The following is a 144,179-nucleotide window of genomic DNA, read 5'->3' on the forward strand; positions in this document are numbered from 1 at the left end:
TTATACTCCATTCTGAAATGTTAGCTGCTGGAACACTTGTGTGCTCAACTACACAGCAGATAGCACTTTTGTGTGCATTTTTCTGCTTACTGCATTGACTGGATTTTTTTTGATCTGACTAACTTGTTCGGCTATAAAAAAATACCATCAGCACTCCTCAGATAGAGCAAGGCATCAATACATTTCATTTGTTCTCTAAGCCAAAACCACACATGGGTGAATAACAGTGCAAGAGCAATAGGTGAACTACAAGAGGCTTCTGGTTCTGGTAGACAGCAGGATGAGAACTTATTTTTATGATTTTTCCCTGGGAAGCAGCCGCTTCACATTTACCCTTTCTGTTTCTTAAAAACAAAAGAACAATAGCTATACTGGTTAGCGGGGCTATTGTCCCTCTGTGCCAAATGCATGAAATCTTACTGCTTACATGAGCATCTGAGGTATTTCTCTGCATTCTGCTTGTGCTCCTTTGTATCGCTCTGCTGAGATTTCTTGCATTTATTCCCTTCTTTCCAGTATTTTTCACACCTGTTTCTCTCATGTTTCTTTTGCCCTCCATTCATATGCTCTTGCTGGTCTGTTTTTGAAAGGGTGTAGTTTGTGCTGAAGGTAAACCCATCATTTAAACTGTGTTGAAAACATAACTGTGTCAAGATCACATCAGAACTGTTAAAACGTTAACCATTAAAACATTCTAACAGTGATAAAATCTTGGCATGATTGGCCAGATCTTCAGGAGATCTGAAGGAGCATCAAGATATTTCTGAAGGTATTTCCACCTAGTGAAAAACCTCTGTTTGGCAACACTTGCCTGTCCTTGACTAACTGCCCAGCCACTGCACCTAAAGTGTGCATTAAAAAAGGTGTTGTTTTTTTTTTCCCCCCTTATATTTAAGTGGAAAATAGGACATAGATTGGGGCAGAAGACTGCACCTGAGTCATTCTGTAGTATCTGCTTCCAATGCTGGGATGCGCTTTCCACTGTCTGTACTTGGAAGCTTCTTTTGCTTGAAGGAAGGCATCTGCTTTCTGCCAGAAGCACTACAGGACAAACAGAACTGTGTTCCTGCCAAAAGCAATACAGCTGGAAAAGCCAGGGGTCTGGAGGTTAAAAGCTTCGTTAAATAGAACCAGGTACAGTAAATGTGGGTTTGGGGATATTTTGCTGTGATTTTAGAGGCAAACATTCACATAAAGAGCCACCTTTGTGAAATGGTCCAGCAGCCAGATACTGTTTGCCCTCCTGTGTTGAGCAGTAAGGCAGTGTGCAAGCTCAAAGCTCAGCAGGGCTTATGAGCAGGAGATGCGGAGTAGCTGGTGCAACCTACCCTGGATGTGCACAGGTAATAATAAACATGTAGGACCATACTTCTGTTGTCATTGTTGCTGTTTTCCATCTAAGGACCCAGAAAACATTTCCACAGCCAGTAACCAAAGACTGGACGTAAAAAGATAAGACTTGCTTCAAGTTCATTGCTTCAAGTTCTGCATGATATTTTCCAGGGATTATAAAGACCTAAAACTCTCCCTGTCCTGATTCACCCAAGAATCCCTTTCCTTCTTTATTTGTTAACAGAGACAAGAGACGCAATGTTGCATCCAACTTGGATTTTTGCCTCCCACACTGAAGAATTTGGTAGTAAGTCAATGAATTAAGGCAGCACTTCCAACAGGTCTATCCACAGGGAAAAGCTGCAGCAAGACCTTGATGCTGGTGAAGTCTTTGGGGATTTCACATTTGTCAGTGCCAGATAAATGAAAGAGGAACATTCTGCTGTTGATTTTTTGCTTGCTGTGAGCAACTTTTTCATTGCACTGAGAGGAATATCCATCTTGTATTTTGGCTTTCATCATGACTGTACTTCATGGACAACTGTGCCACTTAAATCCAGCCACTTTAGCCCTGATTTGTGCTTTTGTTTCTTTTTTTTCCTTTCCTCATTTTTTCCTCTTGTGAGCACAAACTTCTAAATTTGCATCAAATTCCACATTTGCCATGCCTGCTATTGCATACTGACTCTTGCTCAACTGTGTATCTGTCATTGAATCCGTTAGTAAGTACAGTAGTAAGCTCAACTTTCTGCATGTGTTACTTAGTTTCCTGTATAATATGCTGGGTCTTGAGCAGGGTGGAGGGCTGGGGAGCAAAGAAGAAGTGTTGTCCCTATGGTATAAATCATTGGGAACTGGCTTGCTCAGCATATTAATTCAAGCTCTTGACACCCCTTCATCCACCAAGCCATCTCCCCTATAGCAAGGTCACCTTGATTTTAAAGATGTCCTTGTTAGGATGGGGTGGGATCCAAAGGGGAACAGAGATAGCCTCCCCTGTACACCTGTGCAAGTGAAATCTATAGATCTTGTTGGTGTGCATCTCTACGTCTCTACACCCTTCAAGCTTTGAGAAGCAGAGATCTTGCACTCAAACAGCTGAGATAACTTTTAACCGCAGAGACATAGCCTGATTTAGGGATTAACCCTCTACTCTCCATTCCCAGATGATTCCCTACTGTTCTGCCTTACAGCACTGAACTTTGTGGGTAGCTGATGCAAAGATGTCATTTTGGATGTGCTAAAGAAAGTTTTTTTTCACTTTTATTGATAGAGTGTCACAGAGCACATTTATGGTTAAGCCTCATTCTAGATCTCCTAATACTTGGTATACACCTGAGAGGAAACTGAAGTACCTTTCTCCCACCTACATTCTGATTCGTTCCTTCTTCCTTTCAGAAATTCTGGCTGAAAATCATGCAGTTCTAACAATGTAGTGGTATTTAGCATCACAAAGACTTTCAGCACCTTTACTTCCTAAGGACTGCATCTCTAAAACCATTTTCCTTTTCCAGACTTCTCAAATCTATCTCTATTCACCATCTGTTCAATCAGATTTCTTGTTAGACTAAGTACCTATGTTCGCTTTAATCTTTGATGATGACAGCCCCCAGGATGGGCTCAGGGCCAGAAGATGCCAGTGCCTGTTCTTCTCACCCTGATGCTGTTCTAATGCTGTTACAGCTTTCAAATGTGATGCCTACCATTAAGAATGGTCTAAATCCAGGCTTTAGCCCACATTTCATTGACTGGATGTTGGACTTATGCAAGAAGTGATGCTGGAGTAGTATTAAAGGCTCTCAAACTCACCTTCAACAAAATGTCGCATCAGGTCTCTTTTCCCTTCAGGAAAGGCAGAATAGACATGTCTTGTAGACATGCTCTGCAGGTCAAGAAGTGCAAACTCTGAGCAGCTGGAGGTAGAAAGCAGATGCCAACATTATGGGCTAATAATTACAAATGTTTTGCTATTAGCCTTCCATTTCCTGACACTGCTGCTGCTGCCCCGATACCTCACTTCACATTCATCCTCTCCGCACAGTTAATTCGGCTGTAACTGAGGAGTCCACCCTACCTTCCTTCTTTGTTCACTTCCTCAAGATCCTTTTACTCAGCTGGGGGAGTTCTGTTAAGTGCAGGAGGTGGAATAGGCTAGCGCTTGAGGTAGAATGGCTTGTCAGCTGCTAACACTTCTCCACAGCTGTGTAAACTCTGGGCACAGGCAGCTGTTCCCCTCCAAATCTGTCTGCAGGAGCGGGGAAGCCTGGCACCCACAGCTATTCATTACCAGCCCCCTGCAACGGGATGTGTGAGTGTCCCCTAACAGCGTCACAATGGCTGACCTTGTAGCCTGTTCAGAGGGACACTGGAAATCTTCCATCTCTTCAGATGGTTACAAAGAGACATTATCTATGTCTTAAGGCTATCTGTGTCCAAGTGCTACCCATTCTCATCTCGTCATTCCTGGGGACCTGGACAGACCACTTTTCCCTCAGGGCCAGGCAGTGTAATTCTGTGAGCATCAGCAAACGGTGACCCTCAGAAAGCAGCATGTGCCCTCAGATGATTTTGTGTTGTGTGCAGCATTTATCCTGACCCGCATTCATGTGTTGCTCTGTCCCACAGCTGCTCTAATCAAGGCAGATCAGGTCCAGAGGTATAAATTGAATGCCGAGAGAGAAAAGTGGAGATATTTCTGCATTGTCCTTAGCAAGAAACAGGGCTTGAGCTACTCTGGATCTAAAATGTTTAGGGGTTTATGTGTGGAAACCAACACTGGTCAGAAATGCAAAGGTAATACACTCCTTTACAAGAGCAAATGAACAAGCAAGCAGCTGTACAGGGTGATAATCACAGTTTCTGCTTCATGCAAATATTTATTGTGGCTCTAATTGTGTTCCCTGTAGGGAAAGCTGTAAGATGGACTCAGAGGAAGCTTTTGCTGCCTTGCATCATGCAGTTCTTCCAGTCTGAGGTTACAGGATGACTGTTGTGCATTCATGGGACATGCAAGAGGTTGGAGTCTTGGATCCCATCCCCTCTGCAAAGTCTCTGGGGACATGAACTAACCCATGAAAAGGGCTCTCCCCTTCTCGATGCTCCTCCAGGGAACCGAGAAGGGAGAAGCTCTTGCCTGGGCAGCTCTCCCTGGCAGTGGGAGCAGGCAGCTGTCTCCTGTGTGGGAGATTGATGGCATCCCTACGGTCCTTCATAAAACTGGGCTTACAAAAGCACTTTCATCACAACCCAGAGCCCTTCTCACGTGCCATTGGAAAAAGGTGGCTGAGAGCCTTTGGGTGAGAGCCTCTTCACAGAGAATGAGCTCCAATGAGCCACATGTTTCTTGGAGGCTATTAAATGTCCCTTTGCAGCATGCCTTCTCTCCGTGTGCGAAAGGTCCCTGAGCCTGCTGGTGTAAATCCTTCCCAGGATACCTCCACCACAGGAGCTATAAATAGGCTGGGGGATAAGAAAAAGGGAAGCTTTCTTAAAATGGAGGATACCACAGGTCCTGTTTGCAGGAGTGGAGCTTTAAAGGGAAGGCAAGGATTCAGGAAACTTTTAAAGCTGTTGATCTGAATGATGCTATAGTTTTCAGAGAGAGGAATGCTGTCACTCTGAAGATCTTTTGCCTTTTTTGCTTTACTAAAGCAGGGTGTTGTCTCTCAAATAAAACCCACGTACATTTATGATGACGGATGCCTGCTGGGAAGAGAAGTCTGTATATCTTCTGTTTGCTAGCTGCAGAGCGGTGGAGTTGTGTTGAGCCTGATAGCCCCTTTTGTGAACCACTGCCTGGCAGTACAGGTGCTCATTTGTTTAAATAAAAGGAGCCAAAGGGCTTGTGTGGCATCTGCAGTGCAGACGCTACCCTTCCTCCCCATGTTTCACAGCTACCGGCCTTTGGATGCTACTGCAAGCCAGAGAAGTAAAAATACGGAAGGAGGGAGTGAGACTCAGGAAGCCAAGTCAAATGGCGGTAGCAGCATCTCAGGAAGCTTGCCCGAGGTGGTGGGGTACAGGGCAGGTGAAGAAGATCAGAAGCGTAGGAAATCAGGGAAACAGATGCGGCCATGCCAGGCTTTGGGGAAGGAGCTCCCTAGATGCAGGGCTGGCATTCCCATGCGTTCCCATCTGGTAGTGAAGGAAATTATGTAAAGTGGAGGGGCCAGGGGCCCCTTTCTTCTTTTCTTCTTCCTTTTTTTTTTTTTTTCCCTTCCAATTCTTTTCTCCCCTCACTTCCCATGATGCAATTAAACAGCCATTGCTGACATCATCATGTATGCACTCTGAATGCAGCCATTGTGTCTCGGCCGTGGTGCTGTACTATATATAGATTAGTTGCCAATCTCTGCTATGTATGAGCAGGGAAGACACCAAAGGAATTAAGTGAGCAGTTGCACTGTAGGACTCCTGGCTTTTGTCCCATAACCTCAAGACACTATGGACCACTAGAAATAATCAAAGGTAAGTGATTTGGAGGCCCAGCCAGGAAACTTTTGAAGGATTGATTTGCAGCAGTGGTAGGAAAGCAGCCTTCTAGGTTGTGATGCAGGAAGACAATTTGACCCACACATGTTCCTTTTATGTAAAAATAAATGGTTAATTGGTAATCTCCCCTTGCCAATGTCTATTCCAGGCAGCATTAGGTAGCTGCAGATCCTGCTTCCTTAGCTGTAGGTAGATGGAGGAGTAACCTCCATCTGGGAATTGTGGTTTTGGCCTTCTGGGCATTTGAGTACAGGGTGAGTGATTTCCCCTCTGCAAGGGGGTCAACATACCATGCAATCCATTGTGCAAGACCAGCAGAGAAGCCAGAGCATGTCTTCGCGTTGCTGATGGCATAAAAGTGTAAGTGCTCAGGGAGGACTGGTGCTACATCTGCAGCCACCATGTACCAGGGAATCTCTTCCACCTTGAGCCTGTCCAAGTGATCTTGCCAGAACTTCCCTAACTTCCCAAGTTAGGGAAATTTGGTCTTTTGCTTTTGCAGCAAGACAGCTCCATTGGCTCCTTCTCCCTCCCTCCCACCCAGCCCTTTGGCAGGAGGTGACAGGAGGTGGCTGAACCAGTCTAACAGCTCAACACTTCAGAAAGGGGCAAGTCCCACTTCTTCCTTCTAGCTCCTGCTCTTTGCTACTCATCTCTGGACACCCAGGGCAGTTGACAGCAGGGACTGATGAGTGCTCCAGTAGAGGAGGTGGTGGGACAGCAGAGCTGGATGAGCAGGAGAGGCTTAGTGTCTGAGGAGGTAAATGAGGCTCTCCCTGTTCAGCATCAAGCTGTTAGATTGACTCAGACAACAGACAATGTGAGGGTGTAAATTGATCCTGAAAGGAAAGCTTTGATATTAGATGCTTTTTTTCTTTTTTGTTGACTTCACCCCAGGCCAAATTCCACCTAAACTGTGGCCACTAGCAGCTTTTTCAATCATTTCATGAAGTCCCATACCAAGGTGATGAGACCAAGTGTTGCTGCAGCCCCAGGCATGCACCTTCCTGCCCTTAGCTGCCCTTGGGCCAGTCACAGCCTTTCTGTTTCTAAGAGATGTTCACATCTGCACTCAGTAAATGGCACTTTTTGTTGCTCTGGCGTCTGCTAGACATTTAAGAACAAGCTGGGTAAAAATATTTATTTCTTGTAGTCCCTGCAAGGGTGTCTGTTGCATTGGTAGCAGGCAGAGAAAATGGCTTTGAAAATCGTCAAGGATGGAGGTTCCCCAGCCTCTCTGTAGCCCTGCTCCCATGTCTGCCCCACCTCTCACAACAAAGAAGGGGTTTCCTTATGTCCAGGTAGGATTTTCCGTGCTGCAACTCATGAGTGTGTGCTCTTGTGTTTCCAGTCTTCTCAGGCTAGATAAACCCAGTTCCCTTAGCTTTTCTTCACACATCATGCTCTAGCTCCCTAACCATCTTAGTGACACTCTGCTGTACTTGCTTCAGTATATTCATGTCTTTCTTGCACTAGTAAGCCCAAACTGGACACAGTACCCCAGGTACAGTCTTGCTACTGCTGAAAACAGGGGAAGGATGACTTCCCTTGACCTGCTGATTAGGCACTTGCTGGTCCAACACAGTCTGGAGTTAGCCTTCATCCCTGTGGGACCACACAGGCTTGTGTAAAAAAGTCTCTTGTAAAGGACTTGTAAAAAGTCCCTCTCCAGATTCCTTGTAGGCTCCCTTTAGGCACTGGGAGCTGCTCTGAGGTCCCCCTGGAGCCTTCTCCTGTCTGAACAAGCCCAACTCTCTCTTATACTTGTTAGTCCTTTTAATTACATGTATATTGCAGAGTGAGCAAGAGGCACAATTCTGGATGTGAAAACCTAGTACAGTTTAAGCCCTTCTGATGTGGCAATTTTCACCAGTGAAAACAAGGGCAGCATCAGAGCACACAGAAAATATCATGGTATTTCCTGGATGCAAACAGTATTTCTACTTGGTAATAGCTATGCTGGAACTGATTGTCTTTCAGTTGTTGTCTTTTTAAATCCCAGATACAGAAACTGTATATTTTTTAAATTGATTTTGTATATTTTCTTAATATAGCACCCTAAAAGCGTTCACCTAACTTGGTTATTATATTTGGGTTTTAAGAATAAAATGTTTTAAACTTCCCATAATGTTTAACAGCTCCAAAAAATTCTCCCAGTATTGGCCCAAAGCATGGCTGGTGGATGGCTGACTATATGACTGTCAAAACAAAAGTCCCAGGGCACTGAACAAACACCCCTATGAAACCTGGCATCTCGGGAGCCCCAACAGCAAGAGCTGAGCATTGAGGCAGCATCTGCCTTGCCTTGACATGGCACCTTGCCACGCTGGCCTTAGCAGGTAGCTGCTCTGAACTGAATTCATGTATTTGTCTTTTAAGATGAAGCTCCAGATCCAGGAGCTTGGAGAAAACCTAGTAACAGCTGTAGTTCCTGAGCAGCAAAACAGCGCAACGTTTCCAGAGCCTCTGACATGGTAGACCGAGAGTGCCTCCAAAAATCCATAAATAGCTATGTGAGCCCAGCAGCAGTGATCTGCAAAGCTATGAAGACATCTCTGCTTTTCAGGTTTCTTATGCAAGTGCCTTGTGTAATACCTCAGGCTTCCAGGTATAGGAACCGTAGGCTGAATGCATATCTTACCCACCTTGAGGCCAAAATAGCCTGACCTTTAGATGATCTTCAGAAGGTGATGAATAATGTATTGCATTTCCCAGAAGGCTGATTTCTGCCCATGCAGTGACCAACAGTTTTCCTGACATCAACCAACTGTGTCACCTTGTATCCTTTCAAAAAAGGTTCTGCGTTATTGAAGGGAAAAGGCTGTATGGTGGAGGAAGGACTGCTTCAAAAAGAAGTAAAAAATATTGCAGCCATCAAATGGGAGTGACTCTTGGGACAGCCCTGTGCCAACAGTGCCTGCAATGTTGGGATTCTCCTAAGCACAATGAAATCTATCACAGAAGAAACATCAGCAGGGCTGGAGAAAGACAGCAGGAAGCAGGCTAGGAGAGCACTTCTGAGAATTAGTGTTACATTGGTGTTTGTGGCTAAGCAGACCTGTGAGCAAGGGTATATGTATTAATGAGATCATTTAGAAATTCCCAAAGAAGCTCTCTTCATTGGCAAACCGCAGCACCCAGCCAGTGCTCACACACATTCTAGCTGCTCTGAAAGATAATTTAGATGCCACTTGTTACAGAAGAGCCATTACAGGATAAAGTCCAAGTCCTTTGGTTCATATAAACCTCCAGGGCTGCTTCAGCCTGGCTGCCTGCCATCTCCAGCCATTTCTCACTGTGCTGGGGCTGTTCCCAGGAGCCCAGGGGTCCCCAGGACCAGTCTTGGCAAAAGCATCTCCATGGACCAGCACACTCCCATGCAAGGAAAGGCTTGTCTCCCTCTGCTCTCCCTTTTCACATTATAAAGGCCCAGAAAGAGTAGATTGCTGTCATGAGTCAACAAAGTGACTTTTAGGCCCAAAGGGAATTTTTGAAGTGATGTAGTGCTTAGAAGTTTACACCTGTTTAGGTCAGGTAAAGTTCCTAAGCATGGCTTTGGTGCTTTTGAAAATGCTGTGCCATGCCAATTATCTGCAGATGTATTTGCAGGGTAAGAATGGTGCTGCTTGAGTTTCCCCTGATTTCTGGGCTTAACTGTTTCTTGGGACCAAGCCCTGCAAAACCTTCCCTCATAGCATAGGAGGGACATTGTGGTGGAAGGAATAGGCTGCACTTCTTTCTGGTGAGATTTTTGGGCAGTGCAGCCCTTCGATTCTCTGTTCTGCTCCCCTCGCCATCCTTTTTGGTGCTCATCAGTGCTCCACTGGGCTGTCTGCCTGTGTGCTCTAGTTGGATGCTTGCAGCAAGGTTGGGGTCATCTTAAATGCTTTTAATAGCAGGTTGTCTGGTGTTACATGAAAATACACAGCTTAAATGAAAACACATATTTAGGCATGGCAAATGCCTTTGCTAAAGGGGCTTTTGAGTAACTGCTAAGTTTCAGAGAACCACATTTGATGCCAGCATAACCTCACTGGAATCAGGACAACACCTCCTGAAATGCCAGTGTGCAATGATCATATCTATCAGCAGGATTGGAACTACTTGTATTAAGAGCGGAGACTTCTTTTTAAACATAATAAAAATAGTGCTTCTTTATGACTTATTACATAGTCCTTATGCCTAAGCTGACACCGCTTGTGTTCCTTATGTGCTTTGCTCACAATCTTAAGCACTTGTATGACTGTAAGCACCTGGAGAGCTGGGCTGGCTTCACTGTATCCTGTTTGTGTTTCATGTGATGCCAGGGTTATGTTGTAGATACATATTACAGTCCAACCAGGTAAAATTACTGGTTTTGACTGAGGCATGTTTGGTCTTTTATTTCTGTTGGCATTTTATCTTCTAAGCTGGTTTTATAAACTAAACATTGCTCCAAGGTCTTCTCCATGCCTTTGGAAGATAACATCCATCTTGTTGGGACTTGCCCCTTAAACTGTGTGGGAATGAAGGGCCGTTTGACTCACCAGCCTGCATTAGGCCTGCTGCTGTCCTTTAGCAGCTTGGGAGATTAAGCAAGAGCTGTGGCTTCCAGGGTCTCTGCTGCTCTGCAAGGAAGCATAATGCTTAACCATAGGAAAGCAGGGACAGGAGAGGTGAGAATTCAGTGTCTTGTCACCGTGGGTAGGAGAACAGCTCCAGAAATAGGGCTCTGAGGGTACTCACTAATTACAGGAGAAGACTGTTGAATACGGGTCCCTCTGACCAGTGAATCTCACTCACCCTGCTTGAGGTGAGCTCCCATTGCTCCCCTGGCTGAGCTGAGGCTGGAGCAAAGGCTGGGGTGAGGTGGACATGAAACCTTTCTCAGCTGCTCTTCAGCCAGCATCTTTCACCGCCAGGGAAGATGACAAATTGTTTGTAAATTATTTAAGATATTACTGACTGGTTATGAATTATTAAAGTGTTTATTACTTACCATTTAAATGGCAACTTAGCACAGAAAATCACAAGTCTTTCAAGAAATCTGAGGCTGGCCATGACTCTCCAGACGTGCTGGGGACTTGGGGTGAGCCAAGGCAGTGGTTGCAGCAGCATCTGGTGTGAGAAAAGGCACAGCTGGAGCCTGGAGCATGTTGCAGCCTGTGCTGCTGCAGATGGCTTTGCCACCAGTGATGCAGTCTCACAGCCTCCTGCCACTCCTCCCGGTGCTATTTCTGTTTAATGTTTGCATGACAGCAGTACTAAGACCCCTTTGTACCATGTGCCATGTGAACTACCACTGAGACAATCTTTGTCTCAGTAGATTGTTCCCTATTATTGTGATTTCTTAGTAATTAAAGTGTCTTCAGGTAGGAGAGGATACCCTGAAAGCAAGAATATGTTAATTCTTATCAGCAAACACATTTGTTTCGTGGTTTTGCTCTGTTGAAGATATTTGATTTTTTTACCTTGGCCCTTTTTTCTCTCTTTTCTAGTCTCCCCCATGTTTGAGGTTTTTGCTTTCTGTTTTGGTTTTCCCATTCCTTGAAACTATAACCATGTGCTGATCATTAGGACTCCTGTTCCAAGCATACTTATCCTTCATGGTCAACATTCAAGAGTCGGAGATTAGTGATCAAAGAAATAGTGTACCTTATCTTTCAATGTTATTTTGAGAAAGACAAAGCAAGGAGATAAAAGTAGCCCATTTGAACAAGAAGCTCTGCTTAACAATAACTCCGCATCAGTGTTGAGACAGTTAGAATTGGGTATGTGGTTAAAATACAACTCGTTGGAGCAAAAAGTGAGCTAGTAAGCTCATGGATGCTGAAAAAATGAGAAGAGGTTCACAATTACACTTCAGTCTGAGTGAGATGAGATGAGTCTGATTTGCAGGCCTTACACACATGCACCACAGTATCCAGCATCTGCAGGGTAGTCAGTGATCACTGGAAATCTCTGAAAGTGTTTGTGAGTGCAGCCAGCTGAACATGTTTGTCCTTGAAATGCATTGTTTCTTATTTAGTATCCTGTGTTCATTTTTTTTCTGCCTTGCAAACATTTCAGTCATTCAGCCCAGGAACTGATTAAACCACCCAGTAAACACAGTACAGATGTCAAAGTGAAAAATTCACAAGCTATTCATAACAAGCCATCTGCTGAAAATAATTTGTCTAAACTATTTGGGGGAAATTTATGAAGTAATGAAAATGCTCAGAGATATTTGGGAAGATTCTAATTACCAAAAGTCAAGAGAAGGACTAATGATATGTTTTGGATACAACTGAAATCTTTACAGCTCATTGCAGGATTTGGGGTAATAAATGCTCTTTGGCCTGCTATGCTAAGTACTGGCTGCTCAGTTCTGAAGCACGTAAACCAGTTTCGTGTTCATGATTCCCCTACAAGAAGGGGCATCTTGAGGGTAGTCTGTGGTATAATTTCTATTCCCAGGGTGATAAATTGCCAAATTCCCACTCCAGCTATATCTGGACTACATTGGAAATCAAACCTTCAGAAATTCAAACCACCTAAACAATAGCATGCAGTTTTGTTCAAGAAAAGGCATATTTAGCATTTAACAACTTTTTATTTGGGTAAATAATTGCTCCTGTGGCCATTCAAACTGTTTCTCTAGTGCCGTGTCCTGGTTTTCAGAGCTCCTGCTAAGTACCAGCCGTGGCTCCAGGACCACATTTTTTCCATTCTCTGAATCTCTTCTTTTCCTCGGTTTGCATGCTGGTGGTTTGACAGACACTTGAGCTGGCTAAAGTGTTTTTTTTGTGTGTGTGAAATGCAGATTCGGGCCCCTGGGAGATGTATTTGCTGGTAGATCTGAGATCTTACATTTAAAACACAGGTAATTTCCTGAAGAAGGCTTAAAGTGAAAAAAGAAAGAAGAGAAAAAGATCAGCATCTTCAGGGGACATTTTCCAGCACATCACTTAAATCCTCCTCCCCAGCATACAGGCTGAGTAAAGGTTAATCCTACAGCATATAAAACCCCATGCAATCCACACTCCCTCAATGTACACATTTCCAGGAGGAATTCCTCTGACTGAGCATAGTTGGCAGCCACACAGGAAGGTATCTCAGAGCTTAATGGCCACAAGTCAGTGGAGATCTAGATCCATCAATCTCCAGTGGATATAAAAGTCATGTAGGGACATTGCTGCTGTGCACATGAGGTATGGAGCTTCCTTGGAGGGTGGAGGGCACCAAGAAGAAAGGCCTCTCTGAAAGTCCACATTGGGAGAGTTTTCACACTGGGATTAATGGGACTGGGGTCAAACAGATAGATATGCATGTAATGAATTTTTCAGAAGATGTTGCATCTGAAGTCTGTACTTACCAAGTCATTCCCATGTCCTGGTTTTTGTTTTCTTTGGGAACTGTCAGTGTCAATATTCTAAATAGACTGAAACATCCCTGAGTACAGCTGATTGCTGAACTTCACCAGTGATGAACACAGGAAAACTGGTTTGATGCTTGTGCTAATAACTTGCTTCTCATTTTTAAGTGACTGATACTGAAGTCCCAATTATGTACTTTTAAATAGAGATGAACCAATGCATTGTCCAGCTGCTCTTGCCACTGTCATGTGTTTGTTGATAGTTGCCCGTCTGTGCTTTGCCAGCTTAATAGCAAACATCCACAAGTAACATGAAAAGATATTAATTTAGAGCATTATCCTGATGCTACACATTTCAGTGTTTCCATTCAATTAAAAAGAAGAGAACAATGCAGTACCTACTGTTAGCAGAGGGACAAAATGAGCTCGCTTTATGAAAACTTGCTGTAAAATGTTGCTGCCAAATTAAGAGCTTCGAAGCCTGTGTTAGCCTACTTCTCTTGCTTTTTTTGCCTTTTATTAGTGTAATAAACTCAGGTCCACAAAGTTATTCAAATGTCAAACTCTCATTGAATCCAATGGGAATAAAGCACCTAAAGGCTGCTATAAAAGCTTAGTCTGAGGATCTCCAGCTGGTGCATAACCCTGCTAGGGCTTTCGGCACACGTTTTGTCTCCTACTCCTGGACAGCTTTGCCTAGTGCCACAGCCCATACTTCTGATGGGGAAGCTACGGAGAGCACCGCCGGTCTTCGGGCAGAGCCCGCTGCGCCTTCCCCTGATGGCAATGGGGCTGAGACCCCGAGGACTCCATTCGTCTCGGCGCAGCTCAGCGGCTGCGGAGCGCTCAGGCTTGTTCAGGAAGCAGGGATAGGACACACAAGTGCAGACCCCGCGGTGCTCTCTGTAGCCGGACTTTTCGCTGCGTATTGCAGGTTCGGCGGGCTCAGCCCCGCTGCAGCAGCTGCAGGCGGCCCTCTGCGCATTACCGGGCCCCGGCGGGGTTCGGCAGGACAAGAGTGGCACCCAGCGGCTGGTGACTTTATCACAGGGATGCTCCCGTCCCTCTCCACGGCCGCGGGCTGCCCTTCCCCATCCCGGGAAGTGCTTGAAGCAGCCTGGCCTAAGGAAAAGTGTCCCTGCCCATGGCAGGGGATTGGAACTAGGTGATCACAACGGCCACAAAGGTGATCAAAGGACTGGGAAGCCTGTCTTATAAGGAAAGGCTGAGAAAGCTGGGTTTGTTCAGCCAGGAGAACAGAAGGTTCAGGGGAGACCTTATCATCATATTTCATTATTTGAAGGGTGACTACAAGGAAGATGGAGGCTCCCTTTTTATAAGGAATCACATGGAAAAAATATGGGGTAATGGACACAAGTTACTCCTGGGGACATTCTGACTGGACACATGATTCGGAGAAAACAATTGATTCGGAGAAAACTCCAGGAACAAACTGGCCAACAGAGTTTCAAGTCGACAAGCAGGTATTCTTCATTGCGGCGCCGGGAGGCACGGGGGATAGCTCCTCCTAACGTGTGTCTCCGAATTGCTATACAGATCATCCTTATATGGTCACTGAGCATATTACATCATTTTCCAAAAAGTTTCAGCGTGCTTACAAAATGTGGTGGTCTTTAAGGGTCGTTTACTTTTCCCCAACAAGCTGAATTAACATTACAGACATAGCAATCATACTGGCCTTCTACTTATCAGTTAGTTTAACTGCTCTCATCCTGGACATCTGCTAGTCCGGGATACTCCCTAGTAGATGCTTACACCAGCTTAATGGGTTTATTAACACCTCAAGCATAGCAATCATCCTGTCCTTTTACTTATCAGTTAGTTTATCTGTGCCCACCCTGGACATCTGCTAGACCCAGATATTCCCCATCGGCAGGTCCTGTCCTTCTCTTCTGCTTTTCTCACACCTTTTGTACTGAGGGCCTGAGGGCCTGAAACTATGTCAACTACCTTCAAGCACCGCACTTATTTTCCATTACAAAGCCATCAAACTTAACATTATTTAGAACTGATTACATTTTGTACTTTTGTGCCTCCTTGTTTCAAACCCCCCTTTTTCTGTCCTTTTGCAAATTCGTTTGCAACATTTTATATACTACCATTACCATCTAGAGTCTTTTTGAAATAGTTTCCTGTTTCTACTTGCTTAAATTTCATTTTTTTTCAATCTTCATAATTTATCATAGTTCGTTTACAATTCCAGAAAGAAAATTTTGTTATACCACAAGTAATCAATATTGAAACAATTCATATTAATATTTCTACAACCAGTTGCTTTAACCAGGAGAGATTAGGTAACCATGAGGTTAACTTTTTCCATATTTCTTCAAACCCCCAGGAGGTATCATCCTTGAGATATCTTAGTTTGTTTCCAAATTTCCTCCAGATCTGTTTCAGGAACAGCAACTTTCATTGATTCTTGTTCCACTTGGATTATATCAATAGTTTTAGTTTCTATTTCCTCTATGGTTGCTGAGATATTTTATGATTGCCTTCTCTAATTTACTTACTCCCAAGGATGGAATTAGCCATCTCACAAAACTATGAAATTAGCAAAACTTCTAACCCAGGTTCCGAGATGGGGTATCACAGCACCCAAGGTGCATGCCCCCTTCCAGTTGGGGGTAGGGTCTTATAAGCATTTTCTCCACATAACCAAAGCCATCCTTTCCCTTCAGGAACAGGCCACCACTGAACCACAATGCCATCTATATTAGTGGTGTGATTGCAATTTGAATAGTGACTTACACCTGTGGCATTTAAACAAACCTCATACTCTGGTTCCTGGTGTAATACATCTTTGTACACAGGTATAATATTCTTTACTTCGATTAGGATTAACTATTCCAAATCTTAAATCTGTCCATGAGATACTGTTGGAAATTGAAATTCCAGTTAATGGAAAGCCCTGATCTTCTTCTGATTTAGGCAACTGTGCACACACCTAACAGTCATTACAATTAGCAGATTTAGTAACATTCTGCATCCCAAGCTGGTATGTCAGTTATTACAGAAATCCAAATTACGACTGATACAATTTCATATGTGAAGGTCCTGAAGGTTTGATCCGCCATGTCTTCTCTGGTTCTGGTGCTTTCTTCATTTTTGAAGAAAGGTTGTTCCTTTATCTTCACTGCTGTAAAGGTGGTCAATATTATCTGGTACAGTCCGCTCCACTTCTCCTGTAGAGGATCTCCTGAAAAATTCTTAACATAAACCCAGTCTCTGGATCTAAAAGGGTGAGTCGGATAACCCATGCCTCTAGCTCTTGTCCCCAGTATTCTCTTATTTCTTCTAATTGCTTTCCCAGATTGATCAGAAACTCTAGGAGATAACCTTCCCCCACTTCCAGAAGACTTTCTCCTTTAAACTGGGACTGACATGGTCTTCCATGTAGAATTTTACATGGGATAGCCTCTTCTTTCAACCGAGGTTTAGTTCAAATTCTCAAGAGCCAGTGGTAAAGCTTGGTATCAATATCTTGACATATTTTACTAATCTGTTGTTTGATCATCTTTTCTACTTGCCCACTGGCCTGAGGCCTGTAAGGAACACATAGTTGCCAATCAATTTCTAATTTTTGCTAATTTCTTGTAACTATTTTGCACTAAAGGGTGAGCCTCTGGTACTCCGAAACAAGGTATATACTGTTTAACAATGTTCCAATTACTTGTCTTGCATTATTTATTCTACAAGGGAATGCTTCTGGCCACCCTGAAATTATTCATTAACACCAACAAATACTGGTCTCAGTAATTCAGAAAAATTTATTTGCCAGTGCTGTCAGTTGTACCAATTTGATTTCTATTTTCAATTTCAGGATTATTCTTGAGACAGAGTTGACATTGTCACTAACTGAACTATGTTATATAGATTCCTTCCTTCAATTTGTTCATCTAAGTATTTATACAAAGAGTTGCTACCCCAATGAGTTTTGTCATGTTTCTCCTTGAACTAGCTTCCAGAGTTGGTTATAGGGGATTACAATTCACCCATCAGGTATCTGAACCCAATCTTCCTTGTTTTTCTCTCCTTTGAGAGCTCCAATCAATTTTCAATCTTCCTTTGAATATCTAGGTTTAGATTTCTCAATTGTTAGTTTGCCGTCAGGGATTAAGGGAATGAGTTTAGATTGTTCAGCTTCTCGTTTGGCTTCAGAATCTGCCAAATTTCACCTTGTTGATGCCCTCGACAGTACATAATAGCTACTTCCTCAGGTATCTGAATAGCTCTCAGTAGTCATAGAATTTCTGTAGCATGTTTAATCTGTTTCTCCTGTGTATTCAATGGTCCTTGTTCTTTCCAGATTGCACCATGTGCATGGACCACACCAAATGCATATTTAGAATCAATCCAAATATTTATCCTTTTGTCTTTAGCCAATTCCAGGGCACGTTCCAGAGGTTTCTTTCAAATCTGGTTGACTTGAATATGCAGTTTCATATAGTGGCCAAGCAGACGTGTGTTCTGTTGGTTGCTCCTGCAAGAGGATGCTGGATTGGCAACATTAGTGACCACAATTTCTATATCATCGTGTTGCACAAGGGTGGCTTGGTATTTTAAAAAACATGAAGGAGATAACCAGTGGGCTTCTTTCTGTTCCAGGAATGCTGATACAACATGGAACACTAGCACAGTAATCTTTTGTCCCAAGCTAAATATGCAGGCCTCTTCAATATTCATGACAACTGCTGCCACAGCCCTTAGGCATCCGGGCCATCCTTTGCTCGCTTCATTCAGCTGTTTTGAAAAAATACACCACTGCTCTCTTATAGGGTCCTAGTTTCTGAGTAAGGACCACCAAAGCTATTCCCTGTTCTTCATAGGAATATAGCCAAAAGGATTTAGTCACATCCAGAAGGCAGAGCTGCAGCTCTCATTAGCTCTGCTTTTAAATTTCTAAAGCCCTCCTCTGCTGAATCAGTCCATTCCAAAGAGAGAGGGGTTTCTTTTAACAGTTCATATAGGGGTCTTACCAGAACACCATAATCATGCATCCAAAGTCTGCATCATCCAGTCATTCCCAGGAATGTCTGGAGCTCCTTGATGGTCAACAATTGTGGAGTTTGACAAATGGCTTCCAAATAGCAGTTCCAAGTTTTCTCTCCTGTCATTTCATATCCTAGGTAGGAAACTAGGGTTTGGATTAGTTGGACCTTTTGTCTGGTTACCCAATAACCATTCAGTCCCAGAAAATTCAATAATCCCACCATTCACTGGACACATTCTTCCTTTGTTTCTGTGGCAATTAATAGGTCATCCACATATTGTAAGAGTCCCGGTCTGAGTGGGTGGTTTCCATGATTCTAATTCCAGTGCCAACTGACTTCAAAAAATCATTGGACTATTTTAAACCCCTTAGGTAATACTGTCCAAGTTCATTGGGTTTTCTTTATTGTGTCAGGATGTTCCCATTTGAAAGCAAATAAATTCTGGTTTTCTTTGGCCAATGGTAAGCAAAAGAGTTCTTTAAATCTTTAAATCCAAGACAGCAAACCATTTCTGATTCAATTAAGTCAATAAGGTATACGGATTAGCTATCATTGAATATCCTCTACAAATTTGTTGATTCCTGAGATCTTGAACCAATCTGCAACTTTTCTTTATTGGCAAGATAGGAGTACTATATTCCAATTCACATTCAATTAAGAATTTATATTTCAAAATTTATTAATGATTTTTTAATTCCCTTTCCTGCAATTTTAGGGGATATTGTTTTATTCTAATTGGGCAGCTTCCCCCCCCCCCCCCCTTTTTCTTTCTACTTTAACAGGCAAAGTATTTTTTGCCTTACCTGGAACTTCAGATGCCCATACTCCCAGATATACCTGGATTAAGGATTTCTTCTATTTCAGGGAGGTCCTCCTGTTCGCTTTTCTGTTGAATTAAAGTTAAACTCAAAACTGCAATTAATTGATTTTTAACTCTTAATTCCATTTTGCCTTCTTTAAGTGTTGCTTCTTGCCCTAATAAAGATTTCAGAGAATTTAGCATGCATAAAAATTGTATGCATTCCTACTTGTTTTCCCAATTTGTACTTCAAGAGTTTCAGAAAGAATGCCTCTTCCCCCCCCCCCCCCCTTCTTTTTTTTTCCTTTTTTCTTTTCTTCGTGGCCAGTAGCTCCCACGTCTGTAACAAATTCTTTTCCCTCCAAATTAACACCGAATAAGCTGCTCCTGTATTCACTAAAATTCCACTTTATTCCCTCTAGTCCCTAGTTTTAATTTAACCAGTGGATCTGCTAGGGTAGATTCCCCAGGTCTCTTGTCAGTCTAGTTCCAATTCAGCCACCGGAGCCACCCCATGGCACTCTCCCCCCAGGGCAGTCTCACTTCCACAGCACACACACACACCGATTCGGTCCCACAGGAGAAGAACCCACTCACACCCTTTGTTCTGAGGTCCTGAGGGCCTGAAACTATGTCAACTACCTTCAAGCACCACAGTTATTTTCCGTTGCAAAGCCATCAAACTTAACATTACTTAGAACTGATTACATTTTGTACTTTTGTGCCTCCTTGTTTCACAAAGGAAAGATTTTCACAATGACAGCAAGCCACTGGAATAATCTCCCAAGGGAAGAGCTGGACTCCCCAGCACTGGACACTGTTAAAATTCAGCTGGACAGGGTGATGGGACATCTGGTCTAGGTCATGTTTGTCTAGAAAGGTTGGACTGGATGATCCTTGAGGTCCCTTCTAACTCAGTATTTTATGATTCTGTGATCTTTAAGATGTCTTTCAACCCAAATCATTCTATGATTCTATGGGCTCCATGGGGAGGAGGACACCACCAGGGGTACCACCAGGCTGGAGATGTGGCTGTAGCCCAGGATCCCAGCCTTGGGAAGGGTTTGTAAACTGGTTTTGTTTTGGTTTTAAATAAAAAAACACACCCACAAAGGAGTGGGAGAGGACGGAGGGAGCCAGAGATAAGGTCTGGGCTTTATGCTGCTGTGTCAGGGGCAGAGGAGAAAAGGGGATTACATGCTTTGAGACCTTTCTTTTGCTATTACAAGTATAAGAGAGTAGGGTTTCTCCATCCAGTTTTGATCTGAGGTCGTCCTCCCAAGAAGGCAACAGAAGGCTCCAGGGCTGGATTGCATGAAGCAAACCTCAACTCTTTCTGCCAACAAGAGAAATGGAAGAGAATACAGAAATCTCTTGGCCTTTAACTCCAATCCCAGTCAGTAGCATTTAGGTGGAATTGCTGAGCTCGCCGGAGTGCCTGGGTTGGGAGTACTGTGCTTGGGAACAGATTTTTGGCAAAAATAACTTAATCCACTACTTTACAGTGACAAAGACCACATTAACCATGCCTAGCAAGTAAAGATTTGTCTGCATGCTTGTGTGAACCAGCCCCAGAGCCCACAGCAAGTACAGGTGGCGTCTGCTGCCAAGCAGCCATGGGAGCCATGGGCCACCAAGCCCAGCCAGGAGAGAGCAAACTGGAGAGTAGGAGCCAGCCTCATCTGTCTCCTCTGGGCGTGCACCAAAAGGCAGTTCCAACAGAGACAGTGCCATGTTCTTCTGGTTTCATGCTGACTGAACTAGGGCAAGTGAATCTTAACCCTACTCCTGTTTAGGGCAATGAAAATTGCTGTCTTTATAAGAACAGACTGTTGATAAGGATGATCTAACTGCGGTTTTGGACATGTGATCAATAAATGGTGCTCAAATGGTTGTATTTCAATAGAAGTGGAGTTTAGCAGAAAAAAAAAGTATTTTAGGAAAAAAAAACCCTGTATTTGTTATTGGTTTTAATGTTTTTAGCATGATCACAGACCCAGCAGACAATCTCCTTTTCTTGTGGTGTAAAAGAATCCTCCTAAATGAATAAAATATGGGATATGTTAGAGCTCAGCTTAAAACCTAGAAAAAAGAGAAAAGAAAAAAGCAGAGAGAACACAGGCAAGTCTCCATCTCAGCTCTCACTGCCATCTGAGAACTCGTGGTTGGGACCCTATGGAAGTATAACCCCTGGTGAGACAAGAATTAAAATTAGAAGAAGGAAGAAAAAACATAGTAAAAATACAAAGTGACCCATGAAACCTAGCCCAGAAAGCAGGAGGGTCACCAGAGGAAATGAAGTTAAGGATGTGTTTGGAGGGAGTTTGTTTTCTCAAAGCCTTCCGTTTCACTGCAGCTGATTTGAAAGGAGGGTTGTGTTTCAGCAGCTCAGTTGTTAAAGGGGAGCTGCTGCCTCGCCCCCCGCTGGCAGGCTTCACATGGAGATGTTTCTGGGACCAGACCGGAAAGACAAGCTGCCCCTTTACTCCTGCAAACCAAGTGATGCTGCACAGAGGCATGAAGGGCAGCCCTTAGCCTGGCTGCAGGGAAACACGCGGGTTTGCTGCCCAGCAGCTTTTCCCTGCTTGCAGACATGGTCAGCAGTGGTGCAGGCTGGTGGCTACCCACAACAGAGATTTGAGCAGTGCGAGAGCTGAACCAGAGTTCATGTGCTGAGGAGCTAGTGATCTGCCATTAAACCCTTTCACATGATTAACATGGAGTCTTCATTTTCCCATTAACAAAGCTTCTTCCCTCTTATATTAATGGCTTAATGAATATCATAGAATCATAGAATGGTTTGGGTCGGAAAGGAACTTAAGATCATCTAGTGCCAACCCCCTTGCAATGGGAAGGGACACCTTCCACTGGAGCATGTTACCCAAGACTCCTTCCAACCTGGGCTTGAACATTGCCAGGGATGGAGCGTTTACCACTTCTTTGGGGAACTGCCTTCATTAAAAAGACAGCAAATCACCAAACCCCCTATTTTTTTTTTTCCAGGAGAATTTAACTACTCATCTCACTTGAAAACATCTCTGGAGGACACCTGAGGAAGCCATCACAAAGATGAACCCTGAGACTTCATGCCCTAAAATTAGCCCCAAGATGGTATTCAACACAGTGAAAACACAAGAAAATTGGGGATGGGTTGGGAGCACAGAAGTGGTTCACTCTGGAGGACATGGGCTCCTGGGGCAGAAAGCCAAGCATGCTGTGCAGTGGTGGTGGTGAGACAGCTTTACTACTGGTAGTAAATTCAGTGCAGTCAAGATTTCCATGTGATAGCTAAAGTAGTTTTTTTGTCACTGTCAAGTGTTTAAACAATGTTCTGGCTGCCTGTTGCCTGCCTCTGATAGACACACAGAGCAACAGGGCAGGACATCAAACCAGGCTCATAAATCACATTTCAGCAACTTCAGTCAAAGTTTCACTCCTGCAAGTGTACCTGGCGAGGAAATGCACCCCATGCCCTCAGGCTGGCTGTTTTCTGGAACCTGGGAGCCACAGACTGATAACAGCAACACTCTTCATCTCAGAGTGCTTCTCCACATCTGGGCTGCCCTTCACCTCTGGCCATGGTCTGGAAGCCCATGGAAGCCCCAGGAAGATCTGCTCTTCTCAGGGCAACCCCACTGCTCCTCCTTTTGTCTCTTTAAGCAGAAAACATTTACCTTCTCTCCCTCCATCAAGAAACTCAGAGAAGATGTGGCAAAAATAAATGACCCCCAGAGATTTTGTAGCTCTTTGTTGGGTTAGGAGGCTTGGACTGAGAGATGTTCCTGCAGCAGCGGGTAGAGGAAGGTGTGGTGGTACCTGCTGCTGTCATTCCCAGTTGATGGCAGGAGCAACCACCTTTGTTTCCCTATGCCCCAGGCTCCAGACCTCCTCAGGGGTATGAAGGAAGTTCATGATGTCCAGTGATGTGTGTGTGAGGTTGAAGACACCATTAAGAAAACACATTTCAAAGGGTGGTTTAAATAATAGATAAATTATGAGGAAGTTTCTGCTTAGCAAGGGTCTTTACACTTGAAATACTGGTACTAACTATGTCTGAAAATAGCAGTGTGAGTGGGGAAAAGTAAATTACACTGTCAAAAGCCAAGCTGAGTAAATGCTGCAGTGGGGACTTTTGAACTTCATTAGCTCTTTACCAAGCCATACTTACACTGAATCAAATAGAAATATATTTCCATTGAAGGGGTGCAATCCTGCCATGATGGTCCAGGCACCAAAAAGCCTGGTTGTCGTTATCATGGCACAGCTGTCTGGGTGCTGAGCCACACTTTGGAGCACAATGTCTGACTGAACGTCATGGCTGAGAACACGTTATTGCTTTCTGTCAACACCATCGCACTGAGCTAGAAAGTGAAATGTGCTTCTAGTGATGTGATCCCTCAGATGACATTTTAAATCAAGCTTCTGTCTGCGGGGAGGCATGAAAGATCCCATGACACCATTTTTATTTCAAGAAGAATAAAGGCATTCATCTCTGCAACACTGGCTGGATCCACTGCCTTATCCCAATAGGGCACCTTCACATAAACTGCTGAATTAAACCCAACTCTGGAATAGCAGTCAGGAGTAGAAAACTCACGTCAGAAACTCAGGAACTAAATTTACTTATTCACTAAAACTATCTGTGTTTTATTGCTCTGAAGGAGGGTAGCCACTGGTTTGTAGTATGGCTTCCAAATAATGGTACCTTTTCCCCTTGGAGTCATTTTTATTTGAATGTGATGGCTGCTATTTATGTTTTCAAGCCCAGCTGTGGCCAGAAATGTGAGAAGAAATCAAAAGCAAGCTCCAACCCCTATTTGCAAGGAATCCAGCCAAGCTGTGGAGATCAAATTGCTGTTTGAAGCTTTAAAATGCAGTTTTAGATCTAAAACAAGAAAGATCAAGACAGCCAAAAGGCGAACGGTGATAACAGTTTTAATACCAGTGGGGATAGCTGATATGCATTAAGCCTTTTCTCTCAAGAGAAAGACAGCAGCCCTTATAAGTGCCACATCTCTGCCATGGTGGAGCTTGGCATGACCATTAATAGTAACCACCCTCCCGAGAGCCATGTCAGCTTTGAAAATATTATCCCCATTTTACAGACGTGGGGCTCTGGTCCAGGACGTCCCTGAGGGCACTGAGCAATCCTGCAGTTGAGCCAGTACTAAAACCTGTGGGAGTCACTCCCATCCCGTGCTCACCTTCCTTGCCTGTGTCCTACAAGGTGGATCTCAGCCCCTGCACCTTGGGCTGAGAGCTCCTAGACAGAAGTTCTTGCCCTGGTGAAGACTGGCCCATATGCTTTGTGCGAGGGCAGTAGAACCAGAAAACATCTCTGGCTGGGCTGATTACACTCTCCAGGCAGCAGAAAATAAGGTTTAAAAAACCCAAAACCAACAGTGTAAAGGGTAGAAAGCAAAGTCAATGAAGGATATAGGTATGTATACTCATTACAGTACTTAAATAACATAGGAAGGATTTTAGAAATACAATCTTGATCCTTTTATTTTAAAAGTGAGAATCACTTGTGAATATACATCTGGATGAGTCACTAATTTGCTATTATTTTTAATTCTTTGATTTGTTTAATTCTTTAATATCTTTGATTTGCTTATGCATTTTGAAAGTTTCTTCAGCATCAGTGGGTCTCACAACCCAAGAAGACAGGGAAATGCAAAGCACATTATTCTTGTATCTTTCCTCCTTTTTAGGTTTTGCATCAGTCTGATGTTTTTTTCAGGACAGTTTTTATTACTGCTAGTTTGGATCTGGGTGCGGGGTATCACCATGTTAGAAAGATCCAAAGCTGGAAAGCCACAATTCACAGATCATTGCTACTTCTATAAGTCTACATTTAAAAACCACTTTGATTTTTTCCATCTCACCTTTTCACAGACTGAATGATTTCTCTTGTTGTTGGCAGCAACTGGGGATAAAATCTCTAGCTGAACTGCTTACAACATGATGCCTTATTCCTGCTATGGGATAGGACTTCCCTGCCTTCTCTCTTCCTGCCTTTTCAGTACAACATCCATGTTTCTGCTGGCTTCCAGCAGATCAGACTACTGAGGTAAGGGGAGAGCTCTGCTCCATGCAACCACTTCTCCCTCCTCCCAGCAATGCTACTGGAGAGACACAGGGGTTTAGCATCTCCTAACTGGCACCAGAGATGTTTATGTGACACATCGCCTCTCCCTTTATCCATAAAGCCATATCCCTCTCTCCCCAGGTCCGGGGTGACTCCTGAGGAGCAGAAATCCAACCCTGTGTCATCCTGAAGACACAGTACCTTGCTGGAGACAAGCACGGCAGGTGGCTGCAGCTGCTCAAGCCAACTGGGACGGCAGCTGCCGGCCCCCACACACCAGCCCCGTGGCTCAGGTGTCCTCAGAAAGGAGAGAATTAGTGAGGGCTTTAATGCTGGATTAGGCTGCACCAAGTTTTCCCTTCTTCTCCTACTGCCAGCTCAGTCCATGGAAGTGGGTGGTCTCAGTGTGGGTTACAGCCTGGGAGTGCCCCTTGTGGTGGCCATGTCCTCTCCTTGACCTGCTGCCTCTCTGAGCATCACAGGGTGGCCAATGCCTTGGGGTGCACCCCAGGACTGTGCACGGGTAAAGCCCCCTGCACAGACAAAATGTTCTCCCTTGTGTTTTTAGGCATCTCTTTTCTTCACAAAACCTTTGGGATGTTCCACCAAGCTTCAGAGAAATCTGCAGCCATCCCAACAGAACTTAATGGCCCTTTAGCCCCAGAGGACTGACCAACACAATGCTGTGGCGTTGCTTTCATACCTCAGAGGAGTATGCACCGTTCCCCCTTCGGTCAGAGTCACAACCATTAATGTAACCACTAGGAATCTGGAATTGAAGTGACTTGTTGAGTGGTATTTGGTAGGCTTCCTGGCTGGATTTAGACAGCTTGGCAGGCTGCTGTTCCACCGTAGTCATGTGGGTGCAGGACAAAAATCCCATAGTCATGTATCACAGAAATAAGAATTAAAAGAGATCTCATATATGATTTTTCCCTGAGACTTACAGATCTGTTAACACCACTGCATGCCAAAAACCTGGAGAATGTGTAAGGAGATCACTTTTGCATCTACCCTGTTTCTCGTCTTCCTTTGCACATCTGCTACTTGTTGCTAGGGGAGGTTTGGGATGAGGAGACACACCAGATCTGACCCACTGTCATCATTCTTTTACTTTCTGCTATGTACTGTTCATTTTTTACCCCCAGTTGACTTTGAAGAGCTCAGCAAGGCTCATTCACCAGCCTCCTTGAGAGCCACTCAGCACTTTCTGACAACATCCAGCTGAGTTTTCCTACTGATAATCCGTCAGCATTTCCTAAAGAGAAATTAAAAAGCTTTTGTTGAAATATATCAGGTCAGTCTTGTGGGTTGAACACAGCTGAAGCACAACTGTGATGGTCTTTTGTTGAATGTGTTAGAGGCCCTGACACAGTTTTTATACTGCTGCACGCCATGGGTTGTGCTTTGTGCACCAGAACTCACTGCCATGCTGCTGTTCACCTGCCATGTACTCTGCAGCTCTGCTGCCTGTGGGTAAATATCTGAGGGTCTGACCAAGGTCAGCCAAGGCTGTGGAAAAAGGCATTGAGATAAACACCTGGAGCTTGGCTCACCAGCATGGCTCTCTGTCTGCTTGGATAGGTCATACCACACATCACAGGGCTTGGGTCCAGCCTTCTTGGGTAGGTTTGGTGCCCCTGCTCAAGCTGCTCAAGGTGCTCAGGTAAGACAGACATAAAGACAAGTTTTCCTCACACCAGCAAGTCTTACTATATTGATACATGACATTCTTCTGGGAAAAGTTTTCGTCAGCTTCCAGAAGGTGCAATCTTTTGCTCATACAAATTCATAGATTTCTTTGGGACCAGATGCAATGTAATCTGTGGCTCCATCACTGGCACAAGCCTCACATACTTAACAGTCACAGGGCTGACATGACACAGTTTAGTGGATGACTCTGGTGGGAAAAGTGAACCTTTTCTGGTTCACTACTTCTGGTTCACCCCCAGCTTGGTAAGAGCAAGGTTTTGACCCCCAAAATAGCAGTCTTCACTCACCAGTGGTGTGGGGCTGCTGTGCCAGGGGTGCACGAAACCAGCACATGCAGCGCTTGAGAACATACAACCAATCATCAAAGTCTTCCACGCACTGCTCTCCCTTGGAGCCCAGGTTGGAAGATACCCATGGCCATGAACTTTCTTGTGCTCAGCCAGAAGCACCTAGAGCTCATGCAACACCCGATGATGTCTCCAGGTACCACTTGGCACCACCAGCCAGGCTGAGACAATCTCCTAAGAAGGTTTGTCATCAGCTTGACTGGCAAATCCCACCTGGGACAGGGAAAGTTCCTGCTGTAAGGGCTCATGTTTAATGTTTTTAAAGCAGCTCTTTGATTTCTTCGCTGATCTCATTTTTTTTTACTGATACAGAAGCAAATCCTGTCTCAGATCCTGGAATTGCAAATGGAGCAAATAACCAGTAAATAACACTCACCATGTTTTCCACACATTGTTACCAAGGGATTCACGTGCCCAGAATAAATTAAAAATGTACAGAAGCAGAAAAATGCACATTTTAAAGCAGAGAACATGACTGTTTAGTAGATTTTTTTTTCTTGTTTAAAGAAAAGGGGTATTATTCTGAATATACCCTTTCAGAGTGATTTTCTAGTATTAACATTTTGGATTTTAAAAAAAGAATCAACTATATTGTTGATATATGACATATTATATTTCTGACAACATATTGATCTATTGTATCAATATGATGATAATATTTAATTGAAAAGCAGAACAAACCAATCCTGTGCTCATCAGCTGCAACTTCAGTTCTCACTTGTTTCTTCACTGTTTCTAATAAGAATTGAAGAATTAAAAATATTAAAGTTTTCTACTGCCTTTTCTTGTATAGGTGTTTAATTTACTTATTTTCATTAGAAACTTATTCAGAACTTCATTGTTGTGGTTTAAACCCAGTCAGGTAACTCATTCACTCACTCCCCCCCTTCTTTCCCTCCCCCTACTCCTGGAGGGATGGAGAGGAGAATTGAAAAGAATGCAACTCCCACGGGCTGAGATAAGAACAGTTCAGTAACTAGGGTATAACACAAATCACTACTGCTACCACCAATGATAACAATGATAAAGGAAATAACAAGGGAAGAGAATACAACACCTCAGCACCAGCTGACCGATAACTGGCCCCCCCCCCCCCCCCCCCCCCAGCCCTACCAAGCTCTGACCGATGCCTCCTCCAACCCTGCAGTCCCCCAGCCCTTCCGGGTAACTCCCAGTTACGTCCTGGGCATGACGTGCTGTGGTATGGAATACCTCTTTGGTCAGTTTGGGTCAGGTGTCCTGTCTCTGCTTCTTCCCGGCTTCCCCTCCTCCCTGGCAGAGCATGAGCCTCACAAAGTCCTTGGCCAAACCAAAACATCCTTGTTATCAGCTCTGTTCCCAGGCCGAAAGTCAAAACACTGCACTGCACCAGCTACCAAGAAGGAGAAAAATGACTGCTACTGCTGAACCCAGGACATTCATTCACTCAGCTTTAGCACAATGGTGGGAGAGGATGAGGGCAGCTGTGCAGGATGCAGAAGCAGAATCAAGGCTCTGGCAGGGGGAAAGGGGTTTGTGTGGGGCGCTGAGCCCAGGCAGGAGCAAGCAAAAGGGGAAATTCAGTAATATGTTCATACATCCTTCCAGGATATCAGCTGCTGGTAGGATGGCTTGTGCAAAGTGTGTGCACATGTACTTGCTGCTCCCAGAAAACACAGCCACCGCCTCCCTCTGTGCCACAGTTATTTTGGGTAGGGTTGGGTGGACTGGTATGTAGATGATTGGCTTTGAAATCCTCCGCTGCACTTTAAAAGGAAGGATCCCAGGTATGCAGGAAGTGGACTGAGGTGCAGGCAAGCAAGGGGGAAGCACTGGGAACACAGCGGCTGGAGCTTTTTAGGATAAAAGGAAGGCAAGGACAAAGCAGTGGGACAGAAAAACACTAAGTGCTACAGTGCTGAGTATTTCATACCAGCCACACCTCAGAAACATTGAGGTTTATTTAATATGTCACTTTTTTTCCCTCTTGCCCCTAGATCTGGAGAGGAGGGAGAAGCAGTGCTTTGATGCCCAGCAGAGAGTGAGGGGCTTTCCTCCCATGCTGATGCTTCATGGCATCCCCAGAGACGCAGACCCCCCTCCCCTCTGCAGAAGTGTGTTATCAGAGCTTTGCCTGCAGCAATCCTGCATTACCAGCTCCTGCATCAGCAGGCATCAGCAGGATGTGGTGCAGATTTTGCCCCTGGGACACAGTGAGCTGAAACCACCCAAAGACTGGTTTTGCTGCTCAGCTATGTTGTCTTGCTGCAAGAAAAGTCAAACCATTGAGTATAATGCTCCTAATAGGAAACAAGAAGTTCTGCAAATGGAACACACAGAAAAGGTTTTTGTTATCATACCAGCCCTACACACATTGCTAGATAGTGGAATATAGGGTCTTCAGCTCAACTTTCACAAATGCAGACTGCTGGGGCAGACTTGCTGATGGGTGAGATAGAAGATGGTCTAGATGTCTCTTTGGTTGGACCCAGATGGTGGGCTACGCACTCCTCACTGCAGCAGAAGGAAAGAGAAAGCAAAGCACAAATCCTGACTCATACTGCACAGAGCACATACCCACTAAAAACAATCATCCAACAGTTTCAGATGTTATTTGAGCAAGAAAAAAGCAAAGAAGGACAGCGGGATTTCTCACCAGCTGCAAAAAATGAGACTGTAATTGCAAGGACACTGTATCCTCTGCTTTCCCCGCTCTGGGTCTTGAGTTCCCAGCATGAAACACACCACATTATTATGAACAAAATCAGACAGAGCAATGTGGCCCCATGGGCCAGCCATGGAAACCCAATGCTTTTAAGGCTTGAGAAGGGAAAACATTGTGTGTCTCCCACATCCAACCTGGCATGGAGTGGGGCTCAATGTGACTCCATCAGGAGCCCCATCTGAGTGGGTTATAGCCCCATGAGGCAACTGCAGCAAGGAGCTGGGAATGGAGCCGGGAATGGAGCCAGGGGTTGGTGCTTTTCCCCAGGCAAAGAAGGAGCCGGTCACAGGCAGTAGGAGGGCAGACAGGGAGGGACAGAAAGGAAGAACATCCCAACCAGAGGTCACAGCTGATGGCAGTGCCCAGGGTGTGTGCCCCGGCTGCTCCTGGTCCGGAAATGCCAGTGGGAGGCCCATGGAAGGAGAGCCATGGGGGGAGCAAAACGGCCTCAGAGCATGTCTGAGGTCGTGACACTTGACCTCTTCGTTTCTTTTCCTCTTTGAAACCTGATTACATCTATTTTTAGGCCCGTGCTTGGGAAGAAGAGGGGGGAGGGGTGGCCTGACCCTGCCCGATAGCGCTGCCTCTCCTCCCCTGTTTGTCACAGCAATGGCCTCATGTGCCCATACATGCTCTGTGTTTCCAGGTAAACCACATTTGGTACTGGGGTGCTTTCACCATCCCAAATCACCTGCAGACCAGCATCCATTCCATCCATCCACCTAGTGTGTGTGAGAAGAATCCCATGTTACAGCTAGTGTGCACAGGGAGCAGTGCTTGGCCATGAGCAGCTTCCAAAGGGATCCACTTCGGGTGGTGGAGGGAAAGACAAGGTTTGGTGCAAAGGAGCATGGCAGTTGCCAGATGTTCTGTATTGGGATAACCCTGTGCGTACAGGTAGTGAGCAAGGGACTGCCACAAAGGTGCCGGACTGGAGGAGGAATTTGCCAGACTCTACTGGAGGCATAATACAGAAATCATTGATTTAGAGACTGCTTATTGCAAACTAGCATGGGCTGTGGAGTTTTCCTCTTTCTGATGTGCAAAATCATGCTTGCAGAAACAAGGGAAAGGCGGTGAAATAATAACGGTCTGTGATAGCAAAGCTGGCTTCCAGGACCCCCTTCACCAAGTATAATGTCTATTTTACCATTTTAACTTAGCTGAACAGTAAGAAAGTAACAACCCCCTCCCATAACCTTCGGTCAGACTGTTTTGCCAGGCTGACACTGGTTTTCTCCCACTCCAGCTACCTGACTACAAGGAGCACAAAGGGGGAAAGCTGGTACCTGAGCAGGACCTCTCAGCATGGGGGTGTCCCCAGGCGGGACTGGGCTCTCCTTTCCCTCCCAGCACTTGGTCAGTGGGTGCTACTTCACCAGGCATGTTTTGCATCCTGCCTTTCCCACAGGAGCAGCACTGGTGGGAATGAGGGCTGGGGGCTCTCCTGTGCTTTGGGCTGGTTTATACATTGGTGAAAGACACTGTGATGACTGGGAGAGGAGGAACTTGGATCCCCAGGAATTGGACCCCACGACCCATGACCAAACATGCAGCTTTTTAGGGAGGTGCAAGACCACGCCCTACAGGGACCCTTTAAAGCTCAGGAAGGTGCTGCTTGGCCTTGCTGACATGGCACAACCTCTCTCCCTTTCTACTTTATACCTCAAGGCCAAGGTTATCCTGTCTACCCAAGGCAGGACTTGTTTCACATCAGCCAAACCATCTCCAAACAGTCTGAACAAAAATAACATTGGATCTCTGTATGCTAATATGCTATTTACACGTTATTTCACACACCCCTAACACAAACAGAGCTTTCTGATCTGTTTTGTTTTTTCCTTAAAGGCCCAGGGTGTATGGTCAACGAACTCTCTCGGCTGCCTAGCAACAGGCAATTGTGCCTGCCTATCAATTCTCAGTTTATAATAAAGTGAGACAGACCTAGATTTTTGTTTTCCCTTGAGCTTTTGTCTTCCCTTCCCTCTATAATAAATACCAGAAACGTAGGGGCAGCATGTGTCAGAAATTCCCCAGTGGAATATCTTTCATTGTGCTGGCAGGGCTGCTCCCCTGGCAGGACAGAGCTCCAGGTCTCCTCCCCTTTGTTAAAACATTTGAGAGATTCATTCTGCATTAGACCACCCCTTGCAGTAAATTTACTTTTAAAAGAGACAAGCTAAAAATAGACATTTTCTATTTTGCATTAAAACCCAAAGAGTTCAGCTGGACAGACAGGGAGAATGCAACCCTCAAGATACACAAACAACCTGGATATTTCTGTCTTTGAATGCGCTATACAGAAAGATAGAAAGTAATTCATTTTACCAGCTAATGGAGCCTGAAACGGTGCATCCTGAACTGCAGCTGGAGCAGAGGAGCCTGGCCATGCTCCCTAGGGATGTTGCAGGGGCAGGGAGTGAATGTGTTGGGAGCATGGTGCATCGCAAGCATTAGGCAGCTGCTGCCCCATGTTTGAGGAGGGCAGCACGTAGTGTTGATGGAGAGGCAGGGTATTTAGCCCATGCTGAAGGGTACCTCACACAGTGAAGAAGTGTGGTGAGGTGTCTACAGCCAACTGTGCTGCTACAGCATGCGTTTGTCTTCCCTGGTGGCATCTTAGGGATGCTCATTGCTGACTATCACTGTCCTTACTCAGGGAGGAAAAGCAGCCTGTAAAGCCTGGAGATAAGGCAAACCTATGGAGATAATGTGAGCAAACAGCGGGAGACTGCTCACCTTCCTCTGCCCCATGAGCAGCCCCATCCCCAGAGCTTGGGGCAGCCTCAGGCTGGCGAGGACTCTGTGGTCTTTTCAGGTGTGGTCTCTCCATACCAGGGTTACAATTCTCACAGTTACCCCATAGCAAACCTACGTATTTCCAGTATAAGAAGCATTTCCACGAGGCTGACACTGCTTTCAGCTTCACCAGGACTGCAGCTCTCCCTCTATGCAGTCCTTGCCCCATCTGCCTGCAGCCTCCAGCTCTCCTGGCTGGAGAACTAAGAACAAGTTGTTTTCTCCCATGTGGGGAGCCTCGGCTCTGGGCAAGAGGTTTTGCACCAGCCAGCCCTTCACACCACCAGGATATACCTGCTCACTGCAGGTCCCTGTCTTCCTGTGCTCCCCAGGCACTGCTGGCTCATCACCCTCAGCAACAGATATAACATCAGATGAGGCATCCTAATTGCATATGTCTGATGTTTGAAGTGGACCTGAAAACAAACGACTGCAGGGATGACGGATGACTGAAACTCTCTCCTTTCACTGAGGTCTCCACAAATCCTGCAGACAAACTCTGATCCTTACCTTGTCTCCACTGTATGTACATCACAGGACCAAGTGCTGTTTCTCCCCAGAGCTCATGACATGAATGATGATCAGAAACCATTGACAAGGCCTTTGCTTTCTGGATCTTTCTGTGCAGATCAACAGGTCCTTCAGGTGCTGGTTCAAGCTGTTCCCAGAGATGGTGAAGATGATGGACACTGGTAAATCCAACAGTATGCATCAATCTGTCCTCACAAGAACTAGATTGAAGGATCATCTAAACTTTCCCCTTGCAGCAAGAATGGAAGTGGTGCTAAGGAAGGAAGACTGGAGGTCCACATAAGTCCTAGCACTGCCTGAGTACTCAACAGCCCCTTCTTCTGGCTTTGAACTGTTCTGAGCTACTGTATCACTTATTACCATCACTCATTTTCTGTCTGCTGGAAACTCAGCAGAGGATCCAGCTATTTAAGAATCCGAAGGTCTGGAAACAAATCATAGGCAGGGCAAACATGGGGACTGGCCTAGGTGTTCAATTAACCCAAGGGTCCTGTTGTCCCCACAGAGACTGATCAGCAGCTTTCTTCACCTCAAGTGATAGGAGCACACTGCATGCAGGCAGTGGCCCGTATATATAACTTCGTAAGGTGTGATTAGCAAATAAATACGTACTCACACATGCCTGGAATATAAGGGCACATTTGAAAAACGTGTGTGGAAAAGCAGTACTTTGGATGCTTCACTTGGTCTAGAAAATGATGCTTTTATCTCAAAATGGGTTACTTGTGAATTAGTCACAGGTAAAGCAAGTACAGGAAGAATCATTAGGAGGTGATAAAAGATAGTAAAAGCATGACTTTTACCATGCCAGGAGGTGGTAAGTGTCCCTATACAATGTGCAGCAGCTTTTCTAAAGCTGGAAGGGACAGCGTCTGGCCAGGAAGACTAAAAACTCTTTCCCAATTTACAAACATGCACATGGGAGGAGGTGGTGGTGGTTGCCTTGCATCATACCAGTGTCAAATATGAATCTAGCTTACCAAAGAAAAGAAGGGTACAGAAATCCAGAGCTTCTCCCAGCAAATCCACCTCAGCATGTTACCTAGGAACCACACAGGCATTACCAGTATGGCTCAAGGTCCCCCCTGGCTGCTGGGGGAGGCTGTACCCTGCCACTGACTCAACCCTCCCGCCTTGGCAACCGTGAAGGATAGCAGGTGACCAGCTTCCCTCAAGCCTCCAATCAGTGCAAACAGTGTCACCAGTTGCTTATACTCCAGCTCACACCCGTGAGGAAAGGAGCAGGTGCTGCCACGTACCTGCAAGGCTGCAGCTAAGCTGATTTTGGAAGTATCAGTACGCAAATACACAGAACAGACACAAAGAGCTGGGTTCAGTGTTTGGCTATGGCAAGCTCTTCTGCCACAGAAGCAGCACATCCCTGGGAGTGTGGGAGGCCAGGACCTTTCTCCAAGACCAATCCTGTAGGAAAAGCAAATCTCTGCACAATGCAAATGCAGAGTGAAGTGGATGCCACAGTTTCCAACAGCAGTGCCTACCTTTGCAGAGGGAGTTTGTGATATTTTCTGAACCTCCTTACAGCAGGAGGGAAAAGTCACATTGCTTTTTCCAAAGTTCAGTTAGAATTGTGTTAAAAGTTGTATCAATCTACCTTCTTCCTCCATACCTCTCCCTGTGTTGTGCCTTTCTGATAGGGCAGTAAAACTATGGGAGAAAGCAAGCTCTACCCTTCAAAATAAGGTATTACAGAAAAAAATATTTTTCACAAAATCTGCACATTAACATTTTCATAGTAGGAATTAAAACATCTACAGAAAGAAATCCAGGGCAGTTGGCACACTCTTATTTAAACAGCGATTTCTGGATGCAAAGTATCCAACAGAGATTACAGAAACACCAAACTCCAACACAGTCCTTTAGGAATGGCGAAATATGTTAAAACACATCAGCTGAGGTGTAAATTAGAAACAGTTTCACTGAAGCCATGCAAGAGCTTGTCATCACAAAAGCGATGGCATTATAAGTGCACATTCAACCTAGGGTAACTCTGGTGTAATTCTCTACTGGAAACTCTAACTTTTGGAAAAGTTACCATACTTTTTAAAAGCTTACTTAGTGCTAAGAGTGTATGCTTAAAGAAACACAACAATGCTGCAACATATATCCACACAGGAGGTGACTCTACTTTAACCACCCTGAATTCAACTCTGTTTCTCACGCTGGTGACATTTTTCCACCCTTGTCATAGACCCCTGTACATTAGTGCAACTGTAAAGCTGGTGGACAGAGACCCTTTCCCACAGTGAGGATGCAGCTCCATAATTAAGCACTTTCTTTCAGGAAAACAGGTTTGCTTTAGTAAAACAGAATTGGCAACAACTACAAAGTCCAAACCAGAATAACACTGAGGATAGAAGAAATGTAACCGGGAGTGCAAACTGCTGAGAGAACGGTTCTAGTATACAACCAGATTTGTCTCTTAAACTATTTACTATGCTCACAACGGTGATATATTAAAATTCTTGTTGGCAAAATGTCCAATAAAAATTAAATGATGCTTCAGCCTCACCACCAGGATTTTTCTCACACCAAATTATGTTTGTAATAAACTTTATTAAATGTAATAAAATATGACACAGTTCAAACAGAAAAACCCAGCAGGCAAATCATGTCCATTTCTGTTAAACTAAGTAGCAGAGCTTTGTTGCTGGCATTAGAACAGCTTTGAGCTTCACTAGAGATATGTTCTAGAAAATCCCAATAGTTCTTGATAAATAATTGAAGACAATATATAATTGAGACGCTTGTTTGCTGCCTCCAGAGTTGGATCCTAGAGGACCATTAAATTAATTTTTAATAATGTATGCTACGGTTAAAGTTATGGGACACAATTTCACTAAATATGCTCATTGTATAAAGAATAATCCCAAACTTACAACGCAGGTAGCAGGAGGTTTACAGTGACTAATAAAGCAGAAACACTAGGAGAGCTTACAGCTACTCCAATTTTGTTTTCACATGTCATTTGTTTATGCCTCTTACCTAAAGACATATTCCATGACTTTAACAGTGCACCATGACAGTGATGCTCAAATTCTCCTCACTTAAATGGTCACTTTTTCACCCCCTCCCAGAAGCTAGGAGCTGTGCAGGGCTTTCAAGTGTGCAGGGTGCGTGCAAGACCCTTCCATTTTAGTTTTTTATCCTATGTGGTCAGCGAAGAGGCAATTTCTGCTACTGCCTCAGGATGATGCTGAAAACATTTCACAAATCTACTGTCCAAGAGGAATTCAGTGTAATAAGTTGTCTGCAAAACAGATTTGTACAGAACAAAGCAATCATTAGGAAACCCAGCCCATTTTAAGTAATTGCTAACTGCACCTAGGCTACCATTCATTGATGCATAATATTATTAACTCTGTCTTCAAGAAAGGCTGGTTTATCTTTGGAATAAATGAACATAACAAAAGAAGGTAACAATGAAAGAATGACAAAACCAGCACAAACTTTAAACCAAAAAGGAACAGAAGGTTTACCAATTATCCCATGCCATGAATGACTTGGTATTTGTATGCAATCTCTACAGCCCACTGCTGAGATGAGTAGCATAGTAGAACATGTTCTAATGCTATGAAGGAGCATGAGGGTTTAAGACACAGAGTGATGGCCTGTACCCAGCAAAGCTTTTATTTCATCAGAAGCAGAAAGCAGTTTTGGAAACTGGTTTATAATTTCTTGACAAACTGTGTAACCATTGCAGCCAATTGGTCCATGTTCACTCAAGGTGGAGAAGCCTTTGCTCAACAAATAGAGGAGAGGAATGAAGAAGACAGAGATGAACTCAACACCCAATTCCTTCATACTCTCTTTCTTGCTGTTTTTGAACACAGACATTTAGAATAAACCAGTTTATCATTTGTACCTACCAAGAATAATTCGATGAAGGATTTGATGAAGCCAGAACAGCAGTCCTTTTCTCTGACAGAAACTTCAAGTGCCAACCAGCTCTGCAGACATACTACACTCAGTGCATAGCCTTGTACAGCTTTACTTGCATGAGAAAGTATCTTTTCACATCACAATTTATTTGAAAGCATTTTTCAAATTAATACATAGTGAAGTTTCAAGGCTTCTAAGAAAGACCTGGGAGCTGAGAAGCTCTTTTAGGACTTGTTGAAGACACCTGAAGATACCTACGAAGGCAGTGAGGTCTCCACAGCTTTCAAACGGCTGCCGCTTAGGAAGTAACATACTACTAAATTATACCTACAAATCTCAGCTGAAACCTACTCTTAAGATCTACCATTCAGTGCTGGCCATGACAAACTGCATTAGGAAGGGGGTGGGCAGATACTGCCCAAGCTGCAGCAATCCTAAATCTTGTTGGTACTTTTCCTCATTTTTAGACTAGAGCATGAATTGTAGATGAAATGCAGTTCTTACCAGAAGATTACAGTTAATGGTTTTCATACCCAGAAAAGATGGAAAGAACCATACAGTAGTGAGAAAGACATATATATATATATATATATATATATACACACACACATATATATGTATATGTAATTTTTTTCCTTAGGTGCTGATCTTGGCCAGGAGAGGTTCAGACCTGCAGGGCCTTTTATCCCACCCACTTTTCAGCATCTCAAAAGTGAGACAGGGGATACTGGAGTTCAGCACAGACTTCTGGCTAAAACTAGAATGTATATAATACATCCCCATCTTACAGGACAGCTTATTTTCCCTCTAGAGTTTGTCATATCAAGACAGCAAGGATCTGAGCAGTGAAAAAACATTTGCAATCATACAGGCTTTGAAATTCTGATTCATTAATTTGATTTTTTTTTTTTTTTTTTTTTCTGGTAGAAGAGTGCACGAGACCCAGATATTCCAGGCATCATATAAATACTGACAACATTCCCTGTTGCTAAAACCTTTGTGAACGGGTTAGTCACATTTAGATTAATGCTTTGTGACCTTTAGAGAAAGGTCTCACAAGCCCAAAGATTAAACAGAGAGGAATGTGCCTCTGATCATGCAATATACCAACAGCCCCCTGTTTAAATATCACCTGGCTAAAGGGATCGTCCATTTTGACGGCAGCAGCATCACCTTCCAGGAGCCTTTCCTTATCTGAAACATGCAAAACCGCACCAGAGAACTGGCTCGTAACACCATGAACTGTTACTTTCTCAACACTGCCACAAAACCAGGCAGCAGTTTCAGGAAGACCATTCCCCACTTTGTTTTTGGGGTATTTTATTTTGAGGTTGGTTGGTCTGGTTTTGGATTTTTATGCTATTTTGTTTTTTTTAAATGAGCAGGGCTCCGGAGTCCACCCCACCAGAGGCTGCAGTGATTGGATGACCCCCCGGGGCTGTGCAGGCAGTCCTGATGAAGACAGCATAGACTCACCCTTGGTAGCTCTCCCTCTCCAAGCCAACATAACCTTTGCAGGTTCCTGGTAGAGGGTGAACCCCAGATCATGCAGATTCTGTACAACACTGCCCTGGCTGCAACCTGGCAAGAGAAATCAAATTTAAGCTAGTGCTCCTTAGTAACTACTTTCTACTAATTTTAATGAAGTGTGAAATCGAGGGATTAGCATTGACTCTTGTTTTTTTTTGAGTTTTGTCTGATTGTGTAGTAATACCAGTTCTATCCTGATGGACTGCCTGAAATCAACACAATCTGAAAAGAGTTACCCATTCCCTTGGACTGTAACACAAGCAGAATTCAAAAAATCAGTCTACAACTATGACTCAATGAACTTGAAACACCCCGTTAAAAAAAACAACCCAGAACAATAGGTTCCCAGGAACATGACAAAGTCATGGGTAAAATAACGTGTGGGCTGGACAAAGCACTAACAAGGAAACGCCTTGATCTTGAACTGTGGCTGTGAGATCACAGAGCAGTCTTGAGGGAAGAGACAAGGTTCTCATCCTATTGCTGCTTTTAGTCAATGGTCTGAGAATATCCCATTACTGAGAGCGGGTGCATGCAGCTACCACAGGCATTAGCTGACTACTCAACTATGTCCCTGCAACATCTAAAAATCAAATGACAAAGCAGATGATTAAAGAGAAACAATCACAAAGAGATTAAAGATGACTGGTATCTTAAGCTACATCAAATTGCCTCATGTTCTCCTAAGCAGCTAGGTACGGATGCTGGAACTAAATCAAGAAAAAAATTATAACCCTGCTCTTTTATCTAACCTTCCTGTTAAACACCAGCTCATGTTGGCACTGCAGCTGTTATATTTGGTAAGAATTTTGGCTACTCTCACCCATCTGAAATCTTATTCCCTGTCAAAATCCAAGAGATTTATACAAGGAAGTTAAGCAGCTCCGTTAAGGCATGTTTGGTGGGGTGTGTAGTTAGCACAGTTCATAGCACACATGGAGCTAACTTAAACCTCTATTCTTTCAAAAAACATGTTAGGAAAAGCAAAAGGATTAAAAAACTTTCAAACTTACTAAAATATGGAGCCACACAATAGGCAAAAACTATGAAAATAGAAGAATACAGAAAAGACACCAGCAGAATATAAAAGCTGGCAACAAAATATTAAATTTCAACTTCACTAAAGAAAGTATCTTCAAAAGCTTTTTTGTTTTGAAGACATCACTGAGAACATTGTCAATCAGTCTGGCTACTTGGACACACAGCACCCCACTGGAGGACTTAGCAAAAAAGCAGCACTAAATTATTCAACATTTAAGCAATCGTGTAAGGAATATGCAGCTGAAAAGGACAAACTGCAAACCAAGATTATTTTTCTGTTACTTCAGTATATGCTGTAGTTTGAACAGGGCCTAGCAGGGAGACAGCTAAATAATTTTTCCATTCACAGAATCAAGATTCCAGCTTTTAATCTCATATATTTAAGTCAAATTATTCTAGTATTTATATGCAACAAAAAAGCATGATCTCCATCTCTGAACTTTTTAAATCAACTGTTTTAGTGTATTTACAACTATTCTCTTTCTCAGCTAGGCTCTGCTTTTACTAATTTGTATAATTTTAAGCATATAAAGAAATATTGATGTACTATACATATACAATACACACATGTTCAAGGAATCACAGGATCCCATTCAAATACTGTATACTCTCAGAAAGACAAGTTTAAATTAATAAGCTTTAAAATTTCAGTTTCCTCAGAAAGTTTTGGGATTTTTTTAGCTGTAATGTACGTGTGATTAGATTTATGTTCTCCATGAAAGTTCCGGTGAATTTTGGATGTGCTTTGATACATCAGCTCTAGCCCTGTGTAATATTTTCCCTTTTTAAGTCTTTCTCAAGATTTGTTATCAGCATTTTGAATGTCTTAAAAAACACGAAGACAAGCCTGTTAGTCCCTGAGACTGTTATCACAACAATTAACAGCCAAAAGAACAATGACAAAGGGCTTATTTCACATGATTTTATACAATTTTCATATACATATAAAAGTTACATATTGAACTGTTCAAACACTGGCAGGAAGCCTGTAACACTGGAATTCATACAGAACGGATACTGTAAAACATTACACTGGCACCTGCCACATGGAAATTGTCCTTTGCCAATGCGTGCATCTCAAGGTCACAGCATTAAACAGTATCAAAATAACTTCAGGTGATAAATTTTGTCTTAAGTCCCCATCTCTTTTATTCTAGTATTGAATCTAGCATTGAATTTCCTTCTGGCAGCTGCACTAAAATACTAAACCACTCTCAGAGGCTCAATGACATGATCTGGGCATCATGGATTATTAACCCATGACGGATGGCCAACACAGGTTTCAAGTCTTTGATCACTCGCAGATATTCATACTTATCTTTGCAATATTTGTGGCAAATTTCTAAACAGGAGGAAACCTCAAATCTAAGCCAAACAACAGCAACCTAAGACATCAGCTCCACCTAATTTAATATTAGGATTTGGGTTTTAATTTGGAGGATGATTTTGAAACTGCATAGCATGTTTTCAGTTGTTGGCCACAGAGCAAACAGGAATTCTGTACTGAATAAAACCATAGTAGATGTTAATACTTACTTATATCTGTTTACACAATGAGTGGATAGCACAGTGGGGAACAGAATTGGAGGTATTCTGCATAGTTTAAAAACATTAAAACCAAATCATTGTCTGTTTCCACCCTGCTGCCATGACAAAAGGCTTTCAGGGTTCTAAACCTTTTTTTTCTTCACCTCATTAAAATGTCAAAAGTAAAATACATTTCTGACATCTAACCCATACGCATCTACCTAAATGGGACAATTCTCTGTGACTTTTGAGACCTCCTTCAAAATAAGTAAAACTTGTCAAAGTAAGTACCTACAATGTCCACATGAAGTTTATCCTTCTGTTTTGGGGTTTCTTTTCACTGCTTTTCTAAGTATGTTAAAAAGTGCTGGGAAGTCCATGTTTGTAAAGTTGACTAGACCAATCTGCAGTAAAAATTGATTTAGAGGAAGCGCACCACAAACGCTGAGATGCAGACCTTATCATGCTGAATTACTGACCTATACACAACCTTAATTTGTGTATTCTGAGCAATTTTAGAGATTATGACATGCATCTCCTGCAGAACTCAGGAAAATAAAACTCCAAACCTAACAGAAAAGGGAAGGACCGCTCAAATGACACCAAGAGCTGATCCCCTCTCTGGTGAGATGGCAGCAGGACTGAACTACTCAGCTTATTTCACAGACCCCTGGCTTGGAGAAAACCATCAGAAAAGCAGGCTGTCATGCCACCCTTGGAGAGCCAACACGTTTTACCAGAGAATTTTGGCTACTTCCTCTTAGAAGGAACAGTGAGAATCTTCAGATCTACCCCAGACTGATAATGTTTAACAGCAACAACTTTCACTGCTTCCACATTTAAACTCAGTCCCTTTCCCTTTTGCCTGCCCTTGCTACTCTGATGCCCATTCCAGGTCAGCATCTCCACCACCCTGCTTTACTCACAGAAACATCCCATGCTCCACTTCATAAAGGCTCTTTATGGCTTGTATCTCCTTCAGCCAGTTCTAGTCTTTCCTACACCACAAAGTAAAGGTTCCTAGGTGTTAGGCACTGCTTTACTGTGACATTAGCATCAGTCCTCACAGAATCACATCAGGCTCTTGATCAAGTCTACTCACCTTCCCTCAGGCTTTTTGTGTTTTTAATCTCCTGTACAAACTGAACAGCTGTTTCTTGCCTGAAGATCTGCAAAGGGTCATTCAATTCAATTCAAGCAAGCAAGAAAATCATTACTACACGCAGCTGCCATGACAAAAGGCTTTCGGGGTTCTAAACCCTGCTTTCAAAGGGCTGTAAGAGGGAATCTTGCCAGGCTACAGCTGATGGGACTGGTTCACTTGCTTAGCACAACCGGGACATGGGCAGTATCACTGATGCTAGATGGAGCAAGGGGAAGTAATGTGAAATGGAAGTTAACTACTTGGAAGAAACTATCAACTGATCTTCAGAACCTATACAGGAATTATTAGTGATGTGGTTGAATTTAAGACCCAAGGGAATCACAGCTTCTGTCTCAATGTTTTAAAATTGACATGTTTGAGATCACATGGAGCTGGGGTGGGTTTTGTTTGAAGTCTGGCATCATAATAAGCAACTTGATGCTGAGCCTTTTAACAGGAGAACCACAACTTCCCTGCTCAATACAAATATAAATAAAAATACAAGGCAATTAAGTATTTAAATTCAGAAATGTTAAACAGTTGGTTCTCCGCAGAAGATACTTTGCAAAGCAGTAACCCAAACATGAAATGCATCTTGGCATGTATTACAATGAAAAAGTGTTGACATATATTCACAGTTCAATTTTTTCAAGGAATAAAGTATCAGTGAAGAACCATGTGTTTGCCCTACTGCAAACTCCCTGCTCTCACTGAGAGCTATTTACTCTTGCAGACAATACTACACAAATCAATGATTCCTTTCTTTAGGCGTCACATTGAACTACCCAGGTTTTAAGTGTTGTGAATAAGATTTGCAATCTGTTCTAGTGTAAGTAAAGAGGATTGTCTGTATTTATGAAGCAAATGCTGGAAAACAAAGGGAATGGCACCTCCTACAAACTGCACACAGTTACAGGCAACAATATTGCACCAGCATATGAAACTAGAGACCAAGTTAATGTACAGCTTTCTTCTGCAAAGTAGGTGCCTTTTCCCTTGTCTTTTCTTTTTTAATTCAAGAATAGGCAGCAATATGAAATGTCAGTATTGCCACCAGATAACTCACATACCCAACTTCTGCATTCAATGAAACCTTAAGGTAACATGTCATGTCTGGTTTGAGACATCTTTATCTGAGATTACCTATCTGGGATATTGAAAAACACATACACATGCACACTTTTGCAGACTTGCAATTTAATGTATTTTCATCATTCACTAAAAAAAAACCCATGGTTTCACAACTGCTACCATACACTGGGATTCCTACAGTAGTATGGAGAACGTACAAATGTCTTTCCAGAAGTATCAATACTGAGCACTGTGCATTGTCCAGGACTCCAATTCTTTTTGAGCAGCAGTTCAAAGAAAATTTGTGGGTTGAATACTGATATCAAAATACAGATTTAAATAATTTACTCTTAAAAACATTCATATTTATAGCCTCTTATGGAAAATAAGCAATTCCTCTGATTATCAGATATGTCCCTCAGTTTTTCCAGTTCCAAGGTATGCACAGGTCTCCATCCTGCAGCACAGAGTAGAAGTGAGAAATGCAAAGGTGCATGCCTTGTAGGTACGGCAGGGATTCTTCTAGCAACCGCTTACAGCAATCTATCATCTGTGCACTGGAAACACTGGGCTCCTTATACAGGCGATCCAGAGAAAATCTTTTAGTGGAAGTATCAATTAGCTCTCTCTCTGTAATCATCATCCTAGCAAATGAAGACAACATACAGTGACAAAATTAGATCTTAAAAATACACCACCTGGAAATAAGTATATTTGTGGGTTATATGCATGTAAACAAAGGTGTCACTTCATGGACAGCTACCTTACAGCTGAGATTTTTGTGCAGGCTGATACCCATGTCTACCTCAGAAGCCTGACTGAACATGCTTCCATGACCAAGGGCAAGAGCATGCTGACAGTCACATCTGAAAGCCTGCAGCAAAACATTTCTTTGCTCACCAGAAAAAAATACCGAGATAAAAATCCTATGAGAATCTATTTTTAATGTAAGGGATGAAAGGACTTAAATAACCTTCAAAGTGTAAGCTTTAAGAATAAGATCATGTTAGTAACTCTGTCTTAACTCCAGTACTCTGCATGTCATCAAAAGCAGATGACAGGTAAGGTCACCTGATGCATATTAGATGTGTTAATAACTTACTAATTGCAGAAGTGTATGCATTCAATTGGACACAATGACCTTAAAGGTCTTTTCCAACCTAAATAATTCTATGAATACTGAATTCATAACTTGCAGATGATTTTTTCCATTCACCCCAGACAAAGAGTGGCAAGACACCACATAGCAATCAGAAGCTACTCAGAAATAATGTGCAGAATCAACTCAGAGTCACTGTAACTAATCTCATGCAGAGACACTTCAGGTTGGTTAGCATATTCAGGTTAGTCAGCCAGCCTAACTAGCTCAGGCACTGTGCCCCATTCACACAGCTGTAATTCCAGAGCCAGCTTGGCTACAGAAACAGCACCATTACTGCCCTACAACGCAGACCCTGTGCGGAACAGGAGGAGCAGCATGTCTGTGGGCCACTGGGATGTGAATCAGCCCAAGCTAAACAGAGACACAGCTACTGAGACTGTTTGACTCATGCGATAACATGACTGCAGGGGCTCAAAACCACTTTCCAAAGCCTATGAATCTCGTGTACTTGCATGGCACTACACTCTGCTGAGGTCACAGTACATGAGCCCAGTTCTGGCAGGCAGGGATGAGCTGAGCCAGTGAATTAATCTGGAGCAAGCCTGCCCTCTGTACTGACTGTATCTGTGCCACCCTCCTGAACACTTCTCTAATACCTGAGCACAAAGCTTTCCTGTTCTGCAAAACCCAGGGCTCCCCTGAAAAATAAAATAAGCTGCACGTAGTGAGAACTGAGGTTTTCAGTCTCCTCTACAAGGAGGCTTACACCTTTATCACAACATAAACCTGATACTTCAACAAAAGCAAGGGAAGGAGAAGCAAATTCATACTAAATCCTGCATTACCAGAAGACTGACACTGTCCATACAGATAATACCATTTTCTAGAGCAGCAGCATTTGAACTCCCCAGTGCATCAGGTCATACAGTAAACAGCACTGCATAGGTGGAATTCTGTATGTAAAACATTCAACTGAATGTGCAAATTAAATCCAGTACATCTTAAAATGTTTTCTTTTATCTCAGGGCCCCTTAAGCAATCACAGGAGGCTAAGGAAAATCAGAAGTACAGAATGGGGTCAGTTCAAGGAAGCATTAAGTGAAAAAGGAGTTCAGCTTCAGAAAAATACAATTAAGGGGAAAGATGAAATATCCACCAAAATAAAAAAGGAGAGGTGATAAATACAGAATGACTGTTTTGTATTTCCTACAGCACAAGAACAAGATAATGACAAATCAGGTTGTGGGTCTGTAAAACCCAGAACACCTTTTGCCTCCTTCATGTATGTATGCTATATGTAATTCAACTGTGAAATTGGTGCCACAGGGTATTTTGGAGCCACAAAGCGTAAATATGCTCAAAAAGTAGATAATTAAAGATGGAAGAAAAAGAAGACAGCTGATTACTCTCTGAGAGGAGCCACACATTTGTCCTGGATTAGTGTCTATAATGTGGGGTAGTGTGAGAAGTACTGGAGAGCGAGTTACCCAGATGCAAATGCGTATGTTTGCCACAACATCCCTCCCAACCTCCATAAGACACTTTCCCAGCTGTCACATGCTTTCAGCTACATAGAGAGCTATTCAGAAGTTATATGGCAAAAATAATCTAACTTGAAAGCTGGACTAGCATTATGGAAGAATTCCACCAAATCTCCATGTTTTACCAAAGTCCATCTCCAAAATACATCCTCCCAAGTAACAAAGTCTTAAAAGAGCTAGAACCATAAAGCCTTCAGTACGACTCATGCCTAAAATAACCTTCACAAGAAACCATCTGGATCTATATGTCATGTATACACTCATGACAATGTGATATTTCAACAATTCAGTAAAAGATTTCCAAAGCAGAAAAGCTTGCAGTAACAATCTCTAAAAGGTAACACCCAGTCACCTATTACGGTATTTTACTAGAAATAAACACACAGTATCTCTACTTCATGCTTTTAACTCTCAAAGACACATACAACACCCACAATCAAGAACAAAATTTACAGTTCTGATGGATATTCCAAGTCACAGAATCACATAATCATTTAGATTTCAAAAGACCTTTAAGATCATTGAGTACAACTGTAGTCTATGGACTTTATTTATAGTCCTTTGACTCAACTATTATCAACTCCCTCATCTCACTTCCATCTGTGAAAGAGTACCAAGGAGGTGTTTCTCTCATCATTCTATCAGATTTTTTTCTTTCCCTCACTAGGTGCTACCTGACCTTTTCCCTTGTTTAACTGACAAACAGCTAGGAATAATAATTCCCTAGTTGGTCTCAGTTATGTTTTTTTTTTTTAAATTTTACTGCTTTCCCATCACAATGTAAGTAGCATTAATAGAAGTTTGCTGCTTTCTGAGTCAATAAAAACACCATGTCTCCTCTGGGGAGGTAACTGTAAACACATTCTGTAATTGTCTTGTACGCAAAGATCTTGTATTTCTGAGTAAAGTCCAACTTTCCTACAAGGTGAAGGATGAGGATTTTCCAACAACTATTTGTGTTTGCTGAACACTGAGATTTTTACTTAGTAAAGCTGCTGGGTAAAGTTCTATTTTATAAACAGAAGGGTTTTTTTCCTACCAGAACAACATGAATACATTCTTCAAAGTTATCCTCCTCCTCCAAATAAAACATATGATAGGCAAAGATTTTAATGAGCTAAATGTATCGAGTCACATAAACACTTACTCCTCCTTTCTTTTCAGATTCTCTCTTGCTTCCTGTGCTTTGGCAAAAATAAACCATTGAAGGGTTGCTGGATCACAGACTGTTGGGATCGTAAAGTGTCCAAATTCATGCAAGCTTGGTGCGTATCTGTCACTAATGACACATCATGGAAATAAAAAACAAGGTATAACCTTTAAAATGAAGTATTTACATTAATTACTTTCAGAATTAATTCTGAAGTTAAATATAAATTAATCACAGTAAGTGGTAAAAGTGATCAAGTTTGGTTCATGAAAATACAGAAGCATCATACATAAAGTTTTAAAATTACATTTCAAAAGAAGCTGTCAACAATACTCCAAAAATATAAGCAGCAACACCATCATACAGAGCCGAGTGTTAACCTGCTGGCACAAACCCTTCAATTTAACCCAGCACAACACTGTAAGATGAAATGTTACTTTGAAGAACTTTGACTCTAACTTGTATGAAATTAGCAGGATTTTCTTCAGTCTGATTCCTTCTTAACCCATAAAAAGGAACTTAAACCTTTAGAAACAAAGAAACGTTGACAAAATGAAAATCTGAGATTATATTAATTTTCTTCTTAGCAAGAGCAGTAATCAGTGTAACAAAAAAAAAAAAAAAGCGTAAAAGCTCTAAAAGGAAGAAAGCTTCCCTGCAAATACCTTACCTTTCCAGAATCATCTGCAAGCCTCGCAGACTGCGAGGATGAAAAGGTAGCCTACTGTCACGTAATTTATTATAGAAGGAGTCCAGAGTCTCGTAGTACTCTTCTAGAGTCAACAGGGGTTGCAATTCTTCAATATATATTACTTGTATGCCTCCCAGAAGCTGGCTTATCCGATCTTCCAACAACAGCAGCCTTTTTTGAAGTTTGTAATAATTTGGCAATCTCTCAAAAATCTGTGCACACACACACAAACACACACTTCCTATGTTACAAAGTATAACACTTAAAATTAAGAAATGAAAATTTTAAAACAAGAAACTATAAAGAAAGAGACACTTAACAATGGGAACAGGGAACCCAAGGGGAAGAAAAAAATACAAACAAAAGGATAAAAAAAAAAATAAATCAGAAATATAAAGCATATACACTTTGAGTCAGGTATAGTGGAATAAGCTCCTAAGTATTTTGGTATTTATACTGTAAAGGCACCAAAAGGCCATAACAAGATCGATGGATGTGCTCTTTCACTATTAAAGAAACCCAAGAAATAATAATTTGAGGCCTACACAAAATGTTTATCACCACAGTTATAGTGGTACAGCTACACCATATACAGTCAAAAGTAGTTTTGCCAGTCTAATTTATACAAATTCTCAAAAAAAGAGAAGTCTGTTGCTGCAACTAGTTCTTTCCAACAGTCTGGATAACTTATCTCGAGTCTGAAAGGAGGGGAGAAAGAAGGAAGGCACCAGATCTCTAATCTTAAAAAGGTATACCACAAAAAGTTAAGAAGTGATCAGACTTGTGAGTGAAGATATAGGTGGTGTGACAGGGAGAAGGCTGGAACAGTGAAAAGGGAAAGTGCAGTAGTAATCACTACTTACCATCTACCCAGTTGTTAATATAACATAGTTTTCCATACAAAAAATTACTGCTGCTGGAGCAAGTCAATAATCTCTTTAGAAGCCCAAGAGAGTAGTTAAATCAGGACAGCTTGGCACAATAAAATCCACTGGCTCAGCATTAGCATTTATTATAGAGAAAAACTGCAAAATTCTTCTAAATATTTTACCTCTGAAGCAGCATTCTACAGACTGACTTGGACACCATTCAACTGTTGCTTTTTTCTTATGATTAGTAACAACAGTACTAATACTTAAGACTGCTGCCTAAAATGGTTTAGAATTAGACAAAAGATTCTGCTCTCTAAAAATCAAGCAGCTAACAAAGCTCACAAAGATTTTCACTGACTTTTACTATGTATCATTTAACATGATAGTCGGTGCATTTTAAAATAAAAAGCCTTTGATTTCAGGTTGTCTTCTAAAGCAAATACCATCACCACAACTACACACATTGTCCCATCTGCAAAATACTTCATGTGGAGATACGATCCCTTCAGAAAACCTGTTGGCAAAGGTCAGAAAGGGGAAGAATTTCTCTTTTCAAGGAAGATAGCATTTCTGAATACAGAAACAGAATATTCTGATATTCTAACTGGCTGAAATTCCCAACTATGAGGTTCCAATTATGCCCCTTGCAAAGAATTTTTTTTTTTTATAGAACTGTCAATATTTCAGCAACCAAAATTCAAGAAAATTTCCTTAAGTGATATGCTGGTATCATATTTTATTTGTGCTCCTTCGCATACAATACTTTTATCATTTAGAATGCCAGAAAGCCTGTCAAACATCCACATTATCTGCCTAAAACAACAAAGCAGACTGACAGGATTGGTTAGCAGCTACTGACTGAAATGATCACTTCACAGATCTGAATAAAATTCCTAAATTCTTCATAGGAATGAGCTCTTTATAGATCAGGAAATATTCTGCTAGTGCTCACAGCATAGACTGGAACACTGCAACAAATTTTCTTTATATTTAATCAGTGTTACGACTGTTTTGTTAGCAAAAGAAGCAGTGAAGATCTGAAGATTGTTCTTAGCATATCACAGGATTAAATTTAGAACACAATGTAGACAGTTATGCTAAACACAGTAGCTATGTGTTTGCTTTATATTACTCACCTGTAGGATTTAATATTTTGGTTATAGTTTAAAAAAGGATGTCATAAAAAGAGGCATTATCATTTACTACAAAATCCCCTTACTTTGGTCCAGTGATGGTGAACATCCATGGTCCCCAGCATTATGTGGCCTGCTGCACTCATACCTGAACGGTCTGTAAATACCATTGTGTGCCCTGAGGATTGAACAAACCTCTTTATTAATCTGGCTATTATAATTATTACTATTTAAATATTGTCATTATTTAAGGTTTAACTATGCTACTAACATGTCACAAGCAACACATTTCTGCAGCACAAACATGTACAAGTAGGTGCTTTCCTTATTGTCAAAATTTGATTCTTGAAAACTCCAAGATTTTTTTTTTCAGACAAACCTTACCTAGCATTTGCCTTCTTCCGGCTTAAACTTGACAGATTTTTAGTTAACTGGACTTTTCTTCTTACAAAGACTCTTTTTAAAACAGAATCTCGGCAGACAGCATATTCAAAGAATATGTACAAATTGTGTATACAGTAGGAAATACATGCCGTATGCTTAAAGAATATGCAAGGTAAAAGTTGGCCAAAGCAGTATTAACAGAGCCATTTAACACTACTTTCACAGAACAACCTGCAATATGCAAGCCGTAAGAAACACTTTCGCATCAGGTTTTTGCTCTTTTCTTAAAAAGAAAGAAGCAACATAAAAGGATAATACTAGGTTGACTTTTGGGGTGATAAATCAGTTTTGAGTCTATGTTTTTTTTAAGTGAAGTACACAGATCCTCAAGAATTCTTTAGGATAAAAGCAGAGGCAACTATTTATCAAAGTAAGCTTCCATAAAAGTTTTCAGTGTGATGTATTTATCTACAAGACAAGACTTAAACAGAAAGTCCTGCTCTCAGAAATCAGTTTTCAAAAATCCTTAAGAGCAACACTGACTTTAAGGAATCAAGTCCACACTTGCAGCCCAAGGCAAGACCAACTGTACATGTTTAATTACTGACAGGTATTTGTCCAGTATGTTATTAAAGATCTTCAAAGATGGAGACTACAACAGCTTCACAAGATAGACTTCTTTACCTGAGCAAAGCTAGAGAAACGAAGTTGAAACATGACACAATTTAGAACAACTATTTATTGTCACTCTGTCTTTTGACAAAGGATTACGTGAACCCTCAGATGAAAGCCACTCAAAACTTACTATCTGCAGACATGCATAAAACACGGAGTTATAATTACATGAAATAGCTACTGCTACAGGTCAAACAGCTGTACAAGAAGAATGGTACATCAGGTTTAGAGAATACATATATTACGTATTATGTGTATATTTTATATACATATACACATAAAATACAGGTATTTTATCAAAAATGCATAGTAAGACAGTATGATTCTAAAGGTATTCTAGTAAGTCCTCCTTATACTGACTCCTTAGAGAGATACTCATGTTTTTGTCTTGAATCCACCATGGCTAATAATCTCTTGCTGCCTCCATCCTCTCAAAAGGTTCAGTCTAGATCTTTATTTTCATGTTTAGTACTAAGTCTAGTGCCTTCAACTTGCTCAGTTTGCACTTAAGTAGTAAAATAGAAGCTGAGTGCAGCAAATACACTATAAGATGTTGTGGTTTAAACTGAGTCACTTGAAAAAATACCCAGTAGCTTAAAATGAAAGCTCTCACCAGCTTTTCAGCAAGCCGGTCAGATTTGTTTTTACAGTTATCAAAAGCATTTGTGAATAGAACTAGAGCTCCCTTGTCACAGAAGACTCATGAGCACCTTTGAGTCAACAATATATTAGAATATATGAAACAAACAACAGAAAATACCTTTAACATTTTTTAATACTTCAGGTCTCTGCTGGACTAAGCGACCTAGACTGTGTAGCTGGCTACAGCGATGAGCAACACCCCAGCTTCTCTGCCACCTGAATAAAAATATAATTGAAAGCATTTAATTTTCAATATTATTAAAATAAAACTCATATGTTGAGATATAGCTGAAAGCCTTCTAACACAAACAACTCAAAATAGCACTCCAATAGTAATAAAAGCAAGGGCAAATAAAAGGTAAAAACTGTTTCATATGCTATTTGAACAGATAAAAGCTAAATAAAACTTCAGTCTTTCTGAAAGTAACAAAAAAAAACCACCAAAAAACAACCCCCCCCAAAAAAAAATGATAGACAGAACATAACTTGTAAATCTCGCCACCAATAAGAAGTGGGTTAGTAAGTAAATAGCTTACTGACAACTCAGTATTTGGTTCAGTCATGTGGCATGCAGTTTCTGTTTGTACACTGTGTAATGCTCACCTGGAAGAACAAGTACTTTATATAAGGATATTTTCCTTCAGCTCCTAGAACAAAACATTGCTAGGATTCCAGTGGTAAGTTGCTACATACATACATATTCATGTTTTACAATGCAGTAATTTTTGTTAAAGTATACAGGAGCCAGGTGTTACGTTGGCAACTTCAATACACATAGCTTTGACATCTCATCCATCACAGACAGATTAAACTCCTAACTTTCAAAAAGCATTTAAATCATAAAGTTGTCCCAGTTTATTGAAAAATTGCATCCTTTTACAAACTTCTAGTTCATACAAAAGTCTAGACTGGCTAGAGTTAATTTTTTTTACAGCACCCCCATGTTTTGTATTTTTTACAAAACCAGTGTTGATAACATACCACTGTTTTGGCTACTGTGCAGTGCTGGCGCAGTGACCAGATTTTGCTTTTTCTTCCCGCTCTGCCCACTCTCCATCAGCAAGTAAGCTGACGTGACTGAGTAAGCTGGGAGGGGACACAGCCAAGACAGGTGACATCAACTGACAAGAGATATTCTGTATGTTGTGCTCAGCAATAAATGCTCAGAGAAAGAAGAAGGAAGGGGAGACCTCTGCGGTTACAGCATTCATCTTTCCAAGCAAGCATTATACGTGCAGAGGCTCTGCTTTCCAGAAGTGGCTGAACATTTGCCTGCTGATGGGGAGTAGTGAATGAATTCTTCCTTTTGCTTTGCTTCACTTCACCTAAACTCCTATCTTGATCCATGAGTTTTCCTGCTTTTGCTTTTCCTATTCTCTTCCTCCCATCCAGAGCAAGCAGCTGTGTGGGCGCTTAGCTGCTGACTGGAGTCAACCCACATCATCTAATTTATGAAAATCTAACAAATACTGCTTGGGATACAGAGAATGGTGCTATGCCAAAGGACCTCTGAGGCAATTTAATCTATTATAATGAAAGCCATTCTAGTAACTATTTACTGTTACCTAGCACTATTACTCTGCTTTCAGTAGCACCAAACATCAATGTGATCCTGCAAGATCACAAGTAGTAGCTTCCTATTAAGACACTTGTTTGTCAAGTTTCTAACACTCACATTCTTTTCTGAATTGTGACAATGTAACTCTTGGAAGGTTAATAACTCTTCATGGAACAATAGTTTTACTGTACTTTAAGAGCACAAACTATAAGAAAATTAAATATAAGCCATGAATAAACCCAAACCTACACATTTAGTAAAGACTATTTCAGAAACTTGAAAACCCTGATGATAACACAGTTACAGAGGATTAGAAATCATGATAAATAAAAAAAAATTAAACTGGCTTCAACTTAGAGGAAGCCACGGTCTTCTACTGGGTAAAAGAACAAAAGCATGATTTCAGAAGCATCAACTCTCTCTTCCCTGGTTAAAAGAACAAACTAGCCCTTGAAATAATCCCCCAAGTTTATTTTTCCATTGTTAAATACCCTCATTGCCATCCTCCCATCCTGAATACCTCACTTCAGAACATCCTTATTTGAAGGCACAAAATTTAAAAAAGGCAAACTGTTTTCTGAAAAATATTCTAAAGAATTAAGATCACTACTACAACTTTCAGCCCTTTCAAGCAAATAAATACCCTCCTCCTCTAGAGCATGGGAAACAAGACACTAGAAAGAACAACATTTGTAATAAGCCTTCATAGGATGTCAGGATGTACCATCCAATCTCATTACTATTGCTAATCTAGCTACCTTTGTAGATACTGAAATCAGGAAAAGCAATTGTATCCAACAAAATACCCAGACTAATGAATATGCACAGGTCCTGTTTCAAGTGCTTCTGCATTTGCGGCACCTAGAGCCTATGTTATTAGTTACAAATAATAGGTCTTTTTGAGCAGATTGTAATGGGAACTTTTGTCCCAACAGAATTCTTCTAGAAGAACACTACTGAGTACAGTAACACTTTTCCATATATGAAATATAGCTGTTTTGCTGAAATAAGCCTTTAAAGCTCATGTTGTATTATTACACAACACTTCCTTGCTCTGACTGTATTAATATAAGTCCAACTGATCTAATTTATTACCTGATATCTGAGAGCTGGAGTTGATGAGAGAGTTCAAATTTTAAACGCTCTAGTTCTTTTCTAAGTGGCAAACTCTTTTTCAGCTTATTTACTGCACTTGCTTCATTATCATCTAGCCAGGATCTGAAACAAGAGGAGGAAAAAACCCCAGCGGTATGCTGTATTAGCTTTCTTGCAAACAGTACAACTAACCGAATTCTTACTGTTAATATTAATGTTTTATTTCAAGTCACTAGGTAAGAGGATTGTTCAAAAGTGGAAAACAGAAGCCGAAACTGCTAAATGCTTCATTCTTAAGATATCTACAAACAAAAACCTAGTGCATAATGTCTTTGGGAGGGGGATTAGAGAACCAAACTGAGCCAAGAGACACTGACAGTGTTACAACTGTCTGTAAGACCTAAAAGTGTGAAGGGCGCAGAGCAGCAGATTACAGTGATTTAGTGGGGCAGCTTCAGAGCTTACTGCCTTAGTAACAGAAGTTCCCACACATCTGTCTTTTTAAAAGAAAACAACAAAATGAAGTGATTTAAATAGACTATCAAATAAGGGAGATAGTACTAAAGAGCTAAGTTAGGTAACTCTCACAGAGCTGGGATGAACAGAGATGAAGCAGGTCAAAATTTTATAGTTTTTTTGTCAATAATCACAACCAGGCAAACATGACTCATGGAATACATCTAAAACTTTCAGTAAATAAATCATCCTATTTCTAGGAAAAGAGCTACTATTTTAAGAGATTCATGCCTTTCTTCACAGCCTAAGCTTATTTTCATACTCTTATTTTTACAAATACTTCCATTCTCATACTATATTCTAAGCAAAAACAAAAATCAAATCAAACTCAAAAGCAAACAGAGAAAGCTCAGTGCCAAATGGTTAGGTATTAATCAGACTGTAAATATGTAACTGCTCAGGGAATTTCTCGTAAATGTGTAAAAGTAAAAATATTCTCTAGTACATTAAATTTCATAATCTGATAATGATATACTAACAACAAAGTTAATAGCTGTATAGTTTTGTGTTAGAGGAGTCCTGTAAGAGGTAAGGAACTATCTGGAGCAACTGGAACCTCTGCCTCCGTCTGAACTGCCACCAATATTCCATAAAACTGGAAAACTAGATTAACCAAAACTAGATTAACCAAACATGAATGTTGGGCAAAGAGACAAGAATACCTCAGCTTTGCTGGTACTGCAGTTATCACAGCAGCTCATTTGAACTCTCTTTAATTCAAATTAAATTGTAAAAAGCATGACACGATTATATGTTCGACAAGGTTCTGTATTGTTCAGAATGTTTACTGACTGCCTCTAAAAAACTAAGCATTAGAGTCTGGCTATATATTTATATAGCCATATATATATATTTATAACCAATTTGGCTATAAATTATCAGTTAAATGGAAGTCTTACGTACATTAAAGTTGTTTCCACTCTCTGGGCTTGTTCCAGTTCCTCCTCAGGATCCTTGAATCCAGTAAATGAATAGTAAGTCTTATCCCATTTGACAGGTCTGTTCACTGTGCTTTCTGCTTCCTTGAGGGGCTGAGAGTTCACATTCAAACTCTGAACATGCTCTGTAGATAAACTGCAGGAGTTGAGAATATCTAATACAGTGCTCAGGAGATCCCTAGTATGTAATGTGAAACTCACTGCTCGAAACCCTATAAAACACAAGTCCCACAAAATTAGTAATATTAAAATTATTTAAAATGCATTCACATTTCTCTCATCTTACAATAACCCAAATAAGGCGTGCACAGTTGGAAATTATTATAGTTATTTCAATACTCAGTGCAAAATTCATATGCCGTTTCATCTTTAAAACTGTTACATGTTCAAAAACATAGAGCTGTTGTAACTATCTGAATCATTGGACAAACTGGAAACCTACCTACAGATGCAGCTTAACCCAAAAAATTATTCTTTTGCTTTAGCAGTGGCAGTTTTGTCCAACAGCTCTACATAATTCATGTTATTATTGATAAACACTTTTGATATAATTTATTGTAGAAATGCAGCATTACATCAGCTCTTCCCAGGCTACGAACAGGAGCTTCAGAACAAAACACCACACTTGCCCACTCGATTAAAACTAAGTCACATCACTTAACTATTAGGCCTAACTGCCCCATTAGAATGCAAGCAAGTATTAAGACTCAAAAGCAGAACACAGCTGCCAGTCTGACTGTTACTTTAAGTAGACTGGATATAACACTACTATTTTCTTGAAAAACAGTATGATTTTATTTTCTAGCACTAAGGTCCTTCACAATTTGCTGAAGTGTTTTGACTAACAGGGTACTAAGGATAAAGCTCATCTGTTAGATAAGGCATATCGGTACAACAAATACAAATACACAGAATAAAATTAATCAAAACCAGTATTCCAAACTTTGCAATATTTTCTGTAGTCTCAAAGTAAGAGACTGTGGTAAATTGAAGCTTTAGATATTTATACAACCTCTGCTTACAAAATAAGCTCCTACTGATCCTACAAGCACTCTGACATTATGTACTACACATCATATGCAATTAAAACAAGGACCCAACTGTTAAACATGACAATGGCATTAAAAGCAGAAAAATTATCATTTATATCAACCTATGTTTTTACATTCTCATACCATAACATGAGATCAACTTTGTAATTTCTCATTCTGTCAATGCCTCTTAAAGCTTAAGATGTTTAACCACTTGGGATAGTCCTGCCTGTAAGACATTTTTATGGTTTGACAGGATTTTATTCACTTGAAAAGACTGCACAAGGCTTAGTAATGGTCTGAAAGAATGAAAGAATTCAAATACAGGAAAATATATTCTACACAATATAAAAGCACCTGAAGCACTGAAGGATTCTTGAACATTAGAAGAGTTTGGTTCTCTTTCTCTTACATAAAAAGTAAGTGGAGTTGGCTTAAAGGAGTGAAATCCTGGTTTCTGTAGGTTCTCCAAGTAACCATTTAATCTCTTCAGAGAGTTTTCATTTACTTCCTGTTAAAAAAAAAAAAAGCCAAGGAAAAAACAAATTACAGATTAAGAATTTGGCCATTTTTCATCTAAACCTTTTTAATCTTACATGCAGAATTTTTACAAACTGACAGCTGCTCTTAACAAGTAGTGTTCATTTTCTCAGCATGAGTAATTATCTTGCATGAATAAATTGTATGATGTATATATTCACATTCTTGTCCATTCCAAAACACCACTTCTAAGGCTTTCAAGCTTAAAGAAACACATTGATTCAAGTATAATGCACAGCATTTTGAAGTTATAAAGCAAGTAATACGTATTAGAGATTTGTCAGGGAAGATTCAGTACTTTCTTTATAACAATTAAGCAGAAAATATGACTAACAAATAATGGATATTTAAGGGAGCTATTCTTGTTAAAAATAAAGTACATCTTTTTGTTCTCTGGTAACAACCATAATCCATTCTAATACTAATTTTGTTTCTCTGACAGCAGGAAAACTAGAAAATCTCCATCCTTGACACATGACACATTTACAAAGAAAGCATACTGAGAGATTTTTACCCTCTCTTTGGGATGCTGGCCAAAGAAATCTGGATGTACAGCAAAATAGAAAGGTCTGAGAGCACTGATGGCATCAGCTCCTGACAAACTTCTTGACTGAATGCCCCATAGCAGTATCTTCTCCAGACATAACCTAATAAAGTAATAAAATCTTTATGTATGATGCAACCAATCAAGTGACAAACTGACATAAATTATGTCAGAATGTGACAGAATCGAGCAAACATTCATAGTTGCAAGTATAATAATTTAAAACAGGTATCAGAAGTCCGAGTTCTGGACTTTTCCCCTTAGGACTCATAAAGCTGTATTTATATAGAGCAAACCCAACAGGTTTGAGGGATGGTGGATGCTAATGGCTGATTAAAGACAAGTAAATAAGTACAATAACTTTTCCCTCTACTTTCTCAAAGCAGGCTCAAGTTAAAATTCCTCAGTCAAGTAGTTCAAATGATGAAGACTGGCTTTAGTGGTATTTTTCTGTAGCTACCGCTGAAGCTGCTCTTAAAAGCCACCCCTTACTTTTGAACCTTCAAATTAAAAAGCCAAACCCAGTATTTTTTAAGCAGTGCCACAAGAATAATAAGTTTTACCCAGGAATAATAATCACAATTCAATCAAAATGAGTTCTGCATTAGACTGAGGTCTACATACTTGTGCCCATTTGAAAAAAGTCTGCTTTCCCAAACATACTCTTTTATAGAAGACATCAAACAAAAAAAGACAGCGCTCTTTTTGCCCTTTGATCTTCACCAAAATAGAAAAAAAACAAGAAATTTCAGGTGAAACAATATTATTTTCCTACCACTAAGGGCAGAAGGAAGTTAAGCTGAAGAAGTTACAGAACTTCAGAAAGTAAAAAAGACTGAATACTTCCAATGATGCATAAATTAAACAAGAGTTCTGCAATGAACATGCTTGTGTAACAGAAGATTGAAATGGAGGGAAAACCAAGTTCTGAATCAAAGCAATACAATGCTGTTTCACTCCTTGCAGTATCAAGTCGAACTGCAAGCCCCAAACAATATATGGCAGGTTGGAGGTAAAGCTGCTTCCAATTCACATAAAATTAGTAACTTCATTAATAATAGTAAATAAGATCGTTCAACAAAGAGTTATTTGTTCAGCATTCCAGACCTAATAATCATTGTTGACAAACAAACATGTGAGACAGCTTCCCTACTGCTTTCACTAATTCAAAAAACCCAAACAACTAATCCAGAAAGTCCCGAAATTTGTGCTGAGACAATAAGCAGTATTTTTCATGTTGGCAAACGGTAGAGTAAATGACAACAGTTGAGCTGTCAAGCAGATGCAGTGACCCTTACTCTACCTTTTTCCTGTCAACCTTTCCAGCTTTTCAATTAAAAAACATGAAAGCAGTTAAAGCTAATGTTTCCTGCCTAAGAGGTGGGCAAATATTGGATCAGTAGGTCTTAAAAGTCAGCTTGCTGAAAACAGATGTTTTCATAGAAAACTGCGATGGAAAACCTGTAATGTGAGACGACTCATGGAATTTCAAACCATTAGGACTAAAACTGATTTTCATGCATGTGAATTAAATGCAAGATTAAAAAAAAGATAGACTGTACTACTGGCAAGAGTTTCTACCTTCTTGCTGGCTGCATCTCTAAGACTAATCATCACTATAGCCCTTGGTCCTGCTTCAAATAGCAGGAGATGATTAAGTACCACAGTAATATCAGGTTTTTATGGAGAGCAAAAGCTCTTGGTGGCAAGAACATGCCAGAGTTGCTCAGTGACACAGGAAAAGACCCGCTTCACCATTTTGCATCTGGAAACACCAAAATAAATTGTCTTGCTGAGAAAGAAATAGCAGATTATTTTTTTTTGTGTGTGTGTGAACATGAAGTGGTAAAAAGGAAAAAAATTAATCTTTCCAACAAAGGGGAAAAAAAGTAAACCAACCTGCTATTCCTCTGATAGCAGTTTTGACTAAGTTGCCATGCCCATGCAAAAAACCCCCATTTACCTAGACTCAGCTGCTATGAAGAAGTAAGGAGCTCAGTTCTCCCTTCACCTTATTTGTACACTATTTCCCACACCCACTCTCAAGCTACGCTGTGTGCCATTGCCAGTAATCAGGAAAAATGTTCCAACATACCTGGAAACTATTAATCATACTTCCAAATTTATTAATCATAAACTTCCATCTGGTATTCTACAAGGAAAATGGCCAAGTATGGTTAACTTCAGCTGCCGTGTTTTGTATCTAAACAACACTGTCATGCTAGTAGGAAGGCTCAGGATTCCAGCTAGAAGTCTATTTTGAACTTGCTTAAAAGAGAAATGCTCAAAGGCCAAAATTAGTCTGCGTGACAGAAGGAAGAATCCATTCACTGAAGGTGAAAGACAGAACTTGGAGGCATCCTTCAAGTGAAGTGACAAAATAAGTGAATTAAATGGAACTTAGAGAAAGAAAATGCAAGAAAGATGCTTATGGCTTCACTTGCAAGGAACAAGGATTCTTCCAAGAGCTTCATTTAGATCTGATGAGCAGAGAAAGTATTTGCATTAAAATAAAGGTCATAACCACTTTGAGGACAGCTGTCCCCACTTCATGAAAGATAAGAAACACAATCTCCACTAGAACACATTATGCAATCATACTCTAGGACTGATCTAATTTATTGGTTAAATAATTCTCTTCAGATTTCTTTCTACCTTTTTTTCCATATGTCTCTGAAGTTTAACTTTTTGGCTTATAGCTTTGGCACTGAAAAGCTTTGTTAGATAAAGCTCATTATTACAGATACATTCATTCATTTTTAAACGCTGAGCTTTAATAACTCAATAATGCAGTAATATATTGGGTATCATAGTCATATTTAGACTACCACTTTCTCATAACTAAGCTATTTTAAACCCTTGTTTTTTGAGAGCCTTTCTAACGCCCCCCCCCCAGGACAGGCATATGGCTTTTGGGGATTTTCAACTCTGTTGAAAGCTTCAAGCTGTAAAGATGAGAAAGCCAAATAAATAAGCCAAACTGAACAAAAGTACCAAACCGGTTTTACATACATACAAGTCACAAGTCAACACTTAAGTATATGGTAAAGGTAAATTAAGTCAGCAACATCCCATACCTTCTCCTCACGGCTCTCAAGCAGCAAAACATTGCAGCAACTCAATGGTCAAGCCAACTTTCAGCCATCCACTAACCCACTTGGGAAAAAAAAAAAAAAAAAGAAAAAACCCCAGCTGTTTAGTAACGGACATTATGAGTATTCCCCCTGTTACTTACCAGTGCATTCGTCTTGAAGTATAGAAACAAACAAACAAAAAAAAAGAAGCTTTCTTTAATCACTAACACATACCAGCCTGTGGAATTCAATGTACCTTTTTACTGTGCTAAGTTCAAATTTTTCAAACAAATTATAATACTTTAAAATTTATATACCATATTTATATGATTTTATGGGGGCACAATAGAAAACCAACAGGAAATGCACTGTCATGCAACAATGCCTGGAAATCTTTATTAGAAGTTTGCTGCCTTTCATAAATATGAATTAGCAATTTTTACCAGCAAATTCTGTAAATTCAACTGTAATTGAGAGCTTTCCAATAGGAGATAAACCACTTTGTGTATCAGAGTGTTAACACATACCTAGTTATTAGGGACTATGAAGGCGGCTCCCTATTGCCATTGTTTTCTCATGTATCTTTGTGCACTTTTAATGTGTTCCCACTAACTGTGCCATTTTAAAGCACCTGGAATGAGCAGTTATCAGAGAAATACCCTCCCTCTTCCAATTCTACATGGTAGTTCCTATGACTATTTTGCAAAGCACTTGAAGTTTTGGAAGTGCATCTTACTAACACAAATATACTTAACTAATAGCACAAATTGTTTACCAAATAGCTTACTAGAGGTGAGTAGAGCAAGAAAAAGATATGCTGAGTCAAAACATCCCCAAAACACTTTGTAATTGTTGTCTTCTGATTTTCAGCTAGGTGGGAGGACAGTAATGATTTCATATTTAGTGTCCTTAACAGCAGTGCTAATCATAAACTAATACATTAAGAAGCTCTCTGGTAATAAAACAGATCTCTATAATTTTAGCTTCAGGGATTTGCACAGAGGATGGAAAAAATCCAACAATCTCACTAACCTGTGATGACACTTTGTATTATCACACAAAAAGTACCGTTGTTTCTTGTTTAAAATGCTCTGTTAAGCGCTCAGAAATTGTTACATCCCTTAGTTAACAAACAGACCCTCCTAGTTTTGAGCCGGCTTCACCTGCACCCCACCTCATACGAAGCAAGACATTGATTATGCTGTACTCATTTTGCAAAAGCCTTTGAAAACACGACCCTGGCACGCTACTACCTCCTTATTCCAACCGAGATTACCTAGTTCAGGTGTTTGCGTACGCCTGACCCTTAAAGGCAACATGAAGGAAACAGTATGAAACTAATATCAAAAGATAAAAGCGTTCAGAAAACAAGCTCGGGTGAAACGGATTCACCCGCTGCTTGAAGGAAAGCAAGCTGAAACGACCCAAACTCCCCAGTTTTAACTATTTAAACAGCACTAGCTTTAAAACGCGCCGAAGGAGGGGGGTTTCCTACAGCCTCTTAACGGCACACTGGTCAGCGACGTCTGGCGCGGCAACCCCCACCCCTAGCTATATTAAAAGGCTCGAAAGGAGCAGCCTCACCCGCTCGCCGCAGTTCTCGGTCTGGGCCCTACGCCAAGCACCGCGGGCCGCACGCGGCGCCCCGGCAGGTGCCTCGGGACCCGGCTACCTGACAACGAAGCGCGGCCGCAGCGAGGCCCCGACATCGGAGCAGCCACGCCAGGCCCTGGCCGACCACCTGCAGGGCTCGCGCCGACAGCTGCCGGCAGTGCGTGCCACCGCGCACGTACCGCTACGTACGTTCCGCAGGGGGCAGGCTCCGCCGGGGCGGCAGCGGGCGCAGCCCCTCGCCAGGTCCCCCGCACCCACCCCGCGGGAGCGGTTGGAGAGAACTGATAGAGCTCGGCCTGGTTTTAGCACAGCCCCTGCACCCCTCTCCAACCACCCCGGCTCGGCCTCGTATCGTCCTCCGGCCACCGAAGTTGGCGACGGATGAGACAGTCCCCCGAGAAAAAGAGCAGTGGGTCACATTGCCTCCCCTCACGGCGGAGCCCAAGGACCGCCAGCCCCTCTTACCGCCACGGCCGGACAGCACCCACCAGCGCTCGACCCCCATTGCCTGGCGCGGCCACCCCCACCGACGCTAGGCGGTGGGAGGGGTCGGGGAGGGCGGGAGCAGTAATTCCCGCCAGGGGGCAGCTCCTCCGCCGCTGTCCACCCCGCCCCCGGCGTTCACGTAGCCTCCGTGCGCCCCTCTCACCGCGCAGGCGCAGCTTCAGGGTCGCCGTGCTGTGCTTGTTGCTGGAATCCGTTTGGCTCCGCGGGGGGATAATGGTGTTGTGGGCAGCGGTGGGGCTGGCCGCCCGTGCGAGTAGTGCTAGGTGTGGGGGGTTGCTTCTAGTAGTTGAGTGTGTCCACAGGGACTATGGAGGCACAATAAGTCGCCGCTCTTTTTTTGTGCGGGTTCTCCGAATAGCGCAGGAGGAAAATACTAGAAGGCCTAAGAACCAGCCGTGAGCAGCCCCGAGGGGAAAAGCAAGAACGATTGCTCGGCGATTAGTAATGCTCGATGCATAAATCTGTTTATTTCTCCAAGGTAGCTGGTATCAAGAAGCAGCTAACGGAGATATGCAGCCTCAGAGTGAAAACGTTTACTGATCTGGCGAGTTTTAGAACAAAGGGGGTTTTAACTCCAAGGGACTGGAGTTAACCTGCATACAGTCCATTGCACTTCCATGCAGAGAAGGTTAAAAAGCAAACTGTCAAGGCTTAGGAACTACCTGTAGTTCAGTGAGACTTTTAATTCAGGTTGATGCTTCACAAGCCGTGTGGTATTTGTGTGATTTCCATGATGTGAAGCATGGGTTTTATTTGATAGAAGCCATCAGTTAGCAAGTACAGTGGCTGCATAATTATAAAGATGGAAAAATAAATTTAATTGATTAAACAGAAAGTATGATGTTCATTTCACCTGGGATTTAACTATGTGACGAATAAAGTAAATAGAGCTCAGCAGTAGACGCCACCACCAAACAGAGCCAGAGCACCATTCCTGGCCCCCAGTTCAATGTGTTTTGAATACCCGTGTCCCCCAACAGAAGAATTTTAAGCATCACAAGTTGCTGCAAGTAGGCAACAGCCATTTCCTCTTTGCTCCTTTGTTTCTGTTCTGTACTGTGGTCTGCAGATGGGGAGTTCCTCCAGTGCCATCACACGCAATAGCACAGAGACTCTGAAGCCAACAATGTCAGCACTAATTTTTGGTACTACTCATCATACTAGTAATTTTAGAAAACGGTTTTGCAGAAGGGGTTAAGACTCAAAAATGCAGACCTGGGATGTGCAAAAATAAAAAGCCCTGTGAAGATGCATCTGAAGACTGAGGACGGACAAAAATGCAAACTACTAGTTGTTAATGTGCCTGCACTTCACCAAACTGAGGAGTATGGCACTAAGATTTTGGTCATTAAAAGTTTGATTACTACACCAGGGACATACAAGTCTACTATTCTCCTCCTGTGAGACTCTCATTGACATCCATTAGAATTCTCCCATGAATGGAGCCCAGCCCACAGGCCTCACTGTCACCTTGGCTCAGGTCTGTAGTTCAAACTGGAAGCTGGCCATGTCCACAGCTGAGAATTTCTGCCCAATTCATTCATGAGCATTTGCCAAATTATGCTATGGCGTGTGAAAAACTGCATAGTCTGACTGATCTCACACGTTCTTAACCTCTTCACGCAGCATATCATAGTCTAGATTCCTGCAGGAGTTACAAGATGTTAAACTCTCCATGTCTGCTTTGCCATTTGCCTGTCCTCCTGCATACCCAAGTGTATTAATTACAGGGATCTGAACGGAATTAAATAACTGAGTGACAATACTCACAGATAATTGTGGATACTTCAGAGAAAGAATAAAAAAAAATTTATTAACATCTTAACAACGACTGAAAAGTGACCCCCACAATTGCACTTTATAAAACACTGTGAAACTATCAAGCTGTTATTTCCAGCTTCTTACCTCTGTCCCTGATGAGGCTTAATAAACGCTCAAAACTATCAAATGCTTTGAAATAAAACTGTGGTAAGTCTTCCAAACAAAATCACTTTGTTTTAGTTACAAGAACTTGTCCATTCCTAACAGAAGTTAATCTTTCCAAGAGCATACCTTGTAATCAGTGAAAACTGAAGAAAGATTTTCACAAAGGGAACTTTCATGCATCTAACAACATACTGAAGAAGCACAGTGTTGTCTAGACCTAGCTACTGAGAGCAGTACAGGAAAGTTTTCTGCACTTTTTCTCTCTCTACGAACAGGTAAACATTTTATCTCCTACATGAAAAACTAAACATATCATATCTTCTGAATGGCAGGGTCTGCAAAATTGCACTGTCTCTTGTTGTACTTTATTTTTCAGAACGGATTTTTTCATCTTTCCAGGCTTATTTCCGTTCCATATTGGAGTTTTGTCCTATTTATCACATGGAATTGCTGTCACCAAAACAGTACTGAGAAGGTTGCTTTCTGGCATTATGATACACATCAACATGACAAGATTTGTATGGTATTTCAAATGGGCTCAGCACAAAAATGCAAAATACGGGACTTAACAGTACAGTTGTTTAAATTTCCTGCTGTTTTATCATGGTGATAGGGAGAACCACTATGTTGACAGAAACAGCAGATGCACCAGTTCTAACAAAACATCTCAGCAACATCGTGGGGAGCTTGCTTTCCTTGTTAATGTAACACAGGGCTGAGACTGCATTCTATCAGCTGAAGATGATATTTGGGAGATGGAGACAAAACACTGCACAAATTTTGGCAAGTCCAAGTTAAGCTAGAAGGTCAATGATTAACCTCTGTCTGAAAAATAAAGCAATACTTGGTTTTTTTTTTTTTTTCTGGGGATGATCTAAATGAAAATTCAAGGTGGCTTATATTGAGAAAATAAAGCTGTCTCTAGAACATCCCAAACTTTGAAGCCATACAGATGACTAAGAGAATTTTGCTCTTCTGAATTTCTCAAACACAGTGTTAGCTACATCTGGTACTGCTTACAGAACTGTGGGATTTAGCTGAAGTTAGAAAGGCTGTAATTCCAAGGGAGATTAAGCTACAAAGGATTTTACAGAAAGTAATTAGCAAAAATGACTTACTTTCTCACTGCCAGTTTTAGTTTGTCAAAATCTCCCAAAATTGCACTTGCCACTAATACTGGAGTGGCTGGAGGAACACTGGCTTAGATCCCTCCTCTGAAACCTCATCACTTCTTATCCAGTATTTCAGCTACTGGGAAACAGAAGCAGCAAAATGCTGCTGAATTTTCCCAGGTGGATAGCCTTGCAAATGGCAGGGCCATGCTGGCGAATACCATGTGGTGGAACCAAACGTCTGCTTGAACTAGTGCCAGCTGTTCTTCAAGAGAAATGTTGAGCTAAGGAGCTTTTAGTAGATAAATGCTATCCAATTGTCAGTATTGAATCTTCCATTTTTTTTTAGAAGGAAAGCAGGTGAGATCCCTACAGAAGAATGATAGCCTGTGAAAACACAAGAACATTTTTCTGTACAAGTATCACAGCAGGAAGGCAGTGATCGTGGCAGTCATCATATTCAGTCCTCTCTCTCCCAGCAGCGACTTCCAGACAGGGTGAGCAGTGGTATCAAAAAGTGTCTGGATCTGACCATGAAGCCAACTGCTGATAATATTAATCAGATTAATGGCATGAACCTCAGGACTAGAGTGGCAACCCCCCCCAAACAAAAACCCAAAACACTAACAACCCCATCCATGAAAACCCTCCACAAACATCCCAGTGCTAAGATCATAATGGCTTTCATGATTCAGAGGTGCAAACGACACTTGCAATAAATAATGCTGCTGGAACTGGGAAGAGACTCAGGCTGCCCCAAAAAAGCAAAAGATTTTTCACAGACTGTGAGCTTACGCCACCATCTTGATCTCTCTTATGGTGGAACAGTTGTAAAAACCCCAAGAACTTCTATACCCAAGAGAGTAGAAATTTTTAGCACAAAAATCTCCAAAGAAGATGGAGAGCAGGACCAAAAGAGCTGTGTTATTGGCATGCTTGTGAAGGTTGGTACAGGAGATCTAAACTAACACTACAGAAGTGGGGAGCTCAGACAAGTATGAAATTTGACAGAGGTCCCACTGATTTGCCACAAAAGTTTTCTGATAAGAAACATTTGCTCCTTTTTACACAGGCTGTAGATTAATAGCTGAAGCGTGACTTAAGCAATTAATGCTCCCAATCTCATTCAGGATTTGCAGGTGGGGGGGGGAAGAATCCCTTAAAAACAAGCTTGATTAAAGCCTCCATCTCATCATGCAGTTGTCAGAAACTAAACAAGTGGGCAAAAGCACAGCAAAAGTACTTCCCTCTAAGAGAACAATCAGAAGAGAATGCAAGTTTTCCTTTTTAGTGGAAGAATGCATATATACAAATGGGAAGCCATATACAAGTTATTATAAAGACACAACTAAATCTTCAGGTGTGAGCAACTTACGTAGACTCAGTTCTGTGAAGGAAGTATCCTAAGTCAGGCATGTCTCAAGTGATTTTGAAGTTACTTCATTCTCAAGTGCTTTTTACTGGGTTTTTGGAGTAAGGAAAATAACCTCTAAGGGACACAGAGATGGGACAGTATACTTTGAAGAAGGCAAAAAAGAAACTCATACTGCTTTTACTGAACATGAAGCGATGGGAAAAACATCTCAGTCAAGAATAGTAGATACACTCAATCAATGCACTTACATACGCTATCACCTCATGGGAGGAGTGGATTCTCTGTAAAAGGACAGAGTGTAGGTTTTGAGGCTGCAGTTTCCTCATTATCTAATGATGCCATTACAAAACATCTGTGTAAGTCAGTGTGACAATCTGTATAGTCAGGGGAAAAAAATAACTGCTTCTGTGCTACTATCTGCATTATCATCAATGTAAGTATTTAAAAACATGACTTGGTTTCAAGCCTTGCTGAGAATCAGTAAGGCACAGACTGAACACAGGGGAAACTGCCTTTATTAATATGTGTTATTTTCAACAATGATTGATTTAACCATTAAACCCCAAAAGTCTTGACTATTTAATAATTACTGAAACAGCCAGACCTTCCCAGCCCATTTCATATTCTCCTGAAGCCACTTTAGAGCAGATGTAAGCTCCAAGCTGTAAACTTCTTCCATATTAACATTCATTGTCATATGCTTAAGAAAAAGCTTTGGATCAGACACACGAGCAGCCTGGATCAGTCTCTCCACTGCTGCCTGGTAGTCACTGCTATTCTGAACTGCCTGATGTGCGCATCTGTAAGTGAATTTTCACAAACACAAAGTTAGGTACCATACAGGCCTTGTGTCACTTGCCTGATGCTTTATACTGGCAACAAGATTACAAAAACATTAAAATAATGTCTAAGGTTCACTTCACTTAGAACAGACTATGTCCATTTCTAGACAAATTTTAGCTGATTATTCTAAATAATTAAAAAGTTAGGAAAGGTGTATTTTAAACATATTCTACAATAATGAAAAGTACTGGGATTTAATGCTAGTGCAAAGTAGGTCTACAATAGTCACAGCATGTGTCATTAAGAAATGTTTTGACTCGGCTGGAAAATTCAGTGAAGGAATGTGAACCATTTTATAAACTGGATATAGCAAGAATTCATGCACATGCTTGAATCCAAAAGGATTACTTATTTTTGGTGTGTAATCATGTTTGGAATAAGGATGTGCCCAAATCACATGCCTACATTTTTGCAAAAGCAGAACTTACCCTTTAAACAAACAAGCAGAGGTACAATAGCATACACATGAAACTGAAGTAAAAAATTTCTCAAAAAAACAAAATAAAAAGAGATGTATTCTCTGGGAACGAAGACAGGGTTCTTAAGTTTGAGATGCCCCTGCTCATATTTCTTAACAAATGTTGCTTTTCTATACAGTATCATATTTTGATGATGAGCCAGTCAACTCAGAGAAAAAGGGCTCTTGAGAAAAACAAAGTCTGGGTATAATCTAGTGACATTGGTTGGTGGTTTATGGACAAAAGGAAAAAGCAACAAAACATATTTTTACCTGAAGGTATGAAGTCTCACAGAAAGGGGAAAAACTAAAAAAAATCAAGATATCCACTATAAAGAGAATCAAGTAAAATGGCTTCACCCACTTTCCAAAAAAAAAAGCCAAGAAATTTCAAGAGTTGCTATGTGAAAGGAGTAATATTTTGACAGTGTCCCTGTGCTACACTGCTTAACCACAACACAAGGATCTATATATCAAGATACCAAGCTATCTTGGTTTTGAAAATACAGTACACTCTCAGTGGGACAGACATACTCAAGGAACACAGGCCAGTATCACTCTGGAACAATTACCTTTCTGCTACACATATGTAAAAACTAATGACAATAATATAACAACACCTCCCCATACCATTTACTGTTCTACAACCAGTTTAGAAACAAGGATTAAAACCAAGTTTAAACCCGAACATTGCCTTTCCCAGACAATGGAAAATAAGCTCTATCCTTAAGTACATGATCATATGGATAAATACCATCAAAATTACATATATCTGGCAACAAACCTTTTTAGTATTATTTGAAGAGTCTGACTAGTAGCCATTGGACTTTGAATATCACTGGCATTTGAAACAAGAAATATTTCAATGGCCAACAGCATCTCCACCTCTGATAAGTAAGACGGAATCGTTAGAAGTTTGTGATACAGATGTCCCTGCAGTGGTGGTGGGTAGCAACCCAGTGATAAAGCACCTGAGAGTAAATGCAAAAATGCATGGAATTACGATTACCAATACTGAACACAGATCTGTTTTCTTCAGTATGTGGCTAAGAATGTGGACACCCCCACCCCCAACCTCATAATGCATTTTACTGTTTCACCTGTGAAACGGCCTGATTGAGAAGACAGCAAGTAGTATTCACTTATAATAGTCACTGTGATAAAATGTTATTTTTATCAATTATCAGTGATGATTAAAAACCTCTGTCAGAAATCTGGAGACTCCAAGTGCATAATAATGCAAGTACAATTTAGGACAGGTCAGACAGAAGCTGTATTAACTATGATCACAGTGAGAAAACATTTGAAGAGCATCTCCCCCTTTACTCCCGTCTTCTGCCAAGTGACTCCAGAGACCTAACCGATATAACACTTCAGGAAAAAAAACAAACCCCAGCCAACTGCCATCCCCAAAACCCCCAAAGAAAAGGAAAAAAAAATAATTTCAATGTTAACAAAGCTAAGTATCCCAGGAGGGCTGGACTCCTTGAGCAGCCTGCTAACCACCAGAATTCCAAGGCAGAATGAAACAGTAAATACTGTGACAATACGGAGAGATGGCTCATGGTGGACCCTATCAGGGTGGCACACCCAGTATAATCTTAGCACAGAAATGGGGAGTTGAAAACAGACTTTTAGTGGAAAGGGATTTTCTTTTAGTTAGGATAAATTTCTTTGCCAGACCTCTCAGATCATAAATTATTTTACCACCACAGCTCTAAAGAGAAGTATAAAGCAATCTGATTTGCCTAGATGACAAAGATGATGCACTTTCTAACCATTTCAAGGGTCACTTTTTTCTTTTTAAATTCTGAAATGAAATGTAAAAATTTAATTTTATCAGAATTACATTTATTTCATGCCAGGCGGTATGCACTGATTTGTATTTTCAACAGTTATTATTTCCCAATAAACATTTTAAATACCTGATCGTAACACAGAAAGTACCTTTTTCTTATGAAGTATACTCTTGCCCATTTCCCCCCAACATACTGAGCAAAGGATATTGTTTAAGAAGCAACTTACTTTTGTAATAGGTCCTAGCTTTAGACCACAAAGAACTTCTTCCCAAAGCTGTAATTAATTGTCTAAGTAAAAAAAAATCAATAGCTATGTTTTTTGAAAGCATGAAGTCTACTGCAGAAGATGAGACCCCAAGGTTCTTGCTCTCAAAACAGGCACTTATAAGCTTGTTAAAAAGGCAGCTGTATTGAGAAGCATCTACAGTATCTGAAATGAAAGGGAGATTATGAATTATGTCAAATGCAAATCTAATTGAAGAAACATTTCTCATCAGTACCTACATGAAGACTCTTGCTTCTATCTGTAAAATGGAACAAGGCTGAGGTAACCTATGGTAATGGTTTACTCATCAAAAGTCTTTAAAGTCCATTCACATTGTGGAAGAGAAGTGCTAAGGTCCAAGTAATAATTTGCTGCCAAAACCAACAGGATCAGATATAAATATATTCACTTGCCAAGCCTATAAATACAATCTTCACCTGATCTTCTCAGACTTAAAATCTGCACCAACAGAAACAGCTTTGGTGCTTCAAGTTCTGTTTCTCTTACTCTGAATTGTTCACTTCCCCTCATCTGTCCCCTTCTTGGCAGGACTGAGGAGCCTTGCATCCACCTGATGCCTCAAACGCCTATATCCTTTTAGGATACTCTGAGCAGATGGCCTTCCAACTAAGCTCTCCTAATATACCTAAAAGCACACACTAGCAATAGCACTGAGACCTGCTCACAGGAATCAGCTCAGGTTTCCTTAGTGGAGCCTCAAGTAACTACACATCTCACCTTGAAGTGCACATCAAAAACTTAGATAAATTGAGCCCAGAACAGTACTCAGTCCTTAACATGGTATGTAAAAGCAGTTTAGGCTAGCTAGCTAAGTTATATAAAAAAACAATGCCTGAATGATATCCCTGTTTTATCTTATTGTATAGACTGTGTATGATCCTTAAAAATTTAGTGGGTCTTTCCTTTTACCTTGTGTAACTAAGCCAATTGGAAAAAGTGTTCAGGTGTATAAACTGTGTATGTGCGTGTGCAGCAAGAGGTGCAAAATACTATACATATTTAACTGACACTACATGCTTTGGGAGGAGGGGGAAAGGGGGGGGGTCTGCCTCTAAAACTATCTAAAACTTTCTTCTCCAACAAATTTTAGCCTGAAAACAAACAAAAAGAACAGTACAGAATCATCTGTTGAATTTTTAGCTCTTAACACAGTACCTTTTTCTTTACTTACCAGAATGATTTTGAAAACCTGGTAAGTTCTGCAGAACTTCCAATGCCTGCCTGTATAAACTCTTCCTCAAGTATTTGTGCACTAGTGTACATAACAGATTATGTCGACTGAGGATGTCCATTTTATCACAGGGCCACAACGGTGTATTTGTGACCCACTCCGATTCTGTGGCAAACAATGGTGCAGTGTTAATTCCATGAACTGAAACTGTTGGATGGTGAGACTTTTGGCCATTGAGAATATACTGTAAACTGCAGCAGAAAACAAGTTGCAGAATTTCACAGAAAACGCAGTTCTAGTTATGAATAATGTGTTCCTTATCACTGGTACTTCTCAGACGGATTCTCTGAACCTTTACATTATATATAACCCCTTTTATTAAATACCACAAAATTAAAATGGACTGCCAGTGGCATATATGTGTATATAAGTATCTATATAAAACTGAACAGCAAATTTAGATCATCAATATTACTCTACAGAACACCTTTTACTAGTTTGTATTTCCTATTCTTGTTTATATTTCGTGTTTCATCCCTTTTCAGCAAATCAGAATTCCAAGAAGCCTTTAATTATGCATCATTTAATTGCAGAAATATTGGACTACTGTAAAGCTATTTTACTAAACAGGATACTGTGAGGTGTAAAGGAACACTGCACTGACTCAATCCTAAACATTTTTTGACACTGAATGTCACCTGGCTCAAAGGCAATCTACTTGGGGCAGGGCCACTTTCCAAGCTGCAGCCCTCCCTTACTACAGTAGGCTTTTGAGTAGAATGGTGTTGATGGCAGACTACTGTGACAACTTCTCTGAAAGAGATTTAGTGTTAGTTATAATTTTTTTTATACATATTAAGAAGAAAACTAAGCAGTTAAATGGATCACATTTTATTTTTGCTGTCCCAGTATTATTAACTTTATTTAAAAAAAAACCCCACAGAGCAGCTTATAATTTTCATCTGAAATTTGTCCTAGGAGAGTGATCAAATTTAAATCAAAATTTAGTTTAAGATAAACTTACCTCTCAATACCCATGTTGCTCCATTCAAACTTCCTGTTTTAAGATAAATTTCTGCAGCTTTATTAACAATTTGGCATCTTGAAGCTAACTTCTCTGCACCTATGAGTCCTTTCAAGACTGTAAAATGTATCTGTAGCTCATGCAACTTATCCAAAACCTTCCTTCCCTAGCATAAGAGGGAGATGGGAAAGGGGGAAGGTCAGAGGAAGCAATATCAGTGGACGCAGAGTATATTTACATGAAACACAGCAGATTTAATTTGGTGATACAGATTTACAAGCATCAGTATCCAAACGAAAGTCAAAACCTGAACCTGAACAATTAAGCTTCTAGGTTGCAAGACAAAGTTCTGATGGGCTCCACAGAAGGTTAATGCTCAGAAAGACACAATGAAATGCTTTGGTCCAGCTGGACAATTAAGAAGTATTAAGATGGTGGGGAGGCAGGTAGCACATCCAACCATTCAACTAAAGAAATACAGTTTAACATATAGAAAGACTCATGACTATCTAGATGAAAATCTAGAAATGACTCATTCTTTTTCTTCCAGTCAGGTTCCTATAGTCCAGTATACCTTTATCCACTGGAGTACTTTGTGATAAGAATACATTACACTTATCCCAATCCTTCCAGTGAAAATTCTGTCTGCTTCATTATGTTGTGGATTTTTTGCTACTAAAAAGAGAAACAACACCACATTAAAAAAATGGTACATGCAAATGCAATTTTAAAGAGACTGCACACTTGAGAAACACTGTAATTATTAATTTTAATATTACTTAATTTGCCATTAAAAGTAGTAACTTCCTAAGTCTCAACACGGAAAGTAGGGTAAATAATTACAATTCAGACACTATTTCACAGTAATTAATCCATGAGATGCTTGGACATGTAATGGCATAATTTAGTAATATCATTATTTGTACAGTAAGCTTTGCATTTTCTGGGACCATGAAGAAATGCTGGCAATTACAGAACTGACTAATTACAAGTTTTTCCAACCATATTACACAACCACTTTGGAAGCACTGTTGGCATTCTAGAGCAGTGGTCTCCAAAGTAGGGCATGAGCTCAACAATCCATCTGGGTGTGGGAAGAAAATATATTTTTGTACCATTAAAAAACAAAAATATTTTTAAAAGTACTGTTTATTTCATATTATCTCTTATTTTTAATTTCTATTTTTGTGTCTATTTTATAATGTACTTAATACACAGTGTCACAACTGAAAGCTCTGATAGCCGTTCTATAATATCGAAGTCTGTGGTCAGAAAGGTCATGTTACATATCTGAAATAAATATTCATCTTGTTTTAGTAGTTAATACAGATTGAAAAAGATCCGAGACATTAATTATAAAATGCTTTAATATCCCAATGACACTTTGCTGAGCCTCGGTTTTCTGGAAACTCCTTAGGAAGAAGGATACAGTTATGTAAATGAAGGGGCATAGGGTGGAAAGGGGTGAGAAAACGTGCAAGAACTCTAAGAAAACTAGAAGGTGTTGTGTTCCCAGCCCTCACATAAATTCTTGGTTCTTTAGAGAATGAAATAATTCTGAAAATCCGTATCTAAAAAAAAAATTTAAAAAAGAAAAAAGTACAAATAATATACCTGATGTAACCCTGTTCAGTGTGTTTTGAAATACACTAATACAGCCTTATTTACAGCTGTGAAGTTTATTTATGCTATTAAGAATGTGATGCTTCACATGACAATACTTAAATACGTTTGCCTTTGTCCTCAGCAAACAACATGACTGAAAGACCACCAATTTTGGTCCTATTAAAAGACCACCAATACTGGTTTCTCTTCTTGATTTCACAAAGCTCAAATGCTCTTCATTCAGAACTTCCTTTAAATGTAAGCACTGTGGATTTTACTTCTACTAGAAAATGGCTTCTATTGAGCATTCTGGCTGGTTGTATTTGCTCCTCAAGAAATTCTTAATATTATAACATATAAAATTAACTAATAATCAGTTTATGAATTTGTTTCTTTATCACTTTAAACACTCTACAAAGAATAGGGAAGAACAAAATGCGTTTCTTGCATCTTAATTTTACCTGCATCAGCAAAGTCACAAAAAGGAACTTCTAGTCGGTCTGTCTCAGAGTCTTTGGTTAGTATTTCAGCAATACATAACGACAATTTCTGAAGATCATCAGAATGTTCACAGCCAGTTCTTGCATTGACAAACAAAGCTCCCAGCTTGACCCAGTCTTTTTTTTCCTTGCAATGCTGCAGAGGCGGCAAGGGGTAAATATAAGTCAACCTGCTTCCAGAACACTGAACAGAGAACATACTGAAATATGAGAGATGCACCTGGGATAGACTTAAAGCAGAAAAAAGATGCTGATGAAATGCTACTGCCAAGAACCTCCATGTTCAATATGGCACAGTTACGTTTCCTATCTAGCATGGACTGCTAATCACGTTTGTCACTCCAGAAATTAAAACTCTTTTTCCATTTATGTCACAACCACAACTGGGGAAGCTCATAACTTATTCATCCATTTACAAACTGTCATTCATCCAGTATTTTACTGGGTTTTGTTTTTTTTCACAATGCATGCCAAGTTGATGGTTATTTTCGTTATGAATTAGTCTTTTGCTTGTCAGATCACTTCATGATTGTGGTGTTAAAGGAGTAAAAAAATAAATCAGTCCTTGTTCTTCCCTTCTTAAATTTTCATCTCAGGATCTGTGTAGTAAGTGTGGTAATGTGTAAACTTGTAATATGTAAAATATTATAATTGTGCAGTGTAAGTCATCTGCCCTTGAAAATGAAAGATGTAAGCCTCCAAGAATTTTTAATGACACTTATTCTTTAAAATACCTGCTTAGTATTTCCAATTACAGCCTTTTACAATTGTGCCTTTTTAAACTAGATATGAATTCTGTCTAGTAAATAATATATTCAGTATTTGTTTGGTGAGGAATGATGTACTACTTCCAATTACAAACACAACAAACAAAAGGCATAGGAAACAATTGTTTAAAGTTACAAAATCTTTGAATTACATACAAAACCAAGATAAAAACTGCAAGTATGTAAACCAGAATACTGGCATCACAAAAAAAGCCAGTTTTTCCCCTGCATGTTAATCTTTCCCAAACATGGCTTTGCATAAAAATATTTTATTAAAATCTCAAGATACTTAACAATAAAGCCCACTCATTTAAAATTATGTAGAAATTGCTATTTTTGTAGGTTTTAAAGAAGACACTGTTTAAGCATTTCAACAAACTTGAAGAATGCACGCACTGTACCTGAATTTCAGCCACTGCCAAGCTGAAGTCAAAAACCCAGTTCTTTTCAAAATGTCTTTCCTGAAATCTTCTGTAAGAAAAAAATATTAATACTTAACACATCCTATTGAACAAAACTATGCACTAGCAGGAGGCTATCAGCAAATTATCATATATGAACTAAAAACTGATGTGAATTTTGATCTATTTACTACACACTATGCAAACTAGATACTGAAAACAGACATCTGCAATCATGCAAAGGAAGCCAGTCTCAGTAGAAAGGTTAACTGAGAAGGTATCATTAAGACTTTCACTCCACTAAGTAAATGCAGAATTGGATTGTACGTATTTCTGACATACAGGTAAAAAAAATTAATTACATAAAAGAAAATGCTATACATCTTCAAATACCTGGGAGCATGATACTTTGTTCTGCTGCCACCACTGAATGAATACATCTACCTGGTGCAACGCTATCATGTAGAGATACATAACCTACATATGAATGAGCTAACACATGTAGCTGAAGCAGCACAGCTGCTCAGTCTTCACAGATACAGACTGTTTCTCAGTCTGTGATGAAAACACGCACATACTTGAGGCAACCTGGAAAGGGGGTCATTCCTCTGTGAATGAGATTTTTGATCCAAAAAGTGATAAAAATTACCTCCAACATGTGTGGTAAGTTGCATGGTGAGATCCATGTCTGAAACTATGGCAAAAGTATGAAAAGCACCAAATAACTTCTACAATGCTTTCAAATGAAACAGTGATGGCTTGTTTTCACACAACAGATGCTGCGTATTTGGTTTCCTCTAAGAATCAGAGGTTGCTTTATGAATGTCAAATTTAGTTTTTCAGCTTGTGTGTGAATGTATGATGCAGATAATGAGAAAAAGACAAATCTTGTGCAGGTGATGGGGAGATACCAACATCAACAGTTTTGGAAGAGATTTGGGCTGTGAACAGATTATACAGTGATTAGCAGTATGGAAAAAACTAATCAAAACTGTGGTCAGAATCTAAGTTTTGACTTAATAATCCTTGATCTTTGAAGCACAGTAAACTGACAGCACTTTAAAATACAATTGCACATGATATGACAGTATTTTCACCTGAAACACTCATTTGCATTTTCTAATTGCCTTTTAAAGGCATACATGAATTTATAAAAATAGAACCTAAAGAAGGAACTAGACAGATATAAAGTAGTTCCTTAAAGACATACCTGGATTTTATGTTCAAAACAGTATTTAGTTCCTGACTGGAAACTTTCAATTGGTGAAGGAACTTAATAATACAGTCAAAATGTGCAGACTCAAGGAACATACCAGCACCAATGAGCTGTAATAGCAAAGAGGGGGAAGAAAAGTAGGCATACAAAGAACTGTGACACATATTTCAAGAGGCAAGTGGCAAATAATGGTGGAAAAAACATGTGATTGAATCTCAGTCAAAAAATAAGGTAGAAGCACGCACCACAAATTCAGCTAGTCATAATGTAACTAAAAAAAAAAAAAAGTACTGAAATAATATTGAAGTGACATGGTTGAATTTTAAAACAAGCAAAGTTATTTCAGAAATTCCAAACTCATACCTTACAAAAGGTACTGATTAACGTAGGCACAGCGTCTCTCATATTCAAAGAAGCCACGTGCTCAAAAACTTTCAGAAGAACATCTACAGCCGGCTAATTCAGACAGAAGAGCACAATCAGTTTTACAACTCTGTTCAATTAGAAAGCTTAGAGTTTTTATAATATATATTTTTTTAATTGCTCTTTTTACCCTCCCCAAGATTCGAGTATCAGAGTAAAATCAAACTTATTACTACAAGTGGCACAGTACTCAAAAAACTAAGAAACGATGGATCAGGGGTTTAAAAAAATGTAATTTTTTTATATTACATATACAATATAAATATTTTTACAGATTTGTGTAAGGTCACCTACCGGTGTACTGATTTGTACAGTTACATTCAATATCTGAAATACTTCATGCAACAAACATTTCTTGAGTAGAGAAACCAGAAGATCATTCAGTACTTCAGAAGCAAAATACACACCAGGAGTAACTTCTCTGTAATATTTCACAAATATTTGCACTGAAAAAGCAATTAAATTAATTTCATTTTGAGATAAACTGACACTAACTATTCAAACAAGTTATTTCCTTAAATTTTAAATTCACTGTAACAACCCTTTATTATATAGGATATTATGGGATAGGGAGAAAAATGGGTGAAAAGAATCCAGTTTGAATACAATGTTAACCTTGCTAGACCCAGACTGAGTATTCTGAAACATTTCATGTCACTGAGTTGAACACCACAAGCCCTTTAAGTTTCAAGAAAGTTCAGATATTTGGTGCAGCACCAGAAAAATGCACAAGACCAGGTTAGATTTGGTAAGTGCATCAAGGTAGTAAGGCCTTTCCAGACATGAAGTTTTAGAAAGTGAAGTGCAGCGTTATCACAGTGGATGGTCTTACAATCTGTTCCAGTCCTAGCCTTGGTAGAGACGTACTGTGTAGCCTGCTGGTACCCAGTGTTATTTGCATTTACAATGCTCAGTATTTCAGCATGGGAACATACTACACAGGGTGTGACTGGATCCCATGTTCCCATTGTGCTATGCTCTAATAAGCTTTCATAAACTTAAGACTGCTTAGGACAGGTACAAAAGGAATGACAGACCAGACTGAAATTCAGTCCTTTGTGACTGAACTCAAAAGCTCAGATGGATTTGGATCAACTACAGTCTCTAAAATGTGTTAATCATAGTTGTTTGCATGTAAGGTAATGTGAAAGGACTAAACTAAAGCTGTTTGGGTGCACTTCATTTCAAGAGCTCAATTCCAAAGTTTTTGGACTTGTAATGTTTTGCCAAGGCACCTTAACAAAACTTTGTTCTGTTAAACCTCCCCTCTTCCCCAGTTGCTCATTTCTGCTCTCAAGTCTAATTCATTCAGGCTAAATTAATTTTCTGTGGATGTAAGACTTACAATGACCTCACAAGATAACTGTGTATCTAAATACCTAGCTTCAATGAGCAACTGGAACAAGAGAACATGTGGATTGAATATATTCCTTCAAAATCAGCATTTCTTACTCTCTGTTGAGAGCCTATTTAATTCGCTTTAAATAATCTAAGTATTAAAGATACATCAAAAGCTACTACATCGTACCTGCACGTTTTAGAAGGCCCGATTCTTTGATAGTAATGTATGTTCTAAGTATTGTCATGCAAACCTAGAAAAAGGGGGAAAAAATCCACAGTAAAATGTTACTTCAGTTTATGCCAAACAAAGAACTACTCACAACCATGAGACCTATATGGAAACAAACTTCACATTGCTTCTGTTTAACCCACACATGCTGACAAATGGTGTAAGAAAGTAATTGAGTCTGTAGGCAAAGGCACTGTTAAAAGGACGTAAGGTAGATGAAATGTTTGAAAAAGGAGCTGCTGAGACAAATGCTTGTGTGTCTGTGTTTGTATATACTCACAGCAAACAAAAAAATGAATTAGAAAACAGTTACTTTGGAATTAGCATAGATGTGACATACTGTTAACAGTGAGAGAAAGGGAAGCAAAAAGGTGAAAATGGGATAAACAAAAATTACATTAATGTACCAACTAAGAAATCAAAGAATCATCTAGAAGTGAAGCTGGTAACACTGACAGTCACAAAGAATTACTCATAAGGACATAAAAGAAAAAACTCAGAACTATGTTTCTTACATAGCAAATGAATTATCATCAAAGCAGAAGATACTGGCTTGTGGCCAAGACATCTTTCCTTTTTTAAGCTCATTAACCTATTCAGATCATCAAGTCAAAGAACAGGAAGACCACATACATAAGTATGTTGAATATAAATAAAGCTTACTGTTTTCATTTTGAAACATCATGTTGTTGAACTATCATTTAAGATATACCTTTCGGAAAATCATCATTAATGCAGATGAAGTGTCACTTCGCAGTGAATTAACTCATTTAATCCAAACCTACGATCCCAGGTGGCTGAGGGCATTTCCAAAATAAGCTTTAGCACATGCTTACAGTATGTAAATTAGTTTGCTTTCTTTTGCAATGTGTTTTCCTCCTTCTTTGGACTGACTCCCAAAAAAAATCTAAGATTGCATCTGGAGCTCTGACTGTTCCAAGTATTAGTGAAATTGCTTGGAAAATACAGTTGTAGTAATATTTAATCATGGGACATGTTACATTACATTTATAAAAGAAAGTAAATGTGTTATTCATTTACAGCTTCTCTAGGCTTCCGTTGATTTAGTTGTTTCAATTTTAAAAGGTGTAACGAACCTACAGATCATGTAAAAATGCGAGAATCTCTAATAGATTTCAAATTAAAGTACATAAAAGAGACAATTCCTATTTTCAAAAGGTGGTATAGATGACATTATTCTGTCACTTGTAAGTTGATTCCAGAACTTATTTACATGACAATTTAATAAAAAGCAATAAAGGGCTGTTTATCTTTTACAAGCAGCTGACTACCCAGTAAAACAGTTCTACTGCAGTAACACAAAGGTGCTTAAATCAGAAAAACAAGCACAAGAATTTATGAAGTCCTTCAGCATTCCCCAGTTTGCACTCTTAATGTTTAATAAGGGGTAAAAACCCCATGCTGCAGCCTTTTGCTTAATGAGATCAAAACCAGGATCCTTTTTACAAGAGATTCTGTTTAAGAATCCTGTGGCATCTTTGAGACACACACTCCATGTTAAATGTGGCTGAAACTAACCAACAGGTTAAAAAACTATTTAAAGGCAGTTAGAGACAGTAATAACAGGATAGTGCAACTTTTAGGTCTCATTTCTTTAGGAAGCCAGATTAAAAAAATCAAAACAAAACCAAATCACACAAACAAAAAAAATCCCTCAAAACAAAGCCCCCCCCCCCCCCAGTACCCAAACAAAAAAAACCCCAAACCACAATAGAAGCATACACCCAAGACCCTGAAGTTGCAAGATGACATTAATGAAGACACATATCTTCTTATTTTATATCCTGTTTCCAGTTAGAGGTTCAAGAAGTCACAAAAAGTAAACATTTCTTTTGCGGCTATGAGTCCAAAAAGGTTAATGAGCAAGGTACACAAAGCTAAAATAAAATCCAAGAAATACAGTTCGCATGAAGATTTGTTTTCAAACCACTTATGCAACTGCACAATTATCTATGCTACAGTCTGAAGTATCATTCAAGCCAAATTGCATTTCCTATCTTTTCAATTTATGCCCACTGCCTCTTATGCTTTGACTGGGCCCCACTGACAAGAGCCTGGTTTCATCTTATTTACCTCCCTCGCCCCTATCTGATACTGATACACATCATTAAGATCCTCCCCTTTAAATAATTTGTGGAGTACTTAAAACACAGCCTTATTAGTTTGGTTTACTTTGCCTAATATAAAAGAGATTTCACTGTTTGAAATTAAAGATATCTTAAAAAAAGCCCCAAAAACATGGTAACTTGTATAACTTGCTGAGCTCAAGAGTGTGATGACTTTCAAAACATACATTTTTATGAATGAAATCACTGCTGTGTTGCATGATCAGCCACAACTGTGAAGAGTGAAACTCTAGTAAGCTATGCCTTAAAACATCAAACAGTTGCTTAATGAAAAGGAAGGAGTATCCATTATGGGGAAAGGTACTTCTCTCTGAAAATTCCTGTAACAGTCATCAGTGAAAACGCTATACTAAGGAAGTGGGTTGCATAACAGTTCCTAAAGAGATTTGTTTCCCCTGCAGTTGATGAAGATGTTGTTGCTGCTTTACCTGTCTTCCATTTATGTACTTTGGTGCCACCATGAGGTGCTTGGCCTACTACAGTTTTTAAATGGACAATTCTAAAAACAAACAAAATAAACCCACCCTGAAGTAGACTTTGAGACTACCAGGAAAGTCAGGCTGGGTTTGGTGGGCAGAAAAGTAAGTGTGCTGGAGTGCTGCACCACAAGTAAAATAAAATGGAAGAGATTTTTAATAGTTTTAGGCATATACTTCCTTAATGTGCCTGTATATAATGAATCATCATAATTCATACAAACTAGCTGAAAATTAATTATATTCTCTATAGCCTTCACAACTGAGTAAAAGGGAAAATGTCCCATACAGAATTACTGTTAAATGAGCTTAGTATTTTTAATCCATCATACAAATTTTCAAAGGGGTTACAAAGCACTAGAAAAACATCCCTTTTTTGAGATTTAAAAAGCAAAAAAAAAAAAACCACTCAGAAAAATAATACCAAATTTGTATTTTAATATATTATGATGTATTTTAAAATTTGACACAGTATATTTAAGATCTCAAGGACATGGGTAAGCTCCTTTTTAAAATTATTTATGTCTAACAGGTTCATGACAACTTATTTTTTTTTATGTTTTGATTGTGTTTTTACTTACTGACACCAATGATAAAACTGTACTTGTATCAATAAGATGGTAGATGAGAAATAAATCTTGAAAGACCTGATCAAGACAAGCTTAGGCATCTAGTTTTGTTTAGTTGTTTTATTACTTCTGAGTGATTTACAGAAACACCTAAGTCTTGGTTTCATACAGCCAAAATCTTACATGACAGCACAATTAGCTTGTCTTACACAGTTCTAAGTATTAGAGAGTCGTATTTTCTTTGTTAAATGGTTTGAAAACATACCTACTTTGACCACCTCTGGAAAAATATTTTTGCTTGTAAATATAATGAGAATTATTGCTACATTTAAGGAGATTACAGCATCTTTAAACAAACATGCTGCTGTTTATTTACTTGCAGAAAGTAACATACTGGTTTTTGACTTTAACAATACATACAAAGTCTGAGTTTGCTTACAGGTTTCCAATGCAGAAATGTCTCATAATCTCCCCATTCTACAACTCTGTATTTGTACAGCCTGATACTTACTCTTTCCCTGTTTTCTTAAAAAGACTACAAGTTCAAAATTCTACCTTAAAAAAAAAACAAACCCCAAAACCCCAAAAAAACAACCACCAAACAAAAACTCCACAAGACCAAAAACCAAAACTTCACAAGACTTGAGAGGAAGAATTTCTGATTTTTTGATACATCAATCTCTGAAATTTGTTCCCTCTCCGCTTATAAATGAATAAAAGAGATTCTGTTTTACATTTTAAAAGTGTCCATGCTTACAATCTGTCTTCTCTTCTATGAAGCTCTTTACCTTTTCATCTCCGTGTTCAGGAACATGCCAAAACCAACATTTTGCTCTTTCACAGCCCCGCAAAGTCATGAAATAAAATCTGCAATATTTACGGGGCAATTCAATCATCTCGAGGATCTGCTGGACTGAATGAGAAGCCTAAAATAAAACAAGCAGAATAAAACCCACAAACAATATTTTTTTTTGAAAGCAAACACACAGATTTTCTTGAGAATTTCAAAATAGCTACAAATTACAAACAAAAGCAAAAAATGTGTGATCTACAACTAAACCTTTGAGGCAACCCTCATCTCTTATACTGTATTTGCAGCATTTCAAAGCAGACCAAGATCCGCCCTTTGTCACATGTTAGTTAGTGTCTAATACAACAAAAATCTGTCTTGAAGACCACAGAGAGAATGTAAGAACTGCCAAATGAGACAGAGTAGAGAGGATGAAGAAACATGACAAACTCCTGCATGGCTCTGGATAAGAGTCTGAGGATTCTGGGGCATCAACTTCCTTCATCATTTTTCAGTGCCCAGCATAATGGATAATGCAGTTTGTCTGAAACATGATAAACCTTGTCTGCTTTTCAGTTCTACAAAAAACAAGCCAAAAAAGCATTATCTGATTCTGCTTAAGTTGGAAGTATAAATCTACAAAGCTCAATTGTGAATAGCTGTCCCCTCATCATTGATTTTGCTCTTCTGAGAGTTTCTGAACTGTACTTACTCAGTGTTAATGTCTTTAGAGGAGTAGAAACGTAAACTTACATAGATTCGTGATTTCTGACTAGACACATGGAGAGTTGTCTGAATATCCGTAACAAAATTAGTGCCAGAGGATCAGAGATCATTAAGGATTTAACAACTCACAATTGCATTTTTTTCCACCTTCCATGTCTCAAAATCTCCAGAATTTTGCAATGGCAGTAAAAGACTTTTTCCTGAAAATCTGTAATCTAAAAATTATGATGAGGGCAATAAATGGATCATGTAATAAAATAAATCATACTGAAAGCACTCTCATTTATCTGTATTTCCCTTATATTTATAGTTTGTTCAAATCACAGCAATGATTAAAGAAAATCTGATTAATACAAGCTAAAGCCAGTCATTTGTTACAGTTTTCTTAATTATCCTAAAATCGAGACTTTACACAAACTTCAAGAGTAAACACATCTAAATTAAAAACTTTGCATCTTTATCCAGGGTTTTAATCTAATTTACAGAGAGAAGGAAATAAACTGAATTAAAATATCCAAAAGTTTTAATTTGAAAAGGAGAAAAAAACACAACCAAACCCACTTTATCAGTCATCTTTGCATTCCCACATCACTAGCCATAAACTACTTTTCCAAAACTGAAATAAAATCTTTCATACTCTATGTTTTAAACAGCACAGTATCAAGCTTAAGACCAATATAAGTTACTGGCTTCTTAACTGTAAAACTTGTTTTTAGAACTATTATTGATAACAGATCTCTTTCTCTGAAAAATAAACAGTGTTAACGGAAGATAAAAGTTCGTATTTTCAACTCCACATCTAAAGAGAAACAAGAGCTTCTGAATGCCTTGCTTTCTAGGGTTTCCATCTGGTCCCTTCAAAGAAGAGGCTATTCAAAAGGCAGGGTGTGCTTAGCCCTTTCTGACAAACTACAGTTACTAAAAAGCATCCAATGATAGTGCATGTTGTACTACAGACTTGCACTAGGTACATGGTTCTCAATCTGCATGTCTTTCTAAAGAGGGAGGCTTTCACAGTATAGGAAGGAGAAATATAATGTAAAACAATTAAATATCTGAATGTCATGTTCTCTCACAGCTTTGTAACTCTGTGCAGTGATGGTGGGCAACTTGGTAAATTCAGAATTTAGAGACAGGCAAAAGACCCAGGATAGAGTCAGTCACTAGCTGCAGAACAAAGCTACTGGGAACTTGATCTTAGAGGTCTTTCTTTCAGATTCTTGCCATCTTCACGGCAGAGAGTTTACGACCAGGTCTTTTCAAGTTTGTACTCTCCCTGCCAACTGTACGTCAGATTTGTAGGGAAGCAGGCACTGAAGTGAACTAGACCAATCCTGCCTGCATAGTTCTAAGGGGAAAAAGGTTGTTTTACCCTCTCCTAGCACAGAAACTCTTGCTTTGGCAACAGTTTAAAATGATTTTAAGAAGGAAGGTTTAGAAGAACTCTTCATAAGGTGTATACACTTTTAAGGCCAAAGACATGAGCAACTTCAAACTACTACAGTCTAGAGACATATTTCACAGTTGCTTTTTACAGCATCTATGTTTCTTGCATTTCTTGAAAATATTGTTAGACATAGTGATAAAGTCGTTTTACAAGCTCATACTGGAAGTATAATTTGAAACTAAGCAAGAGCCTCTGCCAGTGGGCTCATTTCTGGAAATCCATGTTTACAAACATTCGTGTTAACCAGTAATTCTAAAAACATTAATTCCCAAAACAGCTGTTGCAAAGAAACAGAATTTAGTACCTATACATAAGCAATCAATTCCTGTTTTTCTCTATCTTGTACACCAAATGAAACTATGCTTTTATGTAAGGCTTAACATTAAGAGTTATTCTGTGCAGAGAAAAAGAGAAGGAAACTTTGACTACAGTTCCATTACATTATTATTTCTCTGGTGGCAGGCACACTTTTAAGAAGTACCTGTCCCAGGTGTGAAATATTCCAGGTTGAAATTAAGTACTGCTTATTAAATCTAGGATCATTTCCTTGATCCAGACTAGTGAATGTCTTGCAAACATTTGAATTGGCATAAACAGCAAAGTTCTGACCTTTGGCAAGCTGGGCAAATCCCTTAACCAAGTTTTGCCTACAGATAGCAACCAATCAAGAAAATCTGCAGTCATGTTCCCTGTACCATTCAAGTGTCAGAGAACCATGAATACCGACAAGAGAATGACTGCTATTTGACCCTACCAAATAGGATCCTGCTAAAAATCCCAATCCAACCCAAAAAACCTGACTAACCTCTCATGTGAGAGCTTGCATTTCTGCTTCTATGTATGGAAACTAAAATAAACTCCAGCCAGTACCTTCAGGAATTGAAGAAATTCCTTAAGATTTTATAGGTAAATAAAACACACATAAAAAAAAAATTCTGGAAGGTTCACCAAAGCAGCATAAGATACCATTTGTCTGGGCTTCCATCTCTGTAGTTTCACTGAGGACATTTATTTTCTGGGCAGGCAGTGGCAATCCTGATAGCAATCCACAGTTCACAAGGTCTCTGTATTTACAGTCACTGCTGAGTATTGAAAAACAAAAATCTGTTTAGCCAAATCAAGCAGGTACTTCTCCCATGTACTAGAAAACTAAAAAAAAGGAGGAATAAGCACATAAAAATTGAGAATTCCTTCAACAATTGACACAACACTTCAAAACTTGATGTAAATTTAAACAGTAGCAGTATCAACAACTTTCCTTTCACTAGTCTCATTGCCGGGTCCAATCTAATTACAATCTTGGCTGAGATTATTATGTCTTTAAGTGGAACTGTATGAAATTCAATACATAAGAAGAAAAGATACCCGTGAACAACTTCTAATTTTTTTTTCACTGTGCTGACAGCAAGACTAAGATGATTTCTGTCACCTCTGAAGAAGCATCTACTTTTCAGCAGCCTGTTATGTAATACCTGTCAAAGTAATCCACAAAGCTTTTGAAATTACATTTGAAGAGTCAACTGTTTTCTTTCCTAATAACTGGCTCTACTTGGCAGAAGACTTAGGTGATTTCAAAGGCAATTCTGTTCTGCCTTCAACTATTCCCACATATGTACATTTCAGATAATTAAACAACTAAAATGTGAAGTTTTCTGAAACAAGCTGAAAATACTGCTAGCTAAATGCTTAGTGATCTCTTTCTTATTTGTAAATAAAGCTACAGAAAAAAATAATCCCCTTTCATGAGATCCTCCTCCCCTTTCTCCTTTAATTAAGAATCTAGGTTCAGTACAAAGGACATTTCAGCCTACTTACTGTTTGGAGACAGAAACTGCCTTGCTATCCCGTTAGGGCTACCTATTTAATACTTCCCAAAGCCAGGATAGGCAAAATCTTTCCTAAATTGCAGGCTGGTTTTAATAGAGTTTCAAATACAAATGCGACAGCAGAGAAGAATAAATTCTACCTAATAAACCAAAATTATTTATTTTTCGTTTAGTTATTATACCGTACAAGTCTCCAGAGGAAGAAAAACAGAAAACTAGATCTGCAGATCTAGTTAATCACAGTTTTCAAGTCACCATGACATTTTTTTCTGCTTTCTTGTGATGCCAGCCTCAGATCTGACACAACAGGATTTTCATAGCAGCTTACCTTCAGGACAACAATCTCAGCTCTCTTTTTAATCTAGACAAGAAACTGCACACAATTTTGTGAGGAACTGTAAACTATACAGCTTTACAATCAACTTCCCTTTTTTAAGTAACAGTGTCATTAGAAGTGGAGTTTGCTGAATAAGAACAGTAACTATATTTTCTTCTAAATGAAACTTTGCAATGGTAACATTTTCTGAATCAAACTAGAGAAAACAGTTTGACTCCAAATGAAAGAATAAATAAATGCCTCTTCTCTAGCTGCACTGCATTTCAACTAAGGAAGTAATGCAGTATTACTTGCACATACTTTATCCAGCATAGTCCTACAGTATAAAGAACTATTTATGCTACTGTGGTAAATTTAAATGGGTATTTTACCAGAAGGAGGAGCCTGGAGCTCTCTAGTGGATTAATGAAAAGATGCAATATTCTCTATTTAACCAAATTCTGGTACACTTCAAGTCTGTCACTGAAATGTAACTGGTGCTGGAAAAAAACAATACCCTCTTCTATACCAGCTGAGGTTTCTCGATTATTGTGAAAATGACTCTGAAATACCTGTTATTTCTCTTCTCATTACTTAAGAATTATATCACTTAAGTATACTTTTTCTACAAAGTCCTATTCTGCTTCATTTTTAGGCTGATGTTGAATGAAGTTTCTTAGCATGACACTTCCAAGTTGTACGTACAACAAACACTGTAAGCACAGCCTGAAGCTAGCAGAACAGCAGAGCACGTGCTTGACTCCACATGCCACGTTTTTAAGTGCCTTCTTCTACTGCTGTCAGCCTGAATTTGAATGAGATCTTTCAATTCTTTCACTAGTTTAGGGAGAGTCCCAAGAGGCAGAAAAAAAAAGCTGAATGTTTCAACTGATTTTTTTTTTTTTTTTTAAAGTTCTGAGTTCTGGTAAGTACTGTTGTGGGTGGAGATGCATCTTATGCTACACACATTGAGATGACAAAGCTAGACACTGGCATAAAGTGGATATATTTCATCACTAGCCGGAGGACAAAATAACCTCTATTGTCCTGTCAGGCTACAGCTATACTTGTCTTGTACTTTGCACAGTGAAATTGTATTGTTTCACATACGTATTTTCTTCATCATAGTCACAATAATACAGAAAACCTGAATTAAAATGCTGATGGTGTTTCAGGAAAAACATCACTTTTCATTTGTACAGTAACTAGGGAGTATCACAGGTTACATGAAGAACACAGTATATATACCTTTTTCCAGCTTCACCCTTTTTTTCTTCTTTGACATCAGGCACTCCATCTGCAAACCTGAACTATGAATAAAATGCACTTTCAGATACAGCAAATCACTAGGAAGCCTCTTACACTTTACACTACAGATTTCAACCTGTTAGAGATCATTGGAAAGTATGATAAGAATCTTGACTGTAAAAACTAATCTGGATGGCAGTTACTCTTACACCATCTTTTAAATGGTGTAAAACTGCCATTATATGGTGTAAATGGTGCGAAAACACTGCCCTTATACCTTGTAATCTTTAAAACAGTGATTTTTAGTTGGAAAAAAGGTGACACAATTGTCTTCTCTTTGTTCCTACCAGTAGTCCCAGCAATTTTAGGCCCACTGCCCAATTTTAACTGCGCCTGACAGATGTAGAAACCCGCAAAAAACATTCCACCAAGTTTAGTGAAAATGTAAAGCTGTATTGAGGACAAATCTAAGGCTTTTTCTCAGCTGTGTACCACAGCATATAGGAAAAAAACCCCAAAGTATATGGACAAAAAAGACAGAATCTAACATATTTGGGTGTGAGAATCTGAAAGGACTGATACAGAACAAAGTCATGGAACCCTGGCTTTGTTTTGTCTGTTACTCATGAAGTAACTTGAACTTCACAAAATTTATGATAACCAAATAATCAGAGATGGACATGCTCTCAATGGATTTCCGAAATTCAGTTTATGAGTTCCCCACGTATTTTTAGGGTTTTCTCTATAGTTAAGTGGTTAAGTTTTCGTCCTTCTCAAAGTATTGTGAGCTGGAAAGAAACATCACCTGCCCCATGAATCACCCCAAACAGTAGAACAGTTGCAACAAGTGTTCTGCCACTGCACTCCCTCCTCACATCTGGAAAGCTGGTTTTCTGTCCACATACAGGAATAGATTTAGGGCTGTATTAATATTTCGTGGCTTAAATTTGGTAAAGTTTGGGGTTTGGGTAATATTAGTTGTACTTCTTTACCTTTGCCCAACACAGCACAGAAAAGAAAGGATTATGACATTTGATTTTACAAAGCCACAACTCTATGAAGCAGCCCCAGCGACTGACCTGGGGGTCCTGCAATAAGTGCTATACTTACTCCAGTAACTGCAGTTAGTTACTCCACTTAGTTACTCCAGTAACCTATTCTATTTGAGAGACCCTTTTACTCTCCCTAAGAGGTCAGGGAACAAAATTAACTTTGTGAATGAGATGTCAGCAGCCCCAGTTCCATTTGTTGAAGGAAATGTTTCTATTCTGCTTTTAAATAACAATTTTGCCAGGGAAACCGATTCCCTACTGTTTGATTACCTTATCCATTTTTTACAAGTTTCTAGCCATGTGGCTTTTACAGTTTAACTTATCCAGTTAAAAACATTATTCACTCTTGAAGTAGTGGAAAGAAGTAAATGCTATCAGCAGCTATGTCCGAGTAGCAGCAAGCTGTAAATTCCAATCCATTATAAAAGTAGTAAATAGCATAAAACTTCAAGTCTTAAAAGACCTACACTTACCATCTACAGGAAGGAAGACAGAGAGAGTAGAAAGGTCAGATAAAGTCACTGAGCATGAAAATGGTTTAATGTTCCCTCTGAACTACCAAGTAGTCAATATGGTAATGTAATAGCCTTTCTGCCCAAGTAATGAACCACAGAATGATCCTCCTCGGATGTATGATGGCTGTGCAGCTCCCCAGCTTTCCAATAACATGCCATCCTTCTGAGACAGTGTGGTGAGAAGCATTTAACACCAACTTTTAAAACTAGTTATGTTATGTAAAGATGTCACATATGCACAGTAGTACTCTTAGGTATTCTCTGGAACAGTAATTTTCATACAACTGGTAATACAGAGTTGCTGCAATAACTGATATAACTATCTTGTTGTTTCAAATTTGAAAATGGGTTATTAGTGACCGAAGTTCTGTCAAGCAAAACTTACATTGTCAATAGCACAGTAACCTGTGAAACACTACATTCTTTTTTTACAGGAAATTAAAAATTCTGTTAATAAACCAGCATCAGTAATTAAAATTATCCAACTACATGGACCATCATTTCCTAAACTAGTTAGCAACAGAAAACATGATTTCTCAGTACCTTTTCATCCACGTCAAAACTCTTCAGAAGTTCATCTAATTCTCTTGATTGCCCATCTTCAAGAAAGCTTTCAGTAACACCTGTAACAGTCCCAAGAGGACTGCTTCCTCTGGATGAGTTGTGGGTTTTAGCGTCTTTAGCTGAAAATGTATAAACACATTTTGTATTTCCCAAGCTACAAGACAACAAAGCTTCTACTTCCTAAATATGAAAAAGCCTTAATACTAATGAGATTTAAGAAATCCTAGGACTTCCTGAATGCGAGATTTATTTGTAAAATTATTTCACCCTTAAAGCACAAACACTTTCAAATACATATGAAATTGAATCTGTACTTAAAATTCTATCCAAGCTGTAGAACAGGTTTATTTATATAATATTTATTTCAGTATTTTAGAAATAAATTCAGTTAAGCTTTGTTATTAAAACACAGCCAAAGATACATATGGTAATTTCCTAAGGAAATAAAGAGTTAGCCTTTGCTGCAGAAGTGTGTAAGTTTATTGTAATGACATGATGAAGCCCTGTGTCCAGCAGGTCGAGGGAGAGGATTCTCCCCCTCTGCTCTCATGAGACCCCAGCTGGAGTACTGTGTGTAGTTCTGGGGCACCCAACACAAGAGGGATGTGGAGCTGTTGGAGTAAACCTAGAGGAGGCCACAAAAATGATCAGAAGGCTAGAGCACCTCTGCTATGGAGACAGGCCGAGAGAGATGGGCTTGTTCAGCCTGGAGATGAGAAGGCTCATATATCTCATATATTTATCAGTCTTCCAATACCTAAAGGGGGCCTACAAGAAATCTGGAGAGGGACTTTTTACAGGGACATGTAGTGGCAGGACAAGGGGGAATGGCTTTAAACTGAAAGAGGAGAGATTTACATTAGATATTAGAAAGAAATTCTCTACTGTGATGGTGGAGAGGCACTGGCATGGGTTGCCCAGAGAGGCTGTGGATGCCCCAACCCTAGCAGTGTTCAAGGCCAGGTTGGACAGGGCTTGGAGCAGTCTGGCCTAGTGGAAGGTGCCCTGCCTGTGGCAGGGAGCTGGAACCGGATGATCCTGAAGGTCCCTCCCAATCCAACCCATTCTGTGATTCTGTAGACTAAATTCAGAAACTCAAAATTCCTGTAATATAGTAAACACAATGAGAATTCAGTGTCATGAAATTTCAGCACCTTTTGCAGACTCCACAGGAAACGAACAGAAAGTAACTACAACTTTCTGAAGCAACTGTGTATGTGCAATGGAAGAGCTCTGCATAGAGAAAAAATTCACTATTTCATTGTATCACATGAATAAATTTCAACTGCACCACACTGTCCAGATACAGGAAGAATCAGATTATTATTGGAAGGGCTTTTATCTTAATAAGTCACTGGTCTCTGTATAACCAGCAATACAAGGCACATCTGCTTGAAGACAACGTAAGATTTCCACTTGACAGATGAAGAGTACTGATGTCATCCATAATACCTTAACTGTAGTAATCGCTGCTCTTCTTAGACTGTGAATCCCCTGAGACAAGAAGCCATGGCCTCACTACATAACACAAGACGTGAAAGCAGTAATACCTATACATTCCTATGTATTTATATATTTCTAAATAAATACATAAATTGTGGGTAACTACCAAAACCAAGCACTTTATTTTGTTCTGTGCAGGTCTTTTAAAAAAGTCATATATCAAAGATAAGCTACTACGTGCACTGTTAATCTAACAGTATGATGTGATCCTTAATTTCTCACATCTGTGAAGAAGGACATACTTAAATCTTTTTCTTTATTTTAAGCACCACACAAAGACCCAAAGGCTTTTAACCTTGAACTTCATTAGAACATGAAGCAAAACAACAGTCCAAGAAAATGCAGAAGTTACTAAATAGTACAGGACTCGTTGCCAGGTCTGTTTTCAATCACCTCAGTACTGCAGATACCATGGTCCCTCTGGCTCTTTACATGGCCAGAGGCATAACTGTGTACTTCCTCCCTACTCATCCCCAGGGAACTTGAGTCTGTTTCTTGGTGTCTGAACAATTACATCCTCATTACCTTTGATTTTGCTTCTTATCACTGAAGCCTGAAACTTTCGCTCCCCCAAATAGTTACTATTCACTCCTTTTTCTCCAGGAGGCTGCATCTCCCCAAACCATTCACTCATTCTACATGAAAAGTATTTCTTTCTACATGAATACATTAATATAAAAACTAGCACAAGACATACTGTCGCAGAGACTTTTCAAGGTTGCAACAAAAACAATACATAATGACCAAGTGTTACACTAACAGCAAGCTGACAAACTGACACCAGAAAGGGGAACACCAAGAACTGTCAAAACCAGCATCAGCACACTGTGCCTTCTCCAGTGTGTTAGTTTTATTCTCCTGTTCCTTCAACCTATCTAAGGGAAACTTCCACATCAGACATACTTTGCATAGTAGGCCTGTATGCAAGCTGTAGAAAACAAAACAAATCACACTCAGATGCTGCCTACTTGGACTGTTGTGCTTAAAATAGGAAGAAAAAAAAAAATTAAGCAACTCAAGTATCCTTCTCTAAAAAAGAAGCATCCTTAAAAAACTGGACACCGTTAGAAGAATGGGCATAGCATCTGCAAAAAAAAAAAAGTACAACCTGGAAAAAGAAACCTATTTTAAAATTCTGTCTGCTAATTAAGAGAAGAACAAAGTGAGATTGTGAGTCAGCCTCCAAAGCAGTATCACAGTACTCAGTGTCTTACTATAAAAAAAACCAAAACCCAGTACTATCAACTCACAAGTACTAAAGACAAGTGCATGTTCCCTGTAAGACTCAGGTTTGCACCATTTCAAGACACCCACTTTATATGCGTTAAGAAACAAAACGCTGTTACGATAAAAAGGTATTACAGAAATGACAAATTCTTATTTTATGTGGAAACCAGAAAGTCCTGGTTTTGTTACTGAACACCTTTGTGGTTACCATCTCCTCTTGACTATGCATTCAGAAATCTCCAAAGACTCTTACCTTTTAGCACCCAATCACAGGAAATTTCAGTATCATCTGACATTCCAGATTCCTGTATGGTAATGTGTCTGTTTCGGAAAAAAAAAGTGTACTTAAGATTTCTATCTTGCACAAAGGCAATATTAATCTAACAAGTTACATAAAATTAAAGTTCTCAGTAATACTTTTAGCTGTGGACAGAATCCTTACATTCAGCACACTGTCATAAGACAGTTCTTCACACTCTTTTGGCTTTCTTATAGCCATCCTTACAAATACACACCTAAAGGAGTTAACTACCACCAAGACATTTCAAATCTCAAAAGCTGTCAGTAAAAGCTCATTACTGTATTTCACCTTTGTCTAAAATACCAAGAAGTGATATCTCTGCAGAGCAAATTACAGAAATACTGTACTAATGAGCCAATTCATCAGTTTCTACAAAATGTGATTTATGTTAATATTATATTCATGACAATTTGCATAACACTGAATCTCAAATAGAATAACAAACACATTTGGTCATAGAAATATACTTCATCTATTTTAAACATAAGTTGGAAAAAAGGTAAGTATTTCTCCTCAGAAAAGCTCTAACGATAAAAATACATAGTAAAATATTACATATCGAATATATCAAACATCATCATCACTACAGATCTTGGAAGCCTACCCCTAGTAAATGACAACAAATGTAATGACAGCAAGCTGCCTAGTAAAATGGAACAATGAAAATTTGCAACAACCTAGTGGAAATAAAGAAGTTCCCCAGTATGTGTAACTTGGAATTATGCAAACATTCAGGCACAAATATTATGAGATACATTATGAAGCAAAGTTGAGTAAGTTACAGCAAGTTTGTAGAGACAAGAAGGTTATTTATTATAGGCAAGCTCTCTGTAGGCTTACTTCCCCTCTCCCCCACATTGTATGGGAAATGCAAAGTTTGAGTGATTTTGCCTGAAACAAGTTACTTTCTTTTTGTAAAACTGCAGTGCAGACAGTTCCAGAAAGCTGTCATCTTCATAAACACTGCTTAAAACTGAAAATATTAAACAGCATCAAGAAACTGAAATCTTCATATTCAGGTCAAAAGCTACTTCCAAATCTTTACCAGATTCTCCTAATTGTGTAGTGTGAAACAGAAGTTATTTGCATTTTGGAGCTCAATCACTGTTGTGACCAGTATGTTCTCCTTTTGAAGGACATGTGCTCTCATTATCTGAAATTTGGAAGCCAAAAATTATTATCCTTACATTTTCATAACTAAAAATACTCCTCCATCTTTTAAGGTCACAAACAGTCGAAGATGAAAAGCTTCATTAGCTAAACATGTCTTGGTGTTTAAATTCAAAACTCAAACAAAATGGATCCACACTAATAGTTACGCATCTGCAGTGGCTAATAATTGCCACCAAACACTTGTCAGTGACTGAATCAAGCAGGTACAGTCTTCACACAGTTTCAGTGCTTTGGTTTATCAATGAAACTTGAACAAAAAATAATACTTCATTATAGGAACTGTAATTTTGACAAGCTGCTAGATCTCAGATTTTTGTAGTGGGAAGAACACTACAAATTAAGGCACCAGTCATTTCCCTTGCAGTTACAACTTAAATGCTATTAAACTCATCAGCAACACTCAACACATCCTAAAAACCTTTTTAAGAACCCAGCTATACTGTCAGAATAACTTGCTAGCAGAACTACAGTTCCTACTGCTCTGTACCAGTGCCAGATCAAAGTATTAGTACACGAGATGTACTGAAGTCCATCCTCATGCATTTATGCACTAAAACAGTTTTAACAAAGATCCAGGTTCTTTCTATCATCATCTGCCTGTTCTCATTAATCTGAAGGGAAACCATAACAAAAGCTATGTATTGATAAAGAAAATATTCAGCAACAGCCACCATGTGCAGCCAGTAAGCGTTTGTATTGCTCTTCTACCTAAGATCACCAAATTACATTCATCTAGAGTGTAATGGCTAACATTAACCAAATGTTAAACAAAACATGCATATAAACTAATATTTATATAAGTTAGACATGGTTTACCATAGTGAAGTTCTGACTCGCTGTTCTACATGGACAGATTGAAGTATCATTACAAGCTAATATGCAGCTAATGTTGCAACAAAGCAAAACTGAGTATGCATAAAATAAGAAGCCAAACAAGCAAACATACGCAATAGCCTAGAATACCTCTAAAGAAAAAAAATTAAAAAGGGTATTAACAGAAACAGTATTTTATTTTAAAATATGTAGTATGATGTCAGTGTAACTCTGCCAGCATAATCACTTTGGCAAAGACAGCTGAAGTCCCAGCTGTGTCTGGCGAACACTAATAAAAAAAAACATAGCAGTATGAACTGGTCATTATCTGGTATTATTAAGGGATACAAGTACCTGATAAACAGTAGTAAGGTTTACTGCCTTATTTTAATATTGTCATACTCAGTTCATTAGTATGTTTCTGACTGTTACCAACTTTGATCAGTCACTATCTAATGATCTTTGCATTAAATTACGGAATTTAAAAAGCAAAACCAGACAATTTTGCCTGCTTCTTTAGCAAATTAAGGGAAAATTCTAAGAAATAAGAGGCCTGCATTTTTACTTTCCTTGGCTGGTGGCAAGCAAATTCAGCAGATCCAGGAAGAAAGCTGAAATTTGACTTCAAACAAGTTCAGTTTTCATCTCTCTAAAGGCTGTGATAATGTTACTCTCAGTGTCATTATTACTTAAGGAAATATTTATCCTCCTTACAAAGGAGGATCTTACTTACAAGATCCAATAAAATTTTCAGTTAGCATCTATACAAATACCAAACTTTACTACCATAACCAAGATGAGAGTGGAAAGGGCTTGAAAGTTCTGATCTTCCATTCTGTGCAATGCCTAGACAGCCAGTTGGAAACCATCTCAGAACAGCCATTACTACCCTGGGGTAATATACAGCAAACACTCATTCTGTTATGTAGTGTATATAGGATACAATATATACACTGTACACAAAATTAATAGTAATTCTAATAAATTTATTATGCTAGAGCCTAGCTGCTTCTTGAGGAGTTTGATGCTCCTACTGAAGATTTGCCCTGTTCTTCAGAGGCTTGTTTTTGCATAAGCTTGATTCTGCAAAAATATTTAATACATTAACAACTGAAAGTTTTATATTCTCACGTTTAAAAAACTGTCCAGTACCTCAGAGAAGATTTTCTTCTTTTTCTTCTTTTTGCACATGGGTTTAATGAAGGTGAAAGGATAAGGAGAGCAAAGAGGAAAATAAATTAATGCAGTGGCATAATGTTGAAAATAATTAAAACATTTTATTTAAAATAAGGATAAAGCCACCCAGAAAGTGCACAGGAAGAAAATTAAAACATCCCTCCCAATAAAAAAAAAAATAATCTTCAGAGGAAAATCTTACATTATTTGTATCTAAGCTCTGTTTTCCTTTGTATGATGAAAAATGTGATCTTAAACTCATCTTAAAACTCATTTATCAAACACAGGTATCACAGTTTAGAGAGAATACTAGTCTAGACAGTTGATGAGTTCCTCTGTCCCATGAAGGACTACTACCTCTTCTACAAAAGCTTTTCTACTTTAAACTTATCTTCCCCCTTCAGTGACTTTTATGATCATCTCAACCCTCCAAAAACCTTATTACCTAGTCATTAACATCAGGATCATAAACATCTATAACGTGTAAACCACATTACAGATTTAAAAAATACTCACATATCTGGGGGTAGAAGAAAAGCAGAGAAGAAGAATGGCAGAATGGAATACTACTGTAGAGACAACCATTTACTTGTACAGATCCAGCAAAAGAATATGCTACACCTAGAAAGCATGCTAATATTCTACCACCTCACAACTAAAAAAATTCTCTCAAAGGGATAGCTGCTATCGCAAATCAAGTCAGGTATTTAAAAACATTGAGTTATTAGTCAAGAATATTACTCTTCCTAAGTTTTGTTTGTACTTCCATATTTCACTTCACTTGGTCTAAACCAGTTCTTTAGGACTATATTTTCCTTCAATGCAGATATAATACTAGTTCTTATGAAAAACAAATTATTTGCATTCAGAACATTGTCATACCTCAATCAAATTTTGACATTTAAATTCAACCAACAAATTGAAAAAATTCTGTAAGGAAGCCTGACCACTACAACCAAAGTACACTGATATGAGAACAAAGCACTTAGGATTATTGTAGTAAAGAAAAATGATATGCATACCTAAAATTATCACCTACTGAATCTTTCTTTTCTGAGGTAACAGGACACTCAGGCTTAAGATCCTGCTTTTCATCTTTAATGGAGATGCTATCATAGGACTCCTTCACAGAACAATTTTCACAGTCTGCAAGTTCAAGCTTCTCTTCATTATTGTATCCAAAAAGGTCAGGGTCATCCTGAATCACATCAATGACAAGAATATCTTCCTTGTAAGCGTCAAGAATATCTGGAATATTTTGACTTTGGTGTTCTGAAAGAGTTCCACTTGATTTGTTACCATCATTTATTTCTAATGCAGCAGGGTGGTCAACTGCATTCCACGAATGATCAGGAAAACTAGATTTTAGTACACATTCAGTACCATGGAAATCAGGCACAGGTGACTTTGGCTGTCCATCAGGAAAAGGATGTGGATATAAAGAAGAATGTTCAGAGAGAGTAGACAAGGTTGAAAGGTTTTTAGGGCCATCATGCTGGAAGTCCTTACTGCTGATCTCATCTGCTTTTTCTTTTGTTGAAGCTGTAGATGTAGCATCACTTGAAGTAGCAAGAGGCCACTGCTCAGAATTTACCAAGAAAGTCTCTTCACCCATCTTCTGCCTTCTTGAAACACTACTGCTGTCAAAAAGCTCTAGTGGACTAAAGGTTTTTTTTTCAAATGAACAGACAGATTCCAATTTCCTGGATTCAGGCTTGTTTCTGCATAAAGGAATTTTGAATTTTGTCAGTTTTTCAGTGTTTAATACTTTCATTAGCTTTAAATCAGAAAATATCTCTTTCACTACTGATGTCCTACAGCTCAAGTTCTTTCTGTGTGTGTCACGTGTAGATGTACCTTTCCGGACTGTCACAGACAAGTTTCTTTTTGTCACAGTTCCTTTTTTTTTATTTTTTTGCTTTGTTGTAAAATTCAAGGTTGCTTTAACTTCTTGCACATCTTCATGGCTAAAAGTCACAGCACTTCTATCTGTATGAATGGGGGATTCCACATTTTCACTGCTCATTCTCAAAGTCTCATCAATATTCATGGGAGACGACCCTGGTGTTTCAAGTGAAGTCAGACATTCAGTATTTGAATCTATTATTTTGCATGTAGATTCTTTGTTAATTTCTTCCAATGACATAGGGAAATCCAACTGTCTCAAATTCCCAATCACAGCATTGCTTCCTACAGTTTCAACACTGCTTTGATCAGAGGATTCCTTGAAGGCGGTCCTTACAAGTCTTTCTCCTTCTGAGCTAGACCCAAGATTTTTATGAACCCATTCAGAAGTCCTGGCACAAGATTCAAAAGGCCAAACATTTTTACCAGTCATAGGTACTGTTCTTTGACAGGTAATCTGATGCAATTTCTTATTAACTTTGTTCAATTTTTTAACTGTCTTGCTTTTGTGACTGTTAGAAACACCATGGACCTCATCAGCTAGCACTTTCAGGCTACCTGAGGCAGCAGAATGATGTGCCACGCTGTTTGAATTTTCTTCTTTTGCTGTTACTGAGAGCTCTGATCTCTTCTTAAAGCCATCTTCAAACACAAGTGATTTGGTACTGTTCTTTCTCCAGACTGATATATTTTGTGCTTCATGAGTATTTCTCCCTACATGAAGATTTGATGCATGATCACATGAAGGTGACAGAGTAATTTCTTCGTGATTTAGTCCCAAGACTTCAAAGGAACCTGACCTGGCAAGTGCTGCTTCTGCTTGTAACTCATACTCACTGCCATTAGCCGTGTCTCTGAATATATTCTGCATTGCTGATTTCTCAGCAATTTTCTTCTTTTTCCTAGGCTTTCTACCAATATTCAACCTTTTTCCCCTTAAAGACTTTTTGTTTTTGCTCTGACAGCATGAAAAACACTCTTCTCTGTTTTCAGTTTTTTCTTTATTGAACAATAAACCACCTTTTATGAGTGATCCTTTGTTTTGCATTCTACTAGTGCTGCAATTCATATCACTCTGTTCTACAGTACCATCAGGAAAAACACGCTTTCCTTTATCCTGGGCTATATGGGTGAATCCATTCAATTTGTAACTGCTGGTAGTTCCATTAGCTGAAGACTTCACAAATGTATTGATGTAACTACAGGCCTCTAATCTCACAAATGGATTCTTTTCTGTTGCACAGAACAAGCCATTGCAATGGTTTAGGGCTTTTCTGAAATGTTCAGCATCACATTTTGCAGATACACTTCTCACTCCTTCACGTGTAGTCACACTAAAACTTTGCAAGCATTTGACTTGATCAGTTCTGGGTTTCCTTTTTTTACACTGCACACCGGACTGTTTTGTTACAGAATGGCATAGAAAGTTCTTGCTTTGGGTCCCACCTAAAGCAGCAACTGCAGGAGATTTACAGTAGTGAGGTTCCTTTTCCTTAGAGTCTTCTGATGGGTTTTGATTTGTCTTAAGCTTCTTCACAGCCTGTGTACCAGAATCTTGCTCAATTGCTTTCCATTCTTCCTTCACTGATTAAAAAATAAAGAAGTGTCATTAAAGAGTATGGTTAGGGGAAAAAAAAAAACTTTTTTTTTTTTATACAGAACAGAAAACATTCAAGGCTACTAAAGAACACAACACCATATAAAGCTAAAACACTTCTGTAAAGTTTTACTAATTTATTTTAAATTAGCACTATTAGCAGACTTACAGTAACAAATTATATTTTGTCTTCAGAAACAAATGTAAACAGGACCTTAAGGTGTCATAAAGACATTGGAAGTAGTATATTTAAGACATAGGTGGAAATCAAATTAGAGCAAGTCTGGCAAGAAAATGCAGATGCTGTTCGCACACTTGGCTGTACAATCTTTTGTTTACATAGTAGATTATCTGTATTAGGAAAGCTTGTTCCTAAGAATATAGTAATTTATTTTAGATATATAGTCCAACCAAATGTATCAGTCTGTTCCAAGAAGATTCAGGAAAACTGTGGGACTTGCATTTTTATGAAGTACTACTTTCTATTTAAAAATAAAGATGATGTAAAAAAACTGTACAATCCAAAAGTTTCACCTGGAGAATGGACTCAAGAATGTACCAGCAGAATGTTGAGGGTTTTAGATCTTACTTTTCAAAGTAAGAAAGATACAATTGTAATATGTCTCTTTTTCTTTTTTAGCATATGGTTTATAGATAAAATATTAATAATAACCTATAGCAAATATTTATCTTTTGAATGCACCTGCTTTGAAAGTAAAAAGAATCTTTCAGACAGCTATCCTGAAAAAAAATGAGACTTTTAAAAATTCTTTAAAAATTGCTCCATATTGATACAACACTCTTAAAACACCGAAACACAATCTTTTTTTCCTGCATCTTTCAGGGTTTTGCAGAGAATAGCTAATAAAACCCCAGAAGTTCTGAAAACAAAACCTATAAAGGCAAGACCAAACCAAGACAGCATGATGCATATTCAAAACCAATCAGATAATATACAGGTGAATGAAGAATTGACTATTTTCTCTTTTGGCTTTGCTGAAACTACTGCTTCCTTTCCTGCTGGTGCCTGACCTTCTATGTGTAAATGAACTGACCACTTCTGAGGGGAAAAAAGAATAAAAAGTTCTTACTTGGGGCTTGTAGCTGCCAATGTCACTTTCACCCCCTGCACCCAGAAAGAGTATCTGGCCTCCTCTCCTTTGTGCTAAAGAACTGCTTTTCTCCTTCAATAAAAACCTCTCCTCTTCCTAAAATTCTGTTTTCTCCTAAGACTGGTATTCACAGTACTGTAAAGCAGACCCTAGCTCGTATCTCTGTATTCTTGTGCTAAGTTAGTAGCCATCCACTAAGAGCTGTTTTTAACTAAGAGTACAGGCCACTCTTTCTTGTGCTCACATCCACACAGATACATCTGCAAAAGAAATATTATCTCCTGTTTTTTCACCTTTTAATGGGGTCTTACTGCAGCTCCAGTCCCTTGTCCCAGGAACCCAAATTCTGCACCTGTACTTCTGCAACAAGGGCACAAGTGAGTATCACTTTCCCCTAGGCTGTCTGCTCCTTCCTGAGGGTTTGAGCTCTGCTGCTCTTTTTTCATGCAATACTTGTGCATCTTTCTGCTGGTTATTAGTTGTTCTTGGCCACCTGAACCCTGTAGCCACTGTGACACCAATGCATTTCTGTCCATCTTCCCCAGATTCACTGCTCCTCTCTTGCACTCTGGATACTGCATATGCAGTTCCAGCAAGGCACATCTACCCTTCTCTCTGGGCCCTTGTAGTTTTAGTTTCATTAAGGAGGCCCTGCCTTTCTTGCTCAAGCACCTCTTTCCTTTCTTCTGCACCCCTGACTTTCTTGATCCAATTAGAATTTAGGGCCTACAAGGATGCTGGGGAGGGACTCTTCATTAGGGACTATAATGACAGGACAAGGGGTAATGGGTTCAAACTTAAACAGGGGAAATTTTGGTTAGATATAAGGAGGAAGTTCTTTACTGTGAAGGTGGTGAGGTGCTGGTATAGGTTGCCCAAGGAAGTTGTGAATGGTCCTTTCCTGGCAGTGTTCAAGGCTAGGTTGGATGGAGTCTTGGGTAATATGGTTTAGTGTGAGGTGTCCCTGCCCAATGCAGGGGGGTTGGAACTTGATGATCTTAAGGTTCTTTCCAAGCCCAACTATTCTATGACTGTATTATACCCATCTGACTTTTTGGGCCTATCTACCTCTTCCTGAACTGCTGGTTCAGACAAGGATTCCTGAGCCTTCTCAAGATACAGGATTTGCATCTTCAGTATCATTACAGAGTTAGTGCTTTTCACTTCAGTACTACATGTACTGTTTCCGAGTTGCAGCATCTCTGGTTCTGGCAAACAGGAAATTTCATGTCTCTCTGTGCTCTTGATTTCCTCCTCTGAGGATACGATTTGTAATTTTATTTCCATAAAAGAATACTTGCCTTTTTCTCCTGAAATCCCTGAACTCTCCTGGAATGCTGAGTGGTTTAGTTCTTCTGAGTTCTGTTCTTTCCTTTCAATCACTGCCAAGAATTTACTTTGCAAAGTAGTTTCTGAGAAAAATCGCTGCTGACCTTGTTCCGTCCTTCTCCTTCTAGTCTTTCCCCAGCATGTGACTGCAGCCACAGTTGCTGCCTGCCAATTTTCACATATAGCAGTGTCTGAAATTGGCAGCTCTAGACCCTTGTTGATTCTGGAAATCCTCCTGCATTGTATCTGCTTGTTTTTTTCAGCTGGGAGTCTCTGGCTACTCTCACCTTGCTCCTTCTGCATGGGGGCAGGAGGAGCAAACTGCTCACACAGAACGCTGGAGAGCATGGCAGGTTGCAGACAGCAAGGTAAGGGCTGCTCAGGTTTTCTCTCAGGTACCAGGTGATGACTCTGCTTGACTACCAACATGCTCCCTGCCTCACATTCTACCCCAGCGCCCAGAGAGCTTGGCCTGGTGACCATCTCATCAGCCAACTTTATATCACTGCCAGTTACCACCTTCCCTGACCGTAACTGCGGCATCCTAAGTGCCTAGAGTCAGCAACAAAATCCACTCACCAGTGCACCTTTACCAGCAGCACCCCAGCTAGTCTGGCACCTAAGGCAGGCAGAGGCCCAACCAGGAGGGGAGTACAACCTCGCTAAGGCCTCAGAGTTCACGGCCTGACAGCAAACAACCTCAGGCCTCCTGAGGAAAGCAAGCCCACAGCCACCAACGAGCGATCGCCCATCACCCCCCGCAGCCCGGTGCGGCCCCTCACCGCGCAGAGGGGTCTGCGCCCCAAGGGCCGCGCCGCGGCCACCCGTGCCACGCAGCTCGCCGCCTCCCGCCGCAGAAGCCGCCTGAATCACCCCCGCGCCACCCCGCCGCTCCCCTCGTCCCGGCCCTCGTCCACCGATCCGTCCCTCGAAGCGTCGTCTCAGCGCCGCCTGCCCGCACGCGCCACTCGAAGGGAGAGGCGGATGCCCGCGGCAGGGGTTAATGGCGGTGCGGCCGGAGGGGGCGGGGAGCGAGAGGTGGTCGACGGCGTCGGCGTGAAGGACGCCTAGAGGGGGAGGTGTCGGGGTGGGGAGGACGGTGGACGGTTGGCCTGGGGGGCGGTCTAAGGCTTATGCGCGGTCTTGTGTGGTAACACAGTCAGGAGAACAGCAGGAGCTGTGGCCACCCCGCTGTGCGGGTCCTCTGGCAGGGTCAAGGACGCCGCCTTTATGAGGAAACCTCTTCAGAGTCGGCTGCGGATGGGGTTGGCAGACGCTGCTCCTCTGGGCCACAGAGCTAGGCTGGGTGGTGGTTTCCGAGCTGCAGCTGGGGAGCCGTCATGCTCTCTTGATGCCCGAAGCCCCGTGCCGCAGTGGCCATAGGGTGAGAGGCTACCAGGCCTAGCCACAGCCTTGAGGCCAGGGGATGGATGGCCCAAGGTGCCAGGGGCCTATGTAGAACTGCTAAAACCTGTCAAGTGCCACATGGTGGCAACCGGTCAACTCACTCGGAGCTGGAGTCGGGTAGACCCCCCTCCCCCCCGGCGACTGCCTCGCTGTCCGGTTTCTTCACCTGTTTCATCCACCTCAGGTAAGCAATCACCTCGTTTGCCCTGAGCACTAAAGGGGCCCTCTGATACTGAGGGGTGATATACTTGTTTCCATAGCTGTGGCCTATGTAAACTTCATATTTCAAATAAGGCAGTTTCTGAGGACTGCAGTTAGGAAAAAAGTAGCTCAACTAGTTAGACTGTATAGTCAGAAAACAACCAAAGTTGGTGTTTGGGCTTCAAATGTGGTGATAGCTTCAACACAAAGATAGGGCACCAAAGTTTCAGGACCATCCCCTGAGTGATAATGTGAACACATAAAAGTAAGCTTACAAAACCAATATTGTACAAAGATTGAATCTAAATGGTGAGTGCTATGAAAATCATAAATAATTAAACTTAATAAGGTGATGCTTTAATGCCAGCAATGCAGTCAGCAGCATCACAGGTGGTTGGCAAATAGGACTCTGTCCCTTTCTGTTCACAGGTGGTCCTTGAGGGAATGAAGTGCCTTACTCAGATTCATTGCACCCTGACTTATTGCTTGGAGGTGTTCACATTTCATGCACCCTAGTTTGAGACGCATGCACAGAAATAAAGCTTTTTTGTCACTACTTTCTAGAAGTGCAGTATTGGCAATGTGAAAGAGTAGCTGAAGAGTAAAGGCATATTCTACCAAATGACATTGGCTTATTATGTGACTTCAGCTCGTGTTACTCACTTCACCTCTGTTTCTCCACCTATAGGTAGAGCTAATACATCGCTGCCCAAATAAACACAGCAGTGGATTTTTGGCAAAAGCTGTCCATAGATAAGGAACAACAGGCAGGCTGGGAAGCCAGTAACTTCCTTTTGCTTATCATCTTAGGTTGAGCATACATTCTTAAGTACAACAAAAAAGTCACTGAGTGGCTAACGAAAGCTAAGCAAAGCAGAAAATACAGATTTCTTTGGTAGTTTCTAACCCAGCTCAGTAATGTGCTTTAGGTCCTTCAGACAGAAAGGGCCGAATAGAAGAGGGTTAACTGCACAGCATGTATCATTGTCAGTGTTCTGCAAAGCTGTGTTTAACAGAAAACATTCAGCTCTGGCAAAATTTAACCACCTCCAGTTGAAATATAATGTTCTCCAGTGTGTAACATGGTCTTTTGTTACCAAGACAGGAAATGAATGCTAATTAAAGACATTCATAAAAGTCCTCAGAAAGGATATTTTGAAGCACCTGTGGATTATGTTAAAAACATTACAATACTGCTAAAAAGAAGTAGTATAAACATTGTCTTTTAAAGTGGATCAATTTAACTGTCTTTTAAAAATACTTGAAAGAAGAGATTTAATAAAAGAAATTCTGTGACAAGTGTTTATTAGAACTGTAGACTATTAAGGTGGAAAGAACTTTAAAAAAATCATATAAACAGCTTAAGGGAGAAAAAGTTATTTTCACATTCCAACAACATTTCAATTAGTAATACTACATGGAAGTTTTTAAATTGTTTGGAAATACAAATAAATGCTTGTTTCTCTTGAGTTTTGTAAGTCCTGTATTTCAATGCCATATCTAAACTTTATATTGCTGATTTGTTGCTTTGTTTCACTGGTTTCTTGTTCATCCTAGACATGTAACACAGTAATAGAAAGATGAGGTACGAAGTGTCTGAAATTAAAAAGGGATCCTGGTGCCTAAACCCTTTTTTTTTTTTCCAGAATAGCCAGTACACTCAGAGATAGCTGGCGTTTTCCAAGAGGGTAAAAGAATACATAGGAATACATTTATGTAAAGTCCATGAGTTTATTTCTTTCTTCTCTCAAAGGAGTATGCACAGTTAGTCCCCATCTAATGTAGTTTACATTACTACTGTTGAGAAATTGTGGCTGCAGATCTAACAGTGATACATTTGTGTAACCTTCCAAAAGTTCTTGAAGGATTGAAATTCAGAAACATCTAAACCAGCTACATAGGTGAGCAAAGCATACAATTTTTTTTCTGGGGTGCATTTTAGACTTTGCTAGTACACTCACATAGGAATTAAGTGTTCTTTTTTTAGCCAGGAAACTGAAAAGAATTAACTTGCATTGGTTTTTTTTTGTGAGGCAATGTGAAAAATGTCCCCCTAGACCACTTCTTTTGCTCTGCTTACATCTTCATGCTTGGCTGAGGGATAGATTTGTTATCTAACAAGCCTTAGTGGGAAGAGTTTGGCTGTGCTGTAATAACTGAGACTGAGCTCTGAAGAATACACAGTCTGTTATATTCTTCAAGCACACCAAATTAATCCCTTAAGTAATAAAACTGAAATGAAACAGGGAGAGTTTTAGTCCAGTATGTCTAAGAAATTATCTTTTTATAAACCCAAGGATTTATTTATTAACTATTGGTTTTGCAAAGGTAGCACCTAAAGATAGTACACATAATGAATTTAAAGTAACTTCTTTACCCCTTGCCTTCCATTCAAATACACAGGTGTTTTGGAAATAGGTGTATTGCTAATCTGTTGAACTAAGGAGTTTTGTCTCAAGTCATTCATATATATATCTCTAAAACTGCTTTTGCTTTCTATTCCCAGGTACTAAATGAGGGAGCCACCTTTGAAATGGCATCTGATGAGAATCACTCTATCTGCCCTTGTTAGGCTTGACGTACAATGTATACATTCAGCTCATGTCCTTGGTAGCTGAACTGTACGGGTGTTGATCCAGTTTATGTGAACTGGCTATTTTGTCTGCTTGTCTACCTTGACACAATGAGCTCTGTTAGCAAGAGCCAATATGGTGTGGGGAGCAGAGGTACCTCAGTGGAAATAAGTGATCTGTTTTGTGAAACAGCTGAGTGATTAGATGACATTTCATCATGATGGTACAGTAGCTGAATCCAGTGAGTAGCTCGATATTTCAGTCTTTATTTTGGTGTCTGTTTTTGTTATAGAGCTGTACAGGGTATATTAAAGTAACTTCATTTTCCACCAGTTTAAAATGAGATGTTGGAGGAAAAAGGACAGCTGGTGTATTTCATAATGAACCATCTGGCATTTCTTGGTAGATCCTCTGATTCCTAATTTACTACTGAATTGTGACATCATAAAAATTAAAATTATTGATTGCGTGGAATCAGTGTTTTCCCCTGGCACATTTTGTGCTCCTTTTTTTTTGATTTTTTGTCAAAGAACAGGAGGGGTAAGGACCTCTCACACTGAGCTTGAAAGCTTGAAAGTCATCTATACCATTTGCCTTTTTTTTGGTAATCAGTCTGCTTGACAGTTATTCTGGAAGACCGGCTTGCCAGATGATCATGTATGATCTGAACATTACAGAAAGTGGCACTAATCGTTTTTAAGGTTCCACAAGGGAAATCTTGTGTTCAGTTCTTTTTCTGTTTTAATTCCTTTCATTTATGGCTCTTTTTTAAATTTCCGCTGCTAGGAGTTTAAGAAATTAACTAGCTGGAATGTAAAATTCAAAAAAATACACATGCAGTAGAGGATTAACAAATCAATTTGGAGACTACATGTTCAGTCTCAATTTGTTTTAAAATTCTCTAAATAAAGCATATCTTTGCTTTAACTAGATAGTACCATGTATCTACCACTAAATCTGTCTTTAGAATCAACTTCTTTTAGTGGCTGGATGAAAAGGATGTTGGACTTGGGAGGAAAGCATCTGCACACCAGCAAGTACATGACACCGCCATCTTGCTGCCAAAAAGGATTATGAAATGTGATTTCTAAATGAGAAGCTTAGAAAAGAAAGGGAAAGAGGAAGTGGAGGTTGAGTAAGTCAGAGCTAGAAAAGGCATAGGATTAGAAACAGTTGTGGTGGTGTAAGGTATAGACAGAATGTAATAAAATGGGGAAAACAGTGCTAAACAGAAATTAGGAAGAAAAAAAATTGTCAGATTGCTTCAGAAAATTGCCCTTAAGGAAAGGAGAAGTGAAGACAAAATGCAGTAATGGGAAACTTCTCTGTGGTTCAGACTGACTGAAGAAAACAGTGGAAGATTGTCTTCAGCAGTGTTCATCGGAAGAGTAAAGAGAGCCTTAGACTTTGAATGGTGGCAGTGATCAATTGTAAACTGGCATCCCAGTCTGAATCCTTATGAATTGGTCATTGAACAGTGACTGCTCCTAGGTTTGGTTTCTTGAGCTATGGTCGTCCATTAAGGCATTACATTTCTGTCTGCTTGGTAGTGTCAAGGTGGCTGACATACGAAGTGTGGAGCCTCAGAATAAGTTGTGGCTTTTCTTTTGGGTGATTCACCCTTAAGCATCAGATCACTCCACATCCCCCAATATATTGTATAGTTTACACAGATAGTTTTGAATGTAAGAAGTGTACTTTGCTTCATATCTAGGAAATGGCTGCTGCTTACAGAGTTGCATCCAGCATAAATGCTTCAGTTAATATAAACTTCACTTGCATATCTTTATACTTTGATTAGCTGAGTGGCTGGGTCATAACCTCAGTGTTATCTCAGCTATTTGTATTCTGTGTATGAGAAAATAGGTTCATTTAAAACCTACATACCCTCTGCCTGTATGCTCTGCTTCTTAACCAGCATTTGAGGATGGATAATGTCTCTTTTTGTTTCTTCACCTAGATAAATATTTATCTAACCAGCAAGAGGATTGTTGATATGTTTGTAATGGCCCAGATGCCATACTTTATTAACTGCAAGTGTCCACTATTCTGCTTGGCTGTCATCTGGTGGGTCAGACTGAGCATGTAAGTAATTATGGAAAGTGTTATTTCTGGAGTCATTGTCCCACAAACAGCAACTTTGTGACTGCAGAGAGCTGATCAGAATGTCCTGTACCTGTCAGGTGTAGGCAAATATGTAATTACTGAAGAAATTGGATGTTTCACTGTTAAAGGAATTATTTGCTGGACTGCCCTTCAGCCTTGCCGCTTTCTAGAGCAATTCATTTGAGTAAATACAGAAAAATTCCTTTAATGATGTAATAGTTACAACAGCCCTGAACCCCTATTATGAGTCATAATTGCAGTGTAGGTTTTCTGCATAATATTACTACTACTATTACTTCTATATTGGTAGAATCCTAAAGTGAGTAATCATACTCCTGTGGCCCAGGCCATTCAACTGAGGACAGTTGAATGAGTCATATCAAGTGCTAGTTTCATGAAGGCTTTCTGAGCAGAGACTGTACATGGATAGTTTAAAGACTTTTATTCATTATGATAATTATTATCATTATGATAATTATTATTTGACACAGTCTCCCACAGCATCCTCACAGATAAATTGAGGAAGTGTGGACTGGATGATCAGGTAGTGAGGTGGACTGCGAACTGGCTGAAGGAGAGAAGCCAGAGAGTTGTAGTCTATGGGGCTGAGTCTAGTTGGAGGCCTGTAACTAGTGGAGTGCCTCAAGGGTCAGTACTGGGACCGGTATTATTTAATATATTCATCAACGATTTAGATGAGGGAATTGAGTGTACTATCAGCAAGTTTGCTGATGACACTAAGCTGGGAGGAGTGGCTGACACGCCAGAAGGGTGTGCTGCCATCCAGCGTGACCTGGACAGGTTGGAGAGTTGAGCAGGGAATAACTTGATGAAATATAACAAGGGAAAGTGTAGAGTCCTGCATCTGGGCAGGAACAACCCCAGGTTCCAGTATAGGTTGGGAAACGACCTGTTAGAGAGCAGTGTAGGGGAGAGGGACCTGGGGGTCCTAGTGGACGACAGGATGACCATGAGCCAACACTGTGCCCTTGTGGCTAAGAAGGCCCATGGCATCCTGGGGTGTATTAGAAGGGGGGTGGTTAGTAGGTCGAGAGAGGTCCTCCTTCCCCTCTACTCTGCCCTGGTGAGACCCCATCTGGAATATTGTGTCCAGTTCTGGGCCCCTCAGTTCAAGAAGGACAGGGACCTGCTGGAGAGAGTCCAGCGAAGGGCAACAAAGATGATTAGGGGAGTGGAGCATCTCCCTTACGAGGAAAGACTGAGGGAGCTGGGTCTCTATAGTTTGGAGAAGAGGAGACTGAGGGGTGACCTTATTAGTGTATATAAATATATAAAGGGGGAGTGTCACGAGGATGGAGCCAGGCTCTACTCAGTGGCAAACAATGATAGGACAAGGGGTAATGGGTACAAACTGGAACACAAGAGGTTCCACTTAAACTTGAGAAGAAACTTCTTCTCAGTGTGGGTGACGGAATACTGGAACAGGCTGCTCAGGGAGGTTGTGGAGGCTCCTTCCCTGGAGACATTCAAAACCCGCCTGGACACATTCCTGTGTAACACTATGTAGGTGTTCCTGCTCCGGCAGGGGGATTGGACTAGATGGTCTTTCGAGGTCCCTTCCAATCTCTAGCATACTGTGATACTGTGTGATAATTAAAACAGTAGTTTCACTGCGGATTTGGCATGTTGCTTTACCTACGGATTGGAGTTCTTTGCATTAGTCACATTGTGGTGATCAGATGAGAAGAGTGGTTAGACATTTGCATGGCGTGGGGTGCAGGAATCAGAAAGTGTAGGTCTTCTCTGATGTTATTGTATCTATGCAGAAGTACCTTCCTTGCCTCTATTTCAAAGGCTTACTCACCTGTAATAAGGCTGGCAGTAAGTAATACTTGTCAATTAATAGCATTGTTGTCACTGTTCAACAGACAAGTCAGCACAGCAAGGCAGTCTAGGTTCTTGGCTACAGTGATGGTGTTGCACTCACAGTGTGCCTGCTTATGTCAGTCATTCCTTCCTGGCCTCTGAGTAAGTATCAAATATTGGGTTATTTTGTCTAAGTTTGAAAGTGATGGGATAGTAGTCACAGAGCTGTTAAGTTCCTGCATTTTTCATGAAGGTGAACATCCACGTAGATGAGAAGTCTTCCATGGAAAGAAAGGCTAACCCTTTATTAAACATCAGAGAAGCCACAAGAAAGAGAAATGTCAGAAATGTCAGATACCAGGTCTTGTCCTACTGCTTACAGAGCTGATTATAAGCTCTTGAACAGGGTTTCAGGCAGGACTTGATGTCAGGGGACATGTTGCTTCTGAGAAGACTTGTTGAAAGGGACAGAGCTTCCATGGGAATTACATTTGCTGGCAGAGGTTCCTATTCTGTTTTGAACCTTGAAAAGAGTCAGGTAATAATTTGTATTCATTTTGCATGCTCAACAGTCTGAAAAGAGACAAGCAAAATCAGTCGCTTCCTGTGGGCTAAGAATGATGCCTTCAGGGATCGGGGCTATGCAAATGCTGAACTGAAACCTCTACCTGTGGTGCAGGATACACTTGGTACCTTGTCTTTTCCCCACCATCCCATAACATTTACATTTCATCTTCAAGTAGTGGTTTGTCACATGAGTTTACACTGGGCCTTCCTGGGGGGTGTTATTTTGTTGTACCTGGCCACTGAGGACGTTAAAAGATGTAACCAATGACAAGTAAGTATTTCTAATCAGGAATCGGCTTGGATTTTTTTAACTAACATCTTTCCTTTGGTGTAGTTAGACTTCTGTGAATACAGTATATTCCCTTACTTTACAGTCTGCAGTTACTAAAACAGAAGGATGAGTTAACAAATTGCTGCCTCATTAAAAAAGTCAGGCACTGCATACAGCATTTATTTTTGATGCTGCTTTTTCAGAGACCTGTTTTCTGATGCCCTCATCCTCACTTCTCTTTGCCTAAGTAATTGTTTTCTGTGAAGTGAGATGGAAAGGAGGTTATTGTAAATAGTTCAGTGTCTCTGCCAAGTCCTTATGTTCACTTTGGAATTTGTTGGTGTAATAGGATATACCATACTGTTAAGAGGCTGCTCATGGGGTGACATAGAGCTCTGTGATGGGTATTGCTTCACTTCAGAGAAATGGCAATGAATAGCCTGATCTCTTAGTATAAAACCAATGCCCTTTTGCCCCCAGCAGTTCTGAGCAATGAATGCTAAGCAGAGACTGTAATTCCGCTTGGATTCAACTAGACATTATTATTAGGACAAAAGCCAACACAAGTGTAGCTAAAATGTAAAAATGAGGTTAGGACCCTCCAGCACCAGCTTCTGGCAGGCACAGCCCTCTGCTGCTAGCCTGGGGGCTCCTGTGGACTACTAGCCTGGGGCTTCGATGCCTTAGCTGATGGTTTAGCTGTCCCTTCATTTTGAATGATTACCTGTGTTCCTGACATTTGACCACATTTTCTCTCAGTAAAGTGATGTAAACATTTAAAGATGGCCTGAAAACTGAAATCAATGGCCAGCCAGCAGTTCCCCTGACACCTATGTGCAAGTAGATGCTAAGGTCATACCTCAGTGTGAATGAAAACTTGTATTCATACAACAAATCCTTCCATGTCAGAATCATTACATTTGAACCCTTGCCTGGGTTTTGTGTCTGTTGATCTGACTTCGACCAGCACATTCTGGCCATATGAACTGGAGTTTGTGCTCTGCCACCATAGCCAGACTTCATGAATGTAGAAACCTTTGTGTTTTGGGAGAAGAAGTAGGAGAACCAGGAGACTTTGAAGAGAGAAATACTGGCATGCTCTGTGAAGAGACTGACATTTCTTTTTCCGCCCCTGCTTGCTGCTCCGCCATTCATGAAGGCTTGAAGCTATATAATATGAATTAGTACAGCCTATGTGAAATAAAAGCAAAGTAAAACAGCATGCCTCATTAGTCAGGTTGAGATTCAGAGATACTGTACTGGAAAAGAATTACATGCACTGGAGTAGCATTTACTAGAGTGCACAATCTGTACATTTTTATTATCGCCTCTCATACAACCCCTCATTGATGTCGTGCTTTTGGGGAGACTTGCCATTTAAACTGCAGGCTTTGGGTGAGGGACAGTTATTCTGGGTGTTTGCCTTGTAGAGTGAGGCACCAGCTTGTGGAGCCTGCAAGTTGCTGCTGTGCCCTGTACATGTGAGGTAACAGCAGTAACATTTTCAGGGGCAATTGAACAAAGAATTTTATCATATATGGCCTTTAAATATTGACTAATTGATTTAGCACTTGAAAAATATTTGGGGCTTGTGCATTTATCTAGTAAAACTGCAAATAGCTACTGCTAGGAGTCTCCAGCTGGATTCAAAGAACACTGTTGGTCACAGTGACCTTCCCTCCTGTTCATTTTATGTTATTAAAAGTAGTTGGAAAAATGAATTAATCAGGAATGTCATTCAGATTATTCAAACTATAGCAATCTTTATGTTAAAATGTACCTTCTGTGAAATGAAACCATTTTTAGGAGGAAATTAAACTGTGTTGAATTAAAGTGCCAGAGGTTGTTATAGTGAAGTATTTATATACATTTATACACTCAGTTTTCCCTGGTTTTTATAAAATTCTCATGATAAAAATTGTTTTCCAGAATCATAAAATGCTTTAGGAGAAATACAAGTAGTAGATTGGTTTGTTCAGGAATGAATGGCTGCTATACTTGCAAATAACCATCATGGGGCAAATGACAGCGGTTCAGTGAATTTGTAAAGCTGTAGACAGATAGTGGTGAAAACCTAGTAATATTTTTATGCATTAATAAGTGTGAACAGGAAGCATTTATCTGAGAAAAAACATAATGGATGGCCCTTTCTTCATTGTAATTTATGATGCTATTCTCAGTGAACAAAAACTTAGTTCTCGCTGAAAGTCTGAACATGGAAGTGGATTTACCTGTGCTTGTCCACCAAGATTACCAAAAGGAGCTTCTTTAACAAACTAGAAGAATTTGCTCTCCTGAGTGCATCTCATCTCTAAATTTCTGGTATATTTTTTCACAGTGAACTACTTTATGGCACACACAGCTGGTTAACTGATACCGAATAGTGTCTACAGCTCTCTCAGGGGATCCTAGGTGTATTCTCCATATCTTTTACTCAATGTGAAGTTTATACTTTAAGATAATATCATTCAGTTCAACTCACTCTCGCCTACATCTTAATATGGGATCCCTAGCTCTTGGAGGTTTTGTTTTGCTTTTAAAGGAGATCCAAGAATTAAGGCTTTGCTAAAAAAGCACACCGCCAAACCTCAGGAGTAGCACTGATTGATAGAGTAGTGCCTTCTGCAGGCAAAAAGTTTGGACATTTTTCAGTAATACCTCTGTGCCTGGCAAAATCTTGGAGCAGATTCTCCTGGAAGGCATGCTAAGGCACATGAAAAACAACAAAGTGGTTGGTGACAGCCAGCATAGCTTCACTAAGGGGAAATCTTGCCTGACCAATTTGCTGGCCTTCTGTGGTGGGGCTGTGGAACTGAGGGACAGGGCTAGAGCAACTGATGTCACCTACCTGGACTTGTGCAAAGTATTCGACACTGTCCCACACAACATCCTTATCTATAAATTGGAGAGACATCAATTTGATAGATGGACCACTTTGTGGATAAAGAACTGGCTGGATGACCACACGCAAAGAGTTGTGGTCAATGGCTCAATGTCCGGCTGGAGACCAGTAACGAGTGGTGTCCCTCAGGGATCGGTGTTGGGACTGGTCTTTTCAGCATCTTCGTGGCTGACATGGACAGTGGGATTGAGTGCGCCCTCAGCAAGTTTGCTGATGACACCAAGCTGTGTGGTTCGGTTGATACCCTGGAGGGAAAGAATGCCATCCAGAGGGACCTCAACATATTTGTGAGGTGGGCTGATGCCAACCTTACAAAGTTTTAACCATGCTAAGTGCAAGGTCCTACACCTATGTTGGAGCAGTCCCAAGCACAGCTACAGGTTGGGCAGAGAAGGGATTCAGAGCAGCCCTGCGGAGAAGGACTTGGGGGTGTTGGTTGATGAGAAAATGAACATGAGCCAAGAGCACACACTCGCAGCCCAGAAAGCCAACCATATCCTGGGCTGCATCCAAAGGAGCGTGACCAGCAGGTCGAAGGAGGTGATCCTGCCCCTCTACTCTGCTCTCATGAGACCTCACCTGGAGTATTGTGTACAGTTCTGCTGTCCTCAACATAAAAAGGACATGGAACTGTTGGAACAAGTCCAGAGGAGGTCCACGAGTATGTTCAGGGGGCTGGAGCATCTCCTGTATGAAGATAGGCTGAGAAAGTTGGGGCTGTTCAGCCTGGAGAAGAGTAGGCTGCATGGAGACCTCATAGCAGCCTCCCAGTATCTGAAGGGGGCCTATAAGGATGCTGGGGAGGGACTCATCATTAGGGACTGTAGTGATAGGACAAGGGGTAGCAGGTTAAAACTTAAACAGGGGAAGTTTAGATTGGATATAAGTAGGAAGTTCTTTACTGTAAGGGTGGTTGGAATGGGTTGCCCAGGGAAGTTGTGAATATACCATCCCTGCTGGTGTTCGAGGCCAGGTTGGATGGAGTCTTGGGTGACATGGTTTAGTGTGAGGTGTCCCTGCCCATGGCAGGGGGGTTGGAACTAGATGATCTTAAGGTCCTTTCCAACCCTTACTATTCTGTTATTCTTTCTGGCCCTGCCTGTGCCACACAATGCAGTGGGGTGAGGAAGGACCAGTTGAGGTATTTCCTGCAGCAGCAGTATGTCTGTTCCAGCATGTTGCCCATACCACTAACCAGAAATTCTGGAATGCCTTCTGAGGGTGAAAGCTTCCTGATTTCCATCAAAGGTTCAGAGAAATTTTTCTGAGCAGAAAAAATTTTGGGAGGAAAAAGAAAGCTTGCCAGAATTTTCCAGCTGGTTCTTGCTCTTAGCATGGGGAAGATACTTGGTGTTTTTCATAGCTAATAAAGTTATTGATGTCCTGCTTTATAATGAAGCTTAGTTTTGACTGTGGAAATGTGACTAATTCTGCCACAGATTTAACGCTGGCAAAATAACAGTCAGTGCTATGTTCTCTAGCTTACATCTCTCACCTAGAAGCACCTTCTTCTGATTTAACCCTTGACTTTTCTGTGTCACTTTTGAATCTGAAATCAGTCTCCTCAGAAGGGTTGAACACCCAAAACCATTGCTCAGTCCGAGAGGCCCTGCCTCAGGTTCATGGCTGTATCTTGGCATCGCTGGCCTTTACCAGTCCCTTGAGAACGTCTGCCCATGAAGTTATCTTGCAGAGAATAAAAGCTAACTATCAAAATGACTTCTTGGATAGAACCTGAAAATGCTGACTTTCTTCAGGCCGTTCCAAGATTTTTGCCAAGTCCTCCAAGCTGCATTTCCTCAAGTAACAATCTGATTAATTTGCAGTGATTAATCACTTCCTCTTTGCTGGAAAGATTGGTGAAGAACCAGAGAGGTGGAAATTTTCAGGGCACCTTCATGTTTAGGAAGTTGAGTGGTGACAGATGCTGATGCTGGAGAGATTTGTCCAAAGTGTGTGTGTTCCCAGCAGATGGTGCTGCGCTGGTGCCCATGAGAGGGGGATACACCTAGAACTGCTCCTCATCCTCTTACCAGCTCTTGTCCAGCACCTTCTGATGTGCAACTTGGGATGCAACATTTATTGAGGGAAAGGGTTCCTGAAGACACTGCAGACTGCCATTATGCAATGTGAAAGTGGTCTGTTTACCCATATGCATCAGTGCTGCACAATCTGAATCTCTCCTTGCCATGTTTCGTTATGGGGTGTTAATCTTAATTCATTTGCACTGTTGGTTTTGTATTGTTTTGCCTCAACGTTTGCATAATTTGCATAAATATGCAGCATACTTCTAGGGCTAGAGATAATGTTCACCCTCATTCTGTTAGTCCTCTTAGATGGCCAGGGCAATGCTCCATCTCCATTCTTAATTAAGGAATTATTGAGCCTTTTGGCTCTACTTTTATGGAGTGATTTGTAAATATGTAAAGCACTTAGCAGTTAGGTAAGAAAACCTGCAAATGTTATGTTTCTAAAATCACATTTTTTGCTATTGTATTTGCAAGCTCTGTACTCTGGAATTGACACTAAAAAAAGTGAGTTTCTCAAACAGAAAGACATTGGTAGCAGTCAGAAATGGACATGGAGAATCAGGTGCCAGTGGCCCATGGAGTGACTAATAAGGGATCAAGGTTCCGGAGCAATGGGGAGGGGACACCATAAGTGACCTCATGGCCAATAAGGCCATCCTTAACAATAATAACTTCCTATAGAATTTGTCTAATCATCTGAGCAGACAAACTTTTTAGCGCAGCCTTTGTATCATTGGTATCTTTTGTGCCTCATCTAAACACATTTCATAGTGCTTAAATTCTGTATTTTAAGTATGTAGGAGGAATACAAGCTGTATGCAAAATGCTATGAATTACCCTGTGCTTTGAAATACCACCTACTTTTTAAAGACCGTATTACAAAGGTCATAGCAACAACATATTCGAACCCTTAGCATTATTTATTAGGAAATTTTTAACACTGCAGTCAAAAGACCTGATTATCAGTGTTGTGTGTAATAAGTAGAAAGCATATAAGAAATTTTCACAAGCAACAAAACAAAGCAGCTTAATCTTGTTTCCCTTGCAACGCCACGGTCTTTTCATCAGATTGACTGTGCAGGTATAGCAGGGCTTGCAGTATTTTCTTCCTTGCCTTTATGATTATCACTAAGCAACTGGCCCCTCACTGTTTCTCAGAACTGGTTTAGAGAGATTTGCATAATTTTGAACTTTGTCTTTTTTAGAACGGTATCACAAATTAATGGACTAAAAGGAAGGTCCCTTGAATAAATGACATTTCTCTGTTGAAGAATTGTGGATTACATTATCTTCTCCAGCCCTATATGGAGAGAATACAAAAAACATCTTCGCACCCCCCATAGCATCCTGCTGCTGGTGAAATCTTACAGTTTTGGAAAGGGTGAATTTTGGAGGTGCCTACACAAAATATATTGAGCGTATGAGCTTGCATAAAATGTCCTAATAAAGCAGTTGAGTAAATCATACACTGTCAGTGCAGTTCAGATAGTTCACTACATTGCAGTACAAGACAGAAGATATTTCTATACAGAGATCCGATTTCTATAGTCTGTTTCCTCTCTGAAGATGAAATCTACTGCAAAAAGTCTTTCTCTACTGCTTCTTGTAGGTAATGTCCTGGGAGAGGGGAGATATCTGTCATCACAAAGGTTGAACTGGGCTACTCCATAACTGGAGCATTGTCCCACTCCCAACATGTGTTGCAGATTCTGGAATATCCCACATCAGCTACAGGAGAAATGATTTTTAGAGATATGACTAGATTTTCATTCTAAACACTGGACATAAAAAGGAGTGTAACAAGAAGTATATGTCTGTACAGTAGCTCTATCCCATGCTCACTGAATCTGCTTAGAAAGAGTGGTGTTTTTTCCAGAGTTTTCAAGCTCTTATAAACTGCATTACAGATTGTATAGGTAGGATATCATCTGAGTAAAGCCTTTTGTTATCCTCAATTTAGTATCAACAAAGAAAGACAAAAGAAAAGGATGCCCTGGAGATTTTCCAGTGCACTCTTCATCCCTTTTTATTCCACCATGAAATGAAGAGATATCCCTAAAGGTACCACACATTTCTGATACAGGAAGCATTGAGATACTTCATAGTAAAGCAGCAAGATGCAAAAAATTATGTGCAACCCTGTCATTAGGAAATGACATGCACACAGTGTTTATAAAGTGCCTGTTGCTGACATGAGTTACCTGGTTAGTTCCTGGGTGAAGCTGACTGCCTTCAGTGTCAAGTATCTTCGGGGAACAAAGGAAAATCAAATGACTTCTGAATGTCATGGACTTACCAGTTGATATTTCCATTATATTCACCAGTGTAGTGAAAGTCTGTATTTTTAAGTCAGGTTTTAATTCCATTAATGATCAAGATTTTTGGCTCATCCTTATAGCGAACTTTCATAGTAAGTAGTAGGAAATTATCTGAGGAACTCCATTGCTTGATACAGATTATTATGGCAAGTTTATTGATGTTTCAGAATTCAACCCCTATGATTAAAGTTACAGAGAGCCTGATGACACAGTTATGCCTCTCTTCTAAGTTACTTCTTCTAAATTATCTGTCTTTCATTAATGGCTAGTATTACAACTTTCTGGTATTGGATGTTTCATTTGAAGAAACCTCATTTTTCCATGTGGGTAAGAGCCATTCTGCTCTCTCCATTGAGACTGTATGGAAGGGGGCAGACTGTCTTATGAAGACGATATGAAAAATCCCATTTCTGGACTACAGACATAATAGGAAATGCCATTCCCACACTCCGCAGAAACACCAGGGAAAGTGTGCTCCTGCCCTAGACAACCAAACTTTTAATTGTAAGGCTAACGATTTATAAATGTGGTTTTTTTCCCCTTGGCACTTGCTCAGAATAGCCAGGTCTCTCCCTTTTCCCTCTTGCCATTCCCTGTGCATGGCATATGCAGTGGAGTAAGGTAGCTGCCTCATGCCGGGAGTTGTTGAACTTCCCTTGAACTTCCCCTTGAAGCAGCGCAGCAAGCTACCATTTATTTTTAATTGCTCCCCACTGTGTAGGCCAATTAAGGATGCAGCCAGCAGGGCAAGGATCACTGGCAAAGCCTTTGAAGGGAGGAGACCCAGCATTTGCTTCCCTGAAAGGCTGCCATTCATACATTTGTGCGAGAATGCAAACAATTGGGCTCACTCAGTGGGATCAAGTGCTATCTAGTTCAGTCTGAACCACTTTCTAGTGCAGATGGCAGTGAGAGTGGCATCGCCACTGAATATTATCCCCGGGGTTAGAAACTTTCCAAATGAGATTTACATTCGTGACCCTCCCCATTTCAGCAGGAAACACCTGCTAAAGCAGCTTTAGGAAATGCCTCTCGTTAGCAGCTTCTGTTTGAGCTCAGGTTTTCATAGCCATTGGAGTTCAGCAGGCTTAAGAACTTGATCTTTTCATAATATGAAAGGGAAAATGTTAGAGGATGGTAGGTACAGGCTCAATTTTTGGCTCATTTTTCTGCTACCTTAATTATTCCTTTAAAACCCTTGTTTGACATGTTTATTTCCCTGTCTTTTGAACCTTCTGGAAAAGAGGGTGCCTGGGTTTTCTAAATAGCTTGGTCATTTCCAGGAAATCCTGGATGGAGTGTTTGCTGGGTAGGTGGGAAGTAGCAATCAAGTATTTTAGGTGCTTTGGGAAAGGAGTGAGTGCAGATTAGGTCAGGAATGTTGTGAGCAGTTTGTGCTTTCCTGCTTCTGTTGGAGAGAGCTGGTGTTTATGTCCACTTGCACTCAGAAATGGGAAATATCAGGGTACATACAATCAAAAAGTACTGAGGAAAGTAGGAAACCAAAATGGAGGAAAATCAGTTTTATCCTGGGAAAAGTTTTGCACTGAGTCACTCCAGGATGGCTTGCTGTTCCTAGAATGGGCTTGTACGAACCTTGGCCTTTGCTCACATTATTGGCATCATGTCTGCTGAGTGTTAGGGACACATAAGCACTGGGCTCAGGAGAGGTTTGGTGTCTCCTGATGTCTGAACATGCATCCTGCAGGTAAATTTTAGTCAAAATGAGTCCAGATTCTGGCTTTGTTTTTCTTCCATGAACTTCAGGAGGAGCCTGCTGGTGTTTCCATGAGCTAGTCCCCCAGTAGAGCCTCCAGTTACACACTAGTGGGGATGGTGAAAGCACCTGATGCAGCCAGTCTTTCTGGTTAATGACACTGTCCTTCCCTACTGTTTACCTGCACATCTCCATGATGCAAATTCCACAGTTTTCAACCTTTTTGTTTTAAATATATAATTTATAAATCTCTCCAGGTTTTTCAGGGGAGAGGACAACCCTAGATGAGAAATCTTAGCATTTTGTGAATCACTTAAAAATGCTGGCCACAGCTCATACCTGTACACAGGGTCTTTTCCAGACAAAGATAGTCTCAAAAATACTCATTACACCTCTTACCTGGGCATTTGTTCAGTCATCTGTCTGGGGAAGCCCTGTGTGTCTGAAAGGACTGATGTCAGGTCTTAAATGCTATTCTTTATGCAGCAGCAATGTAATATCGTGCAGCTCAATCAAGACTGCAATTCCATCACGTGTAGGCAGGTTTAATTTCATATGTATGCCATGTAGCCTGATTTCACACATACAGAAGAAGGATGCTCTCTAGCTCTAAATCAGATTTCCCCAGCAGAAGCTCCTCCAAACAACTGTGATGCAGAAGGCCAGTGTGGCTTGGGTTATACCCAGGGGTTCCCCACCTCCCCAGGCCCCTGCAGTGCATCACTCCTCTCTGGGCGCAGTGACTGCAGCCCAGCAGGAAAGAGGAGGATTGTCCTGAGACATGCTGAGCCCTAGGAGTGCCTGCTCCCTGCACTGCTGAGCTCTCACTGGTGCAGCTCTGCAAAGAAACAGTGATGCTGCAGATGGCAGGAGGACTGGCACGCCTCTAGGGCTAGGGAAAGAATGGAGCTTCTGGGGTTACTTTTGTTCTGATCCTGGTTTATCTCTTCCTGTGTGACTGCTTTTTAACATTTCCCTGCATGTAGACTTCTGGGGATGCTGCCGCTTTCTGTGCCATATGAAGTCATTGTGAGGATCAGTTACTGATGGCTGTTAATGCAACCTAGCTATTAAAGTTACTAAGGGTTTTGTGGGTGTTTTTTGTTACATTAAATGTATTCCAGCAGTAATGTCAAATTTTAATTAAATTTCATCATTTATGACACCAAGAAAAGCACTGTTATTTTACAAGATGTTCACATCTCTGTCGAGTGTAATTTTGTCCTCATTTTTAATAAGCTAATCATTCCATACAGAATATGTATAAAATTAATTGCTGCATTTGTGTTTTGGTTTTGGGTTTTGGTTTGCTTTTGGTTTTGTTTTTTCCTTTAGATACCTGGATCATTGCTATTATAGAGAGGGAGATTCTCAAACAGTCTTTTTGGGAAAGAAATAAAGTTCTTAAAACCATGTAAATAATAACTGAAAAGAGATGTATTTATGCTTTCCTGGTAATGGAATAACATGGTGTCTGTGTATATTTTAATCTGGCTTTCAGTGATTGCAGAGCACAGTGATGTAACAGTCTTTAGATTTCAGAGCCTGGATTCAGCAGTAGATGCAAAATTGTTTTCAATATGGTAGAGAATTGCAGCAAGGGAAGAGACAAAGCTGTTCAGTGTTAGACAAGGGTTTATCTCTCTGATTGCCAGTAGTGTATGTTTTGTAAGTGAGGATATGTATTTATATGGCTGTACAGAAATATATGTGTGTGTGTGTTTGGAATGCAGCTTTCCAAAAGCAAGCCGGATATGCGTTCCTGTGTGTAGTTAATAATTTTCCTCTGATGCTTATATCACAAAAGCTCAACAGTTGTGTTACAGCCTCCCCCCCATATTATGATTGCTTGTCTTGTTTTCCCTGTGTTTGATAAGTTCCTGGTGCATCAATAAATTGAAAGCAAGTTTATATACAAAAAAAGGAGCCTCTCATATCAGAGGAAAACAAAAACATTAGATAAAAGGAAACTGCTTATATTCATGAGCACCTATCAGCATTTAATAAGACAGCATCCAATTCAGACCAAAAGCCATATCCTGTCTTGTATCAACTGTGTTATCTGGGGCTGGGGATTTCACTTGTTAGATTTGCTTCCCATGTTTTTGCAGTCAGAAAGTCTTTGAAATAAAACTTTTGTTCTGGTTTCTTACTGAGATGAGAATCATTTCAGTCATCAGAGAGTGTCTGTATCTGTAGTTACTGCAGTAGTTTGAGTATATTTAGTAAGAGGAATAAAGCTTATGCCTGCGGTCTAGAAAGTGCTCTGCTGCTTCTCCATAGAGTGAATATGTCTTAGGGATGCTGCAGTGCAAAAACAGAGAGTCAGCCTACCATGACTATCCATGCTGCTAGAACAGCATGCAGAAAACACACCAGGCGTTGGAGGCGTTAGGTATTGCATCCACAGCGACTGAGACACTGCTGCCTGGGGAGCAAGATGGTCACAGGAGTACAAGGGAGTCTGAAGGGAGAGAGGATGATCAAGCTGCAGGAAAGTAGCAATCCAACTTTGGAAACAAGTGATGGGAAGAAAAGATGGCTTTATCTGGAATTGTGAGGTGAGACTCAAGGACCTGGATTCAGTATTTTCTTTGGCTTAGGCCCCCTTTGTCATAGTGGGTAAAACATCTTCAGCATTTCAGTTGCCCACAGGCACCTGAGAGGTAGCAGTGTATCTGCATGCAATACCAAATGGATGAGGAGTCATCTGTAGTTGCAAACACAAGACAAGGTGCCCCTCAAGACCATCTCTCCTTAAGATGATCATAATACAGAAAGATTTCTGGTCAACAAGCTCCAAATGCCTTACTGTAGTTCCTTATTTAGAGGTATTTCCCTGGAAATTTCCCTGGCATGGTTCTGTTCCATTCAAGCCTCTACCACCTTTCTCAAAAGCTGTCTGCTGTTTTTAAAAGAGAGGTTTGCCCTATCTGGGCACAAATATTTGTCTTTCAGTTCTCATCTGTTTTCAGTATATGGACAACACCCACTATTCAAGAAATGTCTGTTTTCTGTTGCTGGGGGGATTACTTTTCTTTCCCCTGTTGACATCAATCACAGGAGCAAACACCTTCCTGACCCCATGCTTGGGTTGTGAAGCTGCAAAACCAGCACTGCAAAGGAGCTAGCACTAACCTAAAGTTACAAATGTGCTCTCAAAAATCAGCATGCCCAACTGTTAGCAAAAACGACTTTTTTTACCAAGATGACGGTGCATTTTATTCTCCTCGTGCAGCCTGCTGTCTATCTTATTAGCCCAAATTTGCATTTGATGGAACTGAATGCCACGGATTTTGTCACCAATTATCATGCTTTTTAAGGGAGGATGTTTGTGATTTGGGCTGAAATATGCTAATTACTGAAAACCACTGACACATGAAGAACTCAGTTTTTCAGCCTACTCCCCATACCACTGAGAGCGGTGAATGTGAAATACCACCTGTCAGGCACTGACAGCAGACAGACTATATATTCTGTGGTGTCCTATGTAGTAAGAGAGATGTGGAAGATAAACATGCTGGAGCGTGCGATGCTATTGCTTGCCTCTGTGTCATCACAGAGCAGCCTGGCATCGCAGCATGGCAGGAATTCCTCAGCTGAGCATGAAAGGCAGCATCACATGCCTTTCAGCACGAGCTTGGCAATGCTTCCCATACCCAAAGGGAGAGAGCTTGCACAGGGATTTCTTTGTTTCTTTAAAAACCCATACTTGCAAACCAGCAACTTACACTCAAGGACAACACCAAGGATTATTCTGAAAGTACTTTAAAAAGATTGCAGAAGGGGACTGCTGATTGTTCAGAGCAATGCAAAGCTGTTGCTACCCATTCATTTCATTCAACCTAAACGCCCAGTCACAGTTTAATTCCTAGATGTACTGTATGCCCTTTCGTATATAATCAGCCTAGTTTGTCTTCAGCTGCATGCAAGTGAACCAAGATTCATTAAGTTAAGCAAGATAAGCAAAAACATTTGCTCACAGATGTGTAAGCCAGCCGATAAGATAAATGAAGAGAATTTTGTTTTCTTTTCTTAGCTACTGTAAGGAGTCCTGCGGACAGAAGAATGACAAAACAAATTCTCTCCCTGCATGTTTTTAATTAGTTAAACAGGAAAAGACTAATAGATTTCATCCTGGAATCCTAATTTGCAATGTTGGACGTTGTTTTGACTTCAACTGGCACTTCTAACACATACTTTTCACTAGAGGTTTTCAGAAAGACCGTGTGTAATATTAGATGAGAGGTACTTAATTAATGTAGGAAAGTGCCAACAAACTATCAGCCAGCACTGACTTGTCTTGGATTTGAAATAAAAGGTATTTGATCTGTGCTGCCTGCCTAGCAATTACCATTAAATGTGTGTGGATTTAAGCCAATTCTTAGTGAAAAAGGGGCCAACTCACAACAAATGTCACACATGTTGTCTTGGGCTGCACTGATAGTGTGGTGAATGAATCAGACAAAATTAAACGTTAAATCTGGCTGACCCCAGGGCATCTGGGGGGAGGCAGAGATCAGCTATGACTGCCTTCATCCTTGTGCTCTGTCTGAGGGCACAAGGCTAGTTAAATTTCTGTCACACCTCTCTCACAGATAGCTAAGAGTTGCAAAATAGCTGCAATAGAACATCACCTTATCAAAAGACAGCGTACACAGACGAAAGTGATGAAAATTGAAACCCTTTTAATCCCAGGGACCTTTCTGAATAGTAGCAGGACTTGCTGCTAAGAGAACTGTACAACAGCTTTTGAGATACATTCTTCCTCCTGACTGCATGTAGGTGAAAGCAGGCAGGGACTGGGAGAAAAGTACGCTTTCCAGGCTCTGGCATTTTCTTGGTAGGGGAGCAGAGTTCAGGACAAGTTGCAAGTGTCTCAGCCCTGTATCTCAGTGTTGCATCCTCACAAGGTCAGAGAAAAAATGAGCGCAAACAATTCTTGCTGCTTTTCTCTTGTCTCCCCAGGAGAAATACAGGAAGGTGGAGGAACAAGGGAGGACATGTCCCGTTCTGCCCTCTGGCACCGTGAGGGTAGTGACCCCCTCTAACTTGGGCTGTGGGAGAAAGCGGCACAGTTTGCTTGACAGCCAGTGGAGAAGGAAACTTTGCAGTTGTCCTGGGTTCAGCAGTAGCAGTCATGTTTCTTCTTCTTGGTAGCTGGTGCAGTGCTGTGTTTTGACTTTCGGCCTGGGAACAGAACTGATAGAGATGTTTTGGTTTGGCCAAGGACTTTGTGAGGCTCATGCTCTGCCAGGGAGGAGGGGAAGCCGGGAGGAAGCAGAGACAGGACACCTGACCCAAACTGACCAAAGAGGTATTCCATACCACAGCACGTCATGCCCAGGAGGTAACTGGGAGTTAGCCGGAAGGGCTGGGAGACTGCAGGGTTGGAGGAGGTATCGGTCGGAGCTTGGTCGGGCTTGGGGGGCGAGTGATCGGTCAGCTGGTGCTGAGGTGTTGTATTCTCTTCCCTTGTTATTTCCTTTATCATTATTATCATTGGTGGTAGCAGTAGTGATTTGTGTTATACCTTAGTTACTAAACTGTTCTTATCTCAACCCGTGGGAGTTGCATTCTTTTCGATTCTCCTCTCCGTCCCTCCAGGAGTAGGGGGAGGGAAAGAAGGGGGGTGTGTGGTGTGAGTGAACGAATTACCTGACTGGGTTTAAACCACGACAGTTCTTTTTGGCGCCCAACGTGGGGCACGAAGGGTTGAGATAACAACAGACCTGACCTGATTAATAGTCACTCATCACAATGACGATTTATTGGCTCTCAGAGTTGTTTCTCTTGATCTCACAGCTTCAGAATGTTGTAACTTACGTAGAGCCGGTATTTGCTGTGTTAGTGTTTATCAAGTGTGGGGCTTGGGCTAAGGTTCTTGTCTCACTGTACTTTATGGCAATGGCTTGTAATACGGGCGGGCCCCAGCAGCAGGGCGGGACGGACGTGGCCGTGGACTTGTACCTGGCCGTCCGGCTGCTCTTCACCGTCCTGGCCCTCGCCCTACTCTCCATCTTCGTGAGGCTGCGGGGAGCCGAGGGGGAGCGGCCCCGGGAGCCGGCGGAAGCCGAACCGGCCCGGGAGAGCGGCCCCGGGGACCGAGCGGCGGCGGGAGCGGGGCCGGAGGCCGCGCGGGGACGGCTGCCGGTGGAGGAGGTCGGGGCGGTCGAGGAGCAGAAGGAAGCGGCTGCCGAGCAGAGGGAGAAGGCGGCGGAGGAGCCGAGCCCCGCGGAGGAGCCGAGCCCCGCGGCCGAGCCGAGCCCCGCGGAGGACCCCAGCTCTGCGACGGCCGAGAGCATTCCCCGGCAGCCGCCCGCCCAGCCCCAGGAGGATGCAGGAGACCACGCAGCATTTCCCAGCAAGGCAGAGGAGGAAGAGCGGGACTCAGGAAAAGAGAAGCTGGCGGTGGGAGAGCCGGCAAGCACAGCAGCTACACCAGCCCCAGTGACAAGTACATCAGCATCAACTGAGAGTTCTGAAGGTTTTGAATGGGCTTTGGGTATCCTTGGGACCTGCCTGCTGATTGTGATGGGGATCAGCATGTTGGCACACAGGCAGGCTGTGTTCTACCCACAACCATTTTGTCTGATCTCAAAAGTTAAGCAGAGTCAGGTTTGGGTCTTGTCTGGGGTTACACAACAATATAGGGAGACCAAGAGATTTTCCCCAAGGCTGGACAGTCATGAGTGGCAGGGTGTGTGGGACAGTATGGGCAAGTATCTAGTCCACTGGGCCCCTCCAGTGCTTTGGAAGCATTGGAGATGGAAGGCAGCTGTGTGGAGTCCCCAGCAACAAGCTGCAGAAACTGCTGAAGGGGACAGTGAATTATTTTGAGCCTGGTGGGCCCGTGGCACTTCAGGCCATCAGAGCAGAGATGCAACACACAGATGGACTCAAGATCGAGGGGTGGACTTAGCAATGGACACTATTGCCCAGATTATTCACAAGTGTGAACACTGCACACAGTCTCTCCTGCTCTGAAAGACTGTTACAAGAGATGGAGCCTGGCATCATGGACCAGATGGACTCAGCAGCTTTATAGCTACTGGTCCATGCACTAAGATAAGAGTGATGGTATATTGAAAATGTGGGATCTGAGCATGACGTGAGTGGTATGGAATAAGGGGTGGATAATGTCCTGGGTTCAGCAGTAGCAGTCATGTTTCTTCTTCTTGGTAGCTGGTGCAGTGCTGTGTTTTGACTTTCGGCCTGGGAACAGAACTGATAGAGATGTTTTGGTTTGGCCAAGGACTTTGTGAGGCTCATGCTCTGCCAGGGAGGAGGGGAAGCCGGGAGGAAGCAGAGACAGGACACCTGACCCAAACTGACCAAAGAGGTATTCCATACCACAGCACGTCATGCCCAGGAGGTAACTGGGAGTTAGCCGGAAGGGCTGGGAGACTGCAGGGTTGGAGGAGGTATCGGTTGGAGCTTGGTCGGGCTTGGGGGGCGAGTTATCGGTCAGCTGGTGCTGAGGTGTTGTATTCTCTTCCCTTGTTATTTCCTTTATCATTATTATCATTGGTGGTAGCAGTAGTGATTTGTGTTATACCTTAGTTACTAAACTGTTCTTACCTCAACCCGTGGGAGTTGCATTCTTTTCGATTCTCCTCTCCGTCCCTCCAGGAGTAGGGGGAGGGAAAGAAGGGGGGGGGGGGTGTGAGTGAACGAATTACCTGACTGGGTTTAAACCACGACAGCAGTGAGGAGGTTACTTTAGGGAAGAGGAGATTAGATCTCCTCAAGACTATATATGGAACCCAAAGACTAAAATCTGCAGAAATCCTGCTAGCCCTTGGTGAAAGGATTTTGGTCGATGAAGGGCATTGGATTGCCTTGGGACTGGTTAGGAACCATGGAGCTGGATCCCCCTTTTCCTGTCTCCCACTCCCGATTGTCATGAATGGCCATTCTGAAGGTCCACTCCCTGATTTCTCTCACCTGTGTGAGCCCAACAGGCAGCAGGGAGCAGATTGGCAGCTCCCATGAGCTTCAACATACAGCAGAGGTAAAATATCTAATTTTTGATTCCCTGGCATAAAGTTTCATGTCATCATCATCATCTTCCTCCTGTTTGAATAGTTTCCGCATGGCAGTTTAGGGTAAGGATTTTCTCTGCCACTGCCCTACTGTATTTCCCCTGTCCTTTCCCAGTCTCCACCTGCCTTGGCCAATCTCTAGGAGAGACACTTTGTGCATATGTATTTTTCTGACAACAGCACTGTGCAGAATGGATTTTAACCCTGCCTGGGGCCAGGTGTCTGCATCCCCTGCTGGCAGATAAAGCCTCTTCCCCTGCAGCAATTCATGCGATGGTTTTGGTCTGGCTGTTCTGAGGCACCACTGCCTCTTTTTTATGCTTTTCTTTTGTCTGAGTCTGTTTCTGTGATAATCATTGAAGTTTTCTGGTGAGTCACATCAGTGGCCCCAAAAAAGGGCAAAGCAAACTCAGTTTCTGTTTTGAGGTTCAAAAGGGGTCTCCTAGCTCCTTGCAAGTCATTCATACTGCTCTTGTGTAGGTACCCTCTGAAATCCTGAGGTCTCGTCAGTAGAAAGTGTCCCAGGAAGAACAGTGGGTGCTTAGCACTTCACTTTCTCCCATCTGTTTCTTTTGGGGATGTCAGGTTGCTCTGAGGTGGCTGAACGCATGGAGAAAATGGTGACTGAGTCCACCTTGTATGCAGTCCACGGGAATTGTCTGGGGTGATCCAAGGAGGATGAGCAGGTCAAAGTATCTGCTCGGAAAATAAATTCTATTTAGAGGACTTGTCTCGTGGTTTAAACCCTAGCCAGACAGCTTGTTCACTCACTCCCAGTGAGTGGTGCCGGGCTGAGAGCAATCGAGGCCAAACCCCCCGGGGCTCTCCCCTTCCCCGCTCCAGGAGGAGTGGGGAGGAGGATCGAAAGAGTGCAACTCCCACAGGTTCAGACAAGAACAGTCCAGCAACCAATGTACAACACAGATCACCACCGCTACCACCAACGACAACAATGATAAGAGAAAATAACAAGGGAAGAGAATACAATACCACCGGCCAAGAAACGAGTCCCACCCAGAAGCCTGTGTCCTCCCGGGTAACTCCCAGTTACCCCCCACCCCGGGCATGACGTGCTGTGGTATGGAATACCTCTTTGTCTAGCCTGGGTCAGGCGCCCCGTCTCTGCTTCCTCACGGCTTCCCCTCCTCCCTGGCAGAGCATGAGCCTCACAAAGTCCTTGGTCAGGGTAAACATCACTTAGCAACAACCGAAAACATCGGTATCACCAGCACTGCTCGCAGGCTGGAAGTCAAAACACAGCACTGCACCAGCTACCACGAAGGAGAAACATGACTGCTACTGCTGAACCCAGGGCATTATCCACCCCTTATTCCATACCATTCACGTCATGCTCAGATCCCACATTTTCAATACACCATTGCTCTCCCACATATATACATCCATATACCCACAGACCAAGAGAAAGAGATCATTTTCTTAGTGCATGGACCAATCCCTATAATGCTTCCAAGTCCATTCGGCCCATGATATCAGGTTACATCTCTTGTAACAATCTTTCAGGGCAGGAAAGGCTGTGTGCAGTATTGGATCGTTGCCTGCTGATGCTGGTCGTTCCTTTACTGCAGAGCTTATCTGGTTCTATCTAAGTTCATTCTCTGTTGGGATGATGGCTGGAGGGAAGTCAGGGCCAGTCGCTGGTGACCTGCAGATATCCAGTTGGTGGGCTATAAAAGTATTACACAGCAGGCAACAGCATACAGTTAAGTTCATTGGCTGTTTTCCCCTAAAATCCAATCCCCTTGAGGTATACATCGGACTTCCCCATCTTCCCTCATTACCCACCAAGTATATCCAGGTCCCTGAGCAAAAGCAATCCCACGAGTGGGTTTGCCTTTACCTGAAGCAGGAATAACCCAGACTGTCTTCCCCAGCAAATTCTTCATATGTACCATGGGAACTTTGTCCCCCTCTACAATATGTAAAAGTTCTGACTGGGCTGGGCCAGCCCTGTTGGCAGATCCTCTGGTGTTGCCCAACCAGGTGACCTTTGGTAAGTGTGCATCCCAATGCTTGAAAGTTCCCCCACCCATTGCTCTCAGTGTAGTTTTTAACAGCCTGTTGTACCGTTTGATTTTCCCAGAGGCTGGTGCGTGGTAGGGGATGTGATATACCCACTCAATGCCATGCTCTTTGGCCCAAATATCTATAAGGTTATTCCAGAAATGAGTCCCATTGTCTGACTCAGTTCTCTCTGCGGTGCTGTGTCGCCACAAAATCTGTTTCTCAAGGCCCAGGATAGTGTTCCGGGCAGTGGCATGGGGCACAGCATATGTTTCCAGCCACCCAGTGGTTGCTTCCACCATGGTAAGCACATGGCGCTTGCCTTGGTGGGTTGTCGGCAGTGTGATATAGTCAGTCTGACAGGCCTCCCCATATTTATACTTTAACCATCGTCCTCCATACCAAAGAGGCTTTAACCGCTTGGCTTGTTTAATTGCAGCACATGTTTCACACTCATGAATAACCTGGGCAATAGTGTCCATTGTTAAGTCCACCCCTCGATCACTGTATGTTGCATCTCTGCCCTGATGGCCTGAAGTGTCATGGGCCCACCGGGCCAAAAATAATTCACCTTTATGTTGCCAATCTAAGTCCATCTGAGCCACTTCAATCTTAGCCGCTTTATCCACTTGTTGGTTGTTCTGGTGTTCCTCAGTGGCCCGACTCTTGGGTACATGGGCATCTACATGACGTACCTTCACCACCAGGTTCTGCACCCTGGCAGCAATGTCTTTCCACAGTGCAGCAGCCCAGATGGGTTTACCTCTGCGTTGCCAGTTGCTCTGCTTCCATTGCTTCAACCACCCCCACAGGGCATTTGCCACCATCCATGAGTCAGTATAGAGATAAAGTACTGGCCACTTTTCTCGTTCAGCAATGTCCAGGGCCAGCTGGATGGCTTTCACCTCGGCAAACTGACTTGATTCACCCTCTCCTTCAGCAGTTTCTGCAACTTGTCGCCCAGGACTCCATACAGTTGCCTTCCATCTCCGATGCTTTCCCACAATACGGCAGGACCCATCAGTAAACAAGGCATAATGCTTTTCACTTTCTGACAGTTTATTATATGGTGGGGCCTCTTCAGCAAGCACCACCTCCTCCTCTGGTGACATTCCGAAATCTTTGCCCTCTGGCCAGTCCATGATGACTTCTAGAATGCCTGGACGACTGAGATTTCCTATTCGAGTTCGTTGTGTAATTAGTGCAGCCCATTTACTCCATGTAGCATCGGTTGCATGATGTGTAGAGGAGACCCTGCCTTTGAACATCCAGCCCAGCATGGGCAACCAGGGTGCCAGGAGGAACTGTGCTTCAGTGCCAATCACTTCCGAAGCAGCTCAAACCCCTTCACAGGCTGCCAGTATCTCTTTCTCAGTTGGGGTATAGCTGGCCTCAGATCCTTTGTATCCCTGACTCCAAAAGCCGAGGGGTCGACCTCGAGTCTCTCCTGGAGCTTTCTGCCAGAGGCTCCAGGTAGGAGCGTTCTCCCCAGCTGCAGTGTACAGTACATCTTTTACATCTGGCCTGGTCCGGACAGGTCCAAGGGCTACTGCATGAACTATCTCCCGTTTAATTTGCTCAAAGGCTTGTTGTTGCTCAGGGCCCCATTTAAAATCATTCTTCTTCCGGGTCACATGATAGAGAAGGCTTACAATCGAACTGTAATTTGGGATGTGCATTCTCCAGAACCCCACAGCACCCAAGAAAACTTGCGTTTCTTTCCTATTAGTTGGCGGAGGCATTGCTGTTATCTTGTTGATCACATCTGTGGGGATCTGTCTACGTCCATCTTGCCATTTTATTCCCAAAAATTGAATCTCCTGTGCAGGTCCCTTGACCTTACTCCGTTTTATGGCAAAACCGGCTTTCAGCAGGATTTGGATTATTTTCTTCCCTTTCTCAAAGACTTCTTCCGCTGTATCGCCCCACACAATAATGTCATCAATGTATTGCAGGTGTTCTGGAGCTTGCCCCTGTTCCAGTGCAGTCTGGATTAGTCCATGGCAAATGGTAGGGCTGTGTTTCCACCCCTGGGGCAGTCGGTTCCAAGTGAACTGAACACCCCTCCAAGTAAAAGCAAACTGTGGCCTGCACTCTGCTGCCAAAGGAATTGAGAAAAATGCATTGGCAATATCAATCGTATACCACTTGGCTGCCTTTGACTGTAGTTCATACTGAAGTTCTAGCATGTCCGGTACGGCAGCACTCAATGGTGGTGTGACTTCATTCAGGCCACGATAGTCTACTGTTAGTCTCCATTCTCCATTAGACTTTCGCACTGGCCGTATGGGGCTATTAAAGGGCGAGCGGGTCCTGCTGATCACTCCCTGACTCTCCAGTCTACGGATCAGCTGATGGATGGGAATCAGGGAGTCTTGGTTGGTGCAATATTGCCGCCGGTGCACTGTTGTGGTCGCAATTGGCACTTCTTGTTCCTTGATTTTCAGCAACCCCTCAACAGAAGGATCCTCTGAGAGACCAGGCAAGGTGGACAGCTGCTCAATTTCCTCAGTCTCCAAAGCAGCAATACCAGAAGCCCATCGGTACCCTTTTGGGTCTTTGAAGTACCCTCTCTTGAGGTAGTCTAGGCCGAGGATGCATGGAGCCTCTGGACCAGTCACAATAGGGTGATTTTGCCACTCCCTCCCAGTCAGGCTGATTTCAGCCTCCAGCACAGTCAACTCTTGGGATCCTCCTGTTACTCCAGAAATATAGATGGATTCCACCCCTTGACAGCTTGATGGCATCAGGGTACACTGTGCACCAGTATCTACTAGAGCCTTATACTTCTGTGGGACTGATGTGCCAGGCCATCTGATCCACACAGTCCAGTAAATCCGATTGTCCCCTACCTCCACCTGGCTGGAGGCAGGGCCCCTCTAATGGTCATCACAGCGTTGGACACTTAAGTCGTGGTAAAAGGGATTATTCTTCTTTATCACAGGAGCTGGAATAAAATCAGCTCTTCCACTCCATCTGGGAAACTGCTCACCAGAAACTGAAGCCGTAGCTCTTATGGGATGATCAGTCTTGGCCCTTGCTCCCCTCTTCAATTCACTCACCCGTTCCTCCAAAGCTGAAGTAGGTTTTCCATCCCACTTTGTCATGTCTTCTCCGTGATCCCGCAGGTAAAACCATAGGGTAGCCTGTGGCGTATACCTCCTGTATCTCCTCTCTCAAATAGGACGCCTTTTGTTAATAGCTGAGACGTGTTGGTACACGTGAGGAGCTGGGTAAATCAGATAGATCATCCCTCAATTGTTTGAGGTCCTGGAACAGTTTTTCCACAGCTGAGATGATGGAAGGGGTGAGATTGTCTTTGAACTCTGGGAGTTTATGAACCATTTCATCCACTGTTAGTGGTACTATGTCATTCCAGGTTACTGTTGCCAATGAATGGGCATATGATGATGGTGCATTCCGTGTAATTTTTCGCCACATGGGTTGTGTACATTCAACTTCATCTGGATCTATGGGTATATCCCCGTTATTCGGCTTGATGTGATAGATCATCTCTACGCTGGCTGATTCCCTCGGAGACTGGATACCTTTGTCTATAGTAGTCCACTTGGCCGAACAACTCATAACATCGTCCTTGTATGGAAACCTTTCTTTCACAGCTGCCAAGAGCCGCCTCCAAAGACGGAGGGACTTTTTCTCTCTTGCAATTGCTTTGTCAATTCCCCCTTCTCTAGCAAGTGATCCCAGCTGCTTGGCTTCTGTAGCTTCTAGTTCGTGACCATCGGCCCCATTGTCCCACCATCGAAGTAACCAGGTGATGATGTGCTCCTCTGGTTGACGGGTAAAATCTTTTCGCATATTCCATAGCTCGGTTGAGGTCTGAGGTCGAGAAGTTACCTCTTCTTCTTCGTCATGTGATGATGACTCCTGATCAGATGCTAGACTGGGTGGTGAATACATTGTTCCTTCATCTTGCTTCACCCTTCTTGCCTCTTTTTTGCTTTTTCTCTTGCGTATAGGGGCAACCGATATTGGTACAAATTGGTCCTCTGGTTTGGCTGCAGTGATTATCACTGTGGTTTGAGTAGCGACTGTACTTGTTGCTGGGGGTGGTGCAGCTGCTGTGCTTGGAGCTGGAGTAGCTGCGCTGACTGTTGCTTTGCCCTCAGATCCACCGACATTCTTTTCCTTTTGAAGGTGCTGGATAGTGTTGAACAAGGCCCTGTAAGCATAGGCCAAGCCCCAGCACGTTGCCATGATTTGTCCATCTCTGGTATGGCCAGAATGCTCACACACCTCATTTAAGTGTTTTACTAATTCTTCTGGATTTTGCAGTTGTTCGGTAGTGAAATTCCAAAGTACTGGAGGGGCCCACTGACCTAGATACCTGCCCATACTATCCCACACACCCTCCCACTCATGGCTGTCCAGCCTCAAGGAAAATCTCTTGGTCCTCCTACATCGTCTTTTGACCCCAGACAAGACCCAAACCTGACTCTGCTTAACTTTTGAAATCAGTCGTGGGCAAAACACACTCTGTATGCGTGCTAGCATGGTGATCCCCATCACGATCAGCAAACAAGTCTCAACAGCCTTAAAAGGCCATTCAAAAACTTCAAAACTCTCAAATGTAAATGGTCTGGGGGGAGGACTGGGAGGGTAAAAGGATGTCTCCTTCACAGGTTGAGCACCTGAGAAGGAGAAAAAAGATGTGTAATTTCTAAGCACTTCTATTATATACCTTCCAAAGTATAAAGGTGGTGACCACACTGGGAACATAAGCCAGATCAGTTTCATGATCAATGATACTATTGTATTACAAGTCATTACCATAAAGTACAATGAGACAAAAACCTTAGCCCAAGCCCCACACTTGAAAAACACTAATACAGCAAATACCGGATGGAAGTAAGGTATGATATACTGAAACTGTGAGATCAAGAGGAACAACTTTGAGAGCCGATAAATCAGCATTGTGATGAGTGACTATTAATCCGGACAGATCTGTCGTTATCTCAACCCCTCGTGCCCCACATTGGGCACCAAAAAGAACTGTCATGGTTTAAACCCTAGCCAGACAGCTTGTTCACTCACTCCCAGTGAGTGGTGCTGGGCTGAGAGCAATTGAGGCCACCCCCCCCGCCCCCCCGCCCCCAGGGCTCTCCCCTTCCCTGCTCCCGGAGGAACGGGGAGGAGGATCGAAAGAGTGCAACTCCTACAGGTTGAGACAAGAACAGTCCAGCAACCAATGTACAACACAAATCACCACCGCTACCACCAACGACAACAATGATAAGAGAAAATAACAAGGGAAGAGAATACAATACCACCGGCCAAGAAATGAGTCCCACCCAGAAGCCTGTGTCCTTCCGGGTAACTCCCAGTTACCCCACACCCCGGGCATGACGTGCTGTGGTATGGTGTTGCAGAATGACTCTAAGAGCAGGACCATAGAGTTCTGGAGGACTGTGCAAGCAAGGCAGGGGGTGGCCCCCACAGGTGGCCGGAGACCGGACCTGGGAGGAGAATGTGGAGGAAGCTGTGGGGGCTAACCAATACTGTTATGCCAAGAAGGAGTGGCTGAATACCACTCCTATATATGTGTGAACTGCGTCTAACCAATACTGTTATGCCAAGAAGGAGTGGCTGAATACCACTCCTATATATGTGTGAACTGCGTCACAAATAAAGTAGAAGTTGCTTATCACCCATATTGGGTTGGCCTGTCTGCTTCTCCTCGCCGCTTACAGTATGGAATGCCTCTTTGTCTAGCCTGGGTCAGGCGCCCCGTCTCTGCTTCCTCCCGGCTTCCCCTCCTCCCTGGCAGAGCATGAGCCTCACAAAGTCCTTGGTCAGGGTAAACATCATTTAGCAACAACCGAAAACATCGGTATCACCAGCACTGTTCCCAGGCTGGAAGTCAAAACACAGCACTGCACCAGCTACCACGAAGGAGAAACATGATTGCTGCTGCTGAAGCCAGGACAACTTGTTATTTCTTTAGGTTAGCCAGGCATAGCAGCCAAATGAAGGTTTTCCTCATACTCTTGAGAGCAGAAGTGAGGAATAAGGGATGATCATATTTTGCACTGGCTGCTCATTGGACACATTCAGTCTCACAGCCCTCAGCTTTTCTGTGGTACTGGTGCTCAGCAAGCCTTTCTCAATCAATTTCAGATGCACTGAGGGAGCAGTTTTTGGTACCCACTTGCAGCACTGCTTGCCTCCCATTACCCTTCTCTGTCTCCTTGCCATTTGGATGGGCAAAGTGCTTTTCCTGCTGTTATTAACTTTTGTTTTTTTTTCTAAAAAGCAATCAAACTTGTAATATACTGAATGAATTTTTCAGCTACCTGGTTGTGTGTGTAATTGAAGGGAGTGGTTAATTTTGGAGCACAGTGGGCTATTCACAGGACTAAAATTAGTTTTGCTTTTGTTAGACCAGAGATCCATTTGCCGCTAACACAGTCAAGGCACAAATCAGTGTTTATATGAGAGATCAAAAATGCATTGATTGACCAAAACCTTCTGTGCCACTGAACACCGGGCAGTGATTTAACTAGTGGTGAAACAAATAACCTATCACAGCATTGGAATTACATGCACGTAGTGGGAAATTCTCTTCTTTTTTTTTGTTCACAAAAGGACTTGATCACATGCATTATTCAGGGAGTAGCTGAAATGTCTGCAGGCCTTTGCTCTGTAATCTGAAAAGCTTTTTACTATCGTAGGCTTTGGCAGCTAGAAGAAAATGCAAAATGATGGCTGTGCTTGTATCAATTATCATCCTAATTCTGCTTCCAGTGAAGTCCATCACAAACCTGCCACAGCCTCTGGTGGGAGTGAGTGCAGGCTCTGTATAACTGCAGTTACTTTAATACAAATTTACTTAGTTGACACTTGAAATTCTGCATTCTTGCTACAGTTATGCTGTGAGCAGCATTCAGTTAACTGACTCTGGGAAAAGGCTGAGACTGCTCACGCTTACCTACACTCCTATTTTTCTCTGGAGGAGTTACAGACCCCAGCCTGGAGTGGGTCCTGTAGCGATTAAGAGCTTTTTTCTGCTTCCCCTGGTCACCTGTGAGACCCCTCTGATGTACTCTGTGATGGATGTGCTGCCCACAGGCACTTGCTCATTTTGATGCTCTGTGTGACGTCTCTGCTTCATGTCTGGCTCCTTATCTCATTATTTATTTCATGACCTCTCTACCTGTTCTGATCTTCAGTCACTCCAAATTCTCTTTGCTGCCTACTTCTTCTGCTCAGTTTGCTCAGTTAGAGGCCCTGCATCTGGTTTTATGGGTCACAGGGAATGAACAGGCTCTGGTTGAATGCCTTCTTCTTCAGGTGAAGAAGGTGATATCTTCTAATAGTTCTAAAGCTGTTCAGTGCCTTTTATCAGTTCTTTGCATTGTCCAAACACAGTATGTATAGCCATTTAGCTTTGCCAATAGGCACCTTCAGCCATAGCTTTAATTCAGTATGCACAAGAGGAGTCACAAGGCCGTGGCTCTATCCAGTCTGTATTCTAGGTTTGTAGGTTCAGTGGAGAAACAGAAATTGACCAGTTTCTGCCATCTCTTCAAGAGAAGCAGTGTACACCTGGACGACCCTGATGCTGTGTTATAAAGAGGAGCCACCACCGGGGAAGATTAACCCCTTCCCAGCTGGGACTAAGTGTGTGCCCAGAGCAAAGCCTTTTGGCAATAATCTTGAATTACCTGCTTCCACTGTGAGCCTGAGCAAGGTTAGGACCCCAATTTAACCTCATATTATATCCTACATGCCTCCATGCATCCAGTTTTGCATATGCGAATCAGCAGCCTATGCTACTTAAAAACTGGGTGCAGTTCACCAGCTGCCTGTCAGTGCAACATCCAGGTTCTGCAGACTGCTGCTAAGGGAAGAGGCAGAGCAATATAGCATAGCTGACTTGGTTTTCCTTTCAGAGAGATCTCTCTGCCCTAAAAAAGTGGGAATGTTTAAAAGCATTATTTGCAAATTTTAATATGGAGAATGCTGAGTACCAAGTGGGTGCAGGCATCCAGATAAGTCTTTAGAAAACGTCTGTCCCCAAAGTGGAGAAGTCTTAAGTTTGTGTTTTAGAACCTGCCTGCCCTATTTCACTTCTGACCTGTTACACCCTGGGCTGGTCCTGCTGTGTATTACACCAGTGCACACTGACATGCACTTCATGGTAGTCTGTGACAACTAACATAGAAGTACCTTTTCCTTCCTATCCTCTTATTCTCCCCTTGCAGGTGATGAAATGTGTCCCTGCCCATGGCAGGGGGATTGGAACTAGATGACTTTTAAGGTCCCTTGCAAACCACTCCATTCTATTACATGTATTCATGTGATGAGATGCTGCTTAAATCTGACTGGAGAAAAGAGTTTGAGTGGGTACCAGGTTTACTGGGACAAGTTACAGTCAGTTTCTGATTGGTAGCTGATGATGGAGGAGGGTTGTTATGATGACACTCCGTAGGGCTCTGTCCCTGCAGACAACCAGGAAAAGCGGAGAGATTTGCACATGGATATGAAACTCAGTGCCTCCATGATCAGGCTGAGGAGTTTCTCATGTGTGGCTAAGAAGTTGTACTGAATCCATCCATACTTCTTAGATCTATGGCAAATGTGATTGTACAGAATACTCAGTGAAATATAAGCCATGAAATAAAATTAAGGAAGTGCCAAAAGACAATCAGCTGAAATACTGTGGGAAGGACCTGGCCACTGGCTGCCTGCACAAAGGAGGAAGGTGAGGGCCTATGGGCTTACAGGAGCACTGGTTCCTGGTTCCTGCTCAGACGTCTACATGCTTGCAGTTGAGTTCTGTAGAAACTAGATGCTTCTGTGGTGTTTCAAGAGGAAGTACGTTTTATTCTTCTTTTAAAATTATCGAATCACAGGATGGTTTGGGTTAGAAAGGACCTTAAAGATCACTCAGTTCCAAGGCCGTGCCATGGGCAGGGATACCTTCCACTAGACCAGGTTGCTCCAAGCCCCATCCAGCATGGCCTTGAACGCTTACAGGGATGGGGCATCCACAACTTCTCTGGGCAAAAACGGGCTACACAATTCATTTAACCTGGCAATTGCATGTAGGCAGGGAATTTAATTTGAGAGAACAAACTCCTGGTCAGTTTTTCCTCCCTCCCAACGCAGTGTGCTCGAGGACCAATGTCCCAGCCCTCTTTTCCCCAAAGCTCAGGCACCTCGCCTGCAGAGGCTGAGGCTGAAAGCACAGCTGATCATCTTGAGTCTGGAGAAACTTTTCTGGTTGAGACTTTTATGTTCAGCTGACAAACGGGAGTTATTGGAAACTCATTTGCATTGCAAGTGTGCATTAAAATGCATGAGGCGTGTAAGGCTGGGGCTAGTGGAAGAGAAATGCGTGCAATTTGTGGAAACTGTGGATTGTTATGACTCCTGAATTGGCATATTTATATGCTTCATTGTTCTTAGATTTGGGATTTTGTTTGTCAAATCTTGCATGTGTGACATACATACCATGACAGACTTTTCTTCCCTTTTCTTTCACTGAAGATCTTTCAGTGCAACCAATGTCATAGCATAGCCATGACGACTAGGTGATAAGCTAGATGAGCCAAGAGAGATCCCAACCAGCCTGAATCATACTTTTCCAGGAATACACTTGCTAAGATATTTCTTAAGAATTCATAATGCTACAAATCACAGTTGGGGAAAGAATACAAATCCTGTGTGATGTCTCCAACTGAGACAGTATTTTTAATCCTCCTTTCTCAGTTGTCCAAACGCAGTAAAGTTGAAGGCAAGATTAAGACATATTATGTGAAGGATCAAAAAATGTTTCTTGACACATAACATTAAGAGGTGTTTTTGGATTTGGGGATGCCAGATGATTTCCAGCAGAGGTGTAGAACCCTTTGGAAATGTAATACATGCAGACATGTACTGAAAACAGACATGCTTGTTCATCATAGTCCTGTTTTGCAGGACACTTGGAGGAACTTCATAGATTCTGCAAAAATTTCAGAATCTTCAGGTGGAAAAATCACTGATATGAAGATTTTAACCACTTTTCATATGCTGCTGTATGGGACCAAGAAGTCATAACATGTCATAGCATGTAAAATGTTATGTCACTGGTTATATAAATTGTATTTCTTTCAGTCTAAAAAATACGTAAGTGAAAGTGTATTTCAAGTGAAAGATTGTATCACAAGTTGGATATTCCCACATAAATGTGATAGATAATACTTTTCTATTAGATACATTCAGCATTCCTGCCAGGGTACAGATCTTCTAGACAACCTCCTTTTGAACAAGGCAGAGCAGCCTCACCATTAACTCCAGAAGCTCTGCAGACCACCACTGTTCAACAATGCCTCTTGCCAAGTCACTTGGGTCATTGTCAGGACTAAAACTAGGGTGCCATGAGGTGGATTACACATCTCTGGCCCTGCAGGGAGAACGAGCTTATTGGCAGCATGAGTGAACCATCAATGGAAAAGAAGAAAGAAATTTCACATCTTGTAGTTTTTAACCTACAGGCAATGGGAAAAGCTGCCAAAAGAAGGGTTGATTGACCACTGCTGGTGCTGGACTTGGAATTCAGTAGCTGGGAATATGGTAAATGTGTGGGATCTGTGAATGGATGGGAAAAGGGGGAGCCAAGGAAGTCCTTTTTGTCAGAGCTGCTCTGAATGAGAGGCCAGAAAACTGGCATCCTCTGGCATAACAGAGGTGATGACACAAAGGCCCCATTTCTCATGAGGGGTAATACAAAGTGAAGTTGTGCAGCTTCAGGCAAGAACAAACTAACCCTGAAAAACAAGTCAGGGAAAAAATATAGTGTATTTTTCATGTTTGTTTGGCACTTTTGAAGCTAGAAATTGTTATGAGAGCTAAATATTATGTTCCCTAATGTGTAAAATGGTGACTAATACTACTCCATTCTGTCATACAGAAGCTCTTTAGATGCAAATTAAATGAGGCAAAATAAAAAACTGTAAAATAAAGAAAAGAAAGGAGGAGAACAAAACCCTTTTTCCCATTTCAGTGATATTGTGCTGAGTGGCCGCCAAGTTGCAGAGACATTTCTCCTCCCGGATTGGGCTGCAGAGCCCAGAGCCAGCTCAGGGAGAAGAGGGATGTGAGGGTAAAGGGGTAGTGAAGAAATGGGTCCAGCTGTGGATGGGAACTGCCTGACAGCAGGTATTCTCAATCTGTGCAGAACTGATGGTATGCATCTGACTGTGTTCCCCTTATCCCTTTCAAATCAGTGAACACAAGCCACATGCCTCCAGACGGTTAATGCAAAGCTCTCAGTGGCTTTCTGAGATCCCATCAGCAGCTTTTCCTGCAATAGCTCTACTGCTGCTTGGGGAAAGTGGCATCTCGCTGTCACCACTCTCCCAACTCTTGCTGGACACCACTGGTCTCTGCAGGCAAGGACACGGCCCTCCTTCTCTGCTGTGCCTGCATTCATTCTTACCCTGAGTTTTTGCATCATGCATGTGTGCCGCTGTCAAACGAAGTTACTGATCTGTAATCAGTAAGGGAGGTGGGGGGCAGGATGTTGCCTGACCAGATTGCTTGCTGCAGTGATATGACTGCATTGGTGGCTGTGGGAGTAGTGATGGATGCCATTTGTCCCTATGTTAGCAGGTTTTTGCCGCAACATTCCATAGCACCCTTGTAGCCAAACTGGTGAGGTGTGGCTTGGTTGTTAGGGGTCAGTTCCGTGGCTGGTACAGTTTAACATTTTTACCAGTGAGCTGGGCAGGAGGACAGCACACCCATGACACGTTCCCAATGGCACTCTGAAGCTGTCAATCTTTGCAGGTCCCAGCTCAGCCACTTCCAATGCCCTGCACTTGTGGTAAAGCCCCAAACAGGTCACAGCTAGGAGGAACATCCCTGCAGGTCCCACTGGTCGCTGCTGCAGCTACACAGAGGGTCTGGAGGGTGGGAAAACCCCACCCAGTATGAGAGGAAGAAAGCTATGGGACTGTTTCCCTAAACCCAGCTATAATAAGCGGAGCTGAACGCAATGTGCCAGGTGAGTGTGTCTGTTTCTAGGGGAGTGATTTTTTTCTTTTCACTTTTAATTAGGCAGGCTTAAATTAGCAGCATCTAGTGTTGATATTCCTCTGTGAACAGCTAAAACACTTTTAATCAGCGTCCTTATTAATATGCAAAAGAGTGATATGTTTTGATTTCAATCTGGAAGGGTTCCCCCCCCCGAGTTTCCATTTCAGTATCTTCTGTTATAAATTAAGGTGAAATTGCTGTGTTGTGGCCATATAAGAGAGCCCAGGTTATCTGGGGAAAGAAGGAAGACTTGATGGAGAGGTTCACAAACTCCCATCTGGGCTGATATTTGTTCTGCTGTATGCAGCACCCTGCTGTGGGACAGCAGGAGGCTCACCCATGCTGCTGTGCTTCCTCACAGTGTAATTAAAATGAACAATAGCTAACTCTTCTGCTTCCCAAATGCACTGGGATTTTTCTCAGCTACTTCCTCCTTTCCCAACCTACAGTACTGGACAGGAGGTACAAAGTTTTTTATTCCTTAATTGCTGAATCACTTCACAAAATATTTGCATTACTGTATTCATACTGCAGATGACTGGTGCTGGTCTACACAGAGAAATATGTCCCCAAAGAGCCTCACACATTGTGTAGGATTTCACTGGGTCTTGCTAAGAATGTCAGGTCCAAGATCTGTTTCCTTCCTGTGAAGGTTTTGTGCTGATGTGGCAGCAAGCTTACTTTGTTCATGTGTTTGAACTGTTAGTTTTGAGAGGGACAGAAATCAAGATGGAAACTGGGCCAAAACGGCAAAGTGGGTGGCTGAGGACTAGTTTTGGGCTGTAGAGTATCAGAGGTCTTCTCCCTGCCTTGGTACAGCAGGAGGAGAGAGTCATGCCTGCCCACTTTGCACCCTTACAGAGGAGACTCAGGCACCCAGCCCCTTCCC

At 41.3% G+C, this 144,179-nt stretch overlaps 2 protein-coding genes across 2 annotated transcripts; both read right to left on the bottom strand.

Annotated features, from left to right (window-relative positions):
• Positions 1-43,471: 43,471 nt before the first annotated feature.
• Positions 43,472-63,012, bottom strand: TCAIM (T cell activation inhibitor, mitochondrial). Its single transcript, XM_061465032.1, has 11 exons — positions 62,931-63,012; positions 60,855-60,925; positions 57,748-57,880; positions 57,051-57,204; positions 55,628-55,874; positions 54,209-54,331; positions 51,674-51,771; positions 49,941-50,032; positions 47,829-48,061; positions 47,156-47,287; positions 43,472-44,009 (listed from the first exon to the last, which is right to left on the bottom strand). The coding sequence occupies exons 2-11, from the start codon at positions 60,884-60,886 to the stop codon at positions 43,784-43,786; spliced, it is 1,470 nt and encodes a 489-aa protein (XP_061321016.1). The 5' UTR covers positions 60,887-60,925; positions 62,931-63,012; the 3' UTR covers positions 43,472-43,783.
• A 4,866-nt stretch (positions 63,013-67,878) lies between these two features.
• On the bottom strand, positions 67,879-104,013 carry TOPAZ1 (testis and ovary specific TOPAZ 1). Its single transcript, XM_061465011.1, has 22 exons — positions 103,232-104,013; positions 98,339-100,805; positions 97,293-97,319; positions 94,107-94,174; positions 91,103-91,242; positions 88,993-89,054; positions 86,569-86,684; positions 84,285-84,370; positions 83,428-83,565; positions 79,406-79,469; positions 78,172-78,323; positions 77,818-77,910; positions 77,449-77,564; positions 76,888-76,932; positions 76,239-76,308; positions 75,032-75,206; positions 73,540-73,640; positions 72,966-73,131; positions 71,942-72,106; positions 70,711-70,914; positions 69,470-69,656; positions 67,879-68,185 (listed from the first exon to the last, which is right to left on the bottom strand). The coding sequence occupies exons 1-22, from the start codon at positions 103,800-103,802 to the stop codon at positions 67,972-67,974; spliced, it is 5,427 nt and encodes a 1,808-aa protein (XP_061320995.1). The 5' UTR covers positions 103,803-104,013; the 3' UTR covers positions 67,879-67,971.
• Between the last annotated feature and the right edge of the window lie 40,166 nt (positions 104,014-144,179).

Source organism: Pezoporus flaviventris, unplaced genomic scaffold, assembly GCF_033815535.1.
Source record: "Pezoporus flaviventris isolate CSIRO_AGI_PZ_B2104156 unplaced genomic scaffold, CSIRO_AGI_Pfla_v1 ptg000037l, whole genome shotgun sequence".
Taxonomy (NCBI): Eukaryota; Metazoa; Chordata; class Aves; order Psittaciformes; family Psittacidae; genus Pezoporus; species Pezoporus flaviventris.

What these genes read in the sequence shown, in the direction of transcription:
- TCAIM (XM_061465032.1), bottom strand. Translation starts at nt 60,886, where the DNA reads ATGTTTTGCTGCTTGAGAGCCGTGAGGAGAAG. An exon ending in GCCAGCATCCCAAAGAGAGG is followed by an intron (nt 57,205 to 57,747) that starts GTAAAAATCTCT and finishes TTTTTTTAACAG; the next exon opens with GAAGTAAATGAAAACTCTCT. An exon ending in TTGCAGATGATTCTGGAAAG is followed by an intron (nt 47,288 to 47,828) that starts GTAAGGTATTTG and finishes ATGTGTCATTAG; the next exon opens with TGACAGATACGCACCAAGCT.
- TOPAZ1 (XM_061465011.1), bottom strand. Translation starts at nt 103,802, where the DNA reads ATGCCGCAGTTACGGTCAGGGAAGGTGGTAACTGGCAGTGATATAAAG. An exon ending in CTGAACACGGAGATGAAAAG is followed by an intron (nt 79,470 to 83,427) that starts GTAAAGAGCTTC and finishes CCCTTTTTCTAG; the next exon opens with GTTTGCATGACAATACTTAG. An exon ending in AAGTACTCCAGTGGATAAAG is followed by an intron (nt 73,132 to 73,539) that starts GTATACTGGACT and finishes CTCTTATGCTAG; the next exon opens with GGAAGGAAGGTTTTGGATAA.